The 144179-nt window shown below is 38.0% G+C and overlaps 2 protein-coding genes, 1 non-coding gene and 1 pseudogene across 4 annotated transcripts; all 4 read right to left on the reverse strand.

The window, feature by feature from the left end:
- Positions 1 to 4647: 4647 nt before the first annotated feature.
- Positions 4648 to 10500, reverse strand: LOC110308593 (prolactin-4A1). The gene is made up of 5 exons (XM_021181027.2): positions 10467 to 10500; positions 9424 to 9599; positions 7793 to 7897; positions 6471 to 6650; positions 4648 to 4836 (listed from the first exon to the last, which is right to left on the reverse strand). Exons 1-5 carry the CDS (start codon positions 10498 to 10500, stop codon positions 4648 to 4650), a joined length of 684 nt encoding a protein of 227 aa, XP_021036686.1.
- A 7203-nt stretch (positions 10501 to 17703) lies between these two features.
- Positions 17704 to 57056, reverse strand: LOC110308481 (lysophospholipid acyltransferase LPCAT4-like; annotated as a pseudogene).
- A 47660-nt stretch (positions 57057 to 104716) lies between these two features.
- LOC115029193 (U6 spliceosomal RNA) lies at positions 104717 to 104819 on the reverse strand. Its single transcript, XR_003834747.1, has one exon. It is a non-coding gene; the product is annotated as a U6 spliceosomal RNA (small nuclear RNA).
- A 27363-nt stretch (positions 104820 to 132182) lies between these two features.
- Positions 132183 to 140571, reverse strand: LOC110308149 (prolactin-2C5). Of its 2 annotated transcripts, none has more exons than XM_021180523.2 (5): positions 140541 to 140571; positions 138125 to 138300; positions 134551 to 134658; positions 133250 to 133432; positions 132183 to 132365 (listed from the first exon to the last, which is right to left on the reverse strand). In XM_021180523.2, the coding sequence occupies exons 1-5, from the start codon at positions 140569 to 140571 to the stop codon at positions 132183 to 132185; spliced, it is 681 nt and encodes a 226-aa protein (XP_021036182.1). The 2 variants fall into 2 exon arrangements, with proteins under 2 accessions (XP_021036182.1, XP_021036181.1); XM_021180522.3 differs by having other exon boundaries at positions 132183 to 132371.
- Positions 140572 to 144179: the final 3608 nt, after the last annotated feature.

Genomic DNA, 144179 nt, shown 5'->3' on the forward strand with positions numbered 1-144179 from the left:
AGTGGCTGTACCAGTTTGTATTCTCACCAACCCATTATATGTTATTCTTCCCCTATATTCTCACCAGCTTTTGTGGTCTACAGGATGGCCTTTGTAATGGGGTGGTAGTGACTATTAAATCAGTTTTATTTGTTTTTCTCTTGTGTAATAGTGCTTAAAGATTAAAAATAACCTGGTTATCTGCATTCATCCTATTGATAACTATCTGTTCATTTCATGTCACCATGTATTGATTGGATAATTCATTTTTACTCTTTACGTTTTGGATTTTTTTTTCCTTTTAGATATAAACTCCCTTTCTTAGAAGTATGGTTTACAAAAATTTCTTCCCAGTATTAGGCTAGTTGATCTGTCTGCTGACTGATTCATTCACTATGTAGAAAACTGACTTGTAAAGTGGATCAAATATCTTGATCCATGAATTGAAGACAAGGAACTGTGAAGCAAGTAGAGACAACACTTCTTTTTTTTTTTTTCCAATTTTCTTCATTTACATTTCAAATGCTATCCAAAAAGTTCCCCATATTCCCCACCCCCTGCTCTCCTACCCACCCACTCCCACTTCTTGGCCCTGGTGTTCCCCTGTACTGGGGCATATAAAGTTTTCAAGACCAAGGGGCCTCTCTTCCCAATGATGGCCGACTAGGCCATCTTCTGCTACATATGCAGCTAGAGACACGAGCTCTGGGGGTACTGGTTAGTTCATATTGTTGTTCCACCTATAGGGTTGCAGACCCCTTTAGCTCCTTAGGCACTTTCTCTAGCTCCTCCATTGGGGGCCCTGTGTTCCATCCAATAGCTGACTGTGAGATCCACTTCTATGTTTGCACAGAATCACAGAAGAGACAACACTTCTAATTGCATGCAGTGTTGAGGGATTTTTCAAATGGACTACAACTAAATGTGTTGTTGTCTCCATAGCTGACCACAGGACTACATGAACTTGAAAAACTTCTGAGCAAGGGGTAGCAGCAATCCATCTTCTCGGGTTAATCGCACCTTATTTTTCCATAATGTCTTTTATTTTTCCATATAAATTTCAGCATCATATTTTCTAGATTTTTTGGAAATATCATTGATATTTTAATGAAGATTACATTGAATTCTTATACTGTTTTGGTTAAAATAACCATTTTTATGATATAAATATGCAATCTCCAAATACAGAATTTCTTCTAGCCTTACAAGTTCTTCTTCAATATATGTGTTCATTGTTTTATAGCTTTTTAATGTAAAAGTTTGTGCCTACTTTGTTAGATTTATTCTTAGATATGATATTCTATTTGCTTAAGGCAATGTGAGTTGGTTATTTTCTGATTAGTTTGTAGGGAAATAAATTAATGATGAATAGAGGGGCTCTGTGTTTTTTCTCCAAGTTAACATTGCATCAAGCTACTTTTTCAAGGTCAGATGTAAGAGTGAGGGTGTTGGCAAGTCATTTTACTTTTTGAATTATAGAATCACATTTTCTACAATTTAAGTATTTTCCCTTTATCATACTTTTGACTTTTTCTTCTCTTTTTCCCTCTATGACTTTGAGTATTACAGTGAATAAGAATTGAAAGAGTAGATCATCATTTCATTTTAGATGTCAGAGGAACTGTTTTCCCCCCTCATGCACTACAATGTTGGCTTTCAGATTGTTTTATTTATCCTCTATTTCATAATTAAGGAATGTTAAAATATGTAGGAAGTATTTCTGTATCCACTGTGATGATTAGTCTCTTTATACACTGTAGTACTTTCTTGGTTTATAACTCTTTGAATAGCCTTGAATTTTCAATTGCCAATATCTTGGAAATAGTAAATAATCTTTTTACTGAGTTGGTAAATTAGACTTACAAGTATCTTTTGAAAATATTTGTCTATACTTAAAAGAGAAATTGGTTTCTTGTTTTGTTGTTTGGTATTGCTATGTCCAGTTTTGGTATCAAGGTTATATATCTTCAAACATGGAGTAGTAATTTTGGTAGTGTTTTCTACATATATATTTATCACATAATTTAGAGAATTACCACTAACTTTGTTTTAAAGGCTTGACACAATTTACCAGTGTATCTGTTTTATTGTTGAGAGAAGTCTTTCTTATTACAATATTGCTGAATCTTTAAGAGTACATGAAAGTATTTGAAGACATGGAAGGAGAAAAGAGAATGAGGAAATAATGTAATCATATTTTAATTAAATATATAATTAAAAAACAAATCTTAAAAAATAATATACATGCTGGATTTTTTAAAATAAATTCTTAACTTGCCTTATCCTCTCCTCTTTTTTTTTCATAATTTATCCATTCACTAACTCACTTGATCTCAAGTTCCTATATCTCTGTCTTCAATCTACCTCATTCTCATTATAAAGTTAAGGCCCACTCATATATACATATATGTATACTAGTATGTATATATTTTGAAAACCATGAAATAAGAAAAATTAATTTTTTAAAAAATGTGATTGGTTATTTCTAATTTCCTCATAGAAAATATTTTCAATAAGATAATTTGAACCTAAATTAACTGCACAGTAGTAAGATTGATGATTATGATAAGGTTTTGTCATTTCAGAGATCTATTGATCATTAACATTTCATATTTCTCTTGTCGTAATGCTTTGTCAGAGACTTCAAGCATTATACTAAATAAAATTTGAGAAAATGTACACCATGATTTTCTTCAAGATTTTGAGAAAGTATAATTTGCTCTCATTTACCTGGTATATATTTCTCAGATACAGCCTCTTTTATGTTGAGGTATGTTCTTTTTATATTTATTTTTCTCTAATTTTCCATTTATTTTATTTGTATTTTAGGAAGTAATGTTGAAAGTTACCTTTTAGATACCTTCAGTATCTACTGAGTGGTCATGTGATTTGTTTCTTTGAATCTGTTTGCTTGCTGGAATATATAAATATATATATATATATATATATATATACATATATACATATATACATATATACATATATATATATATACACATACATATATATAATCATTGCATACCTGAAATTACAATACATTAATTATGTCTGATGCTATTTGTATTGTGTTTTCTGATAAGAAATAATTATGGTGATTTAAGTGGGAAATTCCCCTTATAGACCCATGTGCTTGACCACTTGGTCCCTAGTTAATGGCAGTGTTTGAGAAGGTTATGGAGCCTGTAGGAGTGTGAATCCTTGATGGAAGCAGGTTTTGAGGGTTTATAGGCTGGATTCTCTTTTTCTCCCTCTGTTTGTTCTCTGTGTGAGGATGAAAATGTGATCAGGCAGTTCTATGGCTCTACTTTCATACCCTCCTTTCCTGTCATGATGGAATCTATCTGTCTCTTTTTGAAAGACAAAACATACCCTCCTTTTTTTAAAGTGTGTTCTTTTCATGGTATTTTATCAGAGAAATCGGAAATAAACTAATTAAAGAGTAGTTATTGTATTAAGGATATTTTAAGCTACTCTTTATCAGCTCTTCTACAATGTCTATAGCTCTCCACAGCTTGTCAAGAAACTATAGAGTTTAAAACTGCTAAATGTCATTAAATGGTAGAGGGCTTTGAGCATTTACCCTTCAAAGACCACTTACATTTTAAAATTTTTACTTTGAATGAACATATTTTACAAAATTAAAGGGTGTTTCACTGGTAAATCTCTACCCCTTTAAATACCATGCTTTGTGTTAGACATATGCACAAATTTATGGAGGAATCTACTCTGGAAGCAGAGTAGCATTTTGCAGTATTAACAGAAAATGTCTCATATATAAACTTTGATTGAATTTAAATATATTTTCCTGCTGTTTAGAGAAAGAAGGTTAGAATATGTTAGAGTTGGTTGGCAGTTTGCTTGTATCGATGAGGTACAGATGAGAACGTTGGCTGCACTGGCTCCCATTGTCTAGGAATCCTTGCAAAATTCATGCATGACATGTGTCATAAAACCAACTGACAAGCACACTATCTTTAAAAATCTGAGCTAGAGAGGATCCAAAGCACAAAAAGAAAAGGAAGAAAACTTGGAAAAGGAAGTAGAAGAAACATTATAGGAACTGATCACGCTAGCTTTTCTAACCTTGAGATAAAGTTGCAACTAAGAGCACTGTTTAGACCAAGAGTGTATAGACCACTTGTTTTATGTCTAAGAAGGTTAAAAAACACAGACAAGAATTCCGAGGATTGAGATTAAAGACAGTGGTGGTGAAACCAAGATACATTTCATTTTGATATCCTCTTGCCTCAGATGTTTTGAAAAATTTAATTCTGCTGTCTGTGGATATACCACAAGTATCAGAGAGTGGCCATCTTTCAAAATGTGGCTCAACAGCACCATACTTATAGAATATTGATGGGCTGATTCATAGCAATATCATTAATTGCTTCTAACAATGTCACTCATATAATATTTTGTGATTCTAAACTTATGTTGAAAAGGACATCATTTGCCAGGGTAGCTTCTGATATCTGTGCATTTTTGATAAGAACTCATCAATATTCTAGTGGACTTTTTATTAAACCAACAAAAGATATCTTAAGACACTTTGTTCAGATTTTTCATTTTATTTTTTTACTTTGAAAGAACAGAGCCATTATCCTCATGTACTTTACACAAGTGCATTGTCGAGAGCCATCGCTCAGAACAGAAGGATATTATGTGGTTTTAGCAGTTTCTTTGGATCAGTCGGCACTTCAGAAGCTTCAGATACATTTCCACAGAGCTTGAATCTTTTTTCAGGCAGTGAAACAGGTTATGAAAAGCAAAGTATCTTGTGTCTCTATTGGGTGACTGCAAGAGTTCCAATTCAGACCAGGCAGTATAGTTCCTGTTTTCGTTGATTTCAAAATTACCCTAATCATCAAAATAATAGTTAAGTATTAATTATAGATGTGGGCTTGAGATCCTATTTCTTCTATATATTAAATTCAATTTTGTGAGAAGTTAGTATTGTCAACCTTTAGCCAAACCCAGGGATTTTCGTTTACCTGAAACAGAGTACTTAAAATATGTTAGCCATTTAAAACTAAAAATGGGGCAGTTTAATATATTTTGTGGTGTGAAATTGATGCCCACTGAAGTTTGTTTTTCTGGGATATTGTATAATTTGTTTTCAATCAACCATTGCTCCAAAGATGGAGGAGCAGGTTCAAAGGACTTAAAGAAATAAACACAGTTTCATGTCTTGAAAGGAGAATCTTGGAAAATTCATGAGGCTCCTTCCAGCTTTACAAGTCTCGCAGACCTCTCATGCTTCCTGCAAATTGTGCAGTGAGCTCTAAGGGTTTAGATTTCATGATTGTCACCTCTGTTGGGTGTTGGGGTTGAATTTTTCTTTAATACTGCTGCTTTTGACTCATCCCTTCTCTTGCAAGTAACTGTCAGCCATGTTTGTGTTAGAACTCCATTAAAAACTCATTGTTTCACCAAACTGGACTTCAGTGCAGTTGCTATATTGGTCTGTCATGTGTTTTCTTTCTGGAGTGAAGAGACTTGTTTGTCATGTGTTTCCATAGAAAAAGTCTCACAACGCACAGGAGCAGACAGGTGGGCAATTAGTAATTTGATACCAAGGAAATAGAAGGGCTAGCATAAATTCTGTTAATTACTGAACTTTACAGATCTTCATGATTGTCCCTGATCTGTCTTTATGTTAGATTCAGATACCCCACTAATATTCGTTTCTACAAAAATAAGTGACTCATATAGTGTATTTGGACAAACACTTATACCCAATGAAGATTGGAATTAGTGTATTAAGATGTAGATAATCCAACCTTGAGTGTAATAAAATCTAATGGGATAGTTACACATTTGTTTTTCTTTCCAGAAAAGTGCTTTTCAAATCAGTGTGGGGAGCAGCTGTTTACTATGGAGATTTCCTGGGAAGTAAGGTACCTTTGAGAAGGTTGGGTGTTGTTCATATTAGGAGAGAAGATATTGGCTTAGTTGGATATATCCTTCTTCCCACTTTTTGTTGTTGTTGTTGTTGCAAGTGTAAGTGTTTTGAGATTTGTTTGCCATTGCCCAATGTGGTGACTTGAGTATGTGTGGCCCAGGAAGTGGCAGTATTACGTATCAATTTGATATCAATTTATATCAAATTACTAACTGCCTCACTGCCCTGTTGGAATAGGTGTGGCTTTGTTGGGGAAAGTGGGTCACTGCAGGGATGAGGGTCTTCCCAGTGTGGAATGAGACTCTCCTCCTGACTACCTACAGGGGAAGTCTTTCCAGGTTACCATTAGATCAAGATGTAGAATGCTTGTCCCCTCCAGCAGCATATCTGCCCTCATGTGGCTATGCTTCCTGACATCAAGATGATGAACTGAATTTTTGAAACTGTAAGTCAGGCCCAGTTAAATATTTTCCTTTAGAAAAGTTGCCTTGGTCAAAGTTTTTTGTCACAGCAATGAAACCTAAACTAAGACACCCGGGTTACCGTATTTATGTGTGAAAAGCACAGAGAAAGTCAGGAAGCTGTTTACCTTGAAGGCAATCCTCTCTATGGTCTCCAGGAGATTTCTGTTTAAGGTCTTAACCTCCAAGGCTTTGGTGAGGATAGGAGGAGTGGATCCCAGTCTTTCACCCATTTCAGCCCACAGATGGTACAGAGGGTTGACCCAGGCTTGCAGTAGACTGTGTGCCAACCCCAGCAGTACTTCCAGCTAAGCAACCACAATTGAACAATTACGTTAGAGTAAAGGAAGTGCAATAGTATTAAATACAGGCAGATTTCACGCATGTAGTTGAAATAGGCTCCCACTTGGTCATTCATATACATGTTGAGAACATTATTTTGGTGTCACAGATTTGATGGCCACTGACCTCATGTTATAGAATTTTTGCACAATTAAACTCAGAAATATTAGAAGGATATTTTATGAATTTTCTAGTGAAAATTCTAGTGAACTCCGAACAATTGTCATTTCTTCCTCAACTTCCATTTTTACTTTATATTATTATTATTAACTATTATTATTTATTGCTATTATTTTTATAACTAAGAATGTAGACATACAAAATTCTGATAACATTAAGGAAAACAAGAAAGTTGATTATATCTGTGGGGGCATTTTGGATATGTGATAATCCTTATTGTTAATCACTTCATGGAAGAAAACTCAAGTGAGCGTTAATAACCATTATTAGTTAGAATCAGCATCACATATAACCTCCTCAACACAATAGGGGTAACTTTTATCTTGTGGGACATAATATTGCATTTTACAGGACTCCTTTCTTCAAATGACTTCTAGGCTTCCAATAATGACATAGGTAAATGTCTAAGAGAGATCTTAGTGGAATGGGCACTTATATCAAGAAACAGAAGAAGATCCAGAGGAGACATCAATGTCAAGAACAGACAGTGTTCAGTAGTGTTAAATTCTGCCAACACAGGATCCAATGTAACATATGATGAACACAACTCTATTAGTGCTTCATTTGTATATACATCAGCACATATTTGTGGGTTCAGATTTGGCTCACATAGGACATACTGACAGAATAGTAAGTATGATTTCATGGGCAAGGGATTGGTAAAATGGCTTTTCTGAATGTATAGTTACATAAAAATGATTTTATGCTTATTTTTCAATGATTGTTTTTGATTTCATAGTCCTTATCTATTTTTCTGCCAGTATGATAGCCACCTACTATTATGCTATAGTATAATAAATATAGTATAGTATAGTATAGTATATAGTATAATAAAAAATTATTAGTATAATAAAAATAATATAAGTGCATGACAAAGCCACTGAGGTGATGTTGCTGTTTTGATAACAAGTTCAGGGTGAGAACTCACTTGGATCTTTTGGGCTTGCTCTTTGTTTTCTGGACTAGAGAGGGAAGAAGTGTGGCATCTGGTGGTCCTCTTCTCAAATCCTCGGCCTTGGGCATAAAATACTTTCTGAAATGATGAAGTACTCAATTAGTTGTCATTTCTAAACCAAGTAACTTTAATAATGACCTGGGCATTAATGTATTTGATTGATATGAAATTATAAAGTTAAACAGCATTAAAAAAGAAGATAAGGAATTAGACAAGTAACATTTTAATTTACTCCTTTACATTTTAATCGTTGTCTCATTTTTGACTGCTCCAGTTTCTTAATCTGTCAGCCTCTTTTCCTCCTTGCTACTCTCACCTTTGCTAAAAATTTCGATTTGGCAAGCAGACACTAAAAACTACAGAAGTACAAAAATAAGTGTTGTAGTATGGTAATATTTGACTAGTATTTGTGCCCTTGCCAAAGTTCTTGTATATTTTTATTTTTATTTAAAAAAATTTCTTTTTGATCCAAATTGATGCTTCCTTAGCCAGGCATCCTCTGAGTGGAGCTTCTTTATCAAACCGTCTGCATCTACACAGCTGTCCTGTACCAAAGATGGCCATAAATTCACAGTATTCTTGTGTCATGGCAAAGTGAATTCTAAAATACCGAGTACATTACAATAGGAAATATTAAACAATGAGTCAGCTAAAAATAGACAAAATATTACTTGTGTAAACATTAACCAATATGTCCTTATTTAATTACTACAATGACTTCAGTGTACTTACTTAACAAATTGTCATCAAAACTCCTGCTGAGAAAAATTTGTGATAGATTAAAAGGGCTGCTTGGAGAATTATGAAGCTCTAGAAAAACTAGTGAATATAATATATAATAGAAATATATATTTATAGTAAACTTTGAGCGACATTCTTAAATGCTAATTGATATACTAAAGTCCCTATCTATGGTTGCCACTTAAACTATTCTAAAATATATATGATAGAAATATATGTTTATAGTAAACTTTGAGCCACATTCTTAAATGCTAATTGATGTACTAAAGTACCTATCTATGGTTGCCTCTTATACAATTCTAAAATAGAGGGCATATTGCCTTAAATGATTTTCACCATGAGTAGAGGATCTGTTTTCAGCTCTAAACTAGATCTACCACTCTAAGCTCATGTCTTGGAATTAGTTCAGTGGTAGTTCTTAGCATTTGGGGATTTCTATAGTTACTTGCTTATTTTTCTTCCTTCCTCATTTTTTTCTTAGTCTCTTTAATTCTATTCAATCCCCCTGTGAAACAGTTCTTCTTTATTGGATTTTTATAGTGTCCTAATGAGGGATACCAAAGGACTTATGTCTCCTCTAGAAAGGAATAGAAAACCAAAGCATTTCCTCAGCCTTATACTCTTATGTTACAAGAGTCAATTAAAGTAAAAGTTAAATTATCGAGAAAAAGGCCATTAGAGTCTTAGCATATATTTGGAATTTCATCAAAGTTTTCTGTTCTTCCATTTCATATTTTCATAGCTTCAGGTTCTCCGTATAAAAGTACACTATGTTGAAATTGACTCCTGATGCTTTTCCCCTGTCAGCTTGGTTGGCATGATAAACGACTGTAAGAACTCTAGAGACGAGTAAGGGTACTTACAAAGTGAGTGGACAGTTCTGAAATTCGGTGATTCATGCTCTGGGATAACTTGATTGCCTGATTCCACGTGTTCCCAAAGGTTGTGTAGTTGTAGACATTCAACCTTTTAGTACTCATAGCAGAAGCTGTGTTCTCCCACAGAAGCAGGTTGGACACTAGCAGCAAGAGTACTGTCCCTGTTAAAGAAGAGTAGCCATGCTAAAGCATTTTCCTATGAGGCTCTCAACAGTCACCCTGTCTAGGAAAGCATAAGATGTCCTCTGTACCTTTTACAAATTAATACTTTTTTGGTCTGTGTGGAGGGATAACTTTTTCTGTGTTTTAGATTTAGCTAAATAATTATACCTGCACAGGTTTATAGTTTTCAAGGAAAATAGAACACTTCCTGCATCTTTCTATTACTCTTAAGAATGATTTTATATTTTTCCAAACATTACTTTCTACCTTAACTTAAATCTGATCCAGGATGAGCTAGTCTTTCTCTCCAGGTAGGCTAATGTCTTGATGGTTTCTGGTGATGCTCAGTATATCAGTATCTATCAGTTTATAGAAGTGACTGTCCCTGGAAAGAATATTACCAATAGACTCTTTATGCTCTCATTTAAAAAAATCTTCATTTCTGCAATTTTGAATTTTTAATTATACCTTGATTTGTAACTGTTCTTTGCCAGGGGGTTGTGCAGAAACATTCCTGGTTTCCACTCACTATGTACTAGAAACACTTTGGTTTTCTTACTCACACAACTAAGAGGACCCAAAACATCTCAAGACATTGATATGTGTTTTCTAAGGAGAAAGAAAACTCCTCTTTAAAAACTACTGGACTCGGAGTTTACTGTGCAGCAGCATTTTAGAGTAATTAAGAAAAACTTTCTCAGAACTATGTTCCCTTACTTCAGGTAATCCGTGAAAAACAAAAAAGGGTAACTCTTCCCAGATAGGGTACCAATGACATTAGAAGCACGGGCCATTCATACTGAGCTTGGTAAAACAATGCATTTCTTAATATTATCTAGGAGGACATGAGTAATAGCAATACTTACAGGAGGACCATTGCGGAGTCAAAGACAGATGCATCTCTGAGAGGTCTCACTGCAGCTTGGATACCCAAGGAGGATAGCTTCTTCAGTTGAGGCTTGCCTTCAGTTAACTTTCCACCTCCTATATACTCTATCATACCACCTTCGGGCCATACACTACTAGGGAACTGGGGGAAGGGTATCTAGAATTCCAGAATCCCAAATGAGAGTCCTGTGACTGTACACCCTCAGGGTATTGTAACTGTAACGGTGTCATCAATGTTTCCACAGACCTAGTTATATGTGGATTCCTTTGCCTATTTCATGACAATGGTTGAAGTAGAAATTATATTAAAGATTAAACACAGGAAGAATTTTTATATATATATATATATATATATATATATATATATATATATATATTAGATTTTTCTATAGTTACAGCAATTCTGTAATATTCCCAGACTTTAGTGGTATGATATATGTATTTTATCAGTTTCCTACCATTTGAATATCAGACAAGAACCATATTTTCAATAATTTAATCTTTAAGAGTATTTGCCAATATCTATGCAACAGTGCTTACCTCTCTATACTAGGGTGCAAGGAGAATATTTAGTTGCAAAATTCATTAATAACATAATTTAATGAGTGCATTATATCTGTTTAGTGAAACAACTGTAATAGCCTTCCTATTTGAACCTAGTGCATCCCTTGTTGGATTTTTCAGCCATTGTAGTGGCTGGAGAAAACATCAATTCCTCCTATACACCTAGATTTAACTACATCCAGAAAGTAGTTGACTCTTTACATTACAGCTACATTACTGTTGAGTCAAAGGTCATATTTTGTATGAGTTATGTCAGTAAGTGGTAGATTAGGCCCTTTAAGATACTTGACCCAAGTATCAGGCTGAGTAGCTATCTGGCATCATGAAATTCAGACATTATAGCAGGACCTCCAGCTCAGTCTCAGGTTTTTTTTTTCCCACTCCATAGTCATGTATGTTTAACATTAACCTCTAACCTTTTATTTCTGTCATAATCTAGCATAAGTTACAGCAGCCTGTATGGAGTGATGGAGGAAGCCAACCACTCCCTGCTGGGATTTTTCAGTAAGTTTATGCCTTGTGGGAGTACGTCTCTCTACCATGTCTGCTATCATTTCTGATCCTCTAACTGAATTTCCATATCTATGCAATACTGGATGTTAGTATACAATGCATAACCACTTGCAAACGAAAATTTACTTCTTCTAAGGGTGTCTCATTAGAGAAATGAACTACTCTTAAGAGTAGGCTGCATGCGTTGAAGTAGATAACCAACAGAATATGAGCTCAATGGTATCTTTTGCAGTTTCTTGCATAATCTTTCTTTTCTTTTAAACTACTTTAATAGTCCTCTATTTATTCAAACCAGATTAAAATTTTCATTTTTCAATTTTAGTCATATTATATTTCCAAATTATACTAGAGTGTGCTGGTTTCCCATTGTCTTATACAATAAATAAGTGCTTTCCAAATCCATATATATTTTACTCTGTAGAATAAATAAGTTTTTTTCATTATCACCATATAGTAATGTGTGGAGCATAAAATTATGGTAGATATCAAAGGGTCACTAAAATGATCATTAATTAAGTACTGATTTTTAAAGTATTTATATATTCATATGTATATTAAAAAATCTCAGCTTCTTTCCTGAATAGAAAGGGTGTACTTATGTCGCAAAGAGATTCAAGATATTTGATACCTAGCATCAATTCCTAAACCTATCAGATTCTATCAAACCATAAAAATCTCGTTTTATAAGCAGCCTTATATGTTAATAGACTATTGGAATGAGAAAATAGTTCTCAAGTGATGAATATTAAATATCCAGTAAACACATAAGGAAATGTTCAGTATCACAAATCTACTGAAATATGCAAATTAAAACTATATTAGGCCTGTATGTGGTGGTGTAGGCTTTAATCCCAGCACTTGGGAGGCAGAGGCAGACAGATTTCTGAGTTTGAGGCCATCCTGGTCTAGAGATTAAATTTCAGGACATCCAGGGTTATGTAGAGAAAACCTGTCTCAAAAAACAAAGAACAAAACAGAACAATAACAACAAAAAAAAAACCCCAAACCAAAACAAAAAAGAACAAAAACAAAAACTTATATCAGGTTCTTTCTCTTTGCAGTCAGAATTGCAATCATCAAGAAAATTCAGCAAATGCTGGCAAAAATTTGAGTAAAATGTAACAATTATACACTATTGGTAGGAACATAAACTATTCTAGCTCCTGAGGAAATCATATTGAATCTCATCCAAGAAACTAAATTAGAGATATAAATGACCCTGTTAGGGGATTTGTGGAAAAGACTCCAAATTACAGACATACTTGTGCATCAGTGTTCATGAAATCACCTTTTATAGTAGCAAAGTGATAGAGGCAATCTAGGTGACCATCAAAGAAGAATGTCCTGAAGAAAGATGATTGTGTGAAGCTGTGGAAGTGCACCTCAGTTGCAAAGGAGACCCCACAATAGTAGAGATGACCGGACCATGGAGAAAGACTATGGATATGGAGGTAAGCTGGCCTAAGACAGTGACTATGCATATTGCAAGCAGCAGAGGTAGATAGGAAGAGCTCCCCAAACTCTTCAGAGTTCAAATGATTTTTATCAGTAGCATCAGTTACTAGCCCTTGAACTGTATAATTATCCAATTTGTTCTCTGACTTGATCAATTCTTGCTATGCCACTATAGCTCTTTTTTGAAGAGGAATGTGTCGTCTGTGTTATTCTATTTTTTTTTATTTTATTTTATTTTATTTTATTTTATTTTATTTTATTTTATTTTATAGTTTCTTACAGTTAAAGGATAGCATTGAGATTCATAACAGTGTTGAGAGTGTTGAAATCTATGAAGGCTATAACTGATGGACGGAAAACAATTTATATAAGATAGTTATAAGCAGTAAGAAGAAAGGATGGAAAGTCATGTAGATTTATGTCAAGTTGATAGTGGTTAGAGTTGTAATAGTACCTGATTGTCAACATGACAGAAATCTCTAATAATTTTGGAGACAAACCTCAAAGCATGTCTGTGAGTAGAATTCTAGACAGGGTTACCTGAGGTGGGAAGACTAATGTTAAATGTTAGTGGCATTATTCCAAGGACTAGAACCCAACACCAAATTAAAAGGAGAAGGCAAATGAAACTAAAATATTTGCCATGATTTCCTTTCTAGGTGTTAATGCAATGTGACCAACTACTGCACATTACCTGTGAGGGTGAAAATCTCCACACATACTCCCAAAGAAACATGTTCCTTTACCCATTTTGAGTGATAGATAGAGTCTGTGTCAGCTAAGAGATCTTCACCCTGGCAAATATCCTGTCAATTTGATAAATTGTTGGCTTCTGTTCTCTGAGAAGGAGGGAGGGAGAAAGCAAGAGAGAGAGAGAGAGAGAGAGAGAGATTGTTCATTCCAGTAAACTTTTCTTTCTACTCATGGAGTGGTTCAGTTGGGTAGTTTCATTGTGCCCTTGCTTACAACAATTAAGGCGGATTCAGTGAAGCTTCAGAACATTTAATCTTGTTGGACTTTGAACTATGTTTAGTTATATTGTTTATTGGTGGTGATTTTGCCATAGCCTTTTCCTTTTCAGTCCTAACTGTGAGACTGAGGTCATGTTTGAGTCTGACCCTTAGGATCATATCTGCTATTTTTCCCCGTTAGTTTCTCAAAGTGACTTTTCCATTCCCATGCTACAATTACAGAGACACTCCTGAGTTTCTTTCAGCACTGTAAAGTCTTCTTTCTTGGGTTGTGAGTGTCTACTTTGTTGTGTTCGCATTTAAGATTGCTATGTAAGGCTGGGAATGCAGCTCAGTTTGCAGCGCTGAGAGCCATGATAGCCTTCTATAATCAAATGTCAATCCATTTAGATGACGGGTTTTACCCCGGATATTGGACTCTATGACAAATCAACAGGAAACTGAAATCCCAAGGGCAAAAAAGATTCTGCCTAAACATTACATAAGCCTAGCTTACGTAAATGCTCCAGGTTTGACTGGGGGCCTCATGGTGAATCAGACTGAAAAGGAGCAGAAGGCCCACAAAGATTGACGTAACAGCGGAAACTGAGGATAACTTTATCACTTCTCTGATTGTTAGATGTATGCACCAGGTCATCTAATGGCGCATAGCTGCCTCTTAGTAAATTTGATGGTTCCACGGGCAGATCACAGATTCATGGAACTCAAAGGGAAAGGAAGATTTTATGACTTCAGAGTCCCAGATGCTACCACCACTTGACCCATCAAACAGCAGATTTGCTGGTCTCTTGTGAGGTTGAATCACCTCCTTATACTGAACCATCTGCTCCTAGCAGCGAGCTCCAATGGCATCAGGATCCAAGACTTGAGCAATGGTTACAGGCCTAAGGGTCTGTTTCCTACCCCAGGCTCCAAGGCACCAGACATCAACCTCAGACAGAGATTTCTTCCTGTAGTCATTTCCAGGATCCAGACACAGTGACCACCCAACAATCCAGAGACCTGGCTGAGGTCTGGAAGTCAGTAGAGCTAATGCAGGTCTACAGTCCTGCAGATTTGCTCTGGAATAGATGTCTCCTTACCAGAATGGCCAGACTTTCCAAAGTATGATCAGTAACGCTCTTCAGAGTTGTAAAGGCTCTCAGGTACCTAATAGCAGCTACTGAGAGTTCAAAGTCCTTTCATTTAAATCATATTTGGCAATCACTTTTAAGTAATTTTATGAGAATTGACAATAAGCGCCGCCCCCAATATATACTCCTTACTGTCTGTCTGAATTGAATTCCATTTTGTATACAGACCACATTTTCCTTCTTTTGTTTATTTGCTGATAGACAGGTAGGGTGGCTCAGCTTCTTTTGTATTGGAACAGCACAACAATAAAGTTGGATGTATAATTACCTCTGTGGCATGCTTTCCTAGTTTGCCTCTTTGTTGCTGTGATAAACATCACAGCCAAAAGCAACTTGCAGAAGGAAGGGGCTTATGTAATTTTTAAGTTATGGTCTATCAATGAAAGAGAGCAGGTGAGCAGCTCAGTGCAGGAGCTTGAAGCAGAGTCTGTTGGTCACTGCCTTGCTATCCGGGTGCCGTTGATCTATTTTGCTTAGATGGCCCAGGCCAATCTGCTAGGGGCAGTAGCACCCACCCTAGCATAGGCCTTCCTTCATCAATTAACACTCTCGAAAATGCTCCCAAAGACATGCCTACCGACCAGTCAGATGGAGGGAAAATTTCAGTTCATATTTCTTTTTCCCAGGTGTCTCTAATCTATGTCAAATTGACAAAAATAACTTGTGCATATGCTGACCTAGATTCACACACACACACACACACACACACACACACACACACACACACAGAGAGAGAGAGAGAGAGAGAGAGAGAGAGAGAGAGAGAGAGAAAGAGACAGAGACAGAGACAGAGAGACAGACAGAGACAGAGAGACAGAGACAGGCAGACAGAAACAGAGAGAGAGTAATATAGCAGCCCCAGATGTTAGAACGTTCAAGAAATTTCTGCTTCTTCTTCACTATAATTCACAGTGATTTCATGACTTGCTGTATCACTTATGTGACCACCCTCAGTTTGTGATGGTTCTTGTTTCTTGTCTTCCCACCACTTAGTCACCATGGTCCCTCATTTCATTTTCTGAATTGCAGCCATTCTGGAACTGGGTGAGAGGGAATACCAAAGAAATTTTAGTTCTAAATTTCCTGTTTTCTAGAGGAAACATTTTTTCAAATATTTATTTTTATCTTTGAAAAATATTCACATAACTCATGTGGACAATTGATTGGATGATTATTTTTGTGTTTTGTTTTTTAAAGTTATGTAGAGTGTCTAGATATTCACGTCAGACATATTACTAACTATTTTCTCTCATCTTGTACACTTTTATCTTCCCTCTGCACAGTATTTCTCTTTGGATGTAAAGAAGTTTTTAAATTTCATTTAATCCCATTTGTCTGTGGATGGGGAGATGATAGTATGACTTGCTATTATAGTCCATGAGTGAAAAATGTTTTAACCTTGTAGCTCTTGGTTTTAGGTCTTACACTCAGGTCTTTGACGTATTTTGAACCTAGGTTTTTTTTTTTTGTTTGTTTGTTTGTTTTGTTTTTTTAAGGGTGAAAGAGACAGATCTGGATGTTTTGTTCTTGTTCATTTATTTTTTTTTCTTCTGTGTTCGATAAAGATTCTACAGTGCTGCTTGTTGGAAAAGCTCTTTCTCCAATGTGTGCTTTGGAATATATATTGAAACACAGTTTGTGTGTGTACACATGATTTTCTTCCTGGGTTTTCTATATTCTACATGTCTGAATTTGTACTAGTACCACGAGTTTTTGTTACTAAGATTGTGATTTTTTAAATGCAAATTAATTATAATCATGTATCCAATCTTGTTCTTTACGTCAAGATTGCTTTGGCTACTCAGAAGGTTTCAGTTCTTCTGGGGATTATTTTTTTTTTAGGTCTGGAAAGCATGTCATTCGTATTATCCTAGGATTACGTGAAATACTTAGATAATTCTTGACAAAACAAGCATGTTCCCAGTGTCACTTGTGCTAATCTGTGGACACGGAGTTCTTCCCATCTTGTAGTATTTTTAGTCTGTTCTTTAATTTGTTTCTGCATTAACTTATAATTTTCTTAGCTTAAGTCTTTCATACCCTGGTTTGACTTATTCCTAGTTATTTTCATTTACTTTGGAGCTATTGTAAATGTAATATTTTTCTGACTATATTTTAGAAAAAATTATTATTGACATTCAGGAACACTACCAAGAGCTACTAAGTTTGTGTTTGATTTTATGTATTGGTATCTTCAGAATTTTTTTTCTGAGCTTCAGTTTTTAATAGAGATATATTTACACATAAAATCATCTTTTACAAAAATATCACCAAACAAAAATTAAAATACACTTAGAAAACAAACAATAATAGTCACCCTTCCCCCAATCAAAGAGGAGCAGAGATGTGGTTAAGGCACTGTCCTTAGAGCAGGGCTGGGTTTGAGCTGAGGAATCATGAGTGACTGAGGTGTTCAGCCATAGTATTGTTTGGAGGCTTGTACAGTACCATTGACTAGGGTTTGTTGTGCATAAGGCATTTGGTATTTGGGAGGCATTTTGAGGGTTGGGTGTTGGTATAGGTAGGTTCTAAAATGATTTCCATACAGAGACATTGACAAAGGGAGAGGCCTTGGCAGCTTAACAGATCTCTGCATACAAAGTCAAGGCAATAGGACAGGGTAAACTCAGAAACAGGTACAGGATGGTACTGAAGCAGGTGGCCAGTTACTTCTGCCTGCTCTTGAGCAAAGAGCCCAAACACCAGGCAAGGCAGGTCTTCCAAACTCCTTACCCTCATCCAGGGATACTAATGCAATGGGTGCATTTTGGAAGTCCACAAAACCCTTGGCATTCTGTTGGAAGTAACAGAAGGCACCAGCCACTGTAGAAGGATCTGAGAACTATAGCTGCCAGCCAAATGTCTTGGCTGATCATTCCATTTCAGCCTTGCTCTGTCCCCATGTCCATACAGTAGGGTACAACTCAGCCTTCTGTAACATCTTTTCTAGTTCCCAGGGATAGGACTCCAATGTTACCTTCAGCTGGCCCCACCATGGCCATCACAGGTATGCTCCCTACAAACTCACATTCAGTGGCCAAAATGCTCAGCGCCTGTGCCATGACTCTCTGGACATTGTTGGCACGAAAGGGTAGAAGCCCTTACTCTCCTCGGGGTTGGGCTAATATTCAGGAAGGAACTCTACTTCCACGATACTTCAGGGACAAGAAACTGTGAACCAGAGAACTTTGAGTCCTTACTCTCCTCAGGGCTGGTAGTGTCCAGATTGTTGGGGTATCAGCTGAGGACAGGGTGCACAGGCACTCATTTGATGAAGACTCCTGCTTTCAACTTCAGCTAAACTTTCTCATTGAAACAAGTGTCTTCAGAAAAAAACAATGCCTGAGACCAATTGCATCCTGAGGTAACCTGCCTTTGGACCTCTTCAAACACTTGACTTGCTGGCATTGAGAGGGTGGGACATTCAGGGAAATTAGTCTGGCTTGCTGAATCAAAGAAGGGCTCCAATGACAGGCACAGAAAGATTCTCAGCTTGACACACAGCTTGGTTTTCAGAAGAATTAGATCAAAGAAAGTTGAGTAGGGGAAGCAGCCAGAACAGAGCCTTCAACACAAGAGGTCCTCTGGGTCTGAGTATAGATCCAGAGGAAGCCACACAGGAAAAAATAATGTAGGTGGCTCAGGCTAAGAAGCCCATTGTGGCATCCATACATCCATCAGGTAATTGGTTCCTGAAACTGACCCTTAGTGAGACCTGCTACTTGGAGCCATGTGAAAAGCAAGAGGCAAAAGGACAATAAAAGTGAGAAGCACTTGGATTGGGGCCAGCATTATTCACAAGAAGCAGAACTTCTGTCTTGAGGCCACAGAGGTGTAACTCATGGAAATGTTGAGGCCTGGGAGGTGGGATCCAGGGGTCACAGGGTCCAGGAATTTCCTCGCTTATGGTGGAAGAAGTTGGAGTGAGTACTGCCCTACTCCCTGGCCCTTGTCAGAGCAGAACACATTTAGAAAATGTTTATTCTCTTAAATAAGTGGCGCCATATGAACTTTTTAAACAGACTTTTAAAAAAGCTATTCAACTGGGGAGCCTTTGGCTTCTGTCTGCCACATCTGTATCTCTTGTGTTTCCCTTTCTTCTCTTTCTTCTCTATTGCTCTAGCTCAGACCCTAAGCGTTGTACAGAATATGACAGATATAAGTATTTAGCATTTAAAATAATGAAGTTAGATTGTTCCAATAAGAAAAGCTATTGTTTATCTTTTTTATTTATTGTTGAGTATAATAGGGTAAATGGACGTCGTCACCTTACTTAGCTCTCTCTAATGAACTGTCATTATCAGGGAGGCTTTTTGCTTTGTCACCTGCAATAGGTGGGTGGAGAACAATTCACATCCTCTGACCTAGGTCAGAGCAAACAGGATGCATTATTTCCTGTAGCTTCAGAATGCTGCCCGCCTCCATTCTCTCTAGGCTACCCTGTGGCCATTGCCTTTGCATTGGTCAGAGATGTCTGCTGAACAGGCCTCGGGCTGGGTTAAAAGTCTCCATGGCTGAATATTTTCTGTTTTACCACAAGTTCATCCTAAACTTCACAGCACAGACAGGAGTCTCCAACTCTGCTATACACCATGAGTCCCGGCAGCAAATCCACCCCTCATCATAATTCCTTCCAGTGGAGAAAAGAATGTTGTATATTCTATTATCTAAAGCAGGACAATTGCTCACCCATGACATGCTAACATTTGTTACTATAACTGATCTTTCTCTATACTCAGTAACTGATGCTCATTGTCTATCAGTACATTTTGGGGGAATCTTTGTCATAGATTTTTTTTTACTAGGTTTGACATTCACGAAAGCAGCTACATTTTGTACATTTCTGGGAACCCAATTGTACCTCTTCTTTCCTGTGACCTGCTCTACTTGTATTCTCCTAGGAACTCTGCCTTAAGACCAGCACAATTGCTGCATTTTTTCTGTTTATTCTTTTTTAAAAACGACTAATATTTTGGCATCCTAGTAATCTCATTTACGCTCCAGTCCGTTTCTTAGGCTCATCTAAATGTCCCACCATAAATGTGACCCTAGGCTGATGTCCTAGCCAGTGAGTGAATTGCTATTCTAAAGAGAAGCTCTTAAATCCCTCTCTTCTTTTATCAGATTATCATCATTGTGCATTTACAAAAGTAGTGTGTTTTTCAAACACACAGAGAAGGTTAGAAGCTCTCAAGCTTACTTCCTATTTTGTTAAAAGCTCCTGAGTTCTACCTCTCAAAAGAATGAGCTCAACAACAATGAGCCTAAGAGCATGCTGATTGGGTTGTCTCCTATTGTCTAGAAATCTCTGTAATATCCGTGATGTGTTCTTAAAGACAGAGTGGAAATACTTTTATGATGATATAATAGTGAGATGAACCCTTATTCTAGGTTAGAAGCAAGTGACAAACAGCTACCCTAAACGAATCATGATTCTCCAAAGTGAATAAAGAAAATATCTACTTTGCTTAATCTATAATCATTTATGATAAAGGACATTACTTGGGGTTTGAAATTAATCTGGCAAGTCCTTCCTACTACCAGTTTCTACCCATCTGTACTTCTGATTCATTGTGAATCTAACCGAACAAGAAGAAAGTTAAATTTGAAACTCGGGACGGGCTCAGTAGTGATCCAGTATAGTGGATAGTTACAATGCACAGGATTCTACTGTATAAGCTGGCGTAAGTCCTACTTTAAATTTTCTTTAAAAGTGATGGCATAAGAGCAGATTGTAAAGTAGAAAACAGATGACAGAGCAGTGGAGTTGATATGAAATGTACCAATGGTATTTCTCCTGATGAAGCCTCCCTAACTTGAGAGATACCTACTAAAAATCACCAGAGTGCCCATGACAAGCACTTGTCTCTTAGGGAATTCATTTTCAGCACCAGTATACAATAAATTGTTGATATCATGCCACAAATCAGTGATGACAACCCTTCAGAATTTCTCATATAGGACTAATCCTCATACTCAATTGGGATGAAAATTTAGAACATCGAAGGAGTGTTATAGCAACTGCTTATTCTACCTTTCCTACTGTGTCACTTCAGCAACCAGATTAGGAGAAAGTAACAAATGATGTCCTGATGAGATGAACTTGAAAGAACACAGAGCAGCCTTGTTAGGTTTAGTGTGAATAGAATACTGGGAAAGTGTCTAAGATGATACTAAGGAGACAAAATCATATATATATGGAATATATATGATTTAGGAATATAGCTGGAGATGGTAATTAGAGAAACCTAGAAGCATTTAATGTTCACATCCTAACAAGTTGTAAACTTTTAAATGTTTCACAGCACATTGAGCTTTAGCATATTCTTGTATGGTTGGCAAATACATTGCAAGAGATAACCAAGAATGTCTAGCTTTCGTACAAGATCTTCAGGTCTCCATGTTTGGGTGACATTGACTGGAGAGGAACCCACAGATGTCAATGCAGAGAGTGATCCATAAAGAGGTAAGAATGAGAAGCCAGTTCAGACTAAATTCTTCCTGTATGTTTGTATGTATGTATGTATGTATGTATGCATGCATATATGTATGTATTTTCCAATTAAGTATCTGATGGTATCATTTCATGATAGCTTGACCCTATAAATAGTACTGGATTTTAGTAATATGATGAATATTAAAATTTCATTTGCTAGCAAAAGTATGACCATTATTATTAGTATTTACCTCTGAGAGTTCCAGAAAGAAATGTATATAAAGAGTTATTTGATAAAGATAAATTTCAGATAGAAAATAAAATGCCATTTTGCTCTAGTTGCTACAGCCCCATGCAATGCTTGGGGTTATGCTCTGTAGCTGACTAGTTAGAGAGAAGCATTGTACATGATTATAGTTTATTTTGAACATAGATATTGACATATCTGACAGCAGAAAATGCCTAAGATACAGACAGCCATATTTTCAGATGTCAAGCTGATGTCCACTCATTATTAATTGTGCATTAGAAGTTTGGAATATTATATAAAATTTGTGTTTATGTTGTACAAACCAATGTCTGTAATAGAGGCTCTCATGTACCTTTTTGAACAATTTTCCTTTCCAGAGCCTGATCTTTTATTAGACCAAGGGAATGCATAAAACTAACAAGCAAACAAAATCTGCCAACCATGGTCATTAGCCGCAAAGACTTAAACTTAAGGCATTTAAGTAAAGATTTGACGTGTTTAAATTTTTTTATTATTTTGATGAGCTTTTTAAATTTTCTTAGCTTTATCATTAATTTAATTATGCACTTTACATCCTGGTTGTAGCCCCCCTTCTCCTTCGAGTCCCTCCCTCATACTTTGCATCTCCACATCTCTTTTCTCCTTTTCCTCTGTGAAATGGGTACCAACTTGTCTTGGCACACCAATGATCAGCAAGACTAGGTGTATTCTCTCCTACTGAGACCAGCTAGTGCAAGAAGTCCAAAGGCAGGCAACAGTGTCAGAGACAGCCACAACTCTAATTATTAGGGAACTCACATGAAGACAAACTGCACATCTGTTACATATGTGTAAAGGGGCTAGGTCCATCCGTGAATGGCCTTTGGATGACTTTTCAGTCCAATGAGTCCCCTACTTTTATTTCCAAATTTACCTTGGACCTATTTAAGTATTTATTTTAAACTTTTTTGTTATGTTGTGCAGAAATGTTAAATGAAGTTTTAGTAATAAAAGTCAAGATAAAATTTATTTTGCTAATGCCTTTGTCAAACAGGTGAAGTTACACTCCATGGTGTCACCACCTCATTGCTATACAGCTGCTTGCCAGATTCCAGTAATAAAGCTACCAGGATTCTTGAATCCTAGTTCATAAGACATGAATTTCTGTCTTTTTCTTCTGCCTAACCTTCCTTCAGGCAACTGCCAAGATTCAGAGTGTGTTTGCTCTGTTGTTTTTCCTTCAAACATTAATAAAATTGTCCAAGAATTCTTTTAACAAGACTAAGAACCCAAGAGGAGTATTTAGATCCCCTAGTAATACCATGGACAATAAGATTTGTCTGACAACCACAAGCCACTAAAGATCAGAGTGACGGAAGTCACAATCTTATGTTTCTTGGAATCAGAAGACAAGCGGAGTTACCTCCAAACATCTCATCTCTCCTGACTTAATGAAGACAGGGTCTTTTTGGCTTATTCCTCGATAGTTGAGTAGATAATATTTTTCATTCATAGGGGCAAATGGAGGGAAAATGTGACATTATTCCTCAGCTGAATGCCTATGAAGTAACAGATTTTCAAAAAAACCTAGCATCTAGTGAACACAACAAATAACAATTTTAGAAAACTCAAGAGGGAAGTAAGAGTGATCCCATGCTGTTTCAAAGCCTGTTGTGATGGGGGACATTCCTCCCTGCTTCTTGGTAGAAACTGCAGTTTGAATCAATGTCTTTCAACATGAGAGGAGAAGCAGCAGAGACAGAAAAAGACACCATATATGGTAAAGTGTCTTACTGTGAAAGACACTGGACTCTGAGTCATCACAACTGTGTGTCTAAGGAAATAATTATTGTGTCCTATGAGAGAGGAACCTGACATTGTCAGTGAATTAATTTTGCACTCCACCTGTTAATAAATATTCACTATCATGTTAATAATGTCAAAATGTTCCCATGTCTCCCAATTCTCTGTCCAAATATCAGAAAATCAAAGGAATAGAGGCTAATCTGTAAAAGAGGGGAAGAAAGGTCACGGAACTGCTAATCCCTGTCTTCCTGGATTTGTGATCTCAACCACTAGAGGATGAGGGGATAATACTAGGCACAATGATTGTGAGGTGCACGGAATGAGGGGACAGTGCAAACAGTGTGACTATGACTTACAGAGAGAAAGGAGATGTACTAAGCAACGTAAGTGGGAGATGCAGTTGTATTTGTGCTAGAAGATTCATATGTAACATTTTTTTTTCAACCAAAGGTGGTTAGCTTAGCTAGGGCTCCTGTTTCCAGTACCTTCTCCTTCCTGCTAATGTTAATTGGCCAATAAGATCAAATTGTGAAACTGAACTCCCATCTCTGAGATACAACACTCTCATGATCTATGGCAGGAATAAAACACAGAAGCCATTTTTGCTAAATGTGTTTGCTAGCCTGGTTTGGGTTCTGGTACAGTGTTTTGGAAAACTAAATTCCCTTGTTGAGCTAAATTTATGTATAAAATATAATATATACTATGAAATATATATATGTATATATATTCATGTATGTATTTAGTAACACATGTTAATAGGCTTCCTTCATGCCTAGCATACCAAAGTGTGTTCTTATAGGAGCTGACAGATGCTCAAGAGATGAGATGTTCCTTGATTTTAGACATGTATTTGACAAAAGGACAATGAATAAACAGGTTTTGTTTATCTTACTAAATGAACACTATATGTCCTCAGTCTTTAACTATTCTTTATGTAGTATGAATTCTGATGTTATACACTATCCTACATTTTGGAGCAAATCAATTCTGAATCTTAAACTTTAGGCCCAATAAAAGTAGAACTTTGTGATTGAGATTCAAATAGTCAGGCGATGACTGGGCTAGCATCATCTGTTGAGGTAGTTAGGCATCCATCTTTCTGCCCAAGAAGGTACAGTTTAAGCAACTGCAAATAGCAGTTATTTTCTACTGTGATCCATGGATTTGATTTTCTGTGTAAAGTACCCTTGGTTCATTTTCCCAACACTCTGTAAATAGAGAACTTTTGGCGTATAACATCGACTGGGATTAAATGGAATAGAATTAAATGGAATAGAATTAAATGGAATACTGCTTATGGTTCTTAATGTCCTTATTTTCTATACTTCTGAGCTCAATGATGGTGTAAGGGGACTGTAGGAAGCCTCTTTCATAGACATTTGTAGACTATCAGGCAGAAATTATTATTTTTATACTCCAAATCTATATCATGAAAGGCTTGTTATATGTTTACATTAATGCAAAAAAAATCATTATGTTTTATGATGATATAGGATAAATTTATATATACTGCCTCTAGATATGCTTTGGAAAAGACAAGTAATTTGAAGAATTTAGAATTGAGAACAGGGAAAGCTAATCCATAGATTATGAGTGATTATTTAATTTGTAAATTTATAGTTGAAAAATATAAATAGATTTTTCTTATTTGTTTCTGAAACTAACATTTGTAATGAATGCAAACTGTTTTAGTTTGGGTTTCAATAACTGTGAGGAGACAACATGACCATGGCAAATTTTATGAAGAAAAACATTTAATTGAGGGTGTCTTACATTTCACAGGTTTAGTCTATTTGTATCATGATAGGAACCATAGCAGTATGCAGACAAACATGGCAGGAGAGGTAACTGAGAGTTCTACATCCTGATCAGCAGGAAAGACAACGAGCCACTGAGCCTTTGCTTGAGCTTCTAAAATGTCAAAGCACCTTTTCTAACAAGACCACATCTACTCTAACAAGACAACATCTCCTGTATTGCTACTCTCTATGAGTCTATGGGGAACATTTGTTTTCTTTTTTTCTTTTTTTTTTTTTTTTTTTGGTTTTTCAAGACAGGGTTTCTCTGTGTAGTCTTGGCTGTCCTGGAACTCACTCTGTAGACCAGGCTGGCCTCGAACTCAGAAATCCGCCTGCCTCTGCCTCCCAAGTGCTGGGATTAAAGGCGTGCGCCACCACGACCGGCGAACATTTGTTTTCAAACTGACACAAAATGTTAAGTATTTGCTAAACAAAACATCTCCAAAGATAAAATAAGATGCATTTCTTCCTTGCAAAGAGAAGTGTTTTAAAACTCAATCACATTTGCACAGAAAAACTTAGTGACAATAAGAAAAGCAGAGAAGTGTAAGCAGCTGTTTGCCTTGGGGCATAATTATGTAACCACTTCTTGGTCTTACATGGTTATTTTTGTTTGTTTGTTTCTTTGATTTTTCTTTATTATGTCTGAAATTGGAGATGTGAAGACAAGCAGATCTACTTCTTGAAGATGCTTCAATTACTAGATGGTTCAAAAGGTTTTTCCAGGCATTCGTGCATTTTGACACTATTTTCCTAGGACTTGTCACTAAGCAACTGGAATCAATCTTATTAAAACAAGAAGACAACAGTGGGTTCACATAATAGTTGCTCAAAGAGGCTGTGATATCATTTCCCTTTACTATCCATGTGCATATTTAAAATAATCATTTGAAGCCAGGCATGGTGGCGCACGCCTTTAATTCCAGCACTCAGGAGGCAGAGGCAGGCAGAGTTCTACAAAGTGAGTTCGAGGAGAGCCAGGGCTATACAGAGAAACCCTGACTCGAAACCCCCCCCCCAAAAAAAAAAAAAACCAAAAAAAAAAAAAAAACAGCAACAACAAAAAAAAACCCCACCACTACCACCACCACCAAAAACATTTGAAGGTGATAGAAGGGTAGAATTGTAAAATGTAGGCACTTACCATGTATTACAGACTTTTAGAGGGGATAAACTCAGAAATGTCAGTAGAGTGCTTATGAAGTTTCTAGTGAAGTGCTAATACCCACGAATGTTATCTCTCCCAGTTCCTATTTTTCTTCTCCTGTTTATTTTATTAGTTATTTAAGCAAGAATTGTTGGCCCACAGAAGGCTTATGCCATTGAGCAAGAATGGAGACTGGATTGTAAGTGCAGGAGTATATTGAGATACATAATGATGCTCGATATAAAACATCATAGATAATGCATGGTGAAACAGAAGAAGTGAGAGATGAAAGCGTCTGTGTGTTAGGGCTGGCATTACGTGGAGACCTGTCATCACACAGAGGGACAGCTGTATAGTGAAGAAAACCACATAGCATATACTCAATATATTTCTGCAGGTGGATTTCAACTATGACCCAGGTAGAGACAGAGCAACCAGACATCAACTTTTGGAAAAAGAAGCAGAAATAGAAACAGTAGACACTTGAAAGCTAAGAGAAATTAGTGAACTTGTAGGTATACTAAACTCTGCCAACACAGCTTGTAATCGTAACATATGATAAATGCGATTGTGTTGGCATCACACAAGTTTATATTAATGGATATTTAAGCATGAAAGTCAATGTCATTTCAAACTTTCCTACAGAGTAGTAGTAAGCCATAGGGTAGGAATTATGCAAGGGTCCCATACTGTTAAATTGTCACTTACCAGATTTCACATATAATTTATCAGGTGCGCAATATAATTTTCCTTTTGTTGTTCATTTTCCCTGGAAGTGTGATTAATATACCTATTATGGTTTCTGTGACAATCAACAGTATACCAAAGCCAGTGTTTGGCTTCGGTTGAATTTTCTGAGTTTAGTAGAATTCATACAAATAGTATGAATGTGAATCTATTCAGTGTGTTTCCTACACTGGCTTACTCCATTCTGGAATAGGAAGGAAAAATTATGGTATCTGTTGAAAACCCTGATTTTGAGCCTTAAAGTAATGGTAGACTACGTATTTGGGAAATGATGAAATATTCAATTTCTTGGGGATTCCCAATATAAAAACTAACCAGTGATCAGAATGCTAATGCATCTGATGTGTAATTAATTTTAAGAGTTCTGAAAAATGAAATTAACATACTAAGGAAATGATCTTTTTACTTTAATTTCAAACATTGATCTTTAGTCATTGATCTATAGTTATATAACTTTCAAAGCCCCTGGACCCTTCTGAGTTAGCTCTTTTCACTGTCCTAAAAGTTATCATTTGACAAACAGAACTAAAACTGGCATGCCGACACCCTTAAGTCTCCTCTGCAACAAAGGCTGCACCTTTATGAGTGGCCTCTCAGAGTCATTCTGCAGGGCCACCAACCCATCACACAATATCAAGCCTTCAGTGATCGCCATGACCACTCTTGGTTTCAGAAGAAGTACAATGAGAAGGCCTCTGAACATGGCCACTTTCAACTGCCAACTTGATGTGCTGCCTAAGTTACTTTGGACCACAGATTCTGTTTGCTGACTCTAAAACAAAACAACACACACACACAAACACACACACACACACACACACACAAACAAAAATCATATCTCAGGAGATTTTTTTTCTAATGGCATTGACTTTTTTTTGTAAATAACAATTATTCAACTTCATCTCATCTGCAGCCATTATCACAGTGTGCTAGCTAGCTTTCTGTCAACATGTCACAAGACAGAGTCATTTGACAGAGAGGACTTCAGTTGAGGAAGTGTTTCCCTCAGTCTGAAATGTAAACAAGTCTGTGAGGGCAATTTCCTGGTTAATGATAGATGTGGGAGTGCCAAGCTCAATGAAGGTAGTGCCATCTTAGGGCAGGTGGCGTGAAGTGGTATAAGAAAGTGAAGTGAGTAAGCCATGGGAAGTGAGCCATTGAATGACATTTCTCCTTGCTCTTTGCTTCCATTTTGACCTCCACTTCCTGCTTGATTTCTGGGCCTGAGTTCCTTCAGTGATGAACGGTGATGAGATACTATAAGCCAAACCAACTTTCCTCCCAAATTGGTATGGGTCAGTGATTTTATCATAGCAATAGAAACCTAGCCAAGATACACAGTGATACACTAATATTTCACTTGCATGGACTCTGAATCTAACGTATTACATGGGCAGCCCTGAGAGAATATATGCTTTCCCCTGAAGCTTCACAAGCCAGTCCTCCATCATCTATACTTTCACCAATATTATCACTACCCCAAGGGCCCACAAAACAGCAACATTATATGATCTGAGCCCTTCCCTTCCCTTCCCTTCCCTTCCCTTCCCTTCCCTTCCCTTCCCTTCCCTTCCCTTCCCTTCCCTTCCCTTCCCTTCCCTTCCCTTCCCTTCCCTTCCCTTCCCTTCCCTTCCCTTCCCTTCCCTTCCCTTCCCTTCCCTTCCCTTCCCTTCCCTTCCCTTCCCTTCCCTTCCCTTCCCTTCCCTTCCCTTCCCTTCCCTTCCCTTCCCTTCCCTTCCCTTCCCTTCCCTTCCCTTCCCTTCCCTTCCCTTCCCTTCCCTTCCCTTCCCTTCCCTTCCCTTCCCTTCCCTTCCATACTTTCATAATCCTTCCCCCACACCACATAGTCAGGTCCACCCTAGTGATACTTGGCTTCTCCTCTGCCAGGTTCAGTTCTAGTTTGCTTCCTGATGCTGTGAACATCCTGCCCAAAAGCAACTAGGAAAGGAAATGGGTAATTTCAGCTTATCTTTTAAATTCCTAGTCCACCATTGAAAGAAATTAGGGTAAGAACTGAAGTAGGAACAGAGGCAGGAATCACACAGGCTTGCTAACTGGTTTCTTCCCAGCTTCTTTTTCTCCTTGCTTCCCATGACCAACTTTGTGTGAGTAGTGCTGCCTATTGTGGAGTGCACCATCCTACATCAATTAACAATCAGAAAAATTCCCAGAGCCTTCCCCACAGGCCAATCTGATGTATGCAACTCTTCAGTTGAGTTTCCTCTTCCCATATGATTTTAATTTGTGTTAAGTTGGCAATAGAAAGTAACTAGCACAAATAAAATTGTCAAAGTTCTGGATAGTTTGAAAAGATTGTTAGGATGTTATAAATATGAGCCACAAAACAGGAGAATGTAAAAAATAAATAAGTATAATGACAAGAACAATATAAAGTATTTACATTGAGTCACATCCACACATGCATAGAGTTCTTCATGCCTTTTGGCTTCACAGAATTAACCAGGATAGACAAGATACAGCCTTTAAAGTGCCCTTACTATAAAGACTGGACACTTTTGTCTATCTGTATCAGACCTAATTTTTAATGGAATTGTTCTAAAAATTAATTCATAGAATTAGTATATATATATATATATGCATATATATACATATATGTATGTGTGTATAAAGAATAATTTTTATTTATGATTTTGAGAATTTCATCCATGCTTACACTATTTCGTTCCTTTGCACACCTCAATTTCACCTCTCTATCTCCTGCTATGCCCCTATCTCTGTTACATTCATGACTTCATCTTTTATAATTATAATTGTTGTAGATATATAGGTATTTCTGAAACTTGTTGAGTCTGTTTGTTGTGGCTCTTATGTACATGCATTTGAGTTGGACACTTGAGATTGGAGAAGCTATCAGGGATTCCTTCCCAGTGATGAGTACTTTCACTTCTCTCAGGGTCTATTGATTGCCTATAGTTCTTCAACTATGGCAAGGCCTTCTAAATTTTCGTCTATCCTCTTTGAGTTATTAATTTCCTTTCACATATAGACATAGCCTCAATGTCTACCATTCTATTTAATTACTTTAATTAAATCATTGCTGATTTCTTTTATTGTATTTTCTAAAGGGCCCTAAGTAAAGAATACCAATGAATGTTAACTAAATAATGGAAGGAGAACCAAATCTCTTCCCCATACATGCTTTTCAGTGCCTTATGTCACAAGAGTAAAACAAAATGCTATTTTAAAAAATAGTAAAAAATTAAAATCAAGGTATCTTAGCAAATATTTGACTTCCATATTGTCTTACATCACATATTAGTATTTCCACTTTCTTCTAGCTATGAAGGTGCATTGTTTGAAATTTGAATACAGAGGCTTTCTCCTCTGCATTATATCTCATCTCGACTATTCATGTGAAGATCCTTTATGAAAATGAGCCAGAAGTCAATGAGTGCACCTACAAAATCTGCAAACCATCTTGTAGCCTTAGAATTAATCTTCCTAGATAGAGCCTCCTCAACAGTACATCCATGCATCTATGAGGAAAATTGCCTTGTGGATTCATCTTGCCACCTTTGAGTGCTGAGGCCACATTCTTCCCCAGAAGCAGGTTTGATGCCAACCCCAAGCACACTGTTCCTGTAAAGGTAGAGAAGCTAACTCACGATCTTCTCTGAAGTTACTCAGAGTCACTTTGTCTGTTCACAGTGCCCTTTGTGATATACACTGGTGTTTTTTACTGATGGAGAGTAATAAACATCTTTCACTGTACAAATTTAACTAATTAATTATATTTCCATAGGTTCAGATTTTGAAATGAGAGTCACTCCCTGTATCTTTCATTTAACTCCCAGAAGTGCTTCTGAACTCTCCTAACATTTGTATCCTAGATTGAGCCAAGGTAAATAGTTTAATGTCTTGTGGGGTTTCCCTGATTCTCAGTAATACTACACTCATGAATTTTTAATATTAGCTCAATATCAATATCATTTTGTACAGCGATGTCTTAAGGAGATCAGAGCTGAGGCATTCTCTTCTTATTTAAACTTATTTCCTGATGAAAATAAACATATAACTTCTAATTTCCTGAAACGGATGGTGAAAAGGATGAGATCATAAAAAAGGAAGTGACAGCCTGGAAGTACCAACTTGGCCCTCTAATATTATTCATTTCATCTTTGGCAGAATATTTAGTTTTTAAAAAACATTTTAAATGATTTAATGTGTATAATAGCTTAGACTTTTTATGGCCATAAAGCTATTATGATAAAATGGACTACAAAACTTGTGTGATTTTCATAGTTTTAATTTTGTACTCAAGGCAACCACTCACTCACTATGCACCTGAGGTTCTGTGGTGCTATATATAAAAAACAACATCTTGTTCTGGAAGCCAGTATAACACTGGCCCTAGGCTGCTCTGTACAACACATACTTAGAATACTTAGTTTTCTATAATGATCACTATTGTTATCCCATAAATTTATTTTTACATATGGATAAAAACAGAATTCTAAAATCCCAATAATTTTCACTTTCAAGGGGATTAATGAGCCAACATGTAGGTGCCAAGGGGAAATTTTTCTTTGACTTTAGTGACACTAGTTTGGAAAACTTCTGTTCCAAAGATGCTTTAATAAATGCAACTGGAGATGTGGAACAAAAAATTCAAGAATTAGAAATATTTATTCACAGAAATATTCAAAAGAAGAAAAATATAGCCCAGCCGGAGGACAGTGATCCACCCTGCAGGGAGCGCCATCTTGGCTCCGGGGCTCCGCCGAACTTAGTCTGCAGAGGTGAGAGTGAGGACCACAGAGGCAGACAGCTTCTGGGACAGGCGGGAGCCACAGAGCCGCTGAGGCAGCACCCTTTTGGGGCCACAGACATCCAGCACCCTCCCAGCTGGAGGACAGTGATCTGCCCTGCAGGGAGAGCCATCTTGGCTCCGGGACTCCGCCAAACTTAGTCTACAGAGGTGAGAGTGAGGACCACGGAGGCAGACAGCTTCTGGGACAGGAGGGAGCCACAGAGTCGCTGAGGCAGCACCCTTTTGGTGCTGCAGACATCCAGCACCCTCCCAGCTGGAGGAGAGTGATCTGCCCTGCAGGGAGAGCCATCTTGGCTCCGGGGCTCCACCGAACTTAGTCTGCAGAGGTGAGAGTGAGGACCACAGAGGCAGACAGCTTCTAGGACAGGCGGGAGCCACAGAGCCGCTGAGGCAGCACCCTTTTGGGGCTGCAGACATCCGGCACCCTCCCAGCTGGAAGACTGTATTCTGCCCTGCACAGGAGCCCTCTGCCTCAGGAGCAGGGAGCACATCTTGGATCCAGGACTCCTCTGAACTTAGGAACGTAGTCTGCACAGCTGAGAGTGTGCACCACAGAAGCTGACAGCTTCTGTGACCTGCCAAAGCAACACAGCATCTGGGAAAGGTCCTGTTTTCGGCCTTCTTCTTCGGCCAGGAGAAGGTCCAAACGCCAGATATCTGTACACCTTCCCTTTAAGAGGAAAGCTTATCAGCAGGGAGTGCTCTAACCACTGAAACTCAGAGGAGAGAGCCTGTCTCCCAGGTCTGCTGACAGACGATACTCAGAATCACCAGAAGAACAACCTCTGAACAGAGACAACTATAACAACTCCAGAGATTACCAGATGGCAAGAGGAAAACGTAAGAATCTTACTAACAGAAACCAAGACCACTCACCATCATCAGGACCAAGCACTCCCACTTCGCCCAGTCCAGGGCACCCCAAAACACCTGAAAAGCTAGACCTGGATTTAAAAGCATATCTCATGATGATGATAGAGAACATCAAGAAGGACTTTAAAGAACTACAGGAGAACATGGCTAAAGAGTTACAAGTCCTTAAAGAAAAACAGGAAAACACAACCAAACTGGTAGAAGTCCTTAAAGAGAAACAGGAAAACACATCCAATCAGATGATGGAAATGAACAAAACAATACTAGACCTAAAAGGGAAGTAGACACAATAAAGAAAACCCAAAATGAGGCATCGCTGGAGATAGAAACCCTAGGAAAGAAATCTGGGACCATCAGCAACAGAATACAAGAGATGGAAGAGAGAATCTCAGGTGCAGAAGATTGCATAGAGAACATCGGCACAACAATCAAGGAAAATGGAAAATGCAAAAAGATCCTAACTCAAAACATCCAGGAAATACAGGACACAATGAGAAGACCAAACCTACGGATAATAGGAGTGGATGAGAATGAAGATTTTCAACTCAAAGGACCAGTAAACATCTTCAACAAAATTATAGAAGAAAACTTCCCAAATCTAAAGAAAGAGATGCCCATGAACATACAAGAAGCCTACAGAACTCCAAATAGGCTGGACCAGAAAAGAAATACCTCCCGACACATAATAATCAGAACAACAAATGCACTAAATAAAGATAGAATACTAAAAGCAGTAAGAGAAAAAGGCCAAGTAACATATAAAGGGAGCCTATCAGAATTACACCAGATTTCTCACCAGAGACTATGAAAGCCAGAAGATCCTGGACAGATGTTATACAGACACTAAAAGAACACAAATTCCAGCCCAGGCTACTATACCCAGCCAAACTTTCAATTAACATAGATGGAGAAACCAAAGTATTCCACGACAAAACCAAATTCACACATTATCTCTCCACGAATCCAGCCCTTCAAAGGATAATAACAGGAAAAAACCAATACAAGGACGGGAACCACGCCCTAGAAACAACAAGAAGGTAACCCCTCAACAAACCTAAAAGAAGACAGCCACAAGAACAGAATGCCAACTTTAACAACAAAAATAACAGGAAACACAATTACTTTTCCTTAATATCTCTTAATATCAATGGTCTCAACTCCCCGATAATAAGACATAGACTAACAAACTGGCTACACAAACAAGACCCAACATTTTGCTGCTTACAGGAAACTCATCTCAGAGAAAAAGATAGACACTACCTCAGAATGAAAGGCTGGAAAACAATTTTCCAAGCAAATGGTATGAAGAAACAAGCTGGAGTAGCCATTCTAATATCTGATAAGATTGACTTCCAACCCAAAGTCATCAAAAAAGACAGGGAGGGGCACTTCATACTCATCAAAGGTAAAATCCTCCAAGAGGAACTATCAATCCTGAATATCTATGCTCCAAATACAAAGGCAGCCTCATTCATTAAAGAAACTTTAGTAAATCTCAAAGCACACATTGCACCTCATACAATAATAGTGGGAGACTTCAACACACCACTTTCACCAATGGACAGATCATGGAAACAGAAACTAAACAGGGACACAGTGAAACTAACAGAAGTTATGGATCAAATGGATCTGGCAGATATCTACAGAACATTTTACCCTAAAACAAAAGGATATACCTTCTTCTCAGCACCTCATGGTACCTTCTCCAAAATTGACCACATAATTGGGCACAAAACAGGCCTCAACAGATACAAAAATATTGAAATTGTCCCATGCATCCTATCAGATCACCATGGACTAAGGCTGATCTTCAATAACAAAATAAATAATAGAAAGCCAACATTCACGTGGAAACTAAACACCACTCTTCTCAATGATACCTTGGTCAAGGAAGGAATAAAGAAAGAAATTAAGGACTTTTTAGAGTTCAATGAAAATGAAGCCACAACATACCCAAACTTATGGGACGCAATGAAAGCATTTCTAAGAGGAAAACTCATAGCTCTGAGTGCCTCCAAAAAGAAACTAGAAAGAGCACACATTAGCAGCTTGACAACACACCTAAAAGCACTAGAACAAAAGGAAGCAAATTCACCCAAAAGGAGTAGACGGCAGGAAATAATCAAACTCAGGGGCGAAATCAATCAAGTGGAAACAAGAAGAACTATTCAAAGAATCAACCAATCAAGGAGCTGGTTCTTTGAGAAAATCAACAAGATAGATAAACCCTTAGCCAGACTCACTAGAGGGCACAGGGAAAGCATTCTAATTAACAAAATCAGAAACGAAAAAGGAGACTTAACAACAGATCCTGAAGACATCCAAAACACCATCAGATCTTTCTACCAAAGGCTATACTCAACAAAACTGGAGAACCTGGATGAAATGGAGAAGTTCCTAGAGAGGTACCAGGTATCAAAGTTGAACCAAGATCAGGTTAATGATCTAAACAGCCCTATATCCCCCAAAGAAATAGAAGCAGTCATTAATAGTCTCCCAACCAAAAAAAGCCCAGGACCAGATGGGTTTAGTGCAGAGTTCTATCAGACCTTCAAAGAAGTTCTAATCCCAGTTCTTCACAAACTATTCCACAAAATAGAAACAGAAGGTACTCTACCCAACTCATTCTATGAAGCCACAATTACTCTGATACCTAAACCACAAAAAGACCCAACAAAGATAGAAAACTTCAGACCAATATCCCTTATGAATATTGATGCAAAAATCCTCAATAAAGTTCTTGCTAACCGAATCCAAGAACACATCAAAACAATCATCCATCCTGACTAAGTAGGTTTCATCCCAGGGATGCAGGGATGGTTCAATATACGGAAATCCATCAACGTAATCCAGTATATAAACAAACTCAAAGACAAAAACCACATGGTCATCTCATTAGATGCGGAAAAAGCATTTGACAAGATCCAACACCCATTCATGATAAAAGTCTTGGAAAGATCAGGAATTCAAGGCCCATACCTAAACATGATAAAAGCAATCTACAGCAAACCAGTAGCCAACATCAAAGTAAATGGTCAGAAGCTTGAAGCAATCCCTCTAAAATCAGGGACTAGACAAGGCTGTCCACTTTCTCCATACCTATTCAACATAGTACTTGAGAGAAATTCGACAACAAAAGGAGATCAAAGGGATACAAATTGGAAAAGATGAAGTCAAAATATCACTTTTTGCAGATGATATGATAGTATATATAAGTGACCCTAAAAATTCCACCAGAGAACTCCTAAGCCTGATAAACAGCTTCGGTGAAGTAGCTGGATATAAAATTAACTCAAACAAATCAATGGCCTTTCTCTACACAAAGAATAAACAGGCTGAGAAAGAATTTAGGGAAACAACACCCTTCTCAATAGTCCCAAATAATATAAAATATCTTGAGGTGACTCTAACTAAGGAAGTGAAAGATCTGTATAATAAAAACTTCAAGTCTCTGAAGAAAGAAATTATAGAAGATCTCAGAAGATGGAAAGATCTCCCATGCTCATGGATTGGCAGGATCAACATTGTAAAAATGGCTATCTTGCCAAAAGCAATCTACAGATTCAATGCAATCCCCATCAAAATTCCAAATCAATTCTTCAACGAATTAGAAAGTGCAATCTGCAAATTCATCTGGAATAACAAAAAACCTAGGATAGCAAAAACTCTTCTCAAGGATAAAAGAACCTCTGGTGGAATCACCATGCCGGACCTAAAGCTTTACTACAGAGCAATTGTGATAAAAACGGCATGGTACTGGTATAGTGACAGACAAATAGACCAATGGAATAGAATTGAAGACCCAGATATGAACCCACACACCTAAGGTCACTTGATCTTCAACAAGGGAGCTAAAACCATCCAGTGGAAGAAAGACAGCATTTTCAACAAATGGTGCTGCCACAACTGGTTGTTTTCATGTAGAAGAATGCGAATCGATCCATTCCTATCTCCTTGTACTAAGGTCAAGTCTAAGTGGATCAAGGAACTTCATATAAAACCAGAGACACTGAAACTTATAGAGGAGAAAGTGGGGAAAAGCCTTGAAGATATGGGCACAGGGGAAAAATTCTTGAATAGAACAGCAATGGCTTGTGCTGTAAGATCGAGAATTGACAAGTGGGACCTCATGAAACTGCAAAGCTTCTGCAAGGCAAAAGACACCATCAATAAGACAAAAAAACCACCAAGAGATTGGGAAAGGATCTTTACCTATCCTAAATCAGATAGGGGACTAATATCCAATATATATAAGGAACTCAAGAAGGTGGACTCCAGAAAGTCAAATAACCCCATTAAAAAATGTGGCTCAGAACTGAACAAAGAATTCTCACCTGAAGAATACCAAATGGCAGAGAAGCACCTGAAAAAATGTTCAACATCCTTAATCATCAGGGAAATGCAAATCAAAACAACCCTGAGATTCCACCTCACACCAGTCAGAATGGCTAAGATCAAAAATTCAGGTGACAGCAGATGCTGGCGAGGATGTGGAGAAAGAGGAACACTCCTCCATTGTTGGTGGGATTGCAAGCTTGTACAACCACTCTGGAAATCAGTCTGGCGGTTCCTCAGAAAATTGGACATAGTACTACCGGAGGATCCAGCAATACCTCTCCTGGGCATATATCCAGAAGATGTCCCAACCGGTAAGAAGGACACATGCTCCACTATGTTCATAGCAGCCCTATTTATAATAGCCAGAAGCTGGAAAGAACCCGGATGTCCCTCAACAGAGGAATGGATACAGAAATTATGGTACATCTACACAATGGAGTACTACTCAGTTATTAAAAAGAATGAATTTATGAAATTCCTAGCCAAATGGATGGACCTGGAGGGCATCATCTTGAGTGAGGTAACACAATCACAAAGGAACTCACACAATATGTATTCACTGATAAGTGGATATTTGCCCAAAACTTAGGATATCCAAGATATAAGATACAATTTGCTAAACGCATGAAACTCAAGAAGAATGAAGACCAAAGTGTGGACACTGTGCCCCTTCTTAGAATTGGGAACAAAACACCCATGGAAGGAGTTACAGAGACAAAGCTTGGAGCTGTGATGAAAGGATGGACCATCTAGAGACTGCCGTATCCAGGGATCCATCCCTTAATCAGCTTCTAAATGCGGACACCATTGCATACACTAGCAAGATTTTGCTGAAAGGACCCAAAGATAGCTGTCTCTTGTGAGACTATGCAGGGGCCTAGCAAACACAGGAGTGGATGCTCACAGTCAGCTATTGGATGTATCACAGGGCTCCCAATCGAGAAGCTAGAGAAAGTACCCAAGGAGCTAAAGGGATCTGCAACCCTATAGTTGGAACAACATTATGAACTAACCAGTACCCCGAGCTCTTGTCTCTAGCTGCATATGTATAGAAAGATGGCCTATTCGGCCATCACTGGAAAGAGAGGCCCATTGGACTTGCAAACTTTATATGCCCCAATATAGGGGAATGCCAGGGCCAAAAGAATGGGAATGGGTGGGTAGGGAAGTGGGGGGCGCTATGGGGGACTTTTGGGATAGCATTGGAAATGTAATTAAGGAAAATATGTAATAAAAAATATTAAAAATTAAAAAAAAGAAGAAAAATATAAAAACTAGAATAGTTACAATATATATACATTAGCATTTAATAAAATATGATCATTTTCTAAAACTTCTCTTAGAATATATTTTATGCACGACTTTTATGTCTAAAGTATAAGTGTACATTCTATTAAGTATTTTCAGAGTCTATGAGGAGGACAATGTGACAAATCATTCATAAAATTAATTTATGGTTATTACCAATTCTATTTACTTGGAAATAACTATCAAACAAATAAACGCATTCCAGACCTGTCTGAAGTGTTGAATACTATGCTTTCCTTTCAATATATATTTCAGCTCCTTTTTTAGAAACTTTTGTATTGCTGTGCAAGACACCATGATCAAGGCAACTTATAAAAGAAAGCATTTAATTGGGGGATTGTTTACTGTTACAGAGGGTGAGGCCATGTCCATTATACCACAGAATATGGTCGAAAGCAGGCATACTGCTGGAGTAGTAGCTGAGAGATTACATCTTGATTCACAGTTTATAATCAAAAAGATAAAGTGTGCCAGCCATTTGTTTTGAAATATCAAAGCCCACCTCTACTGACACACATTCTTCACCAAACCACACTCCCTAATCCTTTGCAAAATAGTCTACCAACTTGGGGCCACATATTCAAATATATGAGCATATGGGGACAATCTTAGAACAGCCACACTCCTCTTCAGATAGTAAACCAAAACTTGCTCTACAAAGTACATCACATCCACTGAGGACATTACCCACCTCATTTCTTGGTTAGAGAGGCTAAACTTCTGCAGTCAACTGCATCTACTCCACCTTGTACCACTCATTCCCACTCTACAGTCCTCCTTCCATCTCTAGCAAGAAACAGAATACACATGCTGCCAACCCCTGTAACACATTTCAAACATTCACTCAACAATGCAGAGATGAGAGTTTCATACCAAGAAACACTGAAATGACCTGACTCTAAATACCTTGGATCCATTACAAAGAAAATTGCACAGCCAAAACATTTGACCACTCAAAATTAGTACTCCTGCTGGGTGATAAAATATTTCATCCCCAAGATATATTACCTTAAAAAATCCAATTTCAAGAAAAAATATTATATTTTAAATGACAGTTTGATCAAAACATTGTGATAGTGGGTGATTTCAATGCTTCATTCTCACCAATAAATAGATCGTCTCAGAAAACTTAAATTCAGAAACTCTGAAATTCAATGATGTCATAGATACAGTGTACCTAAGAGAACGTTCTACCCAAACACTTCTGAGAAGTCTACAGAATGTTATGCAAGACAGACTACATATTACGACAGAAATCAACTCATAGAAAGTATAGATCAATTGAAATCACACTCTTGATTTCTCTTTGACAACCACGGAAAAAAGATGGATATAGACAAATAGGAATGACAAAATTAAACAAACTCATGTGAGCTAAACAGTATAATAGCAAATCAAAATTTGGTGAGGAAAACAGGGAGCAAATTTAGAATTTTTAGATTGAATGAAAATGCAAATGTGACATATAAAATCTATGGGACATAATATGAAATATAGCCACAAGAGATATGCTATCAGTATTATGTAGCTGTATAAAAACTCAAAAAGATTTCACATAACTTAGTAACTTAATAAGGTGCCCAAGGCTCTAGAAAACCAAGAACAAACAACATCAGCAAAAAGTAGATACAGAGTTGGACAAGATGCTAAACTATTTTTTATTAGATATTTTCTTTATTTACATTTCAAATGTCATCCCCTTTCCTAGTTTCCCCTCCTAAAATCCCCTATCCTCTCCCCACTTCCCCTACCACCCATTTCCATTTCCTGGCCCAGGCATTCCACTTTGCTGGGGTATAGAACCTTCACAGGACCAAGGGCCTCTCCTCCCATTGATGACCAACTAGGTTATCATCTGCTACATATGCAGAGAGAGCCACAAGTGCCTCCGTGTGTTTTCTTTGATTGATGGTTTAGTCCTAAGGAGCTCTGGGATTACTGGTTAGTTCATATTGTTGTTCCTCCTAGAGGGCTGCAAACCCCTTCAGTTCCTTCGGTACTTTCTCCAGCTCCTTCATTGGGGACCCTGAGCTCCGTCTACTGGATGACTGTGAGCATCCACTTCTGTATTAGTCAGGCACTAGCAGAGCCTTTCAGGAGATGGCTATATCAGGCTCCTGTCAGCAATCTCTTGTTGGCATCTGCAATAGTGTTTGGATTTGGTGGTTGTTTATGGGATGGATAGCCAAGTGGGGCAGTTTCTGGATGGTCATTACTTCAGTTTCTACTCTGAACTTTGTCTCTGTAACTCCTTCCATGGGTATTTTGTTCCCACAAAATAGAATAAGAAGGATCAAAGTATCCACACTTTGGTCTTTCTTCTTCTTGAGTTTCATGTGTTTTGCAAATAGTATCTTGGGTATTGTGAGCTTTTGGGCTAATATCCACTTATCAGCAAGGGCATATCATGTGTGTTCTTTTGTGATTGGTTTACCTCACTTAGGATGATATCTTCCAAATCCATCCATCTGTCTAAGAATTTCATGAATTCATTGTTTTTAATAGCTGAGTAGTTCTCCACTGTGTAAATGTACCACATTTTCTGTATCTATTCCTCTGTTAAGGGACATCTGGGTTCTTTAAAGCCTCTTGCTATTATAAATAAGACTGCTATGAACATAGTGGAACATGTGTCCTTATTACAAGTTGGAGCATCTTCTGGGTATATGCCCAGGAGTGATATTGCTGGATCTTCCAGTAGAAATATGTTCACTTTTCTGAGGAACTGCCAAACTGATTTCCATAGTGGTTGTACCAGTTTGCTATCCCACCAGCAATGGAGGAGTGTTCCTCTTTCTCCACATCCTCATCAGATGCTAAACTACTTAAGAGCAGTTACTTCTCTTGTAAAGGATATAGTTCAGTTTCCAGCATCTACATGGCAGGTTATAACTATATATAACTGCAGTTCTTGAGGGTCTGATGACCTTTCATTGCCTTCCTACAGTGTGAGTACCCACCACAGTTAGCCCAAACACTTATATACATAAAAATAAAATAAATCCACCTTTAAAATTTTTCTATAAATATATTATCAAATTCAGGGATAAAATTAATGAAATGGAAAAATACAAATAATTAATGAGATAAAAATCAGGTTCTTAACCATATCAACCAACCAGACTCCTCAGAATTCCCTGGGACTAAGCCATCAACTAAGGAGTACACATGGCTCCAGCTGCATATGTAGCAGAGGATGACCTTCTCAGGCATTAATGGGAGGAGAGGTCCTTGGTCCTATGAAGGCTTGATAGATGCCCCAGTATAGAGGAATGGAGGGAGGGGAGGTAGGAGTGGGTGGATGGGTAGAGGAACAGCCTCATAGAAGCAGGGGTAGGCAGAATGGGATAGGGTATTATCGGGAGTGGGGGAAACTGGGAAAGGGGATAATATTTGAAATATTAATAAAGAAAATATCCAATAAAAAGTAAAAACAAAAGGAAAAAAGTTGATTGCTATATATATATGTGTATATATATATATATATATATATATATATATATATATCAGGATCTTTGAAAAGTTTAATAACATTGACAAACCATTAGCACATTTGACCAAAAATTTAGTGAGATTGCAAATTAATAAAATTAGAGATGAAAAGGAGATAGTAAAGCAAGCCTTAAGGACATTCAGAGAATTATAGACACATACTTTAAAGTTATATCTAACCAAATTAACACCAGGAGAACACAGCTAACAACACCAGTGTAGCAGTGTTCATAGTGGCTCACAGGGACTGAAGCAACTATCACAGAGTATGCATGGGTTTGCTCTAGATATTCTCTCTCTATGTTAGGGTTATTAGCTTTGTATTTCTATCGGACTCTTAACAGCAGGAATGTGAGCATATCTGATGTTATATTGTCTCCTCTCGGGATCCTTTTCCTCTTACTATGCTGCCTTGCCCTGCCTTGATGTAACTTTTTATGCCATGTTTGGCTGATATCCTTCGGGTGTCTGCTTTTTTTTTTCTAATGATAGATGGAAGAGGAGAGGGCCTTTGGGAGAGTGGAGGGGTTGCTGTGACAAGTGGAGGGTGAGGAAACTAAGGTTGGAATATACTGAAATTAAATAAAAAACCAAAGCAAATAAAAACAAGCATAGATAAAATTTTCCATATGCACAACCTATTAAAATCCAAATCCAGATGAAGTTAATAATTGAAAATATAACATTGAGAAAGAAATATTTAATTACTTAATATTTAAGTAATTAAATATATCTCAACTCAATAAAAGTCCCAAAGTCCAAAGGTCAGGGCAGAATTCTCCTAGACATTCAATGAACTAATGTGACTATTACTTGTTAGACTGCAGAGTAAAGGAAAAAGTCCACATTCTTTTTATAAATCCATTATTTGATATCCAAACAAGACCAACAAAAAAAGAAATTTTAAGCCAGTATCTTTCGTGAACATATATACCAAACTTCTCAATACAATAATTGCAAATTAGATTCATCCAGGAGATGCAAGGGTAAATCAAGATACATAAAATTCACACAAATTGACTAAAGGGCAGATCCATTATTATCTTATTATATCTGGAAAATACCTCTGATAAAATCTCCAATCCATTCATGAATAAAAATTCTGGAAAAATATGGATGTGGGGAACAGGTCTCAACATGATAAAGGCAATATACATTAATCATCATATTAAATGGAGAAACATCCACAGCATTGCCAAAAATATGAAAATAACAAGTCTTTCAATTGTTCTAAATAGTACTTGAAGTCTTTGCTAAAGCAGTAAGTGAATGATGTTAAGGAAATGGAAGATGTCAAAAATATCTTATGAAGATGATATAATTCTTTATATAAAAGACATTAAATACATTACCAGAAATACCCTAGAACTTATAAAGACATCCAGCAATGTAATAGAATACTAAAGTACCATAGAGACATTTGCAGCCTTTTCTATTTACCAAATGGAAAAAAAATGAGAAAAGAAATCAAGGAAGCAATACCATCAAAAATTTCCTCAAACTGAAAATTAAATTCTTGGAATAAAATTAAAAAAGAAATGTAAGCATTGCACAATGAAAATGTTAAAACACTAAAAAAGAAACTGAGGCAGTCACCTCAGAGAGATGGAAAACCTCTCAGGCTCATGGATTAGCAGGATTAATAGTGTGAAAATGGCCATCCTACAAAAAACAATCTACAAATTCAAAGTAATCTTCACCAGGATTCCAATAGAATTCTTTACAGAAATAGAAAATTCTTAATTTTTACATAAAAATGCAAAGGACAAAGCAGAGTCAAAACAATCCAGAACAACAGCAAAACAACAGCTAGAGGCATTGTCATCCTAGATTTAAAGTGGTGCTACAAAGCTATAGTAACTAAAACTATGGTAATAGCATAAACACAACAACATTGCTCAATGGAGCAGACATAAAGGCTCAGATGTAAATCTAGACATAAAGGCTCAGATGTAAATCTAGACACTGACAGCCACATGAGTTCTTGTCACAGAAGCAAAAACCAAAACAATACAAAACTAAACAACAACAACAAAACTCATAGAGATTGAGACTTCATCCTCTTCATCCTCATCACTCACCATGCAGAAAAACTCAACTCTAAATGCATCAAGAACTTTAACATAAGACCTAATACCCCCAGTCTCATAGAGGGGAAAATTGGAAGTATGTTTGTAGTTCTCTAGTAAAATGCTTTCTGAATAGAGCTCTAATAGTGTATCTTTTCAAACCAACAATTATCAACGGTAATCTCATGAACCTTTAAAACAATCCTTATGGGAAAGGACACAATTATAGTGATGGGCCAACGTACAGAAGCAGAAAAATCTCTACCAACCATATGTCTTAGAAACTCTATAATATAGAGAATTCATATCTAAAATTACAAAGAACACCAAAACTTAAACATTAAGGAATAATACAATCCAATTGAAAATAGGTCTTGGATCTAAACTGAGTTATCAAAAATGAATATACAAAAGGCTTAGAAACAATATAAAAACATTTAACATTCTTATCTATTCAGGAAAGACAAATTGAAGCTACTTTGAGATTTCATCTTATCCCAGGCAGAATGGGTATGATTTTAAAATTTACAAATGCTGTATGGATGTGGAGAGATGGGAAGAGCTACTCGGTGGGAATGCAAACTGATGAGAGCATGGCAGAAACCAGCATGGAGCTTTCTGAAAGAACTGAAAGCACTGTATATCACATGGGCACTAATCATACCACTCTCAGACATACATGCAAAGGACTTCATATTCTATCATGGCAATACCTTATCATATATTTCTGTTGTTGCTTTATACACGAGTCAGGGAATTGAAACAGTCTACATTTCCATCAGCTGACCGATGAAAGAAGGTATATTTTCACAATGAACTATTACTCAGATATTAAGTTAATGGGCATTTGAAATTCACAGATAAGTGGATGGAGGTAGAGTATGGTAAGGCAGACACACACATGCAGAGAGAGAGAGGGGAGGGAGAGGGAGAGGGAGAGGGACAGGAGAAGGGAGAGAGGGAGAGAGGGAGGGGGAGGGGAGGGGGAGAGGGAGAGGGAGAGGGAGAGAAAGGAGAGGGAGAGGGAGGAGAGAGGATCCTGTGTTTTCTCTTACTTGTGGATGTTAACATTGAATCATCAAATATGTGTATTTTGTTAGAAAGCACACAGAGGTCAGGAAATTACTAAGGCAACATGGGGAAGTGACTTTCAAGAAAAGAAAAACAGAAATCTTTGGTATAAAGAGTTAAAATGGAATTGTAGCAAGGAAGGGTTAAATTAGAGTATGGCAGGGCAGCATAGAGCAGAAAATACTGTGAGGGGTAAATAACACCAAAAACTTTTTCAAAAAAATTATATCAAATGCTATTTGATAGAAGCTTCCTAAATATGTATATATACACATACACAAAAACGATTAAAAATACTCATTAGACTATATTGGGACAAGAATGTTCCTACTAGTTGAGTCACAATGTAAAAAGTAACAAGTCTAGTGCTCAGAATATTTTACATCTATTGGAGGTTTTGACTAGTGAGGCCCTAAGTCCCCAAACATTACAGATTGTTGTCAATGATTTTTGTGACACTCTGAAAGTGGGTAAGACCCCATTTCTGAAGACATCACATACTTGAGTCATAGAACATAAAGACATTAAGCTGGTTCCAAACCAGAATAATCATCATTATGGGTTACTTTCATAGTATAGGGAGATGGAATGCTCAAAACAGAGGAGCGAAGTAACCATCAATCTAATCCAGCCATGATTTCCTGTGAGCTACAATAGTGATTATCCTGGCAAGAAATGAGTTCTGGTGCTATAGAGACATAAACGTTATCGGAGCAACCAATCACTTTTGATTGGCTTTAAAAACAGCTTCACAATATGAAACCTATTTCTATCACCATTGTCTGGCCATATATATCATGAAACCTAGAAGAGAACATAAAATTATAATTCCGTGATGTGGACATAGTAATGAATTAACTCTAAGTGACTTTTGAGTTATACTCATAAATCCATGTATCTCTAAGCCCTCTTATAGAAGGCTATATTAGTGATTAAGAGATACCTCCAAATATTTAATAGAATAAGAATGAAAAAATATTCAGCTCTAAATCAAATATATATCATCTTAAAATATATATTTATTTAACCATATATAATATAAAAATTATATATATACTAGCTGGTTTTGTGTCAACTGGACACAAGCTGGAGTTATCACATTTTCAGTTGAGAAAATGCCTCCCTGAGATCCAGCTGTAAGGCATTTTCTCAATTAGTGATCAAGGGGGAGGAGACCTTGTGGGTGGTGCCATTCCTGGACTGGTAGTCTTAGGTTCTATAAGAAAGCAAGCTGAGAAAACCAGGGGAAGCAAGCCAGTAACATCCCTCCATGGCCTCTGGGTCAGCTCCTGCTTCCTGACCTTTTCGAGTTCCATTCCTGACATCCTTTGGTGATTAACAACAATGTGGAAGTGTAAGCTGAATAAAGCCTTTCCTCCCCAACTTACTTCTTGGCCATGATGTGTTTTTTTTTTTTTTTTAACAAGACTGTGAAAAACTGTAAAGAACAGAGGTGATTAATGACTAAAAAGAAATACTATCTTTTATACATTGCAGAATATTTGCACATGTGAACTCACAGCAATTTTTAGAACATGCATATTCAAGACATGTGCAAGCCCAAGTCATATTAAATCTGAGCACAGAGAGGGCACCTCACAACAAAGTTACATCCAGGATGATATTAGCATTTGTTAATTATTGGGGGATAGAGGATCATTTTTAGGAGTGTTACCCCTGATAACCTGGCAATGCTCTAATAGAAGCCCACATATCCAAGAATATATCGGCTGCACAAATTGGCCTTGATGGGAGGATAAATGGAACACAAATTAGGGTGGATAGGGAAGGGGAGTGTATCTAGGAAGACTTTGGGGAGGGTGGGTGAATATGGTCTAATACCTGTTTTATAAAATTCTTAAAGAACTAATAAAAATATACTTTTTAAAAAATTACAGGCAACTACTAAAATAGTGTTATGTTTATAAAAAGGGTAATTTGTTTGAACAAAATTCTAAAAGCTGTATAGATCTACATACTAGCATTGTTTGCTATTCCTAGAATTAAAAATACAATTGAGTTCATTTGGGTTAATCAGCTCATAGAGAAGATCTATGAAGCAGAAAATTCTACTTTCTTTTTCCTGCACCTGTAGAGATTTGACCAATTATCTCCTGTGATCTCATTCCAGTCAATGTTTCCTTTATTATTTTAACTTTTCAAGATGGATCTTTTTCTCTTCCTGAGCCTTCTTTGTCTCTTGAACTTGTATAGACGCAATTTTCATTTTATTTACTAAACAACTGCTATGCTCTTTTTTTTCTATTTCAGTACAATTAAGACAGTGTAAACCATCTTTAGACATTACTATGTGACTCCAGGGTAAACAGACCCACATTTGAGAACCAATGGTTCAAGAGTGTGTTCCATTGTACAATTGTTTTCTATAGCACATCCCTTTAAGCATGTTTCTGGTGTTATTTTACTGCTTATGCAAAAAGAAATGTCTATTCATTCAGCATATGGTACAAATGACACCCAAACAGAAACCTTGCCAAACTGTAGAAATGATGCCATCTTAAGTTTAATTAAATGAACCAAGATGGATAGTTACTTACAGGAGCATTGTGGAGTCAAAGAGAACAGCATCTCTGAGAAGCTCAGCTTGGCTATAGAATCCAGAAATTGTCCTTGATATAGTCATGCTTTCAGTTAGCTTCATATATCCTATAGAGTACAGCATTCCCAAGGAAGTGTTCAGGTAGGTCACAGACAGAAGTAGTGCTTGAAATTCAAATTGAGGAGCCTATGACTTTTACCCTTCAAGGAATGCTAACACGCTCATTACTATAAGGACAAAATTAACTGTATCTGATTAGTTTAGCTTATTTTAGGACCATAACTAGAGTCCACGTCATGATGTAAATGACCAGAACTATTTTTGTTCCATGAAGACTAAGAGCAATCTAATGTCTTAGGAAATAAGTCCAAGTTCTTTACTCTATTTCCAGATATATTTTCATCAACACTTTTTATGTATAGATGTATGTATGAAACTATTGTTTAATGTTTTCTGAAAATTAAAACATAAGGCCAGGTTCTATATCCTAACCATACTAACCTTTATAAGTTTTTCTTAGTATTTATGAAATACTGTACACACTAGGCAATGAAAGCATTTTGCATTTTGCAAACGCAAATTTTAGAAGGTTTTAGGTATGCAAATTATATTCATTTTAAGGAAAAATCGTCAAAAGCCTTTCTGTTGGAGCCAAGGATATCTTTGTTTACTGATTTTCAGCCACATTGAGACTAGTAAACAGGATTTTAATCTATGAGCTTGATTAAAATCCAAATGTATTTGGAGGAACTTATAGGCATTGTACTACTGTTGCATGAGTCAGTACATCTGGAATGGCTTGATAAATGCTTAATTGTTAGCAGTTCAGGTCCTTTAGTAACACTTGATAGCAGTAGCTAGCATAATGATGCCTGAAATTATTAAAGGCAATACTATTGGGTTTTTTTAACCTTTCAGTCAGCTCTCTCATTCCACAAGCACATATGTCAGCAGATTGCAAAGTATCTTCCATTTATTAGTCTTTGCATGTAATCTACTGGCAATTGTATTTATTTTTTGGATTGTCACTAGGTAGGGCCTCATCATTGAACTGCTCACAGGGAACTAAAGATACTCGCCTTGAGATATTTCAGTAATTTTGTGGTTGTCTCTTGTCCTGTTTTCCTATTTATTTTTATTTTTTACTGGACATTTTCTTTATTTACATTTCAAAGGTTATCCCCTTTCCCGGTTTCCCTCCCTCCCAGAAAACCTCTATCTCAACCTCCCTCTCCATGCTTCTATGAGTGTGTTCCTCTACCCACCCACCAACTCCCACCTCCCTGCCCTCAATTACCCTACACTGGGCCATCTATCAATCCTTCATAGGACCAAGGACCTCTCCTTCCACTGATGCATGACAAAGCCACCCTCTTCTACATATGAAGCTGGAGCCACATGTACTCCTTTGTTGATGGCTTAGGCCCTGGGATTTCTGGGGGGTCTGGTTGGTTGATATTGTTGTTCTTCCTATGTGGCTGCAACCCCCTTCAACTCCTTCATTCTCTTCTCTAACTCCTCTATTAGGAACCCCATACTCATTCCAATGGTTGGCTGCTAACATCCTCCTCTGTATTTGTAAAGCTCTGGCAGGGCCTCTCAGGAGACAGCCATATCAGGCTCCTTTCAGCATGCACTTCTTGGCATCCACAATAATGTCTGGGTTTGGTAACTGTATGTGGGATGACTCTCCAGGTAGGACAGTATGTGGCCTTTCCATGTGGCCTCTCTATGTGTAGTCTCTACTCTACACTTTATAAATGCTTTGTTACTTGTCTTCTGGGAAAAGTTTTGCCAACTCTGTTGAAGGCTAGATGTTGTCTTTGTACACTAGAACTGTGTTTATTCCTTTGGATTTTATAGAATCTCACAATTAAGAGATTGATTTGAGTGTCACAAGGCATATTTGATTTATGAATAGAGTAAGACTGTAAAATCTATAAGGACTTATTAATGAACTCAACTGAATATGTGTTATGACAAGATTATAGGCTTAACGGTAAAGTTGTTGAACATTTTGGCTTAAAATTTGTGTGGTTATATGCTATGTTGACAGGGGTTAGATTTGTGATGGCTCATATAGATTTCATTCACCACAGGAACAGGTTCAAAGCTCAGACCTGAATCTCTTTCTAGCTTTACTGAACTGTTCTGCTTATATCACAGTCTTCCAAAACAGGTGTTACATGTAGTCCTTTGTACAATTTTAACTAGAAACTGCATTGAATCTACAGCTGATCACCCAAATTATTGCTTTCTTGAGAGTCTTTTCTTGATGTTTCTTTTTAATCCCATCTATATTGACGTATTGCATTATAGACCCAATTCACTGTCCAGTTATTGTCAATTACTGATGCTAAGGTCTACCACATCCTTTCCTGCTCCTCTGGTGTGACACAAAAAGAAAAACAGATATTCTAAAGAAAAGCACATCGATCCCTCCTTGAACTTCTTGTGATATGACCATGTTTAAACTCATAAGGTTAGTTTGTTCACCAGGTACAAAGCAGTTGGGAGTAAATATGCAATACTATTCTATTCTGTATCATCAAAGGAATGAACAAGGAAGCAAGAAGTCTGCCAAGTACATAATTTAGTCAGAATTCTGTATAGATTTCAGAAATGGCCACCAGATTTTTTACTTTTCATAATCATCAAATTTGTAATAGAAATTATCAAAGTGTATTCAAATGGTTATGACACAATAAAATAACATCATGTGCTTGTTTTTAAGCCACTGAATCCACTTGTTACTGCCAGTATACACGTGGATGTGAGGCTGTGCACTTTAACTTTGGTATCCTATCAGAACCATAACCATAAAAATGACATTAGCTCCTCAGCCAGTGGTAGTGAGCTCCTCTTTCTTTCATGTGAGAATTTTAGCTGACTTGACCTTGTGAATATCTTATGTATGTAGTCCAGGACATTGTGAATTCATTTGTGCAACTACCCTTCCATATCTGGAAATCAATATTTCTTGAGAGTTCTAAAATTCCTCTGACTCTTACATTTTGTCACCACCTCATCCATGAATACTAAATTTGAGTGTGATATACATTTTTCTTCAGAGTGGAGCACTAATAGCCTTTTATTCTCTGCACTCTGACCACTTGTAAGCCTTTGTATTAATCTTCACTACTGCAAAATGAAATTTTAATGATGTGAGTTGAGAATTTCACTGATCTATGTTTATAAAGATAAGCTATTGTGGGGGCAGTTAAATCTCTGTCTACTTAGTAGAAATAAGCCTCATTTATGGCCTTTATTATATCTAGCTATAGGTTTAAAGCTCAGTTCACAGTACTAGTGATGCATTTCATCTTGAGGGGGGAGTCCTTATCTCTAATCATATAAAGGTTGCTCAGTCCCATAGCATTCATGCCTCTATAACAGCAGAGTTAATATATTGCCAGACTAGTCCTTTTCATAGTCCACACGGTTCATTTTTGTGTAAGACTATTGATTATGTTCCTCCATCAACAGAATACAAGAGCAAGTTTTGGCACCATGAATGATAGCTAATACAAGTGAGATTTCCAGTCAATACATGATTGAATTCTTCATGGTTTATGAGTCTAGCATGTGGTGTCTTCAGCAATTGGTTTTATCATTATTTTCTGCAGGATAACTGCTATACTGAGAGTTTCTATTGCTGTGATTAAGATATGAACAAAAGCAACTTGGAGAGGAAAGTGTTTATATGCTTCCATATAACAAACAGGTAACAACTGAAAGCAGTTAGAGTGGGAACTTAAACAGAGATGGAATCTCGAGGCAGGGGATGATGCAGACTAATTGTTTTCTAGTGGTTTCTTTATCTTGCTTATAACACCCATGACCATCAGCACAGAGGTGGCTCCTCCCAAAATGGTCTGGACCTTTCAACATAAATCAAAAATTAAGAAAATGTCCCACAGGTTTGCATACAGCCTGGTATTATAAAAACATCTCAGTTTGAGGGTCTGTGCTCCTCTATTAGTCTAGCTTGTATCAAGTTGACATTAAAAAAAAAAGACAAAGCCACCCCCAACAACAACAAATTAGCCAGCACAGCAACTAAGAACAATAAATACAATCTGTAGTATTTAGGGGATTTATGGTACATCCCTGACGAACACTTCAAAGAGACAAAATCCACAGCTGGCACCGGTTTTGTTTGTTTGTTTGTTTGTTTGATTGTCAATGTTGTATTGGGAGACATTATGCCAGTTTATAGCATAACTCCACATATACCCCTTTGATATAAAAATACATATATATTTTATGAGGCTACTAAAATTATAGAGTTTTACATAGCCCTTCCAGAGTTCTTTAGTGTTTCAATATCTCTTCTTGCTTCAACATTTTCTCCCATCCCCTCATTTTAATTCTTTGTGATTCATGACTTGTCCAGTTCTTTTCAAATCATGTGTGCTCCACTTTCCTCCCTCAATTGAAATCTCAGCATTTCCCTTGGGTATAACATTTTTCTCATATGTTCAATAGTAACTAGACAACTAGTCTCTTTCCATTTATAGATGCTATGAATAAAGCTGTAGTGACATGGATGAAGATGCATCTCTGTAGTAAAATATGGAGATCTTTGGCTATATGCTCAGAAATGACACAGCTGGGTTACACAGTACAATTTTTCCCTATGTTCTAAAGGAAAATTATGATTTTCATGGCAGTTTCATGAAGTTACATGTGAATTAGGCCCCCAAATGGTTAGATGCATATATGACTTAAATGTAGTCCTAAGTACAGAATCATTTCATGTACCGTGTCTCAGAAAGAATAAAAGATGAAAGATATTTACCTATCGCTTCTTCATTGTAGAAACATTGTGACCTGCTGCCACCTCTTCTTTGCTATGATGAACTTTGACCCATTGCAACATAATGCACAAAAAACTTCTTTGTGCTACAGTTTGTTTTGTTAGGTTTTTTATCATAGCTGTGATAAATTCTGTAGGTGTCTACAAAGCACTTGTCTTTCTAATTTTGAGGCACACCCAGGACTACTAAGATGCCTTGATGTAAGGAGATCCCATTGCTTTGGACTGGCTAAGATTAATTGTGAGACCTGTGTTATTTTCACTATAGAACTTGGCTATGTCACTTGGATCCTTATATCTGACAGACTCTAGGAAAAGCCTTTGACCACAATGTGTTTATCACCAATTTCTGTCCTCAAAATACTTTCTGATTTCTGTCTAGTTGAATGTCTTAGGTAAGTGAATAAAATTCATGGAATTTCTGAAATACAGTTGGGGCAGTGAACAAGCTGTGCATGGATGTGGGGACAGAGACATGAAAAAAAAAAACTGAGGTTGTGTAGATGTGAAAAACATCCCACATCAGACTTACAGTGTACATTTTCAACCCAGAGTACACTGATAAGAACAGATATCTTATAGGGACCACTCATGGTGTGACCAGAGTGCACAGTACCACCTCAAAATGGGAAATTTATGAAAAACTTATGTTTTTCTTTGAAAATGAGACAAGAGCTATCACAAGGTCACCCTTTGTCAATTCAACATACAACCATATCTCTTTATGCCATGACTAATTTCAAAATAAAAAGCAGTAACTAGATCATTATTATGCCTAATATGATTTGACTATTCCATGTACAATGCAAACATATTACATATTTTAGGATAGGTGGAAATGCCCCTTGAAGAACATTACTTTAGTATATAAAAACTTAAATGTGATAATCACTGATATTATCTCAACTTATGTTATATTATATGATAAAGAAATCGAGGAAAGAAAACACAAATATCCGCAGAAACTCCTTTTTAACAAAGCAGGAGAGAAACATGTCAATTATAATTATAAATATTTATATATATAAAGATTATATATATAATATATTTATATCATATATTAAATACAAATATATAAATTATGTATTATATACAAAATAGAAATAATTAATAATGTTATATATACATACTTAGCATATATTATATATATTATGATATATATGTATATAATTATTATTCTCATTTATGCAGCTGGTCATGTATTCTTAACTGACATTTCTATAACTAAATTTCTCTATTACCTATTTGGCATTCATCTATTCTCAGTTCTTTAGCCTGTTTTGTTTTTGTTCTTAGACAAATGATTCATACCTTTATTACTGAAGGGTCTTAGTCCTTTGTTATCATGTCTGCATTGGGTTGTAGTTTTCCATTGACTTTTATCACAGGCCATGGTAATATCAAGAGATGCCCTAAAGGTTCTCCTGCACTCTAGAAATAATCATTCTTACCCCCATAGTGCAGAAGCAATTCAATTTCCCCTTGGTAATCTGGATCAATCACCCTTCCTAATTCTATTATTGCCTTCTCAGCCTGTGGGCCTAAGGGCACCAGAAACCCAAAGTGGCCATGGGGAAGTCTGAGTTTCCAGCTCAATGGAATGTTTCTGTGTTTTCTGGCTGGAGTCCTCTACACTTTGGTAAACAAAACAAAACAAAAAAGACAATACAAGCATCTAGTTCAGCAGAAGTTAAGGTTGTGAGAATACAGTGAGTGGAACTATTTTCTCTTCCATCCTTTGATTATTGAGCACATGAATAAATCGTACAATACATTGGATACATAGTCAAAACATATACTGCATTCTGGAGAACTCTATGACAGTCCTACAGATGTTTGTTACCTAACTGGTGCTTTTTTCAAATTGGATATTTTATTTATTTATGTTTCAAGTGTTATCCACTTTTCCCCGGTTTCCCCCTCTGGAACCCTTCTATACCATTCCCCATCCCTGCTTCTATGAGGGTGCTCCACCCCCACCCATCATGAATGGGTGTTGGATTTTGTCAAATGCTTTCTCAGCAGCTAATGAGATGATCATGTGGTTTTTGTCTTTGAATTTGTTTATATAGTGGATTACATTGATTGATTTCTGTATATTGAACCATCCCTGCATCCCTGAGATGAAGCCTACTTGGTCTTGATGGATGATTGTTTTGATGTGTTCTTGGATTCGGTTTGTGGGAATTTTATTGAGTATTTTTGCATTGATATTCATAAGGGAAATTGGTCTGAAATTTTCTATCTTTGTTGGGTCTTTGTGTGATTTAGGTATCAGAGTAATTGTAGCTTCATAGAAATAATTTGGTAGAGTACTTCTATTTTTATTTTGTAGAATAGTTTGAGGAGAATTGGAATTATAATAGCCAGAAGCTAGAAAGAACCCAGATGTCCCTCAACAGAGGAATGAATACAGAAAATGTGGTACATTTACACAATGGAGTACAATGCAGCTGTTAAAAACAATGAATTTATGAAAATATATAGTATATAATTCTTAGACAAATGGATGGATCTGGAGGATACCATCGTGAGTGAGGTAACCCAATCACAAAAGATCACATATGATATGCACTCACTGATAAGTGGATATTAGCCCAGAAGCTTAGAATACCCAAGGTACAATTTGCAAAACACATTAAACTCAAGAAGAAGGAAGACCAAAGTGTGGGTACTTCAATCCTTCTTAGAAGGGGGAACAAAATACCCATGCATAGGGGAGAGGGGAGAGGGGAGAGGGGAGAGGGGAGAGGGGAGAGGGGAGAGGGGAGAGGGGAGAGGGGAGAGGGGAGAGGGGAGAGGGGAGAGGGGAGAGAGAGGGGAGAGGGGAGAGGGGAGAGGTGGGAGAGGGGAGAGGTGGGAGAGGGGAGGTGGGAGAGGTGGGAGAGGGGAGAGGTGAGAGAGGGGAGGTGGGAGAGGGGAGGTGGGAGAGGGGAGAGGAGAGAGGGGAGAGCCTGTTTGACTTCCTACCTTGTTGAGAGTGTTGAGGGCTGCCTGCACTGCAGTAAGGGCTGGCTTGGCTTTAGCCTGGTCCTCCTCACAGTCCTTCTGTTTCTGCTGTACCTCCAGCATGATCAGGGTCACCTTCTGCTCCTTTTCGTCAGCAATGGCTTTCTCCCTGCTCACGTTTCTGGTCTCCACACCCACCACCTGAATCAGCTTGTCTGTATCTTCATTCTTCTGCCTCAGCTCCACTTCCTGGGTGACAAGCTTGGCTTTCAGATCATCCACCTGCATCAGGGAACACAGAGCTCATGAGGAGCAGATCAGAGTCACAGTGCTCATGGCTCCCTAGAACTAATTCTGTAGAACAGACCCGAGAACTTATTCAAGAACACAGAGATGGAAAACTGCATTCTTAAGTGGACCTAAACTCCTTGGACTGGGGAAAAAGAAAAGGCATACAGGATACTCTTAGGTGTGGTGGAATATTCTGAAATCCACACGCCTTCTCCTTGTTGCCCAAATCATATGGGATACCTTTCACTTAATTAGTGCTTATGTTTGTTATAACTCCACAGGGCGGCATCCATGTTTGCTGCTTGTACTAGTCACAGTAACCAGGAAATGAAACTAGTTAAGTTTCATTACAAAGACAAAGTTACAGAGACAAAGTTACAGAAATAAAGTTCTGAGAAGAGACTGAAGCAATGACCATCTAGAGACTAACCCACCTGGGCACCCATCCCATAAACAACCACCAAACCCAGACACTATTGCAGATGCCAACAAGATTTTTCTGACAGGAGCCTGATATAGCTGTCCCCTGAGAGGCTCTGCCAATGCCTGGCAAACACAGAAGTGGATGCTCACAGTCATCCAATGGACTGAGCACAGGGTCCCCAATGAAGGACCTAGAGAAAGTACCCAAGGAGCTGAAGGGGTTTGCAGGCCCCTAGGAGGAACAACAATATGAACTAACCAGTAACCCCAGAGCTCCCTGGAACTAAACCACCAAAGAAAACACATGGTGGGGTTTGTGTCTCTAGCTGCATATGTACCCTAGTCAGTCATCAATGGGAGGAGAGGCCTTTGGTCGATGTGAAGGTTCTATGCCCCAGTATAAGGGAATGCCAGGGCCAGGAAGCAGGAGTGGTGGGTTGGGGAGCAGAGGGAGGGGAAGGGGATAGGGGATTTTTGGAGAGGAACGTAGGAAAGGGGATAACATTTGAAATGTAAATAAAGGAAAAACCACTCATAAAATTAGGGGAAGAGAGATACAAATATAACACAGCAAAAGATGTATATTAGAAATACAAGAAGTATATTTAGACAGCATGATGATAAAGATGAAAAACAGGCTACAGACCCCTAGCTTGCTATTTCACTCACTGTGAGTCCATGTGAGCCTTGATTAGGTTGGCCATGTTCTCCTCTGACACAGTGTTTTTAACATTTCTTCTACAACCATCAGCGTACCCTGATCTCTAAGAAGAGGGCCATGATGAAAACCTTCAATTTAGACTCTCTCTGTATAATGTCTGACTTGGGGGTGGGGTGGGGGTGTCTCTGTAACGATTTCCATCTACTCCCAAAGGAAGTTTTTCTGATATGATTGGCCAATGCACAGGTTTATGAGTATAGCAGAATATCTTTAAGAAACATTTAACTGATTTTTTTGCCTGTTATTTTTTACTGTACCCTAAGTTCTGAGCACTCAGACAGTGTAGGACATTGGCTCCCTATTGAACAATGGACCTCAAGTTAAACAAAACATTAGTTGGCCACTCAAACAAATTCTATGCCATCATTGTCTTAGCACATATTACACGAAAGACTTGTAAGTCAAGAAGTGTATGGCAGGATTGGTGTCCAGATTTCTCTTCCCATAGCCTTCTTGCATCAAAAAAGACTAGCACCAGATCGTTTGTGTTTATGTTATAACTGTTGGCTTAGTTAGCTCAATGTTTTTGTTGGACTTCTTCCAGTACATGCAGGTTCATTTTTGATAATTTGCCTACTTTTAGGATTCTTTTCCTCAAAGCCATCCAGTGACCAGACCAACTTGGGATTTATGCCATGGACAGGCACCAAATCCTGGCACTATTACTGATGGCATGTTGTGCTTGCAGATAGGAGCCTAGCATTACTGTCCTCTGAGAAACTCTACCAGCAACTTACTGAGACAGATGCAGATACTTACAGACAACCACTGGACTATGATAGGGGAGCCCTATGGAAGAATTAGGGGAAGGATTGAAGGAGCTGAAGGGGAGAGCAACCTCATAGGAAGACTGATAGTCTCAACTAATCTAGAACCTTGGGAACTCCCAGATACTAAGCCACTAACCAAATAGCATACCTGGACTGGTCCGTGGCCCCTGGTTCATATGTAGCATAAGACTGCCTTTTCTGGCCTTAGTGGAAGAGGATGTGCCTAATCCTATCAAGCCTTGATGCCTCAGGGAAGGGGGATTTGAAGAGGGGTGAGCTGGGGTTGCATGGTTGGGTGAGAGTGGTGGACAAATGGGGTGGAAAGTACCCTCTTAGAGGTAAAGAGGATGGGGTGAAAAACTTTTGGGGGAAGGATTGGGAAAGGGGGCAACATTTGGAATGTAAATAAAACAAACAAACAAACAAACAAACAATCAAACAGGTTATTTTACTCCTCTTAGATTGCCTTGTCCAGCCTCAATATGAGGGCTTTTGCCTTGTTCTATTGCATCTTGCTTTGTCTTATTTGGTTGTGGATTCTTAGAGGTCTATTCTTATCTGAAGAGGAAAATTAAAGGGGAGTGAAACTGGAGAGTAGGGTGAGTATTGGAAACTGGGAGGAGTAGAGAGATGGGAAATTGTGGCTGGGATATATTGTATGAGAAAAAAATCTATTTTCAATAAAGAAAAAATCTAACAACAAATATTCTAAAATCAGGAACACTACCAAGAGGCCCAGCCTTTTTTACTACTACTCTTTAATTTAGTGATGATGTCATAGAAAAGTGATGCACAGAGAAAGCTGAGATTTATATATATATATATATATATATATATATATCAATATAAAAATTGGGAAATAATCTCCTTATTTTAGGGGCTTCCTGCTTCGTGATGTGAAAAATATTGTACAGATAGTAAAGATGAAACTATGGCACCAGTAATGTTGTTTGTGTGTTTATAGAGATCTCTAAGCTGTATGTCACTCTTAGAATCTTTGTATATTCTGTTACAAAACAAAAAAGTGTTGTATTTCAGTTCAAGAAAGCAAATCGGCTACAATTGGAATATAATTATATCAACATGGTATTCAAAGTTAGACCAGTAGAAGATGTTGGAAACAGAAGGAATCCCAAACCAATAATTATTGATTGAGGTAGATATAAAGAATACTTGGGGATACCAGCACATTGTTATAAATCTGAGAGAATAAAGAAGAAGCCTCAAAGAGGCACAAGAATTTATGGCAAGATGAATTTATGAATGAAAGTAAAAATCCAATGAAAGGGAGCTTCGTTTATTTTAGGTTCAAATAAATCAAGCTGTTCTATTCTTTTTATTCCATTTTTTTTTTGTTGTTGTTGTTTGTTTGGTTTTTCGAGACAGGATTTCTCTGTATAGCCCTGGCTGTCCTGGAACTCACTTTGTAGACCAGGCTGGCCTCGAACTCAGAAATCCGCCTGCCTCTGCCTCCTGAGTGCTGGGATTAAAGGCTTGTGCCACCACGCCCTGCCAGTTCTATTCTTAAACAGTGGTCAAACACAAAACACTCTGCTCAGCAAAGGAGACCAACATTCTAGAGAAAAGGATGCTTACAAAATGGGATAGAAGGTTAGTATTTACAATATAAAAAGAAATCAAAGAGTTAAACATCAATAAAATATATAGCCCAATTGAAAATAGGGTTCATTGATGGTAGAAGTAGAAACTGCTACAGCAACTGTGGAAGTCATAGCACAGGTTCCTTAAAAAGCTGAAAATTGAATTAACAAAAGATTCAACAATACCACTCTTGAGAGTATACACAAAGGAGTCTACATCTTACTAAAAAGACAATTACTCATGCAAGATCATTGTTGCTTTACTCCTAATATCCAGAAATTGGAAAAAGCCTAGATGTCCATCAGTGATTAATGCACATGAAACTGTGGTACATTCATGCAATGGATTATTTTTGTGTGTTTGTTTTTGTTTGTTTGTTTGGGTTTTTGTTGTCTTTTGAGACAGGGTTTCTCTGTATAGCCCTGGCTGTCCTGGAACTCACTCTGTAGAACAGACTGGCCTCAAACTCCGAAATCTGCCTGCCTCTGCCTCCCAAGTGCTGGGATCAAAGGCATGCGCCACCATGCCAGGCCATGCAATGGATTCTTATTCAAGTTAAAAAAAAATAAAAGTAAGAAACTTATAGGTAAATGAATGGAACTGAAAACAAACATCCTAAGAGATGTACCACAGGTCCAAATACAGAAAGAATGCATGTTTTCTCTTCTATGTGTATATCAGATTTTAATCTTGCTTTATGTGTGTCTCATTTATAGTACTTACAGGTTAGGTAGCTAGTAAGTGGCAAATCTGGTAAAGGGGATCTTTCAAGGAAGGAGAGGGGTAATAGGAAATTAGAAAGGGGAAAATGTAGAGGAAGAAGTATGGAAAGAAATATCTAACAGTAAAGGCATTTGAAAGGCCATATAGAAACCCATCACTGTAAAATTCTTGTATATATATTTATTTTAAATGGAAGCACTCACTACCAGGAATAGGTTACATCTTGTTGGGTCACTGGCTGAAGGGTTCTCTAGACCTCCTCAAAAATAGCAGGATACTGAAAGTGATACTGGTTACCCATTTCAACCTGATAGATGACCCTATGTTTTAAGATAACACATAATTATATCATGGAACATGGGGAAGTTGAGCTAGAGCTGAACTCTAAGCTTCACTGCTGATTAGCATGAACAGTGCTGCAAGTTGTTACAGATTCTACAAATAAGAAAATAAACTTCAGTCTTACACAGCCATGAACCACATATGCTACAATTACAACCTGCCTGCAAGATATACCCTCTAATGCAATAGTGACTCAAATGATATGAGAGAAACCAGCTATCTTTTATTGCTTTTAAGGCCATATCCATAAGGTGGAACCCATATACAACCCAGTTAATGGAACCAAAACTCAGAGGCAATATAGGTCACTGAACCTAGGGCAAAACATAGCATCAGTAAGTGGCAGGCCTTGGTGCCCCTCCCTTCCCTAGGATGGATCACAAGTTGTGCCAGTCACTGGACTGCCTTTCCTTCAATCTCTTTATTTTTGATCCTTCAGTTATTTTAGACAGAAACAATTCTGGGTCAAAATTTTTGACTGTGGTTTGGTAACTCTATCCCTCTAACTTGAGGCCCTGCCCATCTATTGGAGGTAGGCTGTTCAAGTTCCTTCTCCCCACTGTTGGGCATTTTGGTTAAGGTCACCCTCATTGAGTCCTGAGAGTCTCTCACCTCCCTGATCTCTGGTATTTTCTAGAAGGTCCCCCAACCTCCCATCCCCTGAGACTGCATATTTCCATTAATTCTGATGGCTCTCTGGACTTCTCTCCTGCTCCCCCATACCTTATCCTGTTCCTCTTTCCCCTCTCCCATCCAGGTCCCATGATTATCATAACCTCCCTCTGTGTCCCATAATTATTTTCTTCCCTCTTCTAAATGCCACTGAAGCATCCTCACTTAGACAAGTCAACATTCTGTGACCCCTGACCCCTGATTCTCAGAAAAAGACAGCAAGCACATTCTTTTTTTTTTTTTTTAACATTGCAAAGAATTTCAGAGATCTGCCTGCCTTTGTAAACAGAGACAATAAGTTTAGCTGGGTGGGATCCCATCCTGAAATAACCAATCTTAACATGCCTGGGCCCAAACTAGTTCTTTCCCATGCTGACCTTAAACTCAGAAATATACCAACCTTTGTATTTGTTTGCCTTTTTATCTTTCTGACTAGATGGTACACAGTGCAGCTGTCTCTGGTTTCCATTAAGCTCCTTTACAATTTATATTGCATCCTTACATTTTGCATAGTTAAGAAATTATATGTTTTGAACTTATGTTTCACACACCTTTAAGGGTTGTTCTTAAGTTCACAGTGTTTACGGTTTATGCTAAGGACATAGATATACCCCCCTTTTTAGGACTTGTATTGCCTCTGATTATCATGGTTATTGGGAGTCAAAATATCTCCCAATAACCTTGGCTGGGGGAATATTTTACAAAGGAAGAACATGAATACACACACACACACACACACACACACACACACACACACCTCATGCCTAGCAACCATCAACACTCATGGAGACCCATGGCCTGATGGCTCTGTTCCAGGGATGGGAACCATGCAAAACTGTCCCTCCACAGGCAAAAAGGCAGGATTTCCCCTTTTTGTTTGAATTTTTTGAGTGTGAGTGTTGACTGTGAATGCAGTTACTGAGTTCTTGACTTGCTTGATGCAGACTGGAAGGAGAAATAAAACTATTAAGAATAAACCAACTGCAATTTCTCCATTTATGAGCAAAGTCATTCTGGAAGATGAGAGAGTGTGCTCATGCACAGCAGAGGCAAAACCTGCATACACTTCCTGAACAGGAGTGGATTCCACTCTCGAGTTACTGCCATTCATGAGCTTATGATGTAGGGAATTTGTATCCAAAGCCAAATTAGAATAGTTTCCAATCCTCTTTAAATGAGATTCAATTTTAGACTAGTCATGTTCAGAGGCATATTCCAAGGCATGTTATACAGACCCAGTGAAACAGTGAATGGCATTGCATTGAGAGCCTGACCTTAATATTTTGAATGTGATTTCCCATGAATAGAACTGCTTCCTATAGAGCACTAAGCTTATCTTGAAGGTCCCTGTAAATATTGTCCTCAATCATGAGTACTATTAACACCTTTTGCCCTTTTATTGGATATTTTATTTACTTTTCAAATGTTATCCCATTTCTAGCTTTCCCCTCTGGAAATCCCTTATTCCATCCCCTCCCTCTTCTTCTATGAGGGTGCTACCCCCACCCACTCCAGCCTCCCAGCTCTGGCATTCCCCTACACTGGGACATCAAGCCTTCACAGGACCAAGGGCCATCCTCTGCTATATATGGGGCTGGAGCCTTAAGTCGGTTGCTCCATGTGTGCTCTTTGGTGGTTTAGTTCCTGGGAGCTCTGGGGGTCTTTTTGGTTAATAACTGATCTACATGAGGTGCTATGTGAATCTGTTTAACCAAAGATGTAGTGGATAAGGTAAAACTAGAAATCACACCTATTAAGACTGGGGTCTTCAATATCAAGGCTGCATCAAATCTTTTAAATCTACTCCTGAGATCCAGAGTAGCTCTATGCAAAGCCTCTATATCAAGGTTGAAGAACCATGATCCATTAACATTAACAGGCAGTAAAACATATGGAAGCTATCTATGTATAACATAAACATCTCTGGATGAAGGTCCTATACAGTTTGATTAAACACAGTCTTTGCACCTAATCTGAATGGAGCTGTGGGTTTACTGTGTGAGCTCCAGGTTTCCCCTTGTTCTCTAATGTAGCACAAAAAAGGAGCTGCAACATGGGGCCCTAGATTTGTTTACTGATACCTCTGGGGCACAAAAGAATTACCTTATATGTGGCAGCAAACAGTCTAAACAAATATGACCAAGAAAGACAAACTGTACAAAGAAAATGTGGGTGCATCATCAAAGAGACCAAGCCTGGAGGATACCAGGTGATGGCTGTTTCTTTTGGAAAGGAAGGCTTTTCATAAGTATATTTATCATTCAGTTGAGTTTTATAATTGTGCTCCAGATTACTGACAGACCTATCCATGAGCTTAAAAGCTGTTACATTATAAGGGAAGTAATGTACAGTTTTAGCTTTGAAGCCCCAAGTAAACCATAAAGGATATCCTTCCTCTCAGGAGCTCCTCTCCAAGCCTAGGCTGGTCCTTGGCAATGTTCCCTGAGCCCTTGGGTATGGGGACTGTGCTGTAAATGAATGAATTGGAACTGAGCACACCAAGGTCTATTGTTCTATAAATTTTTACCAGTGTAGCTTGCTGCAACTGTTCCTATGTACTGCAAAAGAAGCTTTTCTGATGAGGAGTAAGAGCTCCACTTATCTGTAGGTATAAGTATACATTTTTAGAATCCAGTTAAAACTGCATTCTAAATGCACTAGGAATGTAGCAGTGGTCAATTCTCTAAGTTCTATGATTTCAGCATTCCTCAGCAGTTGGCTAGGCTTACAGTACCAGATAATATTTCATCTATTGAGCAGATCTTAAGTCCAGTTGGTTTTGTTGGTTACTTCCAAGATGTAAATGCCACCACAGTCAGCTATTGGATGCATCACAGGGTCCCCAATGGAGGAGCTAGAGAAAGTACCCAAGGAGCTGGGGGGATCTGCAACCCCTATAGGTGGAACAACAATATGAACTAACCAGTACCCCCTGGAGCTCATGTCTCTAGCTGCATATGTATCAGAAGATGGCCTAGTCGGCCATTAGTGGAAAGAGAGGCCCATTGGTTGTGCAAACTATGCCTCAGTACAGGGGAATGCTAGGGCTAAGAAGTGGGAGTTGATGGGTGGGGGAGTGGGTGGGGGACTTTTGGTATAGCATTGGAAATGTAAATGAAATAAATACTTAAAAAAAAGAATATCTTCCCTTGCTGGTAATTGTTATAGTCCATTGTAGCTGAGTAGGGCTATTGAATGCTTCTCTCCCTTGGAGACTTACAAAAAAATCCCTGTAATACTTTGAGAGCTAGTCCTAGTGAGCAGTATTCAAAGTCAGTTCCAGATCAGTTCATCTAATCCAGTATACAACGTGTGCAGATATCCAACCATAAGGACTTACCTTCAAAACCAAGGAGGAAATGAAGAGAAATGACAATAGTCTATGTTGTTTAGGGAACTCTTTGGAGTCTGTTGACCAAGAATGCAAAAGGATGACTCTCATTGGTACAGAGGGTTTGTCAGCTTCAGGGGGCGGGAGGGAGCATTATAACAACTAGCACTGTACCTGCATCACACACACACACACACACACACACACACACACACACACACACTTATGCAAACAAGAGTAATGTGAATCCCTAGGACAAGGCCCTTACTGTCACTTTTCCTTCTCTTTTCTCTCCCTCTGTATTGTGCTCCCTCCCTACTCTTCTGTAGTCAAACTGCATTTTTCCCACTTCTTCTTATATAGCACCTGCAACCTGTAACCTTCTTTTACCATCTCTAGAGCTCCTTCTGGACCCCCTATGCCCCGCCCCTTCTTACTTTCCTGCTTTCTATGCTCCAGGCTCCAGAAATATCCTAAACACTTGGAGCCAGGTAGCACACATAAGATTGTACATGTAGCATTTGTTATTCTGGATATAGATGACCTCACTCAGTATAACATTTCCTAGTTCTATCCACCTACTACAAATTTCATAGCTGTATTTCTCTTTAGAGCTAAATAGAATTCCCTTGTGTATATGTACCACATTTTGTCAGTTCATCAGTTAAGGAAATAAGGCTGTTTCTATTTCTTCAGTACAGGGAATGAAACAGTGACAAACACCCCCAAGGAAGTATTTGCGGAGTTGATGTTGTGTCTTTTGGGAAAATGTGAAGCAGTGGTATACCTGGGTCACATGGTATATTTATTTTGATGTCGTTGAGATGTCTACACACTGATTTCTAGAGTGACAACACCAGTTTGCAATTTCAGTAATGATGAGCAGAGGTTTATCTTTTCCCATATCTTTGCCAGCATTTGTCCTCAACTGTTTTCTTGATCTCAGTTATAATTATTGGGGTGATACGAAACAGTAGCTTGGTTTTAATTTGCATTTCTCAAATTGGCAAGGATGTTGACTAACTCTTGAGACATTTATGAATCATTTTTAATTTCTTAATTTAAAAAATCTCCATTCATAACCCTATCTAATTTTTATTGGATTTTTGTTGTTGTTGTTGTTGTTGCCTTTTTTGTTTTTGAAGTCCATTCTGTGTTCTGGGTAGTAATTCTTTGCTGGATGAATAGCTGTCAATTTCTCTCCCATGGTAGATAACATATGAATGTAGTACCCCAGGTGGCCAGAAGAGGGCATCCAATGTTCTAGAACTGGACTTAAAGATGGTTGTGATCAGCTATGTGTTTATAGGACACTAAAACTTGGTCCTCTGGAAGAGCAGAAAATGTTCTTAACATCAGCTACCAGTCTAGATCCTCTGCCAGGTGGTTTAAAAAAATTTTTTTTGTGGCGTAATTCCTATACTTCATCTTCAAATCCTAATATTGTTTCTTCTACTCTATCTACTTAATGCTTTCCATTTACTTTTGTAAAGGGGTTATTGAATTTTTCAATTCCATACTAATTTCTTATTATTTGTGTCTTGATGATGAGACATCAGCATTTTTACTTCTTTCCTCCAACGAGTGTCCTGTATTAGAGTCTAGGCTGTCTAACAGCAGGTCAATGTACACTCTGTGAGGCATGGGTTGTGGTTTTGCTATGCCATTGGAAGATGTGGTTTTAAGACCTATCTAGGCTGGCTATATACATAGACATATGTCAGGGGCAAAACCTACATGTTGGATGGGGTACAAGCTAGCTATGATTTGGAGAGCTCAAAAGGCTAGGTCTGTGCACAAGACGTACAACTATGGCTAGGTCGGGTGTTGGGGAAGATACAGGTGTGCTATGTTGCAGGGGACTCATCCAACTGAATCCAGACATAGAGTGTATCACCAGTACTAGGCTTTTAGGTTGATTTGCTGTAGACAACTGGAGTGGACAAAAATTGGAGGGAGAATTCATACAGCCAGTCCACCTAGATTTGTGCCCTTGTGGTAGGTACAGAGTTCCTAGTTGCAGCCAGGAACCTCAGGGCTGTGGTCAGTTGTCAGTCCTAAAAGGAGGAAGACAAGCTGAGAGAAGAGGAATCTAGATTTTATTCTTTGTATTTGTGTGTTTGTTAGTGTATGTGTATGTCTGTGCTCCTGTTTGTGCTATATAAAAGCTGAAGCAGGATTATTATAATCCATGAATTGTCTGCTATTCACAGAAGTAGGATTAAAAAGGATGTGGAGGGATGATTTTCTGTAGTAATAATTTGTGTGGTTGCTTCCTTATTTGTATCCTTTTATTTTGACTCTTATTGTTACAGGTAAAATTTCAAGCATTGTATTTTTACAAGTGGATAGGTCAAAAGTACAGTTACACAATTACATGAAAATAGCTCAATATAATACAAATACTGTTAAAAATAAAATTTGAAAACTCCATCTATCTCAAGGTGGTCATTTCCATGAAACATCGCATAAACTTTTTGGTCTCACATGCACTTATCTTCATTTTCCCTTTAGATTCAGTATTTCTTGTTTAGCATCACCTATGTTACTGAGCTGAGGTTAGTAATTTGCATGCTCATGAATCTCTAATAAATTTACCAAAGACTCCTGGAATACAGTTTCATAATTTCGTATTTAGTTCATACTGTCTACATAGTGTGTTATTTGCTAATCTATGAGAACAATTAATTTAGATTGCCTGCACTTCTGTTGGAATAATTAGTGCTGTCATCTGCTTTGAGTGAAAGGTAATCTTTGGAAATCCATAGGGGGAAGACACATTTTTCAAAAAAGTAGAATTGTTGTTATATCACCAAATATCATTTTTGTCTAGTCCTTGCTTATCCTGTATAACATGCATGACTCTACTCATTCTTCTTAGAATACTTCAGAATCCAGCTAAATGTTACAACTGTGCAGAGGATTTTTGCCAATGAACATTCAATGATTTGACCAAAGCCTTAAAAGCAACCATAAAAAATTTCATAGTGTTATATTTAATTCATTTCTGAATTTCAACCTTGGCAATAAGTTTTCAAAGCTTTGGAAATATATCCAAATTGATTGAAGAAGTTAAAGTAGGTAGCAAAATAAAATTTTGTGGTTCCAGAAGCATATGTTTTAAATACAAATATATACAATGTTGAATATAAACTACTGCCTTTCAAAGGGTTGGAGCATCTCAAAAATGTGAGAGCTAACATTTCACAAGCATCCAAGAGATACCTGAGAGGTGGATAGATTAGTTTGGGACATTGGATTCTGAAGTATTCTAAGAGAATGGGCTCACAAACACTAATGGCAAAAGCTGGTCAACGAACATGTAAATAAAAGGGATATTATTTTCAACATTGAAAACTGCCTTGACATATGTTCATGTTTTGCATTTTTCTGAGGCTATAATTTTTGAAAAGATGAAAGCAAATGATATTGTGGCAAATCAATGTAGGTGAAAACAGATGAGAGTAATAATAGATGTGAAAGAAGACTGGGAAAATACAATGGCAGATTTAGCTTTTAAATAAGATTACATTTAGTTGCTGTCTTAGGGTTTTACTGCTGTGAACAGACACCATGACCAAGGCAAGTCTTATAAAAAAACATTTACTTGGGGCTGGATTACAGGTTCAGAAGTTCAGTCCTTTATCATCAAGGTGGGAGCATGGCAGCATCCAGGCAGGCATGGCACAGGCAGAGCTGAGAGTTCTATGTCTTCATTCAAAGGCTGGAAGACTGACTTCCAGGCAACTGGGATGAGAGTCTTAAGCTCACACCCACAGTGACACACGTACTCCAACCAGGTCACACCTATTCCAACAAGGCCACACCTTCAAATGGTGCCACTACTTGGTCCAAGAATATACAAACCATCACATTCCACTCCCTGGCCCTAATAGACTTGTTCAAAAACATGAGTCTATGGGGCCATACTTAAACATAGCATAATGCAAATGCATTTAGTCCAACTTTCAAAGTCCTCATAATCTATATCAGTCTCAACAATGTTAAAAGTCCAAAGTTCAAGAGCTCCTCTGAGATTCATTCAACTTATTAACTGAAATCTCCAAAGCAAGGCAGGAAACCATCTGGGCAAACTCCAAACTTTGCATCTCCATGGCTGATGTCAAAGCAGTCTTCAGATCTCCATTCCTTTTTCATTGACTGCACAAACTGCTTTCTCCTGGGCTAGTTCCACTCCCTGTTAGCAGGTTTCCTCAGCATGTATTTCATGGCTCTGGAATCTTCAATACACTGGGGCTTTCCACTCCAACTAGGCTTCACCAATAGCCTCTCATAGGCTCTCTTCATGGTGCCAAGCATCATATCCTTTGTCTGACCACTTCAGTCCTGGGCCATCAACTACAGCTGAGGCTACACCTTCTCCAATGACCTTCGATGACCTCTCACAGTGCCAAGCTTCAGCTGTTCTTCATGACCCCTTCATGCCTTCAAAACCAGTACCACCTGGGTGACTCTTACACATTATCAAGTCCAGCTGCAGCAAGAGGTACAACCTTGGCTATCTCTGGAACACAGCTTCTTTGTGCTCCCAGAAAACAACTCCCAGAATTCAACTCAGTGATGCTGGTCTCTTCTTAATCATTGCTAATTCTTAGCTCCAGCTAACCAGCATCAATTTTCCCAGTAGCTCCTTCCATTCTTTATATATATATATTTAATTCCGTATTTTCCTCAATTACATTTCCAATGCTATTCCAAAAGTCCCCCATACCCCACCCTCACTGCCCTACCCACCCATTCCCACTTTTTGACCCTGGCATTCCCCTGTATTGGGGCATATAAAGTTTGCAAGTCCAATGGGACTCTCTTTCCAGTGATGGCCGACTAGGCCATCTTTTGATACATATGCAGCTAGAGTCAAGAGCTCTGGGGTACTGGTTAGTTCATAATGTTGTTCCACCTATAGGGTTGCAGATCCCTTTAGCTCCTTGGGTAGTTTCTCTAGCTCTTCCATTGGGGGCCCTGTGATCCATCCAATAACTGACTGTGAGCTTCCACTTTGTGTTTGCTAGGCCCCAGCCTAGTCTCACTAGAGACTGCTATATCAGCACAATCTTGCTAGTGTATGCAATGGTGTCAGCGTTTGGAGTCTGATTATGGGATGGATCCCTGGATATGGCAGTCTCTAGATGGTCCATCCTTTTGTCTCAGCTCCAATCTTTGTCTCTGTAACTCCTTCCATGGGTGTTTGTTCCCAATTCTATTAAGGGGCAAAGTGTCCAAACTTTGGTCTTCGTTCTTCTTGAGTTTCATGTGTTTTGCAAATTGTAACTTATGTCTTGGGTAACCTATGTTTTTGGGCTAATATCCACTTATCAGTGAGTACATATCATTTGAGTTCATTTTTGATTGGGTTACCTCACTCAGGATAATGCCCTCCAGGATAAATGCCAACCATTTGCCTAGGAATTTCATAAATTCATTCTTTTTAATAGCTGAGTAGTACTCCATTGTGTAAATGTAGGGGGGTAAACACAGACTGGGGTAGGTGGATAATTAATCTGGTTTACCAGAGTTTTCTTGAACCCAGTGATCTCTACACTGGTATTAGTATATCCATAAGAGTCCTGGGAGGCATCATGTATTCCCCAATACTGAGCAAATCTTGAGATGCCAGTAAAAGAAGCCTTTCCAACTGCTCCTTCCTGGATAAAGATCAAAGGATTGAGTTCTGTACAACTGCCATTGACTCCACAAAGCACCCACTTGTGAAAAGGATGCATTCTAAAGTCCTGTATGAAAAGTCACTTTTTCATAACAAATTCCTTCTCTGGGTCATCTATCATGTTGGGAGAAAAGGAAAAGGTTTTACTCTGATCTGCCCAACGAGTGATGGAGGATTGACAATCAGACCAAGGTAGTATCAGCCCTTAATCTTCCAAGCTACAATGAGAGGCTACTTTTGGTTGGTGGGGACGTTCTTTGTCTGAAAAGTTAGGTGGTAGAAATATACCATTAACCCAAATTGCCTCCTGCCAAAAGGTCTGAGTTGTAAAGGTTATATCTGCGTTGGAAGTATCTTGGGTTGTGCTTACACAACCTCCTTGGTGCTCATTAAACATCCCCAAAGCTCAAGCTGTGAGGTTGATACATTTTCCTGGTCCATTAATTTGAAAGCATAAAGAACCCTGTTCTAATAAAGAGGAATTTTCTCCTAATGGTACTCGGGTAGGATCATAGGGTAGATATGGTAAATCAAATGATTTATTAGTAGTAAAGAATTTTGGAAAAACTATAGCATCATGGCGAACTGGCATTGGTTTAGGGAAAGCCGAGAGAATGGCCCATCTCTGTTTGCCCCTCATACTAGGAACCTGAGACAAGTTCAGCATTTTCAGGATCAGGAGCAGTCCTCGGGAGGTCAGCATCTTCCACACCATCCTTGATTACTATCTTGCGGGTGAGTCGTTCCAGCAACCAAAATGGGTTGTCTTCACTCTGTGGAAAAACACAAACAGCTCCCCTGGATCTTATCAAAATAGGATCCGGGCCTTTCCACAGACCAGTTAATACATCCTTCCATTTGACCATGTCTTTTGGACTATCAGGGTCTGAGCTATGTCGATTGGCTGCAGAGCAACCTTGCTCGTCAAGATTCAAGAAATTAAGTGTAGAGAGTGCCATAGATACAGCTACTCTTGGAACTGAGGGCAGAGTCTCATCAACTCCCCCCTTTTGTTTTATAAGACTTGAGTGTACGATGGGCACTTTCCACAATGCCTTGTCCTTGAGGATTATAAGGAAGGCCAGTCAAGTGAGTGACATACATCTGATGACAAAATTGCTGAAATTTAGTTTGGTATATGCTGGTCCAATATCAGTTTTAAGAATTGTGGGCTTGCCCCAAGCACTCCATGCTTCTAAACAGTGCTGTATAACATGAGAGGCTTTCTCACCTGGTAAAGGTGTAGCAAACATAACACCAGAGCAGGTGTCAATGGAAACATGTAAATATTGATTTCTTCCAAAGGAGGAAATATGAGTGACATCCATTTGCCAGACCTGTAATGGCCTGATGCCTCGGGGGTTTACCCCTACATGAGGAGTAGGCAGAAATTGACAACAGTTTTGACATTGGGTGACAATGTCATGAGCTTCTTTCCTGGTTAAAGTGAAATGGTGGTGTAATGTTTCAGTCGTCATGTGGAAGCGTTTATGAAACTCCCTTGCAGCCTCTGCCTGAGAGGACAGAGCAGCAGCCACGATTCTAGTGGCTTTGTCTGCCAAGTCATTTCCATGAGACATGGGGCTAGGAAGGCCAGAATGAGCCTTGACATGAATAATATACACAAGATGTCTTCTATGTAACAAGGCTGACTGAATTTGCTGAAAAATGTCAGCAAGCTTGCTAGAGGGTCTAATTAAGCCAGCAACTTCAAGCCTATTAACTGTATTAAGCACATATAAGGAATCAGATATAATATTGAGCAGTCCCGGAAAAGTTTCAAGGACTTCTAGAACTACCAAACACTCTACAACCTGGAGTGATGTCTCATTATATTGTTTAGATGTTACTTGGTCATTTACTACATATGCACGTATACCAGATTTGGATCCATCTGTATACACTACTACCCCATCCGGAAGTGGGTGTTTGGCTGTTATTACTGGAAACACTATGGCTTGGCTTAAGGCAAATTGTAAAATTGGATGTTTTGGATGATGATTATCAATTTGTCCTGAATAAGAGGCAACCAAGACTGCCCAATCGTTAGTTGTTGCTGCCAGGGTCTGAACTTGAGGAGAAGTATAAGGCACAATTAGCATATGAGGTTCTTTCCCAAAATGAGTAATGGCTGCTTTTATCCCCCTAAGTGCAAGTTGAGCAACTGCATTAGGATACCACTCAATGATTTTTGCAGGGGAAGCATTAGGATGGACCCACAATAAGGGTACATTTTGCCATAAGACTGCTGTTGGTAACTGTGCAGTTTTTAATATGCACAATTCAAATGACTTTGACTCGTCAATGCGTTGTAATTGAGCATCTTGTAAGGCTTTTTCTATCGTTTGTAAAGCTTGACATGCAGCTGGGGTAAGTGCTCTGTGGGAGGAGATGTGGGTATCTCCCTCTAATATGTCAAATAAGGGCTTTAATTCTGCTGATGGAATTTTTAAAAATGGTCTTAGCCAATTAATATCTCCTAGCAATTTTTGGAAATCATTCACGGTATGTAGTTGATCTTTGCGAATCTCTAATTTTTTGAGGAACAATTTTGTCAGGATAAATGAGTGACCCTAGAAAGGCTCCCATTCGAGCAACATGCACCTTTTCGGCGGCCAACTGCAATCCCCATTGCCCTAACGTTTTTATTAATATAAGGTATGCATCTTGCAATAACTGTGAATTTTTATGGCAAATCAAAATGTCATCCATATAAATTATCATCTGTAATGATGGAAAATGCTCTCTAACTGACTTAAGTGCCAATTGCACATACAGTTGACACATGGTGGGACTATTCGCCATCCCCTGAGGTAGGACCTTCCATTGGTATCTTTGATCCCACTCTAAATGATTAATGACTGGGATGGTAAATGAAAATCTTTGCCTATCTTGATGGCATAAAGGTATAGAGAAAAAGCAATCTTTAATATCTATAATTATAATTTCCCAATTTTTGGGTAAGGCAGAAAGCAATGGTAGCCCTCACTGAACTGGTCCAAAGAGATGCATTTGTTCATTAATTGCTCTAAGATCATGTAATAAGCGCCATTTGCCAGATTTTTTCTTAATTACGAAAATAGGTGTATTCCAGAGTGAGGTAGAGGGCTCTAAATGACCCAAGCATAGCTGTTCAGAAATTAGTTTTGTGGCTGCTTCTAATTTTTCAGAGGAGAGAGGCCATTGAGGAACCCATACAACTTCCTCTGTAAGCAATGGTATGGGAATGGAGCACTCAACGGCCCCTAGAAAAACCCAAACCTTGTCTCCCATTATTACCTTTTTGAGGGATAGGTTCAAGTCTACCCTGCTCTCCTTTCCCTAATCCTCTTCCTTCTTTATAGCCCATTTTCTTCATCATTTGAACAGCTTGTGGCGAGTATTCATTAGTCAAGGTCAGTCCTAGTGCCTGTAAGATGTCTCTCCCCCAAAGATTTACTGGGAGTGGTAAAACATAGGGAGTGACTTGTCCCATTTGACCTTCAGGCGCTGTCCAGCTCAAAGAACGGGAACTAATAGTGGGACAGGACTGGTAACCTAAATCTTGCAAAGAACGTGATGACTGAGTAACGGGCCAAGTTTTTGGCCACCATTCAGAAGAGAGGATACTTTTATCTGCTCCTGTGTCTAAAATCCCTTTAAATTGTTTTCCTTCTATAACTAATTCTAAGAATGGCCTGGAGTCAAGAGGCATTACTAAGTAAGCAGAATCATTTCCAGTAGAACCAATCCCTCTGGTAGCTCGAGGGACACCAGAGGAAGGAAAATAGCCATGTAGGCTTGGCAAAATTATTAACTGAGCTATTCTATCCCCTTGTGACATAGAAAAGACACGCTGAGGACAGGAACAGAGAACTTGAAGTTCCCGTTCATAATCTTGATCTACGACTCCAGGGTGAACAATAAGACCTTGTAAGGTAAGGGAGGCCCAGCCCAATATTAGGCCAACACTCCCGGATGGCAGAGGTCCTTTATAGTCAGTAGGAATAGGCTGCACCCCTATTTGGTGCATCAGCATGAATTGGGTGGTGGTACGGAGGTCCAATCCAGCTGATCCTTCTGTTGCCCTGCGGACTGTGGGGTCCACCTTTTGCCTGTCAAGGTCCCATATGTTTTTGGGCCCTGAGACCTCGGGGCCCTGTACTAGTTTTTTGGAATGGTCTCATTATCTACTGCTTGAGGGAATCCTGGCTGCAGGGGCCTGCCTCGAATGTCCCTGACTGAACGACAATCTCTAGCCCAATGATATCCTTTTCCACACTTAGTACATAGTCCTGGCGCCCTCCTTTTGACAAGGGCTCTACAATTCTTTTTTAAGTGTCCCGATTTGCCACAATTATAGCAGAGTTTGAGCTCAGCCATGTCAGGGCGTTTTTGCCCTTGTAGAATAGCAGCTGCTAAACCGGCATTAGTGAGTGGCCCTCCAAGCTCACGGCAAACCTTCAACCAGTCCTGCAGTCCCTTGCTCTTTCTAGGTGTAATAGCCGCCCTGCATTCCTGGGTAGCCTGTTCATAGATCAACTGTTCAATTAAAGGCATAGCTGTCTCTGGGTCCCCAAAAATTCTCCTTGCTGCTTCTGTCATTCTAGCCACAAAATCTGAGAACGACTCCTGGGTGCCCTGGGTAATCTTTGTCAAATGCCCACTTGCCTCTCCCTTCTTAGAGAATGCCTTCCATGCCTTAATGGCAGCAGCTGAGATCTGGGCGTACGCTCCCCAATGATAATTTGTCTGGTTATTAGCGTGTTGTCCCTGACCTGTAAGCAACTCAAAAGTCCATGTTCCTTGGTCCCCTTCAACATTGGCATTGGCCCTTGCCTGTGCTGGCAGGAGTCTTGCCACAAAGCTTTCCATTCTAAATACATTCCCATGTTAGGAGATGCGGCTTTTACTACAGTCATCCAATCGCCGGGGGTCATTGCCAGAGTCGCAAGCCTTTCGGCTTGGGCCACAGTGAAGTTGGCATTGACTCTATAGTTACGGACTGACTCTGCAAGTTCTTTAATCTATATATACTCCACCGGGGCATGAACGTGTCTGCCATCGGTGCCTTCAAAGACTGGGAAAGCTTGCTGCACTTTTCTCTGTTCCTCTTTTGAAATGAATGAGTCTGAATGATACCTCTGCACATAGGGCGGAGGTGTGCTAGGACCCAGAGGTTGCAGACCCGAAGACCGCATAGCGATTTGACATTTGTCTCTAGCTACTTTTGCCTTCTTTATGTTATTCTGTGACTGATTAGCTTGTGTTTCATCTGGCTGGTATTTTTCTCCCTCATAGCAAGCCGCTTCTCTCTCTAAGTCTGTCTCCTCAGAAGAGCTAAGTTCCTTATCCGATCCTGAGCTACTGACAGCTAGTGCCTTGAACTCATCTAATGGCGGGTAGAGGCTCCTTTCTTTATGTGCCTCTCCAGCTCGATCTCTCTTCTTCTCTCCCTTTCCATCCCTTTTTAAAATCTCTCCCAAGGCATTCTTTCCTTTATATCTCTTTTTCCTCGGGCTCAAGGCCCGTGGAAAGGCCTAAATTCTTCAGTGCACTTTGTTTCCTCTCTACTTTTACTCTCTCTCCCCTCTCTGTCTCTGATAGACTGTCTTGAATTTCATCCAAAACTTTCTGCCCTGCCTCTACCATTTGCTGACAATCCTCGTCTGTTAAGCACGATCTCACCAATTTCCACAAAGGCATGATCCCTGCTTTAAGTTTGCAATTCTGCTGTTCCCTAACTAGATCTCCTTTCAGTTTGTCCTAAGAGGTGACAGTTAACAACCCTGAGCAAGCATACCATGGTGCCACACAGTCTATTTCCCTGACAAATCCCTCTATAGTCTTAGTGGCGATTTTCAGGCCACACTGCTTCAGGACAGACCTTAACGCCACTACTACAGAGTGGGAGATTCCCATACTGCCGCTGTCCAGTCCTGACTGCGACTGAAACTGGTCACTGTCCAGGCGCTGTCCAGGCCTGACCGTGACTGAAACTGGTCGCTGTCCAGGCCTAACAGCGACTGGGAACCAGTCAGCAGTTCCAGCACTGGAAGCAACATGAAACCGAAAGGAAAAGTGCAATCGCCGTGCAAACAATCAAAAGGGCATCTAACTCTGGAGAAATTTCAAGACTGTACGTACCTTACAGAGAGCTGTAATGTCCTGCAGTTCTGGTTCTGCCCCGCGAACGAGGGATCTCCCTTGCATCAGTGTGATGGTATAAAGTTCCTGGGTTTCAGCTCCACGTATCCCGAGCTTTTGTTCCCGCCGGCAAGAACACACTCAGGACAACTGGAATCTTCTGCAGAAAAAGCTTTATTGCTTTTTCAAGAGGGAAGACCCTGACCCAAGAAAATGGAGTCGCTTATATAGCCCTCAGCCATGGCGTTTCAGCACCTGATATGGCGTGTCAGCTCCTGATTTGTTGCTCGCCCATCACCCCACTATTACGCCCCAGGAATGGGCAGTGACTAGGAGTAAGTTCACTCTCGCACCTGCGTACAAGGCTTGTTTACTAGTTAGGCACAGTGGAGGCCAGTGCCATCTTATAATGGCGATTGCTTGCGACATGCACAGCTCTCCACAGCGATTGCTCGCAGCACGGCTCTCCACAGCCAAGTTCTGCTGCTTGCAGGAACTAGAACATGACCCTCTTGTACTATTACATTGTCACTTGCTTTCTGCTTTTCAACTCCTTCACTGCCTCAGCGTGGCTGTCCTGGATCTTGCTCTGTAGATTGACCTTGAATGCAGAAATCAGCATGCCTGTCTCCAGGGATTAAAGGTGTGTACCACCATGCCTGGATCTAAATTTAACTGGGTAGGATCTTGCCCCAAGGTCCCACTCCCTTAATCTGTTATCTCCTAGAAGACAGGATTTTGCTCCATTTCACTTCCTGGTATGCCTTTAATACTTGAACCGTATATTTTATATTTTGCTTTTCTAAGCTTGCTATGCTTCTTCAAACTTCTCTTTGTGAGACTTAACCAGAGAACAAAGTCTCTGCTGGTTTTTTTTTTTTTTTGAAACTTCCTTTGTCAATGCAATTAATGCATTTAATCCAAGTCTCTTCACCTTAGCCTCAGGCAGACTTTTCAGACTAGAGCAACAAGTAGCCACATTCTTCACCAAAATACCACAAAAACAGTCTTTATGCCACATACTGAACTTCTTCTCCTTTGAAATCTCTTGGACCAGGTCAACACAGTTCAAATTACTCCCAGCAAGAAAGTCTTCCATATTCCTACTAGGATGACCCATTAAGTCTCATTTAAAGCATTCCACTGAGTTCCAAATCCAAAGTCCAAAAATCCACATTCTTTCAAATAAAAGCATGGTCAGGCCTATCACAGCAATACCCCACTTCTGGTACCAATTTCTGTCTTAGGGTTTTACTGCTGTGAACAGACACCATGACCAAGGCAAGTCTTATAAAAAACAACATTTACTTGGGGCTGGATTACAGGTTCAGAAGTTCAGTCCTTTATCATCAAGGTGGGAGCATGGCAGCATCCAGGCAGGCATGGCACAGGCAGAGCTGAAGGTTCTATGTCTTCATTCAAAGGCTGCTACTGGAAGACTGACTTCTAGGCAACTGGGATGAGAGTCTTAAGCCCACACCCACAGTGACACACCTACTCCAACCAGGTCACACCTATTCCAACAAGGTCATACCTTCAAATGGTACCACTCCCTGGTCCAAGAATATACAAACCATCACAATTGCCTCTCTTTGTTCATCCCTTACCTTTCACTAATTTTCTTTCTGATAATCTTTCTTTCCTTCCCTCCTGGATTTTGTCGTCTCTCACTGTTTCTAAACTCCTTGGAAATCCATCTTGGCAGATGTTAGCAAGTTATGTTGACATTAAGAATGGATATATCCTGTGTATATTTTGGATGGCACCTACCACTTTCCTGAAAAAGGAAGTATGTGTTTAGCATGTAAATTATCATATAAAATGTTTTAAGTTTTAGGGCTTTCTTGAAGTTCATTAAGGTAAAGCTACTTCTTCATGGTCAGAAGAACAGAATCTGAGATTTTCTTTCAGACATTCTGAGCTATATAATAGGGAGAGAGAAATAATTATTTTCTAGACAAGACACTGAACTACTGAACTTTTGATTTCAAAACTCTTTCTTATTTGATAGGATATACAACAGTTGCAAAGAGTGCTTCAGTACCAAACCGGTCATTTTTCTGAGTTATAATTCAGAGACATCAATGTTTCCTTTTACTGCTTTCTATCCTGTTTTCAGATATGGCCCAAAACAGGTGTGCTGCCTGTGGTGCTCTGGACATTCACCCTCGGCTTCTCTGAAGTGTCTCCATCACTTCCACTACACAAATACATGCAAAAATCCATAGCTGCACGTGCTAGGTTCTTGAACTGTAACTTAACAGTAATGTGGCATTCTCTCTTCCATTTCAATTTGTTTAAGGTAGTTGTCAAGATTCACATATTGTCTATCCTGTTGTTTCCTTTCAAAATTTAAGAAAATTGCCCATGAACTTCCTCTTGAGTCCTTAAAAATATTGCATGCCTAATTTCTGCTATTTCTGCACTACATGGATGGACTATGCCAACAGCTTAGGTAGCATTTGTCTTGACTCAACAGACTAGCTTCTTGGATTTCAGCTTTTTCAAAGACTCAGTTTTTACTTTTTAAAGAAGTGACCTCTTATATCAAGCATGAATTCAAAAGGGAAAGATCGTAAGTCTCAAAACTAAATGGACCAAGAGACATCTTAGGTAGTATGACTTCTGTTAAGTTAATAGGAGTTTTCTGGGGACATAAGAGACCTTAGATCTTGAACTAAGTGTGAATCGTTTGGTAATGTTTATGCAGGCAATATAATAGACTATAATAAGTGCAAGTATGAGTCATTTACATACATGACTGCAAGGATGGCAGCCCAGGCATAGCAGGGTACTTCCTATTTCCTCCAATTTGAATCTGAAGATGATCACCAGAAGAGTCAGCCAAATAGCAGATATATTTTAGTAATATTCATACATAGTCATTTTAAATGTTGAAGGTGTGTGTGTGTGTGTTTGTGAAAGAGAAGGTGTGTGTGTGTGTGTATGTAAAGATTTGGGAAAAGTGGGATTTACTAAACACACATAGATTACCATAAATGTTAACCAGAAAGAATACATAACACAAATATAATTCCTCCATGTATAACCTAACAAAAATATTTCCTCATAGCATTTGACAGCTGGACCACCAGCAAGTTGCTCCTTGATTTTAGACATGGATTAGATAAAGTGACAATGAAGAAAATTTACCTTTTTTCCACTCCTTTTATTGAAGGAACATTTCTTGTGCTCAGTCTCTGTTCTTCGTGTTTTATTCAAATATTATATAATTTTGCTTCCTTATTTCATGCCAAATTAGTTCTGTATTTTAAAACTTAGACCCAATAAGCGTTTCACATGATTAAGGTGTCAGTAGTCAAAGAATGACTAGGCTAATGTCATCTGTAGACATAGAAATTTGTCTTTTTGTTCAGAAATGTGCTGTTTTGAACTAATGCAAGAAGCAGCTGCTTTCTCCTGAGATGTCAGGGTATGAGTTTCTCAGGAAAGCATCTCTGAAAAGATCGGAATAGTGGCATCTATTGATAGTTAGTCTTCCATTTATTTGGATGCTTAAACTTTTTTCTTGCAATCAGGTGCATTTCAACAGTCAGTTGTAATTGTATAAGTTGCTTCATTAATTCATGAGCAAGGAAGAGAAGTACAAGCAGACTTTTTATTCTGGGAAGAATGTTTCTCGTAATCCATAGAAGTCATAAGTTTTCTTTTTCTCTTCTCAGAATATATCTGCTTTACAGAAAAGAAAATAAGAAGCTCCCCATAAGCTGGACAATTTCTTTGTAAGATGGTACAGAGGTAGTCTAAGCCTTTAGTAGTCTGGGCACCAATATCAGTATGACCTGTGACTAAGAAACCAGAATTGAAACACACTAAAACTAGAAAAATAAATGGTTCACATAGCTTTTGTCCACAAAGGATATAATACAATTTTCCTTGGCAATTCAATGCATATTTAATACATTTATTTGAAGACAAAAGATGGATTATAATATAAATTATAAAAACTGGACATATGTTACAGAGTTTTGGAGGGGGCTAAATCTCGAAATGTCAGTAGAGAGCTTTAGGAAGTTGATAGAGGAGTGGTAACAGACTTATATATCACCTGCTCCAGTTCGTTTTTAGTCTCACTTTCTTTTGCTTATATCAGCTATTTAAATCAGAAATTTTGACCCACAGAGTGCTTATGCCATTGGGCAAGACATGGAGGATGGATTATAAGTGGACATATACATGGGAATAGGGATATATGATAATGTTGAATATAATCATCTTAGAACATTTATAGTGGGATATCAGAAGTGAAAGATGGTAAAAAATTGTGTGTTAGAACTGGATGATATGAAGATATCATGCAGAAGGGCACAGGCTTAACAATGGATGAAGGTTGCTTGACCTGAAAAATGGTCCCAAGAGGCTACTTGTTAAAGTACACTTCAGTTCCAGTTGAGACCTTGTGTACTGGTGATGAAGATTTTTGTCTAGTTTGCAACTTATAGGATGGCTGAGAATAGCCAACTAAGGAGAGTCTAGGAACTTCAAGACTTAGATTATTATAGATGAGACAACAGAACAAGTATGAAATGTAAGTAAAAGGGTCGTTTTCACAGTATATAAATTTCGTCCTTCAAAACTTTCCAATTAAATACATGTCAAATTTATTATCACTCTAATCATTGATTTCTTTTTACAATTTGCAATCCCCAAGTCATTGAATGTGTCAAGGTTTCTAGGAGACAGCAGATATTGAAGGACAATAATTCAAAGACATGGTCATTGGCAATTATCACACTTCTCTTGTTGCTCTAGAAAACAAGGAACAAGCTGAACAGATCCAAGTGAGTCTTCACTCAGGCAGGCTTGTTTATTTCTACTGAAGCTACCCATTGGCTTTGACGTGCTGTTAGTTGTCCTTATTGCTCTGTAGGAAAGGTTGACGCTAACAATTGTGTTTAAATATACGTTAACATATGGTTGTAGAAAGCTACAGTTATATTTAAATTACTACTGTACCCTGTGTTGGCAGGTTGTTGCAGACAAGTTGGCCAACTTCCCTTGGTTTTTAAGTATATTATCTTTCTTTTTCTGCTGTTCTTCTTAAAAGTTGATGCCTGATTATTCTGTCTATATCTGGATCATAACTGAAATCCATCTGAAGAAATCTATCCAATGTCTTTTGTATATTTTCATAAGCTAAACTGATCTATGCAACTTCCCAGTTGAGCTTTCCTCTTATGAGACTATATAATTTGTCTTAATTTGACAATAGAACCTGATCAGCATGAACAATATGGGTGGGTTTTTTACATTTTGAGAGTATTATCATGATTTAGAACATGGCTGTTCAAGAAGGACATAAGTCAGAAAAATAGTATATAAGAGGATTGACAGGAATCTATATATTATAAACATTGAGCCACATTCTCATATCCCCTTCAGGAATGGAAGTTCCCATTCCCCTTGGCTTCATTGGCTTAACAAGAATAGGTAATGTACAGCCTTAAAAGTACGTTGAGGTCACTCTCCAAACAAGAGAAGATTAGATATGGGGAGAAGAAACAGTGTCTCTGATACAGAAAAAAAAGTCAACATTATTTTTTAACTCTTTCTCAAGTTATCTAGAGTTATCTTAGCAGTAGAAGCCTTACCTGTTCATAGTGTTCTTCTTTGCACAACTTAGTATTTTTGCATGTATAAAGTAATAAACATCTACTGTGTGATTTTAGTTACTGTATTTATGCAGATTAATATCGTGTTGCCCTCCACATCTTTTCTATTACAACCTGCAGTGCCTTGATATTCTCTACACTCTTGAAGGTGAAGTGGAGATTGGGTTTTCAAACCATTCACTTCAGATAGCTCAATGTCTCAAAGGATTCTTCTGATTTCAGTGAAATGACAAAACATCCCATGACTCTTCTTCTATAAGGGATGTGAATATCTTCATAACAATGGGGAAAATGCAGCTTTAGCTACATTATCTAATACCAGGGCATTACTAGGATCGATTCACATTGTAAATGAACAAAGTTAACTCTACACCATAAAGTATAAAGGCATTTTCATATCCTATGAAAATAAATACCTCTAAGACTTTCACTCTTTTGTCCAGGTATGTGTTAGGAAATCACTTCTTAAATGTTTGCTGAATTTTTGGTGCTGAATAAAATTGCTTCATTTTTTTCTCCTAAGCACTGGTGCACAAAATCAAGAATTAATCATACACTAAAATAAATGAAAATATCTAAAAAGTAGCAGGTAAGATATCCATCAATTTTGTATTCAAAAAAATTTTTTTATGTTCATATACTTTGTATTATTTAATGCAAATTAAAAATGATATTTATTAATGATATTTATGCATAAGTATTACATATATGTTCCACATACTTTCATCTCAAGGATTTTACCAGTTTAAAAACAATAGATGATGGTGAATCATTTTGGTTTTCCACTTCTTAAAATCAGTTTTTTTTTTTTTTCTAAAATTAAACTCAGGAAAATCTCCAAGAAAATAAAGGCAAGTATTAGACTAGTGTCTTTTTATGAAAAGACATTAGGCTTGAATAGAATTGTTGAAGCTGTATAAATCCACATGCTGGTCTTGTTTACCATGTCCACTGAATTAAAAACACAACTAGGTTAATTGATGTTATTAGCACACAGAGTGGAACTATGAATTAGGCCATTCTACATTTATCCTTCTGCAACTATTCAGATTTGAACCCTGGGCTCATTCTAAATCAAATGTGTCCTTATTAAACTTCTTGAAATATACTTTACCATGTATTTTAGATGCCTTTTCAGTTTGTACTCACCTAACTAGCAATTCAAACGTGTTCATAAACAACCCTGATTTCCTTCCCTAGAGAAATTTTATACTCCTTTCTACCTTAAGTCAGTAATCAGTGTAGAATGTCTCTATATACATTGTTACATATCTCTAGTGTAAGACATCACCCTTCCCAGACACTGGTGTGTTTTGAAGATGCTTTCTACAAAAAGTCCTTTTCAGCTCTATCTAGGTTTACTTCATTGGTTATAAAAACATTAATGATCACTCACTCCAGTTAAGGCAACATCAAAAGACTAAGCTGCCCAAATTAGGTTTGCAAAATAATGCAGTTTTTAAAACTCAAGTAGATGAATGTAGTGGAAGTTACTTACAGATGCATGGTTGAGTCAAAGAGGCATTCATTTCTGAGGAACCAGACCAGAACTTTTCTGGTGACTCAAGAAATTGTTATTGATGCAGTTGTATCTTCAACTAACACCACAACTCCTATATATGTAGGACACAATAAATAAGACTACCTGCTGATAGGAAAATCTATTAAGTAATGACTGGAATCCTGTGAGCATCCCATGACTCGTTCCCTGCAGGGATGTTAACATTTTCATTACTCTGGGGAAAAATAGAGCTGTGTCTTCATTAACTTATTCTGGGGCCATTACTAGCATTCACATTAGGTTGCAAATCAGCAGTTATCTCTACTCCATAAAGAATAAAGGCAGTTTCATGTACTAGGAAATACATGTCCAAAATATTTAAAACATTTGAAAATATATCCAATCATAAGAGCTCCATTCTTTTCTTTAGGTAATTGTGTTGTATATTTCAGTCATTATTTTTTAAATGTTTGCTGAATTTTAGACTCTGGATAAAAATATTTCATTGTTTTCTGGGTACTGGTACCAATAGCATATTCTAAACCTATGGTTCTCAAACTATATGTTGTAGCCACTTTAAGAGTGGTAAGACCCTTTCTCAGGGGTTGCATATCAGATATACTGATTATCAGATAGTTACATTATAATTCATAAGAGTAACAGAATTATAGTTATGGAGTATCAAGGAAAATAATTCTATAATTGGCAGTCACCACAACCTGAGGAACTATATTAAAGGTTGCAATAGGAAGAAGGTTGAGAACCACTGTTCTAAGTCATTTATTACATATGAGCATTGCTAATATTTTCAGAATACTGAGCATAGTTTTGCTTCTACAAATTATGCAGATAAAACAATGGTTTATGGTACAACTACAAGTGTGTAAAGTGTCTTTGGGTATGCAAATCACATCCTTTTATGGAAAAATATCAAGAGTTTTGATGGATCCTAGGATATCTCTGTTTACAGGTTTTCAACAAGACATATATCAATAAATATAGGTTTTATACATGGAACTGGGATTAATTCTAATCCAAATACATTTGATTATTCCTAAAATATTAGCAACACTATTGCATAAGTCATTATCTTACTTTGCTTAATAATTGTTTTAAGTTGATCTTTCTTAGTGATATTTCCAAGCAGTACCTATATCTGCCATCACAAAAGATAACACTGTAGGATCTTCTTCTACATTAGCATTGTCAAGAATCCCTATCTTCATCTAAAAGATCATGTGACATCTTAGTTCATAGACTTTATATGTAGGTATTTTTGCATATTGGTAACAGACTGTTTGTATAGGATCAGTTTGTCCAAAATTTAACAGTGGAGTATAGCTATTATTGCTCTGTATCCACGTATGCAGGCAACAGTAACTGTTCTTTCAAAAAATGCCTAGAATGATCCTTGCACAATGACCTCCTTTTACTGTATCAGTAGGTTCACTGCTAACATCGGCAACTCCTCTTATCTTCAGAGAGCTGTTCTTTTGGCATTTTTGTCTTTCAGAAATATATATGCAAGTTTTATATCTTGCCCTTTTCAAAGTTTCTCTAGAAACTTGGCTTTTAAGCCACCTTCAATCTTCCCTATTTTTCTTGATCTTCTTTTTTCCCCCCTACTTATGCAATGTCAATTTCTTTAGCACTTAACACACCCAACTTACACTTAAATTGCTATTACTCTTCAGTCACTATCTTCTCCTGTTCCTGTGCTGTTCAGGGAGAGAATTTTAAAGAAAAACAGGAGCCCATCCATACATCTCTTGCTTTATCTTGATGCTTATATTGAAAGTTGTATTGATTACCAGAGATAGACCATTTTGGAACTGATGCCTACATCTAAGTAAATACACAACCATCTTGCACTCTTGTACTCTATACTTATTAAAGGAATAGGCCTAGTAACAAAGAAGACTAACAAGCATGGATTTCAGCAAGGATTCCGATTAGAAGTTGGAAACTTAGAACAGATTCTTTGTTTTTGACATTCATCAAAATTGCAATATAGTCTCTCAAAATTTACTTGAATGTATATTTATATACAATATAAACAATATCTGATCCAATATTTTAAAGTTTACCTCTTATTATCATCACATATTGCAGTGTTATGTAAATATCTATTGTACCTAAAATCAATATATCTGAAACTATAATCTGAGCAAATGAATAAAAAATACACTGCAAAGAACAGCAAATGAAGTGAGTACTATATCAAATAAAAAGTTTTCCTGTCACTTAACAAAACAATAGTCAACAATTTGCACCTTCTTATGATGGCAACCATGAGTATAAAAGCCACACATGGACTGTAAGAGTTCACAAAGGACTCTTCCACTCCTGAAACTGAGTAACTAGACTGCTTTGACAGCTATTAAAATGAACAGTTAAAGTAATCCTTTCCAACAAGTAACAGCATCTCAAAGGTGACTGATGGGGGAAAATTATCACAAGAGATTAGAATTACCATCACCTCAAACACTGAAAACAATGAATCAACATTGGCCTCTTAGCTACATTATTCCTAAGAAAAGGAAATCCAGAATAAGGGAGACAAGGTATTTTCATGAGAACATCAGTCTTCTCACTTTGGTGATGCCAATCACCAGGAGATGAGGGGGAAGTAGTAAACAATGTGGGTATCAGTTGAAGTTGAATGTGGGTATCAGTTATCAGGAGAAGCATTAGTAGCCCGACTGAAGAGAAGACATAAAAATTGTTAAGACGATGCTAACAAGAACTTTCTATTTCTAAGAAGTTTATTGATGCACTGAGGTGAAGCTTCCTTTAATATTTTCTCTTTGAAACAATTCTGGGTTCAATGAGACTGTTCTTTAATATTAGAAACCTGTTGGGCAGTGGTGGTGCACACCTTTAATCGTAGCACTTGGGAGGCAGAGGCAGGTGGATTTCTGAGTTTGAGGGCAGCCTGGTCTATAGAGTGAGTTCCAGGACAGTCAGGGCTACACAGAGAAACCCTGTTTTAGAAAAAACAAAACAAAACAAAATATTAGAAACCATTGTATAGCAACCACCAGCCTTCTTATAATTTAACCATGGTATATTTCAGACTATTTAAAAATTACAGTCTACGTAGGTATAGGCTAGTTGCATAGTATTTGTAATGTTGTTAAATTCAATGAAAATGTGGGCTGATTAAAAGTGGCTGGATTTCATAATAGATACAAAGAATTTCATACTTGGTAGACTGATTCATATTAAATACATGTCTTAATTCTAACTATTTGATATATGTTGATGTTCTCTCACAAATAAGTAGTAAATCATATTTGTATTCACATACCTAAGTTCTATTATTTGTGAAGCATTTGACTAGAATAAGACAATCATATAGACAGATTTTATATTATATCAATAAAAATTATGACCGACTTACTTCTCAATATTGCAGGCATTGCTAAAGTGCCAGTTTCTAATATTAAAGAACAGTATCATTGAACCCAGGCTTGTTTTAAAGAGAAAATATTAAAGGAAGCTTCACCCCAGTGCATCAGTGAACACCTTAGAAACAGAAGGTTCATATTTGAGATGAAAATATTGTGATGGACCATTTGTTTATTAATTGAGGATCTTGAGAATTTTTTCAGTCTTACTCCAATGTTTGTGCAGGCAGCAGAACAGTTATAAGAAACAAATATTTGTCTTCATTGGTTGGCTGCAGGGACACCAGTCCAGGTCAGATAGGACACTTATAATTTTCTTCATCTCATCTCTGAACCTAATCACCAAAAACAGAGTCAGTGAGATAGGAATAATACTTTAGTATACTTTAGGGCCCTGTTCTTTCTAAGTACTGAATACAGATTTGAGAAAAGTAAGGATTGTGAAATACATATGGTATTTCATGGATGTGAGCTGGAATACCCAAAATGAATAGACACTTAGCTTCTGTAAATCCAAGATAAAGTATGCTCTCACAAGAGTTGAAAAATGAACAATGGGCAAGTTGTTACTCAACTGTAGACATGGATTTGACAAAGAAACCGTGAAGACACTAGGTTTACTTCTATTACTAAAGGGATTTTACAAATCTTCAGTAGGGTCCTTGAGTTCTTCTTTGTACCTCATGGCTTCTGATATTACACCATCTTTTCTTATTTTCTATGAAATAAATTCTCCAAATAATGCATGAATCCTAGTCCTTCAGGTCAAAGAGGCTTAGACTTGATGGTTTAGGATGTACATAGTCAAGGGATAACTATTCAGAGATCTGTTGAGGTAATTTGGCATCTGTCTTTCTGACCAGGAATGGTATGATCCCAATTACTGTGAGGGACTGCTATTTACTCTTGACATTCCTGGATGTGAGGTTCTCAGTAATTTACCTTTGAATGGTGTGGTATCTCTGGCACTCCCCTAATAGTGAGGCTTTACTATTTCTGGATGTGTAAATCATTTTCTTGCAAGGTGAAACATTTAAAAATTCATTTCTTACCACACAGATCTCCTGACTTAAGCATGTGAAAAGCTAAAATGTGTCAGTAGATTGCTCATCTTGCGGAAATTATCTTACTTCTCAGCAGGAGTTTATTTCCTCCCTTCGCAATCTCTCTGATTTTGAATAGGAGAACAGCAGGAGTGCTTACATGACAGACATTTCAGTCACTAGATGGTACAGAGGGTAGTTCCAGGCACTCAGCAGATCATGTGTCACTTTCAGTATGAATCCTTTGTTAAGCAACTATAATTGAACAATCACATTGAAGGTAGATGCCATAGGCAGATTTGGCTTAAAGAGACTGGAATAAACTTTCTCTTTGCCATTCATAAGTGTGTTGGAAACATTACTTTGTGTATGATACAAATCTTAGAAATATAAAATTTAGTCATTTACCTTGTATAGTAGAATTTTAGATCAGATTAGATTCAGAAAGGTTAGTAGAGTATCCTGTGAAGATCCTAGAAAATTAGTGACTCTCAAAAAAATATATATATATAATGCTTTCTTCAAACTGCATTTTCACTGCTTTTGTATATCACATTTTCTTTTTTATTAGATATTTCCTTCATTTACATTTCAAATGCTATCCCAAAAGTCCCATATACCCTCCCCCTGCCCTGTTCCACTACCCACTCACTTCCACTTCTTGGTCCTGGCGTAACCCTGTACTGGGGCATATAAGGATTGCAATACCAAGGGGTCTCTCTTCCCAATGATGGCCAACTAGGCCACATTCTGCTACATATACAGCTAGAGACATGAGCTATGGGGGTAATGGTTAGTTCATATTGTTGTTCCACCTATAGGGTTGCAGACCCCTTCAGCTCCTTGGGTACTTTCTCTACCTCCTCCATTGGGGGCCCTGTGTTCCATCCTATAAATGAATGTAAGTATCCACTTCTGTATTTGCCAAGCACTGGAATAGCCTCACAAGAGACAGCTATATCAGGGTCCTTTCAGCAAAATCTGCTTGGCATGTGCAACAGTGTCTGCATTTGGTGGCTTATTATGGGATGGACACCTGGGTGAGACAGTCCCTGGATGGTCCATCCTTTCATCTTAGCTCCAAACTTTGTCTCTATAACTCCTTCCATGGATAGTTTATTCCCTATTCTAGGGAGGAACGAAGTATCCACACATTGGTCTTCCTTCTTGATTTTCTTGTGTTTTGGAAGTTGTATCTTTGGTATTCTAGGTTTCTGGGCTAATATCCACTTATGAGTGAGTACATATCAAGTGGCTTCTTTTGTGATTGGGTTACCTCACTCAGGATCATATCCTTCAGATATATCCATTTGCCCAAGAATTTTATGAATTCATTGTTTTTAATAGTAAAGTAGTGCTCCATTGTGTAAATTACCACATTTTCTGTATCCACTACTCTGCTGAGCGACATCTGGGTTCCTTGCAGCTTCTGGCTATTATAAATAAGGCTGCTATGAACATAGTGGAGCATGTATCCTTATTACCAGTTGGAACATCATCTGGGTATATGCCCAGGAGAGGTATTGCTGGATCTAATGGTAGTACTATGTCCAGTTTTCTGAGGAACAACCAGACTGATTTCTAGAGTGTTTCTACCAGCTTGCAATCCCACCAGCAATGGAGGAGTGTTCCTCTTTCTCCACATCCTCACCAACACCTGCTGTCACCTGAATTTTTGATCCTAGCCATTCTGACTGGTGTGAGGTGGAATCTCAGGGTTGTTTTGATTTGCATTTCCCTGATGATTAAGGATGTTGAACATTTTTTCAAGTGTTTCTCACCTCTTTGGTATTCCTCAGTTGAGATTTCTTTGTTTAGCTCTGAACCCCATTTTTAATGGAGTTATTTGACTTTCTGGAGTTCAGCTTCTTGAGCTCTTTGTATATATTGAATATTAGTCTCCTATAACATTTACGATTGGTAAAAACTCTTTCCCAATCGATTGGAGGCCTTTTTGTCTTATTGACAATATCTCTTGCATTACAGAAGCTTTTCAATTTTATGAAGTCCCATTTGGTGATTATTGATCTTAAAGCACAGGCCATTGCGGTTCTGTTTAGGAAAATTTCCCCTGTGCCCATATCTTTGAGGTTTCCCCCATTTTCTCCTCTGTAAAGTTCAGTGTCTCTGCTTTTATGTGGAGTTCTTTGATCAACTTAGACTTGAGCTTTGTACAAGGAGATAAGAATGGATCAATTCTCATTCTTCTACATGATAACTGCCAGTTGTGCCAGCACAATTTGTTGAAAATGCTGTCTTTTTTACACTGGAATGTTTTAGCTTTCTTGTCAAAGATCAAGTAACGATAGGTGTTTGGGTTCATTTCTGGGTCTTCAATTCTATTCCATTGATCTACCTGTCTGTCACTGTACAAGTACCATGCAGTTTTTATCACAATTGGCCTGTAGTACAGCTTGAGGTCAGACATGGTGATTCCTCCAGAGGTTCTTTTATTGTTGAGAATAGTTTTTGCTACCCTAGGTTTTTTTGTTATTCCAGATGAATTTGCAATTACCCTTTTTAACTCAGTGAAGAGTTGAGTTGGAATTTTGATGGGGATTGCATTGAATCTGTAGATTGCTTTTGGCAAGATAGCCATTTTCACTATATTGATCCTGCCAATCCATGAGCATGGGAGATCTTTCCATCTTCAGAGATGTCCTTCAATTTCTTTCATCAGAGACTTGAAGTTCTTGTCATACAGATCTTTCACTTCCTTACTTAGATGCACACCAATGTATTTTATATTTTTTGTGACTATTGTGAAGGGTGTAGTTTCCCTAATTACTTTTTCATCCTGTTTATCCATTGCATAGAGAAAGGCCACTGACTTGTTTGAGTTAATTTTATATCCAGCTACTGTACTGAAGCTGTTTATCAGGTTTAGGAGTTCTCTGGTGGAATTTTTAGGGTCACTTATATATACTACGATATCATCTGCAAATAGTGATATTTTGACTTCTTCCTTTCCAATTTGTATCCCCTTGATCTCCTTTTGTTTTCAAATTGCTCTGGCTAGGACTTCAAGTACTATATTGAATAGGTAGGGAGAAAGTAGGCAGCCTTGTCTAGTCCCTGATTTTAGTGGAATTGCTTCTAGCTTCTCACCATTTACTTTGATGTTGGCTACTGGTTTGCTGTATATTGCCTTTATCATGTTTAGGTATGGGCCTTGAATTCCTGATCTTTCCATGACTTTTATCATGAATGGGTTTTGAATTTTGTCAAATGCTTTCTCAGCAACTAATAAGATGTTCATGTGATTTTGTCTTTGAGTTTGTTTAATTAGTGGATTATGTTGATGGATTTCTATATATTAAACCATCCCTATATCCCCAGGATAAATCCTTCTTGGTCATGATGGATGATAATTTCGATGTTTTCTTGGATTCCGTTTGCGAGGATTTTATTGAGTATTTTTGCATCGATATTCATAAGGTAAATTGGTCTGATTTACTCTTTCTTTGCTGGATCTTTTTGTGGTTTAGGTACTAGAGTAATTGTAGCTTCATAAAATGAATTGGGTATAGTACTTTCTGTTTCTATTTTGTGGAATAGTTTGAGGAGAGTTGGAATTAGGTCTTCTTTGCAGGTCTGATAGAAGTTTGCACTAAACTCATCTGGTCCTGGGCTGTTTTGGTTGGGAGACTATTATTAATGACTGCTTCTATTTCTTTAGGGGAAATGGGACTATTAAGATTATTAATCTGATCCTGGTATCTGTCTAGAAAGTTGTCCACTTCATCCAGTTTTTCTAGTTTTGTTGAGTATAGCCTTTTGTAGTAGGATCTGATGATGCTTTGGGTTTCTTCAGGATCTGTTGTTATGTCTCCCTTTTCATTTCTGATTTTGATAATTAGGATACTCTCCCTGTGCCCTCTAGTTAGTCTGGCTAAGGGTGTATCTATCTTGTTGATTTTCTCAAAGAACCAGCACCTCATTTGGTTGATTCTCTGAATAGTTCTTTTTGTTTCCACTTGGTTGATTACAGCCCTAAGTTTGATTATTTCCTGCTGTCTACTCCTCTTGGTGAATTTGCTTCCTTTCGTTCTAGTGCTTCTTGGTGTGCTTTCAGACTGCTAGTGTATGCTCTCTTTAGTTTCTTTTTGGAGGCACTCAGGGCTATGCGTTTTTCTCTTAGGACTGCGTTCATTGTGTCCCATAAGTTGGGTATGTTGTTGCTTCGTTTTCATTAAATTCTAAATAGTCTTTAATTTCTTTCTTTATTTCTTCCTTGACCAAGGTATCATTAAGGTATCAACTGACCTCATCTCACTCCACACCACCCCATCCAATCAGAATCACACATGCTCCAGGAATGAACTCAGGTAGGTCACAGATAGGCTGACAGATCAGGATCATGAGGAATAGTCCAGCCTGGCAGGCAGCCTACACATGCAGTTCTACTGCACATGTTCTGGCAAGGCATTAAACATGTGGGATTCCCGGGGACAGGCAATGGGCCAGGGCTCCCATCTTGGCTCATGCGGCCGCACCCGCTTTCCACATCTGATCTTGATGACAAAGTAGAAGGAAGGGATCATCCAGTCAAAGAAAACTATAAAAAAATTCAACCATAAAATGTCCATGAAATCTGCAACACCAGAAAAAGACCAAACACATAAATAATAGGTATAGAAAGAGATGAGAAGATTTTCAACAAAATTACAAAAGAAATTTCCCAGATTTAAAGAAAAGTATGCCTTTCAATGTTCTTGAAGCAGGTAGGACATCAGACAGGAACAGAAAAGAAACTCCTATGACACCTAAAAATCAATACAATAAGTTGACAGATGCAGAAAGGATATTGAAAAATATAAGGGTAAAAAACCTAGTCATAAATAATGACAGGTTTGTTAGAGTAACACCAGCTTTTCAATGGAATATCTGAAATCTAGAAGTGCTTGGCCTACAAACTCTGAAAGAACAGATGTTCCATACCAGACAACTATTTCTTGAAAAATCACTAGTCATACTTGGAGAAGAAAATAAAAAATGTCTATGATAAAACAAACTTAAGTAAGTCAGAGCTACAGAGGATATCAGAAGGATTATTTCAAAATGAGAGGGAGATTAACCACACACCATTGGACACAAGGAATAAATAATATGAAAACAGTTAACTGAAGTTGGTCTAAGAAAACATACTACTATAACACCATAATAGGAATTAATAAGCAATATTCAATAATAACAACAACATTGTCTGTCTCTATTCCCCAATACAGCATATAGACAAATGGACTGGACTAGAAAACAGGATCTATATTTCTGTTTCTACCAAGAGACAAATTTTACTACTGAGGAAGTATACCATTTTAGGAAAAAAATACAGAAAACGTAATTCTAAATAAATGCAACTAAGAAACAAGTAGGTATAGTTTTTCAAACAGCTGGGAAAAAAACTCCAAATCTAGTCAGAAGAGATAGGAAAGCTTAATACATACTCATTAAATGAAATATCCTACAAAAGTAATTTCAATTTTAACATTTATACACCTAAGCCAGGAGCACCCAATTTCATATAAAAACCACTACAAGGCATAAAACCACATATGGACTCTAACACAGAGACAGTGGGTGATGACAATACTCCATTCTCACAATAGGCAGGTTATCTAAATAAAAGCTATGTAGAGAAACTTTGGAGTTAAATAATGTCATAAACCAAATGAACCTCACAGACATGTAAAGAACATGCCACCCAACCACTGAAGAATACAGTTCTCAAATTGACTTCATTTTGAATTTTTGGGATTGATCATTCTATGTTTGGGAGCTCACCTGTTCATTCCATGGTATGTAAACTCATATATTTGTCCTCCTACTAAGACATGCTAATACTCCTCTTTTCTATCATAGGCCAATTTAAACTGCATACAATATCTCCAGACATTGTTACACATCTTGAGGGAAATGAAATTCTATTAGATCCAGCAATTCAAGAGTATATTGTATGTTTGCTTCCCGGAACAATGATTGAAAAATACCTCTCAGGTTCACCTGGCTTTACTTCTCCAAGTAAGGCCTCAGTAAATGCCTGGTCACTCCAGATAGGGCAATGATGGCACCTAAAGAAGTAAAATATTCAAACCAGCTTTGTAAGTGATGCAGTGTCTAGATTCCATTACAGGAACTTGGATGAAGATTACTTATAAAGGAATAGTTGAGCCAGAGACACTGGTATGTCTTGGAGTTTCTTGATGAAGACCATCAAGAACTTAGCTGTTCACTCTGGGATGCTGTTTCACTACATTTCTTTATTCCTTTTTATTATGAGTATAGCATACCACTTCAAGCTCATACCCCTCTAGGGTCAGAAGGAAGCAATGTACCAAATCAAGATGGGACTATATTGATGTTTCCCTTTCAAAGTGTGTTAACATCTTCATTACTATGATAACTAACCATGTATCTACATTGCTTAACTTATGTCACAGCCATGACTACAGTTCAAATTATACTGTAAACAAGTGCCTCTTCTCATGTAGCTTTGTTCCAGAGCCCTGACTAAGGTTGGTGACAGAATAAAGAGAGGATGGTGATACTGAAGAAAAAACAGACACATATGAGAAAATTTGTAGTCACATGGGATGTACATAATCTGATGAAATGGTACCAGCTACTGAAACTGCCAGGAACCTCGTTGTTTTTATTAGGTACAGCATAAGGGCAGCAGGAGGGTAGGAATTAGCTGTTCTAGATAGATGTTGTCTGTTGATAAGCAGGTTCATCCTGTAAATATATGGCTGGAGGAAGCTGGACTTGCTAGTTTTTGTACAAACTGGTAAATTGTTAATAAACTCTAGTACTTGGACCAAAGGAAGACTGTTTTGCCAGTTCAAATCCTAAACTGTATGGGAAAGTTTATCTATTTCTTTGGGGTCTGAGGAATTGGGTTCTTAACCTATTTTGAAATGCATTGAATCTTGGGTCAGATAATTATTTTATTTCATTGTTTTCTGAGCATTTGAACATGAGACTATAGTAACAACCAAGAAGTCCGATGTTTATTAACCTTTATGAGTCTTTGGCAATCAATGTCCATGGAATATATTTAAATGTTTGCTGCTACATAGAGTTACATTAGAGCAGTAATATAGGGTTCAAATACAGTTGTACAGGAGGCTCTTTGATAGGGTAGCCATATTCTTTAGCCAAGAAACAGCAAATGTATTCTCTTCCTTCTTATGTTATGCCCATCTCATTGATTTAAGTCTAGCATTCAATAACCAATATATGTTGTGTCAGCACAATTAGCCACAAATATAATAGAAACATATTTGGTTGAAACTATAATACATTTATTATAAATAGATTAGTTTATATATGAAGCTTATCTAGGTAACACTCCTTATAGATAGCTCACAATAGTAGTCACCTATCACTATGAGACCTTCTCCTTTAGTCTCAGTGAATATATTTTTTATATATCAAGCAAATAGAACACTAGACATCTCTGCAACCAATCTGCTGGTAACAGTGTGCATTACAATTGGTGGCCAATGTGGTCTAACTCTTGTAGAGTTATGAACCAGGTTACTTACAAATATAACTTGGCCTTTGGATTTTTTGATAACCTTGTGGGTTTTGCTTGCCCTTATTCCAACCATGACAGGTATTTACTTTAGATTCTTACCTGGTATCTATCTATCTATCTATCTATCTATCTATCTATCTATCTATCTTTTCTTTTCTTTTCTTTTCTTTTCTTTTCTTTTCTTTTCTTTTCTTTTCTTTTCTTTTCTTTTCTCTTCTTTTCTTTTCTGTTCTTTTCTTTTCTTTCCCTTTTCTTTCCTTTCCCTTTTCTTTCCTTTCCTTCTTTTCTTTTCTTTTCTTTTCTTTTCTTTTCTTTTCTTTTCTTTTCTTTTCTTTTCTTCTCTTCTCTTCTCTTCTCTTCTCTTCTCTTCTCTTCTCTTCTCTTCTCTTCCTTCCCTTCCCTTCCCTTCCCTTCCCTTCCCTTCCCTTCCCTTCCCTTCCCTTCCCTTCCCTTCCCTTCCCTTCCCTTCCCTTCCCTTCTTTCCCTCCCTTCCCTTCCCTTCCCTTCCCTTCCCTTCCCTTCCCTTCCCTTCCCTTCCCTTCCCTTCCCTTCCCTTCCCTTCCCTTCCCTTCCCTTCCCTTCCCTTCCCTTCCCTTCCCTTCCCTTCCCTTCCCTTCCCTTCCCTTCCCTTCCCTTCCCTTCCCTTCCCTTCCCTTCCTTTCTTCCCTTCCCTTCCCTTCTTCCCTTCCCTTCCCTTCCCTTCTTCCCTTCCCTTCCCTTGCTTTGCTTTTTTCTTTTTGTAGATGTTTTCCCAAATCTATAGCCCATTACCTACTACTGTTACACAACACAACCCTTTATATATGGTCATCAGACTTATTAATTGTAATGGAAACAGGTATCTTCTGGAATCCTTAAAAAAATACAGCAAAAAAAAATATGACCTTCCAACAAGCAATTAAAAAAATCTCACTGCTTCTTATACTTATGTCCTCCAAAGAACAATGTTATATATAACACTGCTATGGTTAGCTCTAGGTTATAGTTAACATGCTCCCCCAACTTGGTATGATCTAGAATCACCTAAGACACTATGATTAAAGTAGGAGAATCAGGGAGGCTATCTCTCAAGCCTGCCTCATAATTTGGTACCATTGTACATGGGGCAGTAGCTTTGTAAACATAAAAGAAGCAATACTCAAGGGCTCCTTGAGGTTTGAATCAAAATTCCAAGGATCCCTCAAGGCTAGGAATAGTATATCATGTTTTGTGTCCTTGCAAAGAAGCCCCGCAAAATCTGTATGAAGTATGAATGGCACAGCTTAATGTCAGTAGAGGTCTATGACATTAAATTGTCCATGCAAGAAAGCTTTAGACATTAAGTGGAAATAACCAATGAGAGAGGCTCTCTGAGCTGCGGGCATCATAGGCAGAGGGGGTTTGCAAAGCTAACTCCATATAGCCAAGGTGATTCCATCATGAATTCCAAATGCCTAACACAAGGCTTCAGGATATGTTCTTTGCTTTTGAAAGGCTTTTAGTATTTCTTTAGCAGTAACATTCTCGATGTGCCACATTCCTCCCATTTGGAATAGGAATGACCCTTGCAATCTTGCGTATTGAAACTGTGAACAGTGTGTTAATTTTACAGGATCTCACAGTTAAGAGATTGTTTTGGCTTTCAGAAGAAATGGTAGATTTATGGATAGTGTTGTGACAGTGAAAGGCTGTAGAGACTCATAGACTCAATGCATATTGTCTTACAATGACTTTATGAGCTTATGGGAAAATGAGGATAACTTTATGGCTTCAAATTGTATGGTTTTGAGTAACATTGACAGGGTTAAGATTTGTGATGGTCAATACGTTTGGCAATTTTATATGATCTAAAATGATCGAAAAGACAAATGTGTACATGTCAATGAGGAAATTTTATACCTGGATGCTATCGAGGGGAAGGCCCTCTGTAAATGTGAACAGCACTCATCCAACTGAGTGAATGAAAAAGACAGAATCACTGGAGCAATGGAATTTCTTTCTCTCTGCTTCCTGACAATGGAAGCTGTGTGTATAGATGTGTCACCTCAGTTGCTTTCCTGAACTGTATCTCTGTGCAGTAACCTGTAATAAACTCTTTCTCTCTACAGATAGTTTTTAGTCAGGTATTTGACCATAACTGTGATGAATGCAGTCTGTAAAACTGAGAGACATCCACAGAATTGCTAACAAGCCTTAATGGAGGTATCCCCCATTATTTGGACTGCCCAGTGCTCAGTGTGGGACTAGACACCTTCTAATCTTCAGAATTTTGTCTTATCACTTGGCTCCAGTGTATCTGACTGTCTCCAGGCTGGCCCTGTGGCCACATCCTGTTTACGTCAATACCTCTCTGATGTAAGAGCACAGGGCTGTGGGAACATTGTTCATAACCCAAAGGCTATTTTCTCATGATCACTGATGTTTAATTCAATTTTATGTGCCAAAGCAATACTCTCAATACTCTGGTATGCCCCAGATCTCCCAATATGCATATATCATAATCTTAAGGCTTTTTATTCCAACTTAAAATTAACATGTATAGTGTCTTTGGTAGGCATAATAACATTACCTTCATATAAATGCATTTCAACTTAATATCTCTTATCATATCTATACCCTCTTGTTCCCTGTCTCTGATGAATTTTGATCTTATCATGAATCAATGCTTAATTAGCAATTGGCAGCAACATTTGCTCAAATTGAAGCATTCAGTATATTTTTCCAGCATAATAATTATATTGATTACTTGGGAATTTCCATGCTTACTTCCTTGTTCTTCCAGGTCTGACTCCTAGACCTTGTGACCTTCCACCCAAGAAGAAGAAAAAGAAGCAGGCAGAGTAAGAGGAGGGGGGAGGAAGGGGAGTAAAATAAAGAGGAAGAGTCCCATGTTCTCACTTGAGTATGGTCAATCCCACAGTAGCCAGCCACTTAAAAAACCTAAGTCCCTGCCAGAAGACATCAATTGTGAAAAGTTATAGTTCAGCATGCATATCATAATATTTAGGTGTTTTCTTTGATGTCTTCCTGTCCAAGCTATTACATTTTGGGGGCGGGGGGGGGGAGGAATGGTCACAGAACCCTTTTTCACTCTTTCTTGACTGTGAGTCTGCAGCCATTGATATGACTACAAAAGTAGCTTCTATATTTTTATAGAATAAAAACATTCAAAATGTAACAGTTGGTGTCTAGACAGCAGTAGGATCACTGGTCTTCTTCAGTGAACTGGCCACTGAACATTACAGTACCCTGAGGCTTTCAGATATGCATAAGTGTCACTTTTACCCCATCTCAAGTTTTCTTTAGATATTCTGCTTTGGAGGAATCCTACATAACCTGAAAGTCCTCTTTCTGCTATCTTATTCAGTTTTCCTTTACTTGTACCATACCAAATACTTTCTAAGCCATATTCACAGTGCAGTCCCTGTTACTCAGATTCTCTTATGTCTCTTCCACTTCTGTGCTATAGCCAAGGCAGGATCAGAGAGGTTCTAATGAGAAACACAATGTTTCTCCCTGCACCTCTCATACTATTATCATGCATATACTCACACAATTGTTGTCTTTACCAGGCACAGATAAATTGAGAGCTGATGACTATTTCTAAACAAATATATAATAACATTACACTATTAACTATGCCAAGAATAGACTAGCAAAAAGAAACCTTATTTGGTAGAAATTTAACTAAAATTATTGATTGAGGAATAAATAGCACATAGATTATTTTAATACTATTTTACACAGTATTATAATTACAATAGAGAACTTTAAACTTTATCTACATCACAAAAAACAAGGTTATTCCAAATGACTCTAAACTATTGTTTCTAAAATGTACTCATTTAGAATTGACTCGCAGGGCAGGGCAGTGGTGGTGCACGTCTTTAATCTCAGCACCTGGGAGGCAGAGGCAGGCATATTTCTGAGTTTGAGGCCAGCCTGAACTACAGAGTGAGTTCCAGGACAGCCAGGGCTACACAGAGAAACACTGTCTCAAAAAAAAAAAAAGAAAGAAAGAAAAAGAAAAGAAAAGAAAAGAAAAGAAAAGAAAAGAAAAGAAAAGAAAAGAAAAGAATTGACTCACAATCTGAAAAACTTTAGGCAAAAATATATTGGTCAGGAAAGTAATTATATTGAGCGCTGTATAAAGGTAAATGTAGCCCTTCCAGTTGGTGCCAGCTCTGGGTCACCTTGGGCACTAACTCAGTGGACAGTCAGTCCCATGGTCCCCAGAGGACTCTCCACATGATCTTGGGATCACTGGTGAGTGAAACACAACATCTGTTACAAACCAATTGTGACTGGCCTGTAACAACAGGAGCAAGGACACCGATGCCACGCCTGACCAGCAGCTCAGGTTCCTTCTGATCAGTGCTGCTACACCATGGTTTCAACACACTAGACAGATCCACAGTCCTCAGAGGAGACACCACTTCCAGGCACTGTAACATGCCTAGGATCTTAGGATTCCAGGATCTCAGAATAACAGGAGCTTGGTCACAACAGGATCTCAGGGTCTCAGAGGAAGCTTGACTGCCAAGAGCTCTGACACACCCAGAATCTCAGGTTCACAGGAGCCCGGAATCACAGGATCCTAGAGAAAGATGGACTCAGAGGAATCCTGAATCAACTGGGATTATAGGAAGGACAGTCTCGAATCAGATATATTGAGGGCAGCAAGCACTTGAGATAATCAGATGGCAGGAGGAAAGCATAAGAACAGAAGCAACAGAAACCAAGGTTACTTGGCATCATCAGAAACAAACTCTCCCAACATAGCAAGTCCTGGATACACTATCACACCAGAAAAGCAGGACATGGATCTAAATTCACTTCTCATGATGATGATGGAGGATTTTAAGAAGGAAATACAGAAAAACACAGGTAAGCAGCTAAAAGACCTTAAAGAGGATAAAAAAATAATAATAATAATAAAAAAAAACCTTAGTAGGAAAACATTACCAAACAGGTGAAAGAATTGAATGAAACCATCCAGGATCTAAAAATGGAATTAGAAACAATAAAGAAATCACAAAGGTAGACAATTCTGGAGATAGAAATCCTAGGAAAGAAATCAGTAACCATAGATGTGAGGATCATCAACAGAATACAAGAGATGGAAGAGAGAATCTCAAGTACAGAATATTCCATAGAGAACATGGACACAACAATCAAAGAAAATGCAAAATGCAAAAAGATCCTAACCCAAAACATACAGGAAATCTAGGACACAGTGATAAGACCAAACCTAAGGATAATAGGTATAGATGAAAATGAAGATTTTCAACTTAAAGAGCCAGTAAATATCTTCAACAAAATTATAGAAGAAAACTTCCCTAACCTAAAGAAAGAGATGGCCATGAACATACAAGAAGCCTACAGAACTTGGAGGAGGTACCATGTGGCACTGAGAAGAATGTATATTCCTTTGTTTTAGGATAAAATGTTCTGTACATATCAATTAAATCCATTTATTTCATAACTTCTGTTAGTGTCCCTGTGTCTGTTTTGTTTCTGTTTCTAGGATCTGTCCATTGGTGAGAGTCGGGTGTTGAAGTCTCCCACTATTATTGTGTGAGGTACAATGTGTGCGTTGAGATTTACTAAAGTTTCCTTAATGTATGTTTCTACCCTTGTATTTGGAGCGTAGATATTCAGAATTGAGAGTTCATCTTGGTAGATTTTACCTTTTATGAGTATTAAGAGTCCCTCCTTTTCTTTTTCGACAACTTTGGGTTGGATATCAATTTTATTCAATATTAGAATGGCTACTACAGCTTGTTTCTTAGAACCATTTGCTTGGAAAATTGTTTTCCAGCCTTTCACCCTGAGGTAGTGTCTGTCCTTTTCCATGAGATGGGTTTGCTGTAAGCAACAAAATATTCGGTCCTGTTTGTGTAGCTAGTCTATTAGTCTATGTCTTTTTATTGGGGAATTGAGTCAATTGATGTTAAGAGAAATTAAAGAAAAGTAATTGTTGCTTCCTGTTATTTTTGTTGTTAAAGTTGGGATTCTTTTCTTGCGGCTGTCTTCTTTTAGGTTTGTTGAAGGATTACTTTTTTGCTTTTTCTATTGTGTAGTTTCTGTCCTTGTATTGGTGCTTTCCCTTTATTATCCTTTGAAGGGCTGGATTCGTGGAAAGATATTGTGTGAATTTGGTTTTATCATGGAATACTTTGTTTTCTCCATCTATGATAATTGAGAGATTCGCTGGGTATAGTACCATGGGCTGGCATTTGTGTTCTCTTAGTGTCTGTATAACATCTGTCCAGGCTCTTCTGACTTTCATAGTCTGGTGAAAAGTCTGGTGTAATTCTGATAGGCCTGCCTTTATATGTTACTTGACCTTTCGCCCTTACTACTTTTAATATTCTATCTTTATTTAGTGCATTTGTTGTTCTGATTATTATGTGTCGGGAGGAATTTATTTTCTGGTCCAGTCTATTTGGAGTTCTGTAGGCTTCTTATATGATCATGGGCATGTCTTTCTTTAGGTTTGGGAAGTTTTCTTCTATGATTTTGTTGAAGATATTTGCTGGCCCTTTAATTTGAAAATCTTCATTCTCATCAACTCCTATTATCCGTAGGTTTGGTCTTCTCATTTTGTCCTGGATTTCCTGGATGTTTTGAATTAGGATCCTTTTGCGATTTGTACTTTCTTTGATTGTTGTGCCGATGTTCTCTATGGAATCTTCTGCACCTGAGATTCTCTCTTCCATCTCTTGTATTCTGTTGCTGATGCTTGCATCTATGGTTCCAGATTTCATTCCTAGGGTTTCTATCTCCAGCGTTGCCTCACTTTGGGTTTTCTTTATTGTGTCTACTTCCCTTTTTAGGTCTACTATGGTTTTGTTCATTTCCATCACCTGTTTGGATGTGTTTTCCTGTTTTTTTTTTAAGGACTTCTACCTGTTTGGTTGTGTTTTCCTGTTTTTCTTTAAGGACTTGTAACTCTTTATCAGTGTTCTCCTGTGTTTCTTTAAGTGAGATATTAAAGTCCTTCTTTATGTCCTCTACCATCATCATGAGATATGCTTTTAAATCTGAATCTAGCTTTTCGGGTGTGTTGCGGTGCCCAACTGGGTGGGGTGGGAGTGCTGCATTCTGATGATTGTGAGTGGTCTTAGTTTCTGTTAGTAAGATTCTTACTTTTGACTTTTGCCATCTGGTAATCTCTGTCCCTCAGGTGATTATGTTAGCCTCTATCAGCAGACCTAAGAGAATAGCTCTCTCCTAAGTTTCAGTGGTCAGAGTATTCTCTGCAGGCAGGTTCTCCTCTTGCAGGGAAGGTGCCAGATATCTGGTGTTCAAACATGCACCCTGGCAGAAGTTGTGTTCCACTCACCAGAGGTCCTAAGATCCTGTGGAGTGTCCTCTGGGGTCCTAAGGGGTGTCTGCAGACTCCATGCCCAAGGTGCTCCAGTGCTGGTGCTGATGCTGGTGCAGACTGTAAGGGACTTGTGCCTCTGGTCAGGCCGGGTTTTCTGCTTCCCTAATTAATGCTGTCACAGGTCCTGCAGGTTTGGATTGGACCAGCAGTTGTGTTTCACTCACCAGATGTCCTAAGGTCCCATGGAGAGTCCTTTGGTGACTTGGGGGTGTCCGAATACTCTGTGCCCATGGTGTGTTGGTGCTGCTGCTGATTGAAAGGTGATTTTTAAGTTTTATTGCATTGTAGTCATGTACGATTCATGAGGTTATTTCAGTATTTCTGAATTTGTTAAGATGAATATTGTGTCCCAGAATTGTTCTGTTTTATAGAGGTTTCCATGTGTTGCTAAGCACAATGTATATTCTTAGGTGTATAGTTGAATATTCTGTAAATATCAGTTAAATTCATTTAATGTGTGATGTCATTTAATTCTCGTGCATATCTCCATTTTTTTTTTTTTTTTTTTTTTTTTGGTTTTTTGAGACAGGGTTTTTCTGTATAGCCCTGGCTGTCCTGGAAATCACTATGTAGACCAGGCTGGCCTCGAACTCAGAAATCTACCTGCCTCTGCCTCCCAAGTGCTAGGATTAAAGGCGTGTGTCACCACCACCCAGCATTATTTTTGTCCAGATGATAGATGACCTATATATTGGAGAAAGTGTGACTTGCAACCACCGAGTATCAGTGGCTACTGTTAGTCTATTTTCTTATTTCCAGCAGTATACTTTTGTGAAATTTGATGTTGGAGAATACAGAGTGTATAATTTTAGGATAGAAATACCTCTTGGGTAATAATTTCCCTGATTACAATAACATGCTCCTCTTTACCTTTTCTGATATTTTTTAGTTTAAAGTCTATTTTGTCAGGTATTAGGAGAGTGACTCATTTTCCCAGGTCTTGTTTGATTTGCATGCTTCTGTCCTTTCTTTCCCTTTAATTTCTACCTATCTTTATAGCTAAAATAGATTCATTGTGGACAACAGAAAGATGCATTTTGTATCTTGATTAATTCACTCAACCTGTCTCTTTTGACTGAATATTTGAGACCTAATCGTTGAAATTATGTTTGATGCATGTGTGCTGACTACAGTCATTTGTGTTCTTTTGTGTTCTCAGTGGGGCTTTGAGCTTTAGCTTCATATTTTTGCCACACTCTCTTGACTACAGTCATCTGCCTCTTTAGCTGAAAATGTTTCCTATATTTTCTTCAGCTTTATATTGTAGAATATAAATTTTAAGGCTATGTATAGCTTAGAACTTTTCATTCATACACATACACACACACACACACAATTTTGGTAGGCATATTAATCTAGTTTGGCCACAATTGTCTTTTAAGACTTGCATTTTCCAGGCTGTTCTGACTTTCAAAATTTCCACTAAACAGTTGTTATTATGATGAATTTTCTTTAGTGTGTAGCTTGCTATTTTTTTTTTCTCTTGAAGCAGTCAATACTTTTTGTTCTGCTTTAACAGTGATATAGCATAGACAATTTCTTTTCTGTTTTTGCCCATTTGGTGTACTATGTGCTTCTTGAATCTGTGTGGGTATGTCTTCTATTAATTTGTGTACTTTTTCTTCTATGATTTTATTGAAGATTTTGTCTATACCAGTGACCTAGGAATCTTCTCCCTCATCTATTTTGGTATTAAAAAGCTATTTATTTTATGTATGTGAGTGCTCTATCTGCCCAGACATAGGCATCAGATCCCATCATAGTTAGTTGTAAACCACCATGTGGTTACTGGGAACTGAATTAAGGAACTATGGAAGATCAGTCAGTGTTCCTAACTGCTAAGCCATCTCTCCAGCTCCTTATTCTTGTAATTTGAAGGTTCAGTCTTTTATTGGTATCCTATATTTTCTATATTGTTCTTTATTATATTCTTTTAAATTGTATATTGTTTGCTTAATTATTTCATATAAAGATAAAAAATGCTTCACACCTTTACATATCATCCTTGAGCAGGGATATGACAATCTTCTCTGAATTGTTCCCATTTTAGTCTATAGCTGCTGAAGCAAGTGCAAATTTGTGTGTTCTGTAAACTTAAAGGTTTTTTTGTTGTTGTTAATTTAGTAATTTTTCTTTAAAATTCTGTTTCCTAGGGTTCATCTGGGGAATTTTGAAATTGGTGAACCTGTCTATAGGACTGATAGATTTTGGGTTTGGGAAACCATCTTGATCTTTGATATTAATTTTTTAATGATTATGGCTATGCGTATTTGTTTTGTTAGTTCTGTGTCTGAGTAGAGAGGGTTAACACAGAGCACAGGGTGTCTGGGTCTCATTGGGTCTAAAGATTGGTGGAATGCAGGAGGTGTATCCTAGTGAAAGCCTGGAGTGTGGGTAATAATCTAGGGATTGAGACAATGCAAGTAGAACAGAACATGACTTGGTTTGTTGCTTCTGTCTCCGACCAGCAGAAAAGAGTGACAACACTACATTCTTCTCAAAGCAGTTTATTCAGGAACCTTTCAACATCATGCATGAATCTCTATCCAGAAATCAATCTCTCCAGAAAAAAAACAACAAATAACCCATCCCCAATCCTTACACTGGTTAGATTCTGGCAAAGGTTGTTTAGAATTTTTCTGGGCAGAGGGGTTGGCTATAGCATGGGAGCAGACTGTAGACTGTGGGCAAGTAAGGATGGCCTGACTAGTCTGGGGACTAGATATAGAACCCAGGCTAGATTTTCAGAATTGTGTGTGTGTGTTTGTGTGTGTGTGTGTGCACCAGGGAGACTGACCCTGCTAGACATTAGCAAAGTATTTCAGCATTCAGACTCTTGACATCAAAAATCTATGATTTTAAATTTCTTCTCTTGTACAATATAACCCTAACACAGAAATCCTTACTTCAGCCTTCCCAGAGTGCCTTATCTCTCTTCTCTTCCCCAGATGCACTGCTCCTCCATTTTCCTTTAGAAAAGGGCAGGCCTCCCAGGGTTACAAAATTGCATATGATATATCAAGATGCAATAAGACTTGGTACAAACCCTCTATCAAGATTGGACAAAGCTACCCAGAAGGAAGAAAGAGGTTGCAAGAATAGGCAAAAAAGTCTGAGACACCACCATTCTCCACTCTTGGGAACCCCACAAACACTAAACTAAACAACCACAATGATTATGTAGAGGATATAGCACAGACCCATGTAGGTTCTTTGATTGCCACTTCAGTCTCTGTGAGGCTCTATGATCCCAGTTTTGTTGATTCTGTAGCTATGTTTTCCTGGTATACTCCAACATTCTGGCTCTTACAAGTCCTTCTTTTCTGCTTTTTCTTGGGGTTCTACATTTCTGCCCTTATTCTGGCTGCGTGTTTTTGCATCTGTTTGCATCAGCTGCTGGAGAAAGACTTTCTTTTTTTAAATTTTATTTATTCATATATATATATATATATATATATATATATATATATATATATGTTTGTTTTGTTTTGAGACAAGCTTTCTCTGTGTAGCCCTGGCTGTCCTGGAACTCACTTTGTAAACCAGGCTGGCCTCGAACTCAGAAATGTGCCTGCCTCTGCCTCCCAAGTGCTGGAATTAAAAGCGTGTGCCACCACCACCTGGCTTATTTATTTTTTTAATTAGATATTTTCTTTATTAACATTTCAAATTTTATCTATCCCCTTTCCTAATTTCCCCTCTGAAAATCCCCTATCCTCTCCCTGCCCACCCCATCCCTGGCCACTCCCACTTCCTGGACCAGGCATTCCCCTATACTGGGGGATAGACTGGGCTAGGCATCAGTCTGTATATACAGTAGAATATTAATACGAATCATTTCATTGTCTTTCCTTTTCATTTTTTTGGCCAGTGGTGTTTGATTCTACCTTAGGTTTCTGCCCCACCTTGCTTCTGTGTCCTTGCCATCCAGGAAGTGTTGGGCATGGGTTCCCTTTCGTGCTGTGGGACTCAAGTTAGATCAATCATTTGTTGTACACTCCCAAAAGCTCTGAGCTACCATTGCCCTAGTACATCTTGCATGAAGAACAGGTTTTAAGTCAAAGGTTTGCTAAGCAAATTCTTAGGTGTATAGTTGAATATTCTGTAAATATCAGTTAAATTCATTTGATGTGTGATGTCATTTAATTCTCGTGTCTCAAGACAGGGTTTCTCTGTATAGCCCCGGCTGTCCTAGAACTCACTTTGTAGACCAGGCTGGCCTCAAACTCAGAAATCTGCCTGCCTCTGCCTCCCAAGTGCTGGGATTAAAGGCGTGTGCCACCACGCCGGTCTTAGAATTCTTATAATAGTTATATATGGCAGACTACATTACTTATTATTAGAAAGTCCCCCCCCCATACACACAATCACTCCCATACACAGGAATTTAGGAAGTAGATTGGGCTGTGGTTTGAGGAGGAACTAGAATATTGTATTATTCATGAGATGGTTAGCTAGAACAGAACTCCCTAGTTAGAACCATGGCTTGGGCATGAAAGCCCTTGTCCCTGGAGTGTAAAGACCTCACACCTGGCTTCTAAGAATATAGTTGACCTTAGATAGAGCTGACTTTGTCTCAGTTGTTTTATTGTCCAGTTCCTGCCAGTCTTTATGTTTGCATTCCTGTTTTGTATAAAAGTCATTAAGCTTCTGGTAACATTGTACCTTGCCAATGTGTCACCTAACTTTCCTATTTTCTTCTGTATTAAAAGTTTAATGCTCGATTTGACAGATTACACTCTCTGTGTGTTCCTATCTGTCTGTCATCCATGCCAACTCCTTCTCACCTGTAACTGGAACCCTGAGTTTTCCTACGGTTTGAGGACCCAATTGAGATCTGTCAGCAGCAGATTATCATTTACTTAACAAGTAATATCCATTTCTAAGTGAATAAATATCATGTTGGTCTTTTTGGGTTTGGGTTGCCTCATTGAGAATGATATTTTTTCTAGTTCCATTCATTTGTCTACAAATTTAGGATGTCATTTTATGTAACAGTTGAGTAATACTCTATTACATAAATGTACCAAATTTTCTTTATCTATTTTTCTCTTTTTTCATTATTGTTTAATTAGGTATTTTCTTCATTTACATTTCCATGATACCCCAAAAGTCCCCCAAACCCTCCTCCCCACTCCCCCCCCCCAACTTCTTGGCCCTGGTGTCCCCCTGTGCTGAGGCATATAAAGTTTGCAAGACCAATGGGCCTCTCTTTCCACTGAGGGCCAACTAGGTCATCTTCTGCTACATATGCAGCTAGAGACACGAGCTCTGGGTGGTACTGGTTAGTTCATATTGTTGTTTCACCTATACAGTTGCAGACCCCTTTAGCTCCTTGGGTACTTTCTCTAGCTCCTCCATTGGGAGCCCTGTGATCCATCCAATAGCTGACTGTGAGCATCCACTTCTGTGTTTGCTATGCCCCAGCATAGCCACACAAGAGACAGCTATATCTGGGTCCTTTCAGCAAAATCTTGCTACTGTGTGCATTGGTGTCAGTGTTTGGAGGCTGATTATGGGATGGATTCCCCGGGTATGGCAGTCTCTAGATAGTCCATCCTTTGTTTCAGCTCCAAACTTTGTCTCTGTAACTTTTCTTCTATGGGTGTCCACACTTTCGTCTTTGTTCTTCTTGAGTTTCATGTGTTTTGCAAATTGTATCTTGTATCTTGGTTATTCTAAGTTTCTGGGCTAATATCCACTTATCAGTGCATACATATCATGTGAGTTCTTTTGTGATTGGGTTACCTCACTCAGGATGATGCCCTCCAGTTCCATCAATTTACCTAGGAATTTCATAAATTCATTATTTTTAATAGCTGAGTAGTACTCCATTGTGTAAATATACCACATTTTCTGTATCCATTCCTCTGTTGAGGAGCATCTGGGTTCTTTCCAGCTTCTGGCTATTACAAATAAGGCTGCTATGAACATAGTTGAGCATGTGTCCTTCTTACCGGTTGTTTCCAAGTTCTGGCTATTATGAATGAAGTCAATATGAGCACAGTTAAGGAATTGTCTTTGCTGTAGAATTGCAAGTCTTTTGGATATATGGTCAGCATATTCTAGTTGGGTCTTGAGGTAGATCATTTTCCTATTTCCTTAGGAACCTCCATATTGGTTTCAATAGTGGCTTCACAAACTTGCACTCCCACCACAAAGGAGCAGTGTTCCCCTTTGCTCTACTTTTTCACCAGCTTGAGCTATCATGGGCAATTTTTATCCTTGTTATTTTGGCAGGTGTAAAGTGAAATCTCAAAGTGGTGTAAGAATATCTTGAATCAGAGAATCCTTTCCTGGATGGGATTTCAGAAAATTGTAGGATGGAATCTCTTTTGATTTTCTTTTCCATGGTGGATAAGATGTTGAATATTTCTTTAAGTGCTTCTTGCTCATTTGAGATTCTTGCGGTTAATTCTTTGTTTAGGTATGTACCCCAATTTTTAATTGTACTATTTGTTTTCTTGATGTCTGGGGTCTTAAGTTCTTTATATATTTTGAAAATTAAGCCTATATTGGATGTGGAGCTGGTGAAAATCTTTTCCAATTCTGTAGGCTGCCATTCTCTATTGACAGTGCTTTTTACCTTATAGAAGGTTTTCAGTTTCATGAGGTCCCATTTATTAATTGTTGATATTAGTGCCTGCGCTATTAGTGTTCTGTTTAGGAAGTTGTTTCCTGTGCCAATGTATTCAAGACTATTTATTTTCTCTTCTATCAGGTTTAGTGTGTTTGATTTTATGTTGAGATCTTTGATCCACTTGAACTCGAGTTTTGTGCAATATGAAAGAATACTTCTTTGCATTCTTCTATATGCAGACATTCAGTTTGACCAACATCTGTTTTTGAAGATGCTGTCATTTTTCATGGCCAATTTCTGGCTTCTTTATAAAATACCAATTGTCTATTGGTATATAAATTTATGACTGAGTTCTCAATTTGATTTCATTGATCAATGTCTCTGTTTTTATGCCAGTACCATGTGGTTTTTATTATTATTTCTTTTAGTACACCTTGAAATCAGGGATGGTGATACCTCTGGATCATCTTTAATTGTTCAAGACTGTTTTAGCAATTCTGGCTTTTTTGTTTGTTTGTTTTATTATATGAAATTTAGTATTGTCCTTTCAAGGTCTGTAAATTTGTACTTGTTCTGGAATTTTGATAGGCTTTGCATTGAATTTGTCTATTGCTTTTGTAGGGTGCCCATTTTTACTGTGTTAAGTCCACTGATCCATGAGAATCAGGGATTTTATATCTTTTGATATTTTTCCTGATTTCCTTTCTTCAGACACTTAAAACTTTCATTGAATAATTCTTTCACTTGCTTGGTTAGGGTTACCCTAAGACATTTTATATCATTTGTGGCTATTGTGATGAGTATAGTTTCCTTGATTTCATTCTTAGTCCATTTGTCATTTGTATACAGGAGGGCTACTGGTTCAGTTTTTTAGTTAATCATGTATCTGGCCCCTTCACTAAAGATGTTTATCACGGTCCCTGAAAAAAAATTTTGAATTGTTTATACATATTATCATATCATTTACAAATAATGATACTTTGATCTCTTCCTTTTAAGTTATATCCCCCTGATTTTATTCACTTGTTTTATAGCTCTATTTAGAACTTTTTAAGTACTATAGTCAGTATATATGGACAGCTTTGTTTTTTCCTGATTTTAGTGGAATATAATGACAGCTACAGGCATGCTGTAAATTTACTTTATTATGTATAAGCATGTTCCTTGTATCCCTAATTGTTCCAGGCTTTTGATTTGAAGATAAGTTGAGTTTTGTCAAAGGTTTTTTTCAGCATCTAATGAGATGAATGATCATGTGTTTTTTTTTTTCTTTTAGGTTGTTTATGTGATGGATTACATTCATAGAATTTCATATATTGAACCATTCCTGCAACCCTGGGATGAAGCCTCCTTGATCATGGTGGATCTTTTTCTAGCCCTTAATTCTGAAGTAATATCTATTTCTGATGTTGAGATTTAAATCTTGTATGCAGCATCCATTTTTTTTCTTTTACATAAATTCATTTAGTCTTTTTTATTTTTAAATTGGGGACTTCAGTTTGTTAGCAAGAGATAGCAATGATTGTTAATTTCTGTTATTTTGTTATTGTTGTTTGTGGAGGTGGTATTGTTAATTGTGTGTGTATACTTGCACATGTGTGAGTGCATGTGCTTGTGTGTGTGCATGTGCACATTTGTACTTTCATTCTTTGGCTTTTCTGGTATGGTATTATATATTTTCTGTGTTTTCATGAGTGTGGCTTACTTTCTTGAGTCAGAAATTTCTTTCTAATACCTTCTTTAGGGCTAGGCTTGTGAATAGGTGTTTAATTTTGACTTTTTTTTTCATTTATGGTTTTTGACAGTTTTCATGGGAAGAGTAGTCTGTAGTCTGAAATCACATGCAATTCTTTTTTTTTTTTTAATTAGGTATTTCCCTCAATTACATTTCCAATGCTATCCAAAAAGTCCCCAATACACTCACCCCCACAGTCCCCCACCCACCCACCCCCACCCCTTGGCCCTGGCATTCCCCTGTAATGGGGCATATAAAGTTGGCAAGTCCAATGGGCCTCTCTTTCCAGTGATGGCCGACTAGGCCATCTTTTGATACAAATGCAGCTAGAGTCAAGAGCTCTGGGGTACTGGTTAGTTCATAATAATGATCCACCTATGGGGTTGCAGTTCCCTTTAGCTCCTTGGGTACTTTCTCTAGCTCCTCCATTGGGGGCCCTGTGATCCATCCAATAGCTGACTGTGAGCATCCACTTCTGTGTTTGCTAGGCCCCGGCATTGTCTCACAAGAGACAGCTATATCTGGGTCCTTTCAGCAAAATCTTGCTAGTGTATGCAATGGTGTCAGCATTTGGAAGCTGATTATGGGATGGATCCCTGGATATGGCAGTCTTTAGGTGGTCCATCATTTCTTTACAGCTCCAAACTTTATCTCTGTAACTCTTTCCATGGGTGTTTTGTTCCCAATTCCAAGAAGGGGCACAGTGTCCACACTTTGGTCTTCGTTCTTCTTGAGTTTCATGCATTTAACAAATTGTATCTTATATCTTGGTTATCCTAAGTTTTGGGGCTAATATCCACTTATCAGTGAGTACATATTGTGTGAGTTCCTTTGTGAATATGTTACCTCACTCAGGATGATGCCCTCCAGATCCATCCATTTGCCTAAGAATTTCATAAATTCATTCTTTTTAATAGCTGAGTAGTACTCCATTGTGTAAATGGATACATTTTCTGTATCCATTCCTCTGTTGAGGGGCATCTGGGTTCTTTCCAGTTTCTGGCTATTATAAATAAGGCTGCTATGAACATAGTGGAGCATGTGTACTTCTTACCAGTTGGAACATCTTCTGGATATGTGCCCAGGAGAGGTATTGCTGGATCCTCTGGTAGTATTATGTCCAATTTTCTGAGGAACCGCCAAACTGATTTCCAGAGTGGTTGTACCAGCTTGCAATCCCACCAACAATGAAGGAGTTTTCCTCTTTTTCCACATCCTCACCAGCATCTGCTGTCACCTGAATTTTTGATCTTAGCCATTCTGACTGGTGTGAGGTGGAATCTCAGGTTGTTTTGAGTTGCATTTCCCTGATGATTAAGGATGTTGAACATTTTTTTCAGGTGCTTCTCTGCCATTCGGTATTCCTCAGGTGAGAATTCTTTGTTCAGTTCTGAGCCCCATTTTTTAATGGGGTTGTTTGATTTTCTGGAGTCCACCTTCTTATGTTCTTTATATATATTGGATATTAGTCCCCTATCTGATTTGGGATAGGTAAAGATCCTTTCCTAATCTGTTGGTGGTCTTTTTGTCTTATTGACGGTGTCTTTTGCCTTGCAGAAGCTTTGCATTTTATGAGGTCCCATTTATCGATTCTCGATCTTACAGCACAAGCCATTGCTGTTCTATTCAGGAATTTTCCCCCTGTACCCATATCTTCGAGGCTTTTCCCTACTTTCTCCTCTATAAGTTTCAGTGTCTCTGGTTTTATGTGGAGTTCCTTAATCCACTTAGATTTGACCTTGGTACAAGGAGATAGGAATGGATCAATTCGCATTCTTCTACATGATAACCGCCAGTTGTGCCAGCAGCATTTGTTGAAAATGCTGTCTTTTTTCCACTGGATGGTTTTTGCTCCCCTGTCAAAGATCAAGTGACCATAGGTGTGTGGGTTCATCTCTGGGTCTTCAATTCTCTTCCATTGGTCTACTTGTCTGTCGTTATACCAGTACCATGCAGTTTTTATCACAATTGCTCTGTAGTACAGCTTTAGGTCAGGCATGGTGATTCCACCAGAGATTCTTTTATCCTTGAGAAGAGTTTTTGCTATCCTAGGTTTTTTGTTGTTCCAGATGAATTTGCAGATTGCCCTTTTTAATTCGTTGAAGAATTGAGTTGGAATTTTGATGGGGATTGCATTGAATCTCTAGATTGCTTTTGGCAAGATAGCCATTTTTACAATGTTGATCCTGCCAATCCATGAGCATGGGAGGTCTTTCCATCTTCTGAGATCTTCTTTAATTTCTTTCTTCAGGGACTTGAAGTTCTTGTCATACAGATCTTTCACTTCCTTAGAGTAACGCCAAGGTATTTTATATTGTTTGTGACTATTGAGAAGGGTGTTGTTTCCCTTATTTCTTTCTCTGCCTGTTTATCCTTTGTGTACAGAAAGGCCATTGACTTGCTTGAGTTAATTTTATATCCAGCTACTTCACCGAAGCTATTTATCAGGCTTAGGAGTTCTCTGGTGGAATTTTTAGGGTCACTTATGTATACTAACATATCATCTGCAAAAAGCGATATTTTGACTTCTTCTTTTCCGATTTGTATCCCCTTGATCTCCTTTTGTTGTCTAATTGCTCTGGCTAGGACTTCAAGTATAATATTGAATAGGTAGGGAGAGAGTGGGCAGCCTTGTCTAGTCCCTGATTTTAGTGGGATTGCTTCCAGCTTCTCACCATTTACTTTGATGTTGGCTACTGGTTTGCTGTATATTGCTTTTATCATGTTTAGGTATGGGCCTTGAATTCCTGATCTTTCCAAGACTTTTATCATGAATGGGTGTTGGATTTTGTCAAATGCTTTTTCAGCATCTAACGAGATGATCATGTGATTTTTGTCTTTGAGTTTGTTTATATAATGGATTACATTGATGGATTTTTGTATATTGAACCATCCTTGCATCCCTGGGATGAAACCTACTTGGTCAGGATGGATGATTGTTTTGATGTGTTCTTGAATTTGGTTAGCGAGAACTTTTTTGAGGACTTTTGCATCAATATTCATAAGGGAAATTGGTCTGAAGTTCTCTATTTTTGTTGGGTCTTTATGTGGTTTAGGTATCAGAGTAATTGTGGCTTCATAGAATGAGTTGGGTAGAGTACCTTCTGATTCTATTTTGTGGAATAGTTTGTGAAGAACTGGGATTAGATCTTCTTTGAAGGTTTGATAGAACTCTGCACTAAACCCATCTGGTCCTGGGCTTTTCTTAGTTGGGAGACTATTAATGACTGCTTCTATTTCTTTAGGGGATATGGAACTGTTTAGATCATTAACCTGATCTTGATTTAATTTTGGTACCTGGTATCTATCTAGAAACTTGTCCATTTCATCCAGGTTCTCCAGTTTTGTTGAGTATAGCCTTTTGTAGAAGGATCTGATGGTGTTTTGGATTTTTCAGGGTCTGTTGTTATGTTTCCCTTTTCATTTCTGATTTTGTTAATTAGAATACTTTCCCTATGCCCTCTATTGAGTCTGACTAAGGGTTTATCTATCTTGTTGATTTTCTCAAAGAACCAGCTCCTCGATTGGTTGATTCTTTGAATTGTTCTTGTTTCCACTTGGTTGATTTCACCCCTGAGTTTGATTATTTCTTGCTGTCTACTCCTCTTGGGTGAATTTGCTTCCTTTCGTTCTAGAGCTTTTAGGTGTGTTGTCAAGCTGCTATTGTGTGCTCTCTCTAGTTTCTTTTTGGAGGCACTCAGAGCTATGAGTTTTCCTCTTAGAAATGCTTTCAATGTGTCCCATAAGTTTGAGTATGTTGTGGCTTCATTTTCATTAAACTCCAGAAAGTCCTTAATTTCTTTCTTTATTCTTTCCTTTACCAAGGTATCATTGAGAAAAGTGTTGTTTAATTTCCACCTGTGTGTTGGTTTTCTATTATTTATTTTGTTATTGAAGATCAGTCTTAGTCCATGGTGATCTGATAGGATGCATGGGACAATTTCAATATTTTTGTATATGTTGAGGTTTGTTTTGTGACCAATTATGTGGTCACTTTTGGAGAAGGTACCATGAGGTGCTGAGAAGAAGGTATATCCTTTTGTTTTAGGATAAAATGTTCTGTAGATGTCTGTCAGATCCATTTGTTTCATAACCTCTGTTAGTTTCACTGTGTCCCTGTTTAGTTTCTGCTTCCATGATCTGTCCATTAGTGAAAGTGTTTTGTTGAAGTCTCCCAATATTATTGTGTGAGGTGAAATGTGTGCTTTGAGCTTTACTAAAGTATCTTTAATGAATGAGGCTGCCCTTGTATTTGGAGCATAGATATTCAGAATTGATATTTCCTCTTGGAGGATTTTACCTTTGATGAGAATGAAGTGCCCTTCCTTGTCTTTTTTGATGACTTTGGGTTGGAAGTCAATCTTATCAGATATTATAATGGCTACTCCAGCTTGTTTATTCCTACCATTTGCTTGGAAAATTGTTTTCCAGCCTTTCATTCTGAGGTAGTGTCTATCTTTTTCTTTGAGATGAGTTTCCTGTAAGCAGCAAAATGTTGGGTCCTGTTTCTGTAGCCAGCCTGTTAGTCTATGCCTTTTTATTGGGGAGTTGAGTCCATTGATATTAAGAGATATTAGGGAGAAGTAATTGTTGCTTCCTTTTATTTTTGTTTTTAGAGTTGGTGTTCTCTTCTTGTGGCTGTCGTCTTTTAGGTTTGTTGAGGGATTACCTTCTTGCTTTTTCTAGGATGTGGTTTCTGTCCTTGTATTGGTTTTTTTTCTGTTATTATCCTTTGAAGTGCTGGATTCGTGGAAAGATAATGTGTGAATTTGGTTTTGTCGTGGGAATACTTTGGTTTCTCCATCTATGTTAATTGAGAGTTTGGCTGGGTATAGTAGCCTGGGCTGGAAATTGTGTTCTCTTAGTTTCTGTATAACATCTGTCCAGGCCCTTCTGGCTTTCATAGTCTATGGTGAAAAATCCTGGGTAATTCTGATAGGCTTGCCTTTATATGTTACTTGACCTTTTTCTCTTACTGCTTTTAGTATTCTATCTTTATTTAGTGCATTTGTTGTTCTGATTATTATGTGTCAGAAGGAATTTCTTTTCTGGTCCAGTCTATTTGGAGTTCTGTAAGCTTCTTGTATGTTCATGGGCATCTCTTTCTTTAGGTTTGGGAAGATTTCTTCTATAATTTTGTTGAAGATATTTGCTGGTCCTTTGAGTTGAAAATCTTCATTCTCATCTACTTCTATTATCCGTAGGTTTGTTCTTCTCATTTTGTCCTGGATTTCCTGGATGTTTTGAGTTAGGATCTTTTGGGATTTTGTATTTTCTTTGATTGTCGTGCCGATGTTCTCTATGGAATCTTCTGCACCTGAGATTCTCTCTTCCATCTCTTGTATTCTGTTGCTGATGCTCACATCTATGGTTCCAGATTTCTTTCCTAAGGTTTCTATCTCCAGTGTTGCCTCAATTTGGGTTTTCTTCATTGTCTCTACTTCCCTTTTTAGGTCTTGGATGGTTTTATTCAATTCCATCACCTGTTTGTTCTGGTTTTTCTGCAATTCTTTAAGGGATTTTTGTGCTTCCTCTTTAATGTCTTCTACCTGTTTAGCAGTGTTCTCCTGTATTTCTTTAAGTGTGTTATTAAAGTCCTTCTTGATGTCCTCTACCATCATCATGAGATATGCTTTTAGATCCGGGTCTAGTTTCTCTGGTGTGTTGGGGTGCCCTGGACTGGGCGAAGTGGGAGTGCTGGGTTCTGATGATGGTGAGTGGTCTTGGTTTCTGTTATTAAGATTATTACGTTTACCTTTCGCCATCTGGTAATCTCTGGGGTTAGTTGTTATTGTTGTCACTGTTTAAAGATTGGAGCAGACGCTGTGTTCCACTCACCAGAAGTCTTAAGATCCTGTGGCGGGTGTCTTGGGTAGCTGGCAGGTGTCAGCTGACCCTGCGCCCTAGCTACCCCGGTGCTGGTCAGACCCGAAGAGGCTTGTGGCCCTACTCAGGCCAGTTTTCTGCTTCCCTAACTAATGCAGTCTCAGCTCCTGTGCGCAATTGGATTGGAGCAGAAGCTGTGTTCCACTTACCCGAAGTCTCAAGATCCTGTGGCGGGTGTCGTGGGTAGCTGGCAGGTATCAGCCGACCCTGCACCCTAGCTACCCCGGTGCTGGTCAGACCGGAAGAGTCACATGCAATTCTAATAAGTCTGCCTTTATGTGTTATTTGTCCTTTTTGCCCTGCAGCTTTTAGTATTCCTCCTTTGTTCTGTATGTTTAGTGTTTTAATTATTGTGTAGTGAGAAAATGTTCTTTCCTGGTCTCATTTATTTTATGTACTATATGACTATATGAATCTAGAAAGGTATGTCCTTTTTAGATTGGGAATTTTTAAAAATAATTTTATTGAAAATATTTTCTAGGCCTTTGAGCTGGGAATCTTCTCCTTCCTCTATACGTATTCTTTGTTTCTTCATTTTCTTCTCCTTTTTCTTCTCCTTCTTTTTCTTCTCCTTTTTCTCCTTCTCCTCCTCCTTCTTATTTCTTCTTCTTCTCGGCCTTCTTTAAGATTTATTTATTCATTTTAAATATGTGAGTACACTGTTGCTCTCTTCAGAGAAACATGAAGAAGACATCAGATCCCATTACAGCTGGTTGTAAGCCACCATGTGGTTGCTGGAATTTGAATGCAGGACATTTGGTAAAGCAGTTAGTGTTCTTAACATCTGAGCGATCTCTCTGGCCCCATTATTCCTATTATTCTTAAATTTGGTCTTTATTTATTAGATATTTTCTTTATTTATATTTCAAATGCTATCCTGAAAGTTCCCTATAGCCTCCCTCCTCCCTGCTCCCCTACCCACCCACACCCACTTCTTGGTCCTGGCATTCCACTTGTCCTCCTGATTCCATGAATATTTTGTGTCAAGAAATTTATAGATTTAACATTTTCTTTGAGTGCTGTTTCTATTCTTCTATCATACCATCAGTGTTTGAGAATCTCTCTTTAAATCTGAAATGTTTAGAGCTTTCTGTAGTTTGATAGCTGGGCTCTGGAGGTGAAATATCTTGGATGTTGATTATATTCTTACATTGCTGTTTAGGCATCTCTGTTTTGGGTGATTATATGTCTAGTCCATAGTGTCTGAGTTTGGCTTTTATTCCTTGGTTTCATCTCTTGTCTTCTAGATGGTGTGGCCCATGGTTGAACAGAGGATTTCTACCCAATTTTAATTCTGAACTTCTGATTGACAAGGGTGGCCTCTGGTTACACAGGAGGTCTCTTTCTGAGATGCGATTGAGACACAGAAATGATGATGCTTTTGTTATTAGGAATCAGTTGGATGGGACTGAAAGAGTGAGAGGAGTTCGTGGGTGGCCAACCTACCTGGAGTTAGGGAGATTTGCATGGCTTCTGGACAAGCAGGGTGTCTACCTGACTTGGGGGATAGGACATGGCTATGAGGAGTGGAGGAGGACCTGGAGATAGGGTGAGTGGGGATATTTCCTAGTGGATAGACTACCTGGGCTTCTGAGGGCCATTGTGACCTATGGTTAAAGAGGGGTCATCTGTCTGATTTGGAGGCTGGACCACAGTGATGAGGTGGGGAGGGGTTTGTGGGTAGTGAGAGGGTAGGTGTGGTCAGTAGACAGGCAGCCTACCTGGAGTTCTTGTGGCTGGCATGTGTCTGGTGATGGAGGGCAGAAATCTATATTTTTGACCACTGAAAAATGTTCTTCATACTTATAAGTTGAACTACCCAAAGCATTATCTTCTTATACAATAGTAGTTGTTGTATCTGAATTCTGCTTCTGACCACAATCATGATAACAGACTATTAGGAATGAGTTGAATAGACTTCTCCAACTGGATTCATAATTTTCTTAATGTTTTGTATTCATCCAAACTCCCAACTACCTTTATATGTTTTTTCCCTCTTGAGTTCTTCAAAAATAAGACTGTTCACTGACCTTCAAATGTATTTTTCTTTTAATGTAATTGTCTATTAAAATTTCAAACTTTATTCTTCTTACCACTTAAAAGTCTTCCATCATTTTAGCCACTGTGTTAGGAATTCCCTTACTGAAGAAGATTTTTGTCAATAAATGAGGATTTATGTTTTTCTTTTCTTCTTGTTTTTTCTTTTTGAGATAGGGTTTCTCTGTGTAGTCCATGGCTATTCTGGAACTCACTGTGTATACTAGGTTGACCTCAAACTCAGATATCCACCTGCCTCTGCCTCCCAAGTGCTAGGATTCAAGATGTGCACCACCACTGCCCAGCTGAAAAATGTTTTTCTATAATTGAATTTAATATATTACTTGAATTATTAAATATTAATGGTAAAAGTTCTCTGAAAAATGGAGATCAACTTCTGTAGTGTTTAGACTAGACTAAATACAGCCATACGTGTGGCATAATCCATGTATAATATATGTTGTATTGCATAAGCAAGAACTTTGTACAAAGAATATTGGAAGACATGTCAACAGCTCCATTCCTAACAAAAATATGTGTTCTCTATTTCCTCCTTGTCTTAGTCAGGGTTTCTATTCCTGCACAAACATCATGACCAAGAAGCAAGTTGGGGAGGAAAGGGTTTATTCAGCTTACACTTCCATGCTGCTCTTCATCACCAAAGGAAGTCAGGACTGGAACTCAGACAGGTCAGGGAGCAGGAGCTGATACAGAGGCCATGGAGGGATATTCTTTACTGGCTTGCCTCCTCTGGCTTGCTCAGCCTACTCTCTTATAGAACCCAAGACTACCAGCCCAGAGATGGTCCCACCCACAAGGGGCCTTTCCCCCTTGATCACTAATTGAGAAAATGCCTTACAGTTGGATCTCATGGAGGCATTTCCTCAACTGAAGCTCCTTTCTCTGTGATAACTCCAGCTGTGTCAAGTTGACACAAAAATAGCCAGTACACTCCTCATCTTTTTATTCTCATTCTTATTCCTGTTGTTGTCATTGTTCTCCACCACAACTCTGCCTTTTCTTCTTTTTTATTCACATTAGAGTGCATTTGAAGAAATGACTCAGTTTTACTATATAATAGTATTGATTTTTCTAAAAGTTTATTAGGTCATATTTTATGAATCTACAGATTATATGGTGTCTTAGTCAGGGTTTCTATTCCTGGACAGAACATGATGACCAAGAAACAAGCTGGGGAGGAAAGGGTTTATTCAGCTTACATTTTCCACATTGCTGTTAATCACCAAAGGATGTCAGGACTGGATCTCAAGCAGGTTAGGAAGCAGGAGCTGATGTAGAGGCCATGGAGGGATGTTCTTTACTGGCTTGCCTCCCCTGGATTGCTCAGTTACTCTCTTATAGAACCAAGACTATCAGCCCAGATATGGCACCAACTACAATGAGACCTCCCCCCTTGATCACTAATTGAGAAAATGCCTTACAGCTGGATCTTGTGGAGGCATTTCCCCAACTGAAGCTCCTTTTTTGTGATAACTCCAGCCTGTGTCAAGTTGACACAAAAGTAGCCAGTACAATTGACCCCTTGTCAACTTGACACACAAACACAAAACTAGTAAGCCTCAACCCTTAGTTTCATATTCATCCTGCAAAGACCTAAATTTCTTTAAAAGTCCCATAGTCTTTGCAAATTCTTAAAATTTCAATCTCTCTTAAAGTCCAAAGTGTTTAGAATTAAAAGTCTTTTAACTGTGAGTTCCACTAAAATACTTCCTTCCTTCAAGAGGGAAAAACATCAGGGCACAGTCACAATCAAAAGCAAAAATTAAACTCCAACTGTGCAATGTCTGGGATCAAATGCAAGATCTTCTGGGCTCCTCCAAGGGCTTGGGTCACTTCTCCAGCCCTGTCCTTTGTAGCACACAGCTTTTCTCTAGGCTCCAGATGCCTGTACTCCACTGCTGCTGCTGTTCTTGGTGGTCATTTATGGTCCTGGCATTTCCAGAACACTGAATGACGTCTTCAGTCCTGGGCCATCAATTGCATCTGAAGTCTCATGGCCTTCACCAATGGCCTTCCAAGGCCTCTCACAGTGCCAAACCTCAGCCACTCTTCATGACCCCTTCATGCCTTCAAAACCGGTACCACCTAGGTGATATTACACATTACCAAGTCTTGCTGCAGCACAAAGTAAAACCTTGGATATCTCTGGAACACAGCCTCTGTGCTCTCAGAAAACATGTCCCAGAAGATTTCACCTCAATGATGCTGGTCTTTTCTTAATCACAGCTAATTTCTTAGCTCCAGCTAACCAGAATCAATAGTCCTAGTAATGCAAAGTTTTTGCTTTAGTAGTTCTGGTATCCTGTTAATCACAGCTAATTCTTCAGCTTCAGCTATCCAGAATGACAGAATCTTCACAATCAAAATAGCAATGGCCCTAATAAGAGTCTTTAGTCTTCCCTCTGAAATTTCAATAGCCAGGCCTCCATCTTCTGCACTGTTCTCAACATTATCTTCCAAATGCCTACACAACATCTCACAGAGCTTTTAACACTGAACGGATCTTCAAGCCCCAAATTCCAAAGTCCTTCCACAGTTCTCCCCAAAACATGGTCAGGTTGTCACAGGAATACCCCACTCATGGTACCAATTTGTCTTAGTCAGGGTTTCTATTCCTGGACAAAAACATCATGACAAAGAAGCAAGATGGGGAGGAAAGGGTTTATTCAGCTTACATTTTCACATTGATGTTAATCACCAAAGGATGTCAGGACTGGAACTCAAGCAGGTTTGGTATCAGGAGCCAATGCAGAGGCCATGGAGGGATGTTTTTTACTGGCTTGCCTCCCCTGACTTGCTCAGCCTGTTCTCTTATAGAACCCAAGACTAACAGCCCAGAGATGGCACCACCCACAATGGGCCCTTCCCCCTTGATCACAAATTGAGAAAATGCCTTACAGCTGGATCATTTGAAGGCACTTCCCCAACTGAAGCTCCTTTCTCTGTGATAACTCCAGCCTGTGTCAAGTTGACACAAAACTAGCTAGTACATATGGCTAGCATAGAGTACAGAAGAAATGCAAAGAGTCTGTTTCTGGAGAATCTGTTTAATTTGTACTACATATGAATACACAGGTGGGGCCTACATCTGCACCCAGGAGGTAGGGCTGATCCGCAGCCCTCTGTGCACCTTCCCTGTCAGAGGAGAGCTTGCCTCCAGGGAGTGCTCTGATTCTGGGACTCAGGGAAGATCACCATTTTCTCTACTGTGAATCTCTAAGGCAGGTCCACTCAGGAGCACACAGGACACAGAAATGGAAGAGCAGCTGGAACAGGGTCCTATTGGCCTACATCTGCACCCAGAAGGTGGGGCTTTTCTGCAGCTATCTGTGCACTTGTCTTGCCAGGAGAGATCTAGTCTCCCAGGAGTGCTTACACAGGCTTACAGACTCACAGTAGGAACAAGTTCAAGCCAGAGACAACAAGAACATCTAACACTAGAGATTACCAGATGGTGAAAAGCTAACACAAGAATCTTAACAACAGAAACCAAGAATACCTGGCATCATCAGAACCCAGTACTCCTACAACAGTGAGTCCTAGATAGCCCAACACACCAGAGAAGCAAGATTCAGATTAAAAATCATATCTCATGATGCTGATAGGGAATTTTAAGGAAAACATTAATAACTCCTCGAAAGAAATATAGGAGAACATAGTTACACAGGTAGAAGCCCTTAAAAAGGAAAACACAAAAATCCTTTAAAGAATTATAGGAAAACACAACCAAACAGGTGAAATAATTGAACAAAATCATCCAGGATTTAAAAATGAAAGTTGAAACAATAATCACAAAGGAAGACAACTCTGGAGATAGAAAACCTAGAAAAGAAATCAGGAATCATAGATGCAAGCATCACCAACAGAATACAAGAGATAGAAGAGAGAATCTCAAGTGTAGAAGATTCCATAGAAAACATTAACACAACACTTAAGGAAAATGCAATATGTAAAAAGCTCTTAGCCCAAGACATCCAGGAAATCCAAGACAAAATGGGAAGACCAAACTTAAGGATAATAGGTATAGATGAGAATGAAGATGTTCAACTTAAAGGGTTAGTAAATATTTTCAACAAAATTATAGAAGAAAACTCCCCTAACCTAATGAAAGAGATGCCCATGAACATACAAGAAACCTACAGAATTCCAAATAGTTTGGACCAGAAAAGAAATTCATCCCATCACATAATAAGCAAAATACCAAATCCACAAAACAAAGAAAGAATATTAAAAGCTGTAAGGGAAAATGGTCAAGTAATATATAAAGGTAGACCTATCTGAATCACACCTGAAATCTCACCCGAAACTATGGAAGCCAGAAGATCATGGACTGATGTCATACAGACATTAAGAGAACACAAATGCCAGCCCAGGCAAAACTCTCAATTACCATATATGGAGAAACCAAAGTATTCCATGTCAAGACCAAATTTACACAGTATCTTTCCATGAATCCAGCCCTTCAAAGGATAATAAACTGAAAACTCCAACACAAGGAGGGAAACAACCCCCTAGAAAAGGTAAGAAAGTAATCTTTCAACAAACCTAAAAGAAAATACTGTTTTCTTAATATCAATGGACTCAATCCCCCCCAACCCCCAATAAAAAGACATAGACTAACAGACTGACTACGTAAACAGAACCCAACATTTTGCTGCATAGGTGAAACCCACCTCAGGGAGAGAGACAGATACTACCTAAGAGGAAAAGGCTGGAAAACAATTTTCCGAGCAAATTGTCCCAAGAAACAAGCTGGAGTAGTCATTCTAATATGGAATAAAAATGACTTTCAACATAATATTATCAAAAAGACAAGGAAGTATACTTCCTACTCACCAAAGGTAAAATCTATCAAGATGAACTCTCAATTCTGAACATCTATACTCCAAATGCAAGGGTATCCACATTCATTAAAGAAACTTTACTAAAGCTCAAAGCACACATTTTACAACACACAATAATGGTGGGAGACTTCACCACCTCACTCTCATCAATGGACAGATCATGGAAACAGAAATTAAACAAGGACACATTGAAACTAACAGAAGTTATGAAACAAATGGATTTAACAGATATCTACAGAAAAATTTATCCTAAAACAAAAGGATATACCTTCTTCTCAGTACCTCATGGTATGTTCTCCAATACTGACCATATAATTGGTCACAAAACAGGCATCAACAGATTAAAAAATATTGAAATAATCCCATACATCCTATCAGACCCCCATGTAGTAATGCTGATCTTCAATAAAAACATAAATCATATAAAGCCCACAAACATGTGGAAGCTGAACAATACTGTACTCAATGATAACTTGGTCAAGAAAGAAAGAAAGAAATTAAAGACTTTTTAGAGTTTAATTAAAATGAAGACATAATATACACTAATGGGACACAATGAAAGCAGTCCTAAGAGGAAAACCCATAACTCTGAGTGCCTCCAAAAAGAAATAGCAGAGAGCATACATTAGCAGCTTGACAGCACACCTAAAAGCTCTAGAACAAAAGGAAGAAAATTCACCCAAGAAATGTAGACAGCAGGAAATACTTAGCCAGACTAACAAGGGCACAGGGACTATATCATAACAAAATCAGAAATGAATAGGGAGGCATAGCAACAGTATCTGAGGAAAAAAATCACATCCTACTACATAAGCCTACACTCAACAAAACTGGAAAACCAGGGCGAAATGGAAAATATTCTAGACAGATACCAGCTACCAACGTTAAATCAGGATTAGATTAATGATCTAAACAGTCCCATATCCCCAGAAGAAATATAAACAGTTATTAATAATATCCCAACCAAGAAAAGCCCAGGACCAGATGGGTTTACTGCAGAGTTCTATCAGACCTTCAAAGAAGACCTAATACCAATAGTCCTCAAACGTTTCCACAAAATAGAAACAGAAGGAACTCTACTCAATTTGTTCTATGAAGCCACAGTTACTATGATACCTAAACCACACAAAGACTCAACAAAGAAATACAACTTCAGACCAATTTCCTTATGAATATCTATGGAAAAATACTCAATAAAATTCTCAAAAATTGAATCCAAGAACACATCAAAATGATCATCCACCATTATCAAGTAGACTCCATCCTAGGGATGCAAGGATGGTTCAATATATGGAAAGCCATCAACATAATCCACTATATAAACAAACTCAAAGAAAAAGAAAACACAATGCTCTTCTCATTAGTTGCTGAGAAAACATTGGATAGCTGTGAGTATCCACTCCTGTATTTGTCAGGCCCTGGCAGAGCATCTCCGGAGAAAGCTATATCAGGCTCCTGTCATCAAGCTCTTGTTGGCATCCACAATAGTGTATGGTTTTAGTGGTTGTTTATGGGATGGATCCCCAGGTAGGGCAGTCTCTGGATGGTCATTCCTTCAGTCTCTGCTGCACTCTGTCTCTCTAACTCCTTCCATGGCTATTTTGTTCCCACTTTAAAAAAGGATCGAAGTATCCATACTTGTGTCTTCCTTCTTGAGCTTCATGTGTTTTCTGACTTGTATCTGGGGTATTCTGAGCTTCTGGGTTAATATCCACTTATCAGTGTGTGCACATTATGTATGTCTTTTGTTTGTTTTTTGTTGTTGTTTTTATTAGATATTTTCTTCATTTACATTTCAAATGCTATCCTGAAAGTCTGCTATTCCTTTTGTGATTAGGTTACCTCACTCAGGATGATATCTTCCAGATGTATTCATTTGCCTAAGAATTTAATAAATTCATTGTTTTTAATAGATACTTAGTACTTCATTGTGTAAATGTACCACATTTTCTGTATCCATTCCTCTGTTGAGGGACATCTGGGTTCTTTCCAGCTTCTGACTATTATGTGGAGAGCTGTGCCTCGAGCAATCGCCATTATAGATGGCGCACCACTGGAACTGCTGACTGGTTCTCAGTCGTGGTCAGGCCTGGACAGCGTCCAGTATGGGAATCTCCCACTCTGTAGTAACGGCCTTACAGTCGGTCTTGAAGCAGTGTGGCCTGAAAATCGCCACTAAGACTATAGAGGGATTTGTCAGGGAGATAGACTGTGTGCTTGTTCAGGATCATTAACTGTCACCTCATGGGACAAACTGAAAGGAAATCTAGTTAGGGAACAGCAGAACGGCAAACTTAAAGCAGGGATCATGCCATTGTGGAAACTGGTAAGATTGTGCTTAACAGACGAGGATTGTAAGCAAATGGTTGAAGGAGGGCAGAAAGTTTTGGACAAAATTCAAGACAGTCTATCAGAGACAGAGTGGGGAGAGAGAGTAAGAGCTGAGAGGAAACAAGGTGCACTGAAGAATAAAGGCCTTTCCACTGGCCTTGAGCCCAAAGAAATGAAATATAAGGGAAAAACTGCCCTGGGAGAGATTAGGAAAAGGGATGGAAAGGGAGAGAAGAAGAGAGATCGAGCTGGGGAGGCACATAAGGAAAGGAGCCTCTATCCGCCATTAGATGAGTTCAAGGCACTAGCTGTCAGTAGCTCAGAATCAGATAAGGAACTTAGCTCCTCTGAGGAAACAGACTTAGAGGAAGAAGTAGCAGGCTATGAGGGAGAAAGATACCAGCCAGATGAAATTGGGAAAGAAACTCATATGCTAATTGTGCCTTATACCTCTGCTCAAGTTCAAACCATGACAGCAACAACTAATGATTGGGCAGTCTTGGTTGCCTCCTATTCAGGACAAATTGATAATCATTATCCAAAACATCCAATTTTACAGTTCGCCTTAAGCCAAGCCATAGTGTTTCCAGTAATAACAGCCAAACACCCACTTCCAGATGGGGTAGAAGTATATACAGATGGATCCAAATCTGGTATAGGTGCATATGTAGTAAATGGCATCTACTACTAAATGTAGTAAAGTAACATCTAAACAATATAATGAGACATCACCCCAAGTTGTAGAGTGTTTGGTAGTTCTAGAGGTCCTTGAATCTTTCCCAGGACAGCTCAATATTGTATCTGATTCCTTATATGTGGTTAATGCAGTTAATACGCTTGAAGTTGCTGGCTTAATTAGACCCTCTAGCAAGCTTGCTCACATTTTTCAGCAAATTCAGTCAGCCCTGTTACATAGAAGACATCTTGTGTATATTACTCATATAGGGCTCATTCTGGCCTTCCTGGCCCCATGTCTCATGGAAATGACCTGACAGACAAAGCCATTAAAATCGTGGCTGCTGCTCTGTCCTCTCAGGCAGAGGATGCAAGGGACTTTCATAAACGCTTCCATGTGACGGCTAAAACATTAAGCTGCCTTTTACTTTAACCAGGAAAGAAGCTCGTGACATTGTCACCCAATGTCAATACTGTTGTCAATTTCTGCCTACTTCTCATGTAGGGGTAAACCACCTAGGCATCAGGCCATTACAGGTCTGGCAAATGGATGTCACTCATATTTCCTCCTTTGGAAGAAATCAATATTTACATGTTTCCATTGACACCTGCTCTGGTGTTATGTTTTCTACACCTTTAACAGGTGAGAAAGCCTCTCATGTTATACAGCACTGTTTAGAAGCTTGGAGTGCTTGGGGCAAGCCCACAATTCTTAAAACTGATAATGAGCCAGCATATACCTCTACTAAATTTCAGCAATTTTGTCATCAGATGTATGTCACTCACTTGACTGGCCTTCCTTATAATCCTCAAGGACAAAGCATTGTGGAACATGCCCACCGTACACCAAGTCTTATTTTATAAAACAAAAAGGGGGAGTTGATGAGACTCTGCCCTCAGTGCCAAGAGTAGCTGTATCTATGGCACTCCTTACACATAATTTTTTGAATCTTGACGAACAAAGTCGCTCTGCAGCTGATCGACATATCTCAGACCCTGATAGACCAAAGGAAATGGTGAAATGGGAGGATGTCTTATCTGGTCTGTGGAAAGGCCCGGATCCTATTTTGATAAGATCCAGGGGAGCTGTTTGTGTTTTTCCACAGAGTGAAGACAACCCATTTTGGTTGCTGGAACGACTCACCCACAAGATAGTAATCAAGGATGGTGTGGAAGATGCTGACCTCCCGAGGACTGCTCCTGATCCTGACAATGCTGAACTTGTCTCAGGTTCCTAGTATGAGGGGTGAACAGAGATGGGCCATTCTCTCGGCTTTCCCTAAACCAATGCCAGTTCGCCATGATGCTATAGTTTTTCCAAAATTCTTTACTACTAATAAAACATTTGATTTACCATATCTACCCTATGATCCTACCCGAGCACCATTAGGAGAAAATCGCTCTTTATTAGAACAGGGTTCTTTATGTTTTCAAATTAATGGACCAGGAAAATATATTAACCTCACAGCTCGAGCTTTGGGGAGGTTTAATGAGTATCGAGGAGGTTGGGTGAGCACAACCCAAGATACTTCCAAGGCAGATATAACCTTTACAAATCAGACCTTCTGGCAGGAGGCAATTTGGGTTAATGGTACATTTCTACCACCTAACTTTTCAGACAAAGGACGTCCCCCCCAACCAAAAATAGCCCCTCATTGTAGCTTGGAAGATGAAGGGCTGATACTACCTTGGTCTGAATATCAATCCACCATCACTCGTTGGGCAGCTCAGAGTAAAAACTTTTCCTTTTCTTCCAACATGATTGCTGACCCAGAGAAGGAATTTGTTATGAAAAAAGGACTTTTCATACAGGACTATAGAATGCATCCCTTTCACAAGTGGGTGCTTTGTGGAGTCATTTTCAGTTGTACAGAACTCAATCCTTTGATCTTTATCCAGGAAGGAGCAGTTGGAAAAGCTTCTTTTACTGGCATCTCAAGATTTGCTCAGTATTGGGGAATATATGATGCCTCCCTGGACTCTTATGGATATACTAATACCAGTGTAGAGATCACTGGGTTCAATAAAACTTTGGTAAACCAGATTAATTATTCACCTACCCCAGTCTGTGTTTACCCCCCTTTCTTGTTTATCCTTTCGAATGATTCATTTGAAGTCTGTTTCAATGATTCTTGTTGGATTTCTCAATGTTGGGATGTAACAAAGAACACCCGTGCCATGGTGGCACAGATCCCACATTGGATCCCTGTTCCGGTGGAAACACCCTCCACCTTATCCCTGTTTCGACAAAAAAGAGATTTTGGCATTACTGCTGCTGTGATCATAGCAATTTCAGCCAGTGCAGCTGCTGCTACAGCTGCAGGGTAAGCTATGGCTAGTACAGTTCAATCAGGCACAAAATTAAATCAGCTTTCAGCAGATCTGGCTGATGCCATCACTGTCCAAACTTCTGCTAGTACCAAGTTAAAGGGAGGGCTGATGATTTTGAATCAGCACCTTGACCTGGCAGAGGAACAGATGGGCGTTCTATACTAGATGGCCCAGTTGGGTTGTGAGAGAAAACTGGAAGCTCTGTGTATTACCAGTGTCCAATATGAAAATTTTACTTATGCAGCTAATCTGTCTAGACAGCTTTCCTTGTATCTTGCAGGAAATTGGTTCGAGGGATTTGATGAGACTCTTGAGGCCCTGAGGGTGGCAGTTTTAAAGATCAACTCATGCGAGTGGACCTGTCATTCCAGAGGGCCTCTCCTCCTGGATTTCATCTGCATTTTCTTATTTTAAGGAATGGGTGGGGGTAGGTTTATTTGGTGTTGCCACCTGCTGTGGACTTGTGTTCATGCTCTGGTTGGTTTGCAAGCTCAGAACCCAACAAACTAATGACAAGGTTGTGATAGCTCAAGCACTTGCTGCCATTGAGCAAGGGGCCTCCCCTGAAATTTGGCTATATATGCTCAAAAATTAGTTGACATTGGTGGCTGACCTCTTTTGTAGAGTTCGCCCTACGTCATTTAGTAGTTACTGTCACATAGCACTGTGGTATCCAGGGACAGGCAAGTTTCCTCATGCACAGGTCAACCTAAGACATGGGGCCCAGTGGTGATAGGGTTACCCTATGACGGGAAAGGCTGTGACATTAGAGGAATGACCTAAGACAGGAGGAACAGTGGATGGGCATAACTACACAGACCTAGTCCAGTCTCATTTTAATAAAATAAAAAGGGGGAGATGTGGAGAGCCATGCCGCGAGCAATCGCCATTATAAGATGGCGCTGGCCTCCGCTGTTGCTTACTAGTAAACAAGCCTTGTATGCAGGTGCGAGAGTGAACTCACGCCTAGACACTGCCCATCTTGGGGCGTAGAAATGGGGTGATGGGCGAGCAACGAATCAGGAGCTGACATGCCACATCAGGTGCTGAAACGCCATGGCTGAGGGCTATATAAGCAACTCCATTTTCCGGGGTTGGGGTCTTCCCTCCTGAAGAAGCAATAAAGCTTTTGTTGGAGAAGATTCCGGTTGTCCGAGTGTGTTCTTGTAGGTGAGAACGATAGCTTGGGACAATTATAAGTAAGGCTGATATGAACATAGTGGAGCATGTGTCCTTATTCCATATTGGAGCATTTCCTAAGTATATGCACAGGATAGGTATAAGTGAAAAAGTGCCTCAAACACGTGGGCACAGTGGAGAATTTCCTGGACAGAGCACCTATTACTTAGGCTCTAAGATCAAGAATCAACAAATGGGACTTCATAACATTGCAAAGCTTCTATAAGCAAAGAACACTGTCAATAAGACAACAAGGCAACCAACAGATTGAGAAAAAATCTTTACCAATCCTAAATCTGATAGGGGGCTAATATCCATATAAAGAACTTAAGAAGTTGGACTCCAGAAAATCAAATAACCCTATTAAACAATAGGGTGCAGAACTAAATAAAGAATTATCAAGTGAGGAATACTGAATGGCTGAGAAGCACCTATAAATGTTCAACATCCTTGGTCATCAGGAAAATTCAAATCAAAACAACCCTGAGATTCTACTTCACACCAGTCAGAATGGCTAAGATCAAAATCTCAGGTGACAGCAGATGCTGGAGAGGATGTGGAGAAGGAGGAACACTCCTCCATTACTGGTGGAATTGCAAGCTGGTTCAACCACTCTGGAAATCAGTTCTTAGTTCCTCAGAAAATTAGACATATTTCTACAGGAAGATCCAGCATTACCACTCCTGGGCATATACCTAGAAGATGCTCCAACTTGCAATAAGAACACATGCTTCACCATGTTCATAGCAGCCTTATATACAATAGCCAGAAACTGGAAATAACCCAGATGTCCCTCAACAGAGGAATGGATACAGAAAATGGGGTACATTTACACAATGGGTTACTTCATATTTATTAAAAACAATGAATTTATGAAATTCTTAGACAAATGGAAGAGACTCTTTATATTTCTTTATATACCATGCACTTTCACCCAATAGGAGGACGAGAAGGGAATATTAACACCAAATAATATGAATATGAGAAGAAATTGAAGAAAGTCCAAAGAAGTCTTGGTATACACAAGGTAAAGAGCATGTGGTATATGTCAAAGATGGTGTAATGAAGATAAGAATTTAGATGTCTAGGTTTGAAGAAAATTTAAAGAAATTAAGACCCATTTAATAATTGTGTTCTGAGAGATATTAAACATTTTTAAAATTTTCAAATATTTGGGGATTGTGCATATCAATCATAATCATATTGGCTTTCAGTACTCTGCAAGTTGGGTGATCAGTAATGTCTGTCTTTCATTGTCTTTTATTAATTATCACAAATATTTCAACTTTTATAGTATCACCAGGAAATTTCCTGAAAACACCAGTTCTTTGTTTGTTTGTTTGTTTTGTTTTGTTTTGTTTTGTTTTGTTTTCGAGACAGGGTTTCTCTGTATAGCCCTGGCTGTCCTGGAACTCACTTTGTAGACCAGGCTGGCCTCGACCTCAGAATTCACCTGCCTCTGCCTCCCAAGTGCTGGTATTAAAGGTGTGTGCCACCATCGCCCAGTGAAAACACCAGTTCTTGATTCCTACAAACTGACAAGTAATAAAATGTCTGAGGGAATTAATTAGTTACAAAATGTGTTGGTTGCACATCTAACTTCAACTACTTGTGAAGTATTTGATTGAAACATGTTGGTGGTATAGATAGGTGTTTTATGAAATTCACAATTGAAATTTTGACTAATTCCCCATTGAGACTTTTATATTTCTGAGAGCCACTTTTTATTTTTAAATGAGTCAACAACAAATTCAAAAGATACAAATTTAAAGGATGCTACATGATATTTCAGAAGCAGAGCAAATGGAAGAAGTATCAGCAGTTATCTATTTTTAACATGTAACACTTCAGGACATTGAGATAAATATCAACCTTCTTAAAGTCATTGTCTAGGCAGCTGATCATGCCATATGAAGAACGAATGCGAGCATCTTCATTGTCAGATTGCAAGAGTGGCAGTCTGGACCAGGCAAGGTTCTTCTTTTCTTCATCTCCATTCTGAAGCTAATCATCAAAAATACATTCAACTATCAGTTTTATTATAATATTTTGGTGCCAATTCCTTCTAAATGCTAAATGAATTTGTAAGAGGTTAGAATTTTCAAAACAAGCTAAGTGTATAGATTTCCATGATGTTGGTGAGGGTAGCTAAAAGAGAAAGTTTTGTTGCTTGCCCTTTTTATCTGATCAGTTACATTCTTACAGAAGTTGATAGATGGACAATCAGTAACTTACTTGATTTTAGACACAGACTTGAGAGAAGGACAATGAAACAATAGATCTTTATTATATCAGATAAGGATTATCCCTATGTCTTCAAAATCTATGACTTGCTTTAAAAAAATAGTAGGTCCTGGCATTGAAATGCTGTCCATTTTTTCTTTTTAGTAAAAATAGATCTTTTTCACATGTCTTGTTTTTGGCCAAATCAATTCTTCACATAATGTAAATATTCTTAACCTGAGATGAAATGATTTTTATACTTGATGGTTTAAGATGCAAATATTCATGGAATGATGGTGGTAACAACACCTGCTCAGGTATTTAGATGTTGTAGTGTCTTTTTTTTTTTATTTTTGCACTGAGAGAGGTAATGTCCAAATTAAATGAGGAGCACTTAATTTTTTCCTGAGAGCCCTGGGATGTACGGTTCTGAATGAAACTCTTCTTAGACAGTTGGAATTGCCAGCATCCAATTAGTAGTATGGCTTGTAGTTATATGGATGCCAAAGGGTTTTCTTTTTGTTGTTGTTTGCTTGTTTCTGATTTTGTTTTTGTTTATGTTTGTTTGTATTTTTTAAGTGAACTTCAAAACTTTATGCTTGCTCTGCTCACCTCTCTTATAAGAAGAAAAGTGAAAAAACATATATGGGACTACTTACCATGGTGCTCATGAGGGAATTAACTCCCTTCTGAACTGCGTCGATCTTTTTCTTTATGTCTGTGGCTTTGGAGATGATTATATCAGGGACATTTTTTATGGCAGATAGTTCACTCACTAGATCATCCAGAGGGCTTTCCCAGGCATCCAAAATCATGTCTCCTGATTTCAGAAGAGCTTCATACTAAGAAACCACATTTGAATAATATAATAGAGTTAGTGAAAAGAGTTTTTCTTCAAAAGACTGAAATAATCTTCCCATTTTCTATACAAACATATATTTACAATGTTTTGTAGTTGTATGAGTTGTATAAGTTCAATTGTAAAAGTATAAAATACAGTCATTGCATTGTGGAGTAGAATTCTAGAGTGAATTAAATTTTTAAATAAAGTTCAATAGAGTGCTTTATGAGGTTTCTAGAGAAGTGATGACTCTCATGAAGTATAATCTTGATTTTTGTCACTTTCCTTCATTGTTCCCCTATGCTTTGAATACGAGTTAAAGAGACACAAACTGTTTTGCCATTAAGCAGAACTTGGGGACACATTCTAACTGCACAAATGTATGAGGATGTAAGATAACTTTAATCAACATAATATTATGATGGTTTATATAGGAAGTCATAAGTGTGAGATGATAAAAATAAATATCACAGCCATGATATGTAGACTTATAATTGCACAGAAGGATGATTCCACATTGGTGAATTCCTTTCTTTAGTTGGCTTTTATTTATGGCATATGTGAGGACATTTAGGAGTCAATATTTAGAATCAGAAACAAAAAGAAAACCGTAATATTTAATACTTAAAAGTCAAGAGAAATGGTGAACTGGTTGCTAATACAACCAGTTCTGTCAACCTAGGGTCAATACTAACATATGATAAATACAATTGTATAGTCATTGTCTAAGCCTGCATCAATAGAGTTTTAGCCTTGAATTTCAATGGCAGTTTAAAAATCCCCTACAGAATAGTATGAACAATATAATTGGTGGGTAGTGGAAAAAGTTTCTTTCACTGTGGACAATTTATAGATCCAAGAAAATGTTACTTGGCGCATTTCATTTACAAGTCATCAACTGTGCATTATAGTTTTCCTCTTATTATACATTCTGTCTCTATTTCCCCACATAAATGATTATCATTTTCCTTTTATTATATATTCTATCTCTATAAATGTTTATTACACCTGTAATAATGTTCCCATATAAATGTGCAATACCAATAATAACTTACAATATTGAAAATCAAGTGTACTCTTTCAAAGTTTTGCTGAAAACTACATTGTGTGCAAACTCACGTGTGTGTGCCTGGCTTGTTCCTTGTTTTCTGGAGTTGGGAGGAAAGAAGTATGGCATCTCATGGGGCTTTTGTCTCTGAGCCCAGGCACTTTAGAATAATGTTTTTCCTGGAATTAATGAGATATTTAGTTGAGACCAGAAATTATGGAAGGGTTAAATGAACAGAAAGTAATGAATTTAAACTGAGTACTAAAAACTGAAATTAATATATTACATAAATGACCATGAAAATTATTTTAATTAAAATTCAATTGCATATTTTCTCTGTCCTGTTCTTTTCTTTAACCCCTCCCACATACCCTCTCTATTATCATCAAACTTCTTTCATCCCAGTCTGACTCCATCTTAATTTTTGGCATCTTTAACATTTTTTTTTCCTAGATAGGGTTTCTTTGTGTATCTCTGAATGTCCTGAAAGAGCTCTGTACACCAAGCTGGCCTTAAACTCAGAGATCTGCCTGCCTCCGCGTCCCAAGTTCTGGGATAAAAGGTGTGTGCCAGCACTACCTGATCTCCTGGCATCTTTTTATTTGATTATTATTGTTTTACACACACACACACACACACACACACACACACACACATACACACACACACAACCCCACATACACGAGGGTACACCTACAACAATGCATGTTGAGTCTGTTTAATACTTGTGTATGTAATATTTCAGGAATGCTCATTTAGTATTGTATAGCCAATTAAGGCATTCATTCCTAGGAAGACATTTAACAACATTTTAACCTTTATCTGTAGTATCAGTTTATATCCGTCTAAATTTCAAATTTCCCAGTCTCCTCTTTGCTTTTTGCAGTATTTCTAGATGTTGTGATTTGTCAAGCAGATGCTAAAATCAGCAAATCTCTGAATCACTAATTCTTTTAGGTGCCATTTCTAACAAATGCCACACTGTAGAACATTTCTTACAATTACCTCTGTACTTACACAAGAATACCTTACTTAGGTCATTAGTAATGGAGAATACTATTGTGTTGGTTATGACTAAATAAGTCTTAAACCCTGCATAGATTGTACTAGAGAACATACACCACGAGTCAGCTAAAATGGAAACATACTTAGCATTTGCATATTAATCAGTATTCAGTTTTTATTGTAAGTACTCCTATATCTTTATTGTTTGTTCTATCCAATATTTAGTACTAGTATTTAAAGTATTAATTAATACTATCATTAATGAATCATTTGATAGTTTAAAAGATTTTTGATGATGATCCCCATTGGAAAATGCAAATTATAGGAACAATAGTGTGTAGGCTTTGCAAATATTGAGCCTACTTCTCACATCCCATCCATGCTCAAAAGTCATTCAGAAGTCACAAAAGTGAAAAGCGCTTCAAATTATGAAGACCTAACCAATTTCCCTGCATATACCAGACCTTGTTATTATAAAAACAAATATCTTGGAATTCATTAAAAATAGTTCATAACATTTGGGAGTCTGAAGAACAATTATGAGTTTTCCTGCTCTCCCTGATTTTCCCCAGTGTTTTTAACTCTACGTAATTCTTGCAGGTCACTGCAATGGATTTTCTTTTATTATAAGTTTGCAGTGTACAGTGGAAGGGAAAAGGCTAGAATGGTAGGATAGGATAAAGTGTAGAGGAGAATGGAAGAAGGGAAAGAAAGGGAATATCGAAATGATAGCTAAAATTAGGAGCTATTTGAGGGGTACTATGGCAATCTATACAGTATAAGCTTCCTAAAACGTTTCCATATATGAAGGAAATCTAATGAAATTGCCAGCTAATCGAGGAGACTGAGCTCTATCTGACTTCCTCTTGTCACCAAATGAAGCTTTCTACATGAGTACTAGGTTGTATCTAATTGCGTTATTGGTCAAACAGATTATAAACCATCAAACAGTCCAAGATATATTATTGCAAAGACTATGGCTTGTTCTCCACAAATTGAAGCAAGGCCCTATTGCTAAGAACAATGACTACACAACTCATTGAACATGAAAAAGTTGAGATGATGGCTCCATAGAGCCTTCACACTTGTGTGCTAGCATCTTTGTCACAGGAAGGTACTCTGTACACTCTCAAAAGAGAAACTTAAACACCAACTCAGCCACAAACACTTTGATATAAAATGGTTTCCTGCCTAAAAGATATGATAGGACAACAGTGGTACAAATCTTGTGGAATTAAATAATCAATACCTAACTAAGAAAACTCCAGAAAATATCGAACCCATACCTAACACTACTTAGGTGACCAAAACGCTGAGACTGGAGAGCCTTGAGCCTAACATCAAATGTTATTCTTCTAGAAACAAAAACAAACTAACCAAACCAAAGAAAGCTCTTGCCATTCTGTCATACTCATAGGTCAGTGCCTTGCTCAGTTATCATCAGAGAAGCTTCCTTCTGCAGAAGAACAAAGACAGAAGCCCACAGACAGACAGCATGCAGAGAGTAAAAGACCTTGAAACACACATCTCTAAATGGGATGTCTCCACCAATTCCCTGTATGTCGAAGTCATGGAATCCTGAAGAAGATGTGGTAGAAAGAATATAATAGCTAAAGGGGAAGGAAGCCACCAAGAAAAACAAGGCCCTCTAACTCAACATGCTTTATACCCATATGAGCTCAAAGAAAGTGAGGCAGCATGCACAGGGCACAGATCATTCTTCACCAGGTCCTTTCACCTCTTGTTTCATTTTTTTTTTAATTGGATTTCTGAGTCTTGAAGGAGTTGGTCTGTTTCTTGTGGCTTCTCTTGAGTTCTTTGTTATTTGTTTGTTTTGCCCAATTCTTATGTAACCATTTTTGTTTTATCTTATTTAGTTTTATTGTTATCACTTAGAAGCCTGATTTTTTTTCTAATGAGAGACACAAATGGACTATATTCCCCCCAAAAGGGTGGGGCAGACATGGAAAGAATCTGGAAGGAACAAATGGAGAGGAAACTGTAACATATACACACAAATGTATATATATATATATATGTGTGTGTGTGTGTGTGTGTGTGTGTGTGTATGTGTGTGTGTGTGTATACACACACAGATATATATATGATAAATATGTACCTATAGATAGATATGTATAGATATGTATATATGTACACATATGTGTGTATAAGATATATATATATATATATATATATATATATTTACCTTTTAATGAAAATAGTATTATATGAGAAAAACTATTTTCATTAAAAGGTACAATAGATGATAGATAGATAGATAGATAGATAGATAGATAGATAGATAGATAGATGATAAACAAGATTGATAGAAGTGAAAAGTAGCCCATTAGATAAAGGAATAGTGAATTAACCTTTTCTTTGTTATGTCTTGCATGCCTTTATGTCATAAAAGTAAATTAAAATAAATGCTAAACAAAAGGTACACATTAAAATAGTTGTGTTTCAGCTAATATTCTCTTTCTGACCTTTAGTTCAGTAGCTGCTGTGTTCTTCTCCTTGAGAAAGAATGTTTATTTAAGATTTAGATTATGGTGCTTTCTGCTTTAGGCTATACAATATATCAACCATTGTGATGGAGGCTTGATTTTCTATGAAGCCAGAAGTCAGTGGGGTACTTACAAATTCAGTGAACAGTTCTGAAACTTCTATACTGATATTATGAGACAAACTGCCGGCTAATTCAAATGTGTCTTCAAAGAACATAAAGCAACGAGCATTCCTCATTGCACACATGGGCACTGATGCAACATTCTTCCACAATAACAAGCTGGTCACCAGTAGTAGGAGCAGTATCCCTGTAAAAAAAAAAGTAGAGAACTCACTCTGAGATATATTCTTATGAGGGTGTTAAAAGTCATCTTGTCAATGGAATCCTTCTTGTGGTCACAGTGGCCTCCTATGAAGAAACTGTTTTTTGTTGTTGGTTTGTTTGTTGTTTGTTTGTTTGTTTTGTTTTATCACTTTGAGAGTACTGGATAACTTACAATGGAAAACCTAAGTTAAGTAAATATATTTTCTCATATTCTCATTTTGAGTCATGAATGTTCTTTTTACACTTTTGACAATCACACCCAAGAATACCCTGCATTCTACAAACACTTCTACTTTAGTTTGATTCAAGGCAGGGTGCTGAAGTCATTCTGTTCAGACAATTTAATTTCTTGTGTCATGCTGTTGATTTTCAGTAGTAGGGGTAAGTCATGAGTTTGTAGAATCTTTTTTAGAAACATTTATCTAATCTTATTTAATCTTATGTATATCAGCATTTTGCCTACACTTACATAGGTTTACCATATCTACATCTGTTGTCCATACAGGCTAGATGAATGCATCAGATCTCTTAGAATTAGAGTTATGTACAGTTGAGAGAAGCCACAGGGTACCAAGAACTGAACACAAGTTTTGTTCAATAGCAGCAATGGCTACTCCTGATCCAGGCCCTAAAATTCCCATAATACTTCATGGGACACCAATGTGACAAGGACAGCTCTGTTGATTAGCTATATCTTCAAATTACATAGGAATAAACACACAACTATTTACTAATGCTGAAAATGTAGAGAATTGTGTCAGTAAATTATTCTGTAGTCTAAAATAGATATTTCTGCACCATAATGTCATATTTTCTCCTTTGCCAATATCGCCCTACTTTGTGTAATACAGTTTTAATATTTTTGATAATGACAAAGATTGGTATCACCATCAATTTATTCTTGAATAATGGATGCAGCAATATTTAACAGTTTGAGTATGATCAATCAGCATGAGTTTATTACAAAGAAAATTCTATTAATTTAGTGACACTAATTGGAAAAAAATCTTCTGATGAGCATAATCTTTGATAGAATTGAATATATGTAACTGAAAGTTAGGGAATTGGCAAATTTTACTCACAGGAAAAAATCTGAACACACACACACCCACACACCCACACACACACAGTCTTCTGTTTATCATATATAGGATTTAAAAAACTTAAACAGAGCTAATGATTTTGTTTTACCATTTAATAGAATCCAGCTTATGTTTGTTGTCAATTAATCTTGCTTGTAAATAAGAGCAAATTTAAACTGTACTTGCCATTTTTTCTGTCATTTAAGATTTCATATATGTTTTGATATTCACTCTACATTCCCCAACTCTTCCCATCTCCACATCCTCTTTCTCAGCCACACATCTTTGTGTCATTAAAAAAAAAAAAAAGATCAATTCGTACTTGCAAATTTTCTTGGAGGTGTAGTCTTCTACTAGATCCTGGTCAAGTTACCAGGAGTCACACATAAAAAAAAATATTCTCCCCCCTCCCAGCAGCTTAGAATTGCCAATAGCTTCAGGCATAGAAGATTGTGTGTCTAATGCTCCCCCCCCCCATTCTGTATTTGGTCTTGTATGAACTTGCACAGGTTTTATGGATGCTAAAAGCATATTTTCCTTGAATGAAAACTTTTAGGCTATATAAATGTGCATCTATTATCCTCACTGACTTATACCTGGAATAACAATGATTGCATCATTCTAATCCAACAACTCATAGAGAAACCAGAATCAGGGTATGTTGCTTTTTCCTTCTGCAGTTGTTATAAAAATCTATCTTACTGATTCATTATAGTGAAAAGCCTCAATATCTGCAGTTTTGCCTTTGTAAGAGTGAACATTCCATATTCTGGAACTTTCTTTGTCATTCAAAGTTGTATAGACATACAACTTTCTACCAATAAACACCAATATTTTTCTCTTTTCTAACTTAGTTCAATTAAGACAACAGAAAATTTCTCTAGACATTGCCATACAATATCGGTAGATGGCTCCCTTTGAGAACCACTGGTCTAAGAGTTAGTAGTCACTGTCTAGAGAGATGATATGAAAGTACTTCTCAACTTTATCTGCTTGACTTCTTTGGATAAAGCATTAACAAATATCTGTTCACTTCATTTACGGAGATAATAATACCAAAAAATTAAACTTTCCAATCCATCTTTGTACAGGAATGAGATGTTAAAGTCAAGTGGAGGAAGTTCAGAGAAGAGCAACTTACAGGAACTTGGTTGCGTCAAAGACAGCTGCATCTCTGCGGAGTCCCACTGTAGCTTGGCTGCTGATTCGGGAAAGCCGTTTCACCAAAGTTCTGTCTCCAGTTAACTTTCCACCTCCTATATAGTGCAGCACATCATCCCCAAGGCCACACACTGCTAGGGGGCAGGAAGAAGCAATGTCTGGAATCCAAGTTGAGGATAACATTACTCTCACCCATCATTATCTAATATCCTCATTACAACAATGATTAACCTTGGTATATAGGCATTATTTACCTCATTTTTATGCCATGACTATGGTCCAAGTTATGTTGTAAATCACCAGAGCCATTTTTGATCCAAGAAGACTGATATGAATTTATTACACTTAAGGTTTATCTGATAATTCTTCAGGTCCTTATAAGTAACAACCATAGGCTCTAGCTATAGACCTAAGTTTAAATCAAATCTAAACATACTTGTTTCTCCCGACAATAGTTTTATCAATGTAAGGTGAGTTTATATATCTGGCTTGGAATGATAATGATATTCTTTAACTAAGCAGGTCCCTTTCTGATACTTCATAACAGTGGCCATCATAGTACCATATGATACTTTAAAACCCATCAATCTCTGTGAGTTCTTTTACTTCTGTCACAGTAGATTCCTATGTTAAGCAACCAGATAATGTGGTATCTCCTTACATAGACTCATATTTTGTACTGTTTGCATTTGATTCACTGAAAGTATTTTATATTACAGAGATGTGCAGTGGCCCCTACTATTGTATAGCTCAGGTAAAGCTAAGTATATGAACCATGGGATATTTCAGTAACCTTGTTGTTTAAGCTAATACTTCTAACCATGATAGACAACTGCTTTCAAATTGTTAACTGAAATCTTTGCTTGCAGATAGATTTCCAAATCTGTACAATACTAGATGTTATCTTGATACAGAGGAACCTTAGAGATAGTTATCAGAATCATTGAAGGCCCAGTTACCTCTGCAGCAGACAAATGCCTGTTGAATTGAATTCAGTATTTTCTGAAACATTGCAAGAAAGCAAGCAAATCTCTCATTAATGTGCAATAATAAATTTTTAAAAAATCACTAGTCATTTCACTTGTATCCTCTAAAGAGCAAAGTTGTAGAAAACAAGATACACACACTTATTAGCTAAAGACAATATAACATCATGATTTTTTTATATTCATCATAAAAACAGATATATAGACTGTTATTCAAAACTGCTCTAATTTCTGGTTACACAGTTTGGTAGCTATTGTTTCCTCTTCTTGTGAAGGAATCTTGTTGTTTGAAATTCAGATTATGATGTATTTCTGCTTCAATTTATCATGTGTCCAAGGAGCTAAAGTTATGGCAACTCAATATGAATAAATTAGGAGACCTCTAGGAATTGTTTTCAGAAAGATTCTATATCTGGCTACCTCTGTGGCAAAGAATCACCTTAAGTGTTGGTAGCAGAACTCCACGTGTTATGCCTCATATGGAATGACAAAGACAAGGGAATTTCAGTAACAAGATTGTATCCTGAAGTTTTATGATCCTGGAAGTAGTATGGCCAGCTGACTCACTGTCCTGTCATATTCAGAAGAGTCCTCTTAAAATATGAGGTACAATGAACTCTACAACATCAAAGACATAGAGTATTTTATAGGATTCATTATACCAAGGAAAATGGAATTTTAACAACTTCATTGCCCAGTTTAATATTAGTCTTCATCATTGTGAGCCGCTTTCATAAGGCCACTGAGCTATCTTTGTATAGTAGGCCCCTGTTGGTAGTCCTGGACTAAGTTAAATTGGGGAGAGGGTCTGCTCTCTTACAGAGGAGTTTGTGACATTACCTGCCTTCTTATGGCTAGCTGTCTCCAGGCTGACCCTGTGGCTATATCTTACTTATCAGTTATGCTTGTCCACTGAAAGGTCCCAAAACTGGGAGAACACTGTTTTTACCTAGAGGCTCCCATTTCCAATAATATCCTAAGTTCAACTTGATTTCATCTCCTCATATGATTCTCCTTAACATTGGCATAGACTGTGCATCATAACAGGACTTTTATCTACCCTATTTCTATATCATTTATTACAAAATTTATACTTTATGATGTGTGTAGCCATAATTAGCCATTCCCAGCTTAAGCAAAATTGATGTCACTTTAATGTTGCTATGTCTATATATGTATTCTACTGTGTATTCTCTATATACGATTCTACATATGTCCTGAATCTATGTTTAATTAGGTGGAAATTTACCAAAACAGCACAGTCAGTGTGTTGATGGGGGCTCAATATATCTGCAGTTTTACAGTGGGAGTGTCTAGTGAGACAGCAGAGCCCATATATACTAGCAAAACTAACCATTCTACCATTCTAATGAAATACCTGTATTGATTCATACTAATGGCATCTCCTTTACCAAAGAAGCAGGTTCACTTCTAACACCTGTACCTCTTCCTCTCTTTCAGGTAAGGGAACTGTACTCTAGACATTTCACTCTTCAGGAAAACATAAATGGGGCATCTATTGCTCCATTAAACATTGGATTGAAACCATTCCAAACAATCCAGATGCTTTTTCCAGAACCACCTTTTTTGACTTTTCCTTATTCATTCTGCCTCAGTAGTCCATCATAAGCTCAGTTTTTAGTCCAGTCACCGTTACTCTGATTCTCCTAAATGATCCTGGTTTGTAGCTCAGCCAGTAAAAGAAATAATCTGAAGAGACCCAGAGGAGTCCCTCCGGCAGCACTCATACTATGACCATGCTTGCACTCACAAAGGTTGCTTCTTTACCCACAATAGAGCAGTTGAGAACTGATGCCTGTAAGTAAACATGCAGTTGTGTAATTATAAAGGCCTGGAGTTGACACAAGAAATTTGCTTGGGATCGAATTCTGCTAGAATTTTAGTTAAGAGCTTTAACATATATGGTAGATTCTTCTTTCTTCTCACTCTTAAAAATCATACTATAAGGTTTCAAAATGTATTCCAATGTTTATCACACAACACATTTAAAATGGGAACTGGCCCTCTATTTAAACTGTATAATTTATCTCCTTTCACAACTTGATAAAATGCTAATTTTAACATGAGATAGAGAATAATATAAAATTGGAATGAGTGCTGGGTTCTACAGAGCTAAAAAAAAGAATTCTCAATCGAGGAATACCAAATGGCAGAGACACACCTGAAAAAATGTTCAATATCCTTAATCATCAGGGAAATGCAAATCAAAACAACCCTGAGATACCACCTCACACCAGTCAGAATGGCTAAGATAAAAAATTCAGGTGACAGCAGATGCTGGTGAGAATGTGGAGAAAGAGGAACACTCCTCCATTGCTGGTGGGATTGCAAGCTTGTACAATCACTCTGGAAATCAGTCCGGCGGTTCCTCAGAAAATTGGACGTAGTAATTCTGGAAGACCAGCAATACATCTCCTGGGCATATACCCAGAAGATGTTCCAACTGGTAATAAGGACACATGCTCCACTATGTTCATAGCAGCATTATTTATAATAGCCAGAACCTAGAAAGAACCCAGAATTCCCTCATCCGAGGAATGGATACAGAAAATGTAGTACATTTACACAATGGAGTACTACTCAGCTATTAAAAACAATGGAATTATGAAATT

The sequence above is a fragment of the Mus caroli genome, unplaced genomic scaffold (assembly GCF_978045245.1).
Source record: "Mus caroli unplaced genomic scaffold, Mus_caroli_1 scaffold_15, whole genome shotgun sequence".
NCBI classification, from domain to species: Eukaryota; Metazoa; Chordata; class Mammalia; order Rodentia; family Muridae; genus Mus; species Mus caroli.

What these genes read in the sequence shown, in the direction of transcription:
- LOC110308593 (XM_021181027.2), bottom strand. Translation starts at nt 10,500, where the DNA reads ATGCATCTGTCTTTGACTCCGCAATGGTCCTCCT. An exon ending in CAGAACTGTCCACTCACTTT is followed by an intron (nt 7,898 to 9,423) that starts GTAAGTACCCTT and finishes TCATCATTTCAG; the next exon opens with AAAGTATTTTATGCCCAAGG. An exon ending in AGCAAGCCCAAAAGATCCAA is followed by an intron (nt 6,651 to 7,792) that starts GTGAGTTCTCAC and finishes GTGGTTGCTTAG; the next exon opens with CTGGAAGTACTGCTGGGGTT.
- LOC110308149 (XM_021180522.3), bottom strand. Translation starts at nt 140,571, where the DNA reads ATGCAGCTGTCTTTGACGCAACCAAGTTCCT. An exon ending in TTTGACGCAACCAAGTTCCT is followed by an intron (nt 138,301 to 140,540) that starts GTAAGTTGCTCT and finishes TTTTTTTTACAG; the next exon opens with GGATACTGCTCCTACTACTG. An exon ending in CAGAACTGTTCACTGAATTT is followed by an intron (nt 134,659 to 138,124) that starts GTAAGTACCCCA and finishes CATTAATTCCAG; the next exon opens with GAAAAACATTATTCTAAAGT.